This window comes from Anopheles nili, chromosome 2, assembly GCF_943737925.1.
Source record: "Anopheles nili chromosome 2, idAnoNiliSN_F5_01, whole genome shotgun sequence".
Classification (NCBI taxonomy): domain Eukaryota; kingdom Metazoa; phylum Arthropoda; class Insecta; order Diptera; family Culicidae; genus Anopheles; species Anopheles nili.
Window position 1 is genome coordinate 54,136,277 of NC_071291.1, and position 128,471 is coordinate 54,264,747.

The window sequence follows — 128,471 nt, forward strand, 5'->3', positions numbered from 1 at the left end:
TGAAATATCAAACCAAATGCGTGTAAAATTGAGTTTAATTGTTAGGCTTAGACAAAGAAATAGGCCTGCTGAAAGAAATAAACTTTTTTTTCTGCACCGCACAGGCGTATGTGTTAAGTTTTGAGTGACAAAAGAGAGGCCAAAGATGAACTAAGAATATATTGGTAATAACGGGTTGATCATACGACGAGAAAAGTATGTGGGGAAATTGTAGTTGGAAAACTGATTTCTTTCTTTCTTTTCTTTATTCCTTTCTTTCCTTTTTTCTTTCTATCTTTCTTTCTTTTTTATTACATCACCCGTAGGTAATGCATCCGTAGGAGTAATGCAACAATTTTCCCTTCTCCATTGTTTCAAGCTTGTATTGCTACTTTCTTACAAACTGGAATAGCAGTATTTTCAATCATTGCCTACAATTATTTTCTCTAAATCCTCTACATAATCCCCATTTGCAACTCCCTTTTTATCATTCCCTTTCTTTCATTTTCATTTTTTTCCATTTCTTACAAGGGCTTAGATGAAGCATGCATTTCTAATTTTAATATAATAAAACAACAAATCTAATTTCCTGTAAGTTCTTCCATGTTCCGAAAGAATGACTCAGACCAGGTTTACATTTTGTTAGGTTTATTCGGTAATATGCGTGCTCTCCTCTGAGGAAGCAAAAACATCAATAGCTCATTTATAAATGCTCATTAATACGATGCTTTTTAAATTAATCACATTGTTCACTTTAGCTCCTCATCAAAGTATGATTAAACATACCCATCAATAAACATGCTAAATAATTTTGCCTGAGTTGAACTCATCATTAGTCATAGTCATACAGAAGATTGTTTCCACGCAACCCTCTTTCGTAAAGATCCTCAATCGACGTATTAACTGCCATATCTCTAGCGCTTTGTATTTCGCGTTGCTGCTTTATCGAGTACTTATTATTTTCAGATTTGATGTGTTTGTCGTACATAGCAATCACATCTTGTCTATGCTCTTCTAAAATCGCCCTATTATTGTCATCCAGCCCTTTTGAAAAGTCTAAACACGCTAGCTTCTTTATCCAACTCACCTGGATCACATCGATGTCTCCACCGATCCTATGAAATTCGTTTACAAACTTAGGAACTTTCTGCGTGTGACCGCCATGGACTGTAAGCAGATCGTACAGCTTTGGGTACTGCTTCAAAAACAGGAGATCTGCATCAAACCGTAAAACGTGAGCCTTATGGCGTTCCGGACCGGAGAGACCGTGTCCTTTATCCTTAACCACACTGGCACCCCGTTTGATCACATCGTCGATATCGAGCCCGTACTCGGCACACAATCTCTTCAGCTCTCCCGCGAAACGCACCGTGTGATGCAAAGTGCGCGAGTCCAAGTGATAGTCAGGATCCCGGAGGTCTGTGTCGGTTATGGACGAAGAATCGTCATCGTAGTTGTTTACCTTTTTCGGGGCAGATCGAGGTTTTTTGAAAGTATCCTCCTTTATCCCAGCTCCTTTCTGCTGCGATCTTGTCCCATCTTTGGCTTTACGATTCCCACTTTTTGCGCCTCCATACGCATTGTATATCTGTATCGGAAGCTTGTGCCATCCGTTACGAATGTGGTGTTGTACGGCCGGATCTGTTCTAATGCTGTTTGATATCAACCTCCTAAACTCATCCACCCTTAAACCTGATGCTCTCAGCTGCGGAATAGCTTCCATCAGAGCTCCAATCATGCAGTTATTCCCCGGCACGTTATTATCCGAGTCACTGCCACCCAGCGTGAAGTGATTGCCCTTGAGCTGGAGAGTGATTTCGGGACCACCCGTTCCCGTGCAAAACTGTTGACTAACGCCTGTGTCACCGGACACGGAAATTTTAACGCCTGCTATGTCTATTCCCTGAGACATAAGCACATTTTGAATGATAAGAGGGCATACGCTCAAACAGGTAAAATCAAGTGGAACATTAGCGTCAACTATATTCGCAAAAAGTGCAGCATTTCTCGTTTTTCGTAGCACATTTAACAGCTCATTGTTGTACTGTTCTGTAAGCTGTTGCTTGGACGCTGCCGACATGTCCGAGCCCTCCAGTTCATGCTTATTGCGTATCAGTGTGTTTGCTGTTCTTTCCAACTCTGCTTCCTTCAACGAGCGCGAGTACTCTTTCAGAGTTCGCCCCATTAAAGCGACTGCCCCATAAGCGTATTGTTTCAGAACCGGACTCACGAAATGTTGTGCCAAAATTCGTCCCACATTTTTACTTAATATCGATTTCCAACGTTCTACCACCACGCTCTGGAAGGAATCGAAACTTTCCCGTTCTTGTAGACCATCGCTCGTGGGAGCTTCGGACTGCGATGTAATATTGAGCTTTTCTAGCTCATGCTTCAATTCCAAATTTATGCTATCCAAGAGTGCTCCAGTGATGGAATATATTTTGTAAATCTGTTCCATATGACCTATCCACTTTAAAGTTTTGCTTATTCGCGAGATGAGTGTGTTGGGGCTTTTAGATTTTTCTATTTTATTCAATGCGTTTCCCACCCCTTGCATGACGCTGTTCGTTAACGAACAAATCATAGACAAGTACTGTTCCGTCGAGTTCTCTCGCGACAGGATCAGATCTGTCAGCTTATTTACCAGCGTTTTTGCTTGTTTCTCTCCCAGCGCTTCGTAGGCAAGCCTTAGATTTGTGGAGATGGCATGTTTCGAAACTTCGTTTTCTATCCCCGACAGTATGCTGCGTGCTATCGAATCCATCACTGTCTGCAGTTGGCTTTCGATGAGCCTATCAACGGCCATGCTGGCCAGCCCGTATGCAAAACCTTCGGACGTTTTAATGATGACCCGTTTCACCGACTGCTCAAATACCACTGTCCCAGATATGGCCTCCATCATCTTGTTTCCAGCCATTTCGGCAACTCTCTGACCTTCCACCTCTAACCCAGGTCCGACGGCTTTGTACGAGATGCGAGACAACTTGGTGCCCCTTGAAACCCACATTCCAACACCAGCGCAAACCACCGACATGGCGATGCTTTTGATCTTCTGCTGACCGTACTCCTCCCAGCTGAAATGGCCCGATTTGAACAGCCCTATTGAGTACAAGATATCATTTACGCCTTCGCTGATGCATCCCGCACCGACGTGCGTCATCAAACCGGCCGAATACACCTCAATAACTGCCCCGGCAATGATTTGGCCCACTCCCATCAACACTACTCCCGTGGTATTAAGAAGCATAGCGGTGGTCCATCTTTTTTCCTCCAGCTGCACGACGTGCTCCATGCCATTCAGAATGAAAATACGAATTTCTGCTGCGTTTCCTAACGTTCTGTTGTCGTAAAAAACGCATATCGATGTCAGCTTACATTTCGGGACTTTCAAAGATTTAATGAAAGCTTTCGAGTCTCTCAGCACACTGCTGATATGGTGCATTACTCGATCTTCGCGTAGAAGCAGCTGCATTTCGAAGAACTTTGCTATGTTTCTTGCAATGTTGTACTGTTCGATGGGCCCACCTGAAGCTGTCATTGGAAGTTGGAATTCTATTTCTTCGCGGCTTGATACTTTGCTGTTGATACTGTAAATTAGTATACAGAGCTCATTCGGATTGTTTAACAGAGTAAACCATTTTTTCCGGACTAAATGGAGGAAAAGTTTCTCACTATCCTTCGCAGAAATTCCAAGCCCACTTGCTATTCTTTCTTGCCACTGTTCGCTGGTAAGTATTTCCTTGTGCTTTTCCTTTAACTTTTTCCCACCATCAGGTAACATCACTATCGGTGGCTTTATTATTTTCTGCTCCAGCAAACTCGTAAACAGCAAACGATGAGGGTTAATTTTTAACCCAATGCTAAGTGCTGATTTTTCCTCATCCAGCTGTTGGGAAAGGTTTGTTAACGCTAACCTGTAAGCGAAACGTGACAGAAGTATGTTCTTTACGACGCTTTCATACACAGGATAGGATGGAAGCAGGTGGTCAAAAAGGCCGTTTTTCAACCGATATGTCTCGTTTATCTTTTCCAGAACTTGCTGTTCGACTAATTCGACCAAAATTAGCTCCGCGTCCGCTTTTGCTATATGCCCAACTTCTATAATATCCAACGTAGAAATAGTATCGAAAGAAGCAAGTTTACAGCTAGCCAGCTTGGTTTTTTCTACGTGTGCTGTTTCATTGAATGTAAGTGCATTTCGTTTCACTAACAATTCATAATTTCTCTTCCCAACACAGCTTGTAAAGTCTGCTAGGCTAAAGATCGTTCCATTTGCGTTCGGTTGTGACAATTGCTCATGATACAATGCAATCTGATCCGTACCACATTGGATAGTGCGAATACTCAGCTTTTTGCTTTCAACCATCCGATCTATGAAGTCCTTTAGGGATGGATCTATAGCCTCCAATCTCTCACCATCCACTACGACGTACTGCTCTACACCTGTGAGTACGTTTTCCTCTACAAGCAATCTCCAGAACTCCTCTCTGCCCGGGAGTGGTACAGAAGTTTGCATGTCAGTTTGGAACTGTCTCTCGTCGCTGATCGTGCCTGCGTGCTTGGAAAGAAACTTGCTTAAACACTCAACAGGTATCTTGTGCTCAAGGCAAACTGCTTGCAGCTCAGCTTCAGGAATAGTTTTTCGTACTTTTCCGTTCCGTATTATTCCCATGTCGACACATTCCCTGAAAATGATCCTAGACATCTCTTGATTAATGTCATTGTATTCGAACAATTGTGGATGCACGGCATGCCCTAGTATGTCCTGTATTGAACGCGAAAACAATGCGTAAAGATCACAGATGCTTTGTTTCTGCTCTACGTAGCCCGTGACAAAGGAATTTTCCTCAATACGACCGATAATTCCGGCGGTTCGCCTTGCGAGGAGACTGTGCTTTTCGAACAGCTTATCCGCCTCCCGTAGATCATTCTTAAATTCTTTGATTCTTGTTTTTTCCTCTTCTGATGGATGTTTCTTCTCCCAATCAATGTTCTTCGACAACGCGAACGCTCGGTAGTAATGAGCAGCTTCACTAAAGTGTGGTTCGGCTTTTATTATCTTGCTGAACCAATGAATCGCTATGTTTCGTCCACCTAAACTTCTTAGATCCACCTGGTCATGCTTAGAGAGGTATTGCGCTAATACCCCTATCTGCAACGGATTATCTTGGACCCAGGCTAGCCAACAATTTTCATCTAGATACGTCGAATTATCTTGGGTATATATAAATTCCCCGGAATGTAAGTTTTGCAGGGACGATAAAAAATTATCCAGCTCATGTTTTAGCTGTCCAGATGTTTTCCCCATCAGTCCGCTATGTTCGTCCAACCAAAAGGCCCATTTATCTAAGCAACTTTGCAGAAGAATCTCCTGTACCGCATGAGGTACAGCAGTATTGTTGAAACTTCTTCGCTTACTACCGTACATCGTGTTAAATGCATCAAAACAGCGCTCTTCAGTTTTGATCGTTGTATCGTAGTATGCCTTGATATCCGATATGCGATACAACTCATTCTCATCGCGTTTCTTTTTAAGATCATATATTTTTGACTTGCCATATAGCTTGCCATCCTCGATCAGTATGATCATCTGTCCAGAGCCCTGATCTCCACTTCTTGCCGACCGTCCGAAAGCTTGATCTTCTATGCGAATGTTCGCCGGTAGATAGGTGAGACAAACATGCAATCCTCCTGCTTTCTTGAGCTCGTCCGATATTTGAATGTCCGTACCACGACCTGCGAGATTCGTAGCAATGATAATCTTTCCCTGCTCCAACTTTTTGTCGCCTTGAGCGACATCAAACTCCTCATAATCCCGCACATACTTGTGAACGTTCTTTCCTGCAAAAGCGATGTACAAGGATTCAACATCGATCAAGGTTTCACAAATGAGAAGAACTGATCGTTTCTTGATCTCGATCAGTTTATCCACCTCCATACGAATGGTTTCTATCCAGGTGTCTCTTGTGGAACAAATAATGGGATCATAAGCATCAAACTGCTTCGACTTCGCAGGGGGAATAGTAACAAAGTCTACCTCGTGTATTTCCTCTAGCAGATTTCTCTCTCGTTTCGATCCTAACGTACCCGTCAATCCATACAATCGTTTATACTTCTTAAAATACGTAACATTAGAGATGAAAACCGCTTTCAAGCTTTGTGTCGATAACTTACAGCCGTGTTTCAGCTGTAGAAATTGATGCAGCCCTTCATCCCACTGTGAACACGCCTGATCGGTTCCCGTGTCTCTGTCGATAATTATAATGTTGCCATGACGATCCGCTGTTGTCCCTGTTCTATCTACGTCTACTACGTAATATTGATCTGGATTCATGTAGTATGCATTTATGGCACTATCAATCCACGCGTCTAGATGCCGCTCCACAAACGTTTTAAGATAGTTTGGAATTTGGATTTGCTTTTCGCGACGCACACGTTGGTTGATAAAATAACTGAGACGATCACGATAATCCGAGCAGGCAGCTGGGATTAGCTTCTCTACTGATGCGCGATCATAGGTGTCGATTAACAGCTTTCCTTGTGGATTAATTACTGCTGCTTTAACCAGATAGTCCCACATCATAGTCATCTGATCGTCGTTCAATTTTGAGTCAAGCAGTTTTAAATCTTCCTTCGCGATCACTCCAAATATCTCTCCTAGCACCGCAGCATTGATGGATTCGACACGGATGCTCTCGTTCAGTGCAGACGGTCTATTTATCATTTGCCAAATGAAAACATACACAGACTCTAGCTTATCCATACCCGCAATGTCGTGGGACAAGTACAGAATGTTATTTCCCTTATCAAGTAGCATACTGTCCACCTCATCTACGATCACGTTTGAGAAATCACGGTCCCCTAGCATATTCTTTCCGTAGCACCTATCCAGCAGATAGTCTCGCTGAAAGCTCGATAGATCGCCGTACACCACTTGATGCATCGAATAGACTTCCTTTCGAGTTTCCTCTTTCTCAAAGCTGTTGTGTGATACTTTGATACCGAACAAGCCGTAAATATCCTTGTTGACCGTTGCGTCACGTTTTGCGAGCACTGACGAGCTGGTAATAACGTCAACCTTCTGTCCTAGAAGACACTTCATGATCGATACCGCAACGACGATCAACGATTTTCCCTCGCCAGTTGATACTTGGGCTAGCGTACTTCGCTTGTTTTCAAACAATGCCATCACGGTGAACCGTTGTGTGTCACGAAGTCGAAAGCTTCTCTTCAGCTCTATCGCTCTGTCGATTACAGCTAATATCTCAGCGTGTCTGATGTGCACATTAAACTCTTTAACCCATGCTCTGATGTCGTTCTCTTTGTAGCTAGCAATATAAGCTATCTTTGATGCGTGGTGAATGGAGAATACGATAACCGGTAGAAGCTGTTTAACATTGTCGGACGTATTTGCGTTACTGGTAACTAAAGTTGACAGCTGTGTGATGTTAAGATCCATCAGATTAGGTTTATACTTTTCCTCCATTGCTGATATCCACACATCCAAACTGCGTTGTTCTAGGGTGTTTATGTCTTCTTCACACAAAATCCACTTCTGAGCAAGAAAATTACCCAAAATAGTACTCAGAACATCGGCGGTAAGTACGTTCCGCTTGTCTGTCAATTTTTCCAGTAACTTTTCTGCATAATCTTTACCAAACGTGTTCTCGATGGTCAGAAAATAGTAAGAGGATGATGATAAGCTTTCATGATCTTCTGAGCCTACCAGCTCCTTCAGTTTACAGCACCAGTAGTGTTCCTTAAGCATGTAAGGCCACTCCGACAACTGCAACCCATCGAAATAGAGCTGTTCGATTGGAACACTACTCAGGAGATGCAAGGTTTCTCCAACGCACTCGATAAAGCAATCACTCGACTCGAGCTGAGCGGCAAACGGAAGTAACACATCCTTGTTTGAAATTGCCGTCATAAGCTCGCGCCATTTTATGTTTTCGGGCAACTGCCTCTTAAAGCGGTTTTCCAAAAGAAGGATGATCGCTTCACACACCCAATTCCGTTGAGCATTGGCCGCTAACATCCATGCAAACGTGTGTCTTTCCTGTCTGTCAGCAGCCAAATGCCCCAGAATGGAGTTTATGATAAAACATATCGCATTATAGGATGAGTGCTTGCCTTCGCAAGAAAATCTCTCATGGATGATCCGCAATATCCCATACTGTCCGGTACATTCGAAGGTTACATTTTCCAGACGACGTTTAATTTCATCATGCTCGTCTCCAGAAAAGAAGGCCGCAATGTGTTCAATAGCTACCTTTTCATCAAATTCCTGTACCATGGCTGCAATCGAAGCTGGGTTTTCGAAATCATTTCGATTTAAATACTCGTTGATCTCTTCGATACTTCCCAGTGTTTCAATTTCATGGAGAATTCTCGCATATAAGCCATCTTTGTGCAAACGTTCTTCGTCTAGGCGCAGAAACTCGCCATCGATTTCCATCGCAAAGAATTCCCCGTCCCGAGCAAGGATATGAGAAACTTTGCTAGACGTCACACTGTAGTTTTCCTGTAAAATATACTCGTTGTCTTCATTGGTACCGTACACATGCACATTTACGTCTAGCACGTGTGACATCAACCTTCGAAAGCTTTTTGACAATATGCCTTCTTTCTGAATGTACTCATAAAATGTTTTCTGAATCTGAGCATTGGCAGCACAGCTTTCCCACTGGTATGGAGTATCTATTAAATTCGATATAGACTCAATCAATGCATTGGAAGGATCATATCCCCTTACCATTTCCTTTAGCTCATTTTCAAATGATTCATTGTCAATGCGTTCGATCCACAAATGCAGAACTTTCAAACGCCTTGTTTTCAAAACCTCGTGCATTTCGTTCCCATCGATCTTCGTGTTGAGAAAAGCAACGAATTCATCGTAATACTTTGTTACGCATTCATATTTACTTCCCGAGGCACCTGATTCTAGTATGTAAGTTTCTATAGCGCGCTGGAAGCACTCGTCTTGGCTTTGACACTTTTCCTTTATCATTTTTGTAACGTTCGTCAGCATGTCTGAGTCGTTCTCTAGTAGACATTTCTTCAGTGCTCTGATGCTAGCGTCAGACTCATTATCGACCTCTTCATTGCTTTCTATTTTTAGATATTTGCTAACGGTTCGAGACGTTAATGTAAACCTTTTTACATTCTCGTAGTAGGAAGGTTGCTGCTGCGCTGCGATTTGTAAAGCAATTAACTTATGTTTTTGTAACAGCATTCGTTGTATAATCTCAATCTTTTCCTTCTCTTCGTCACTGAAGGAGCTGTTAAAATGAGCTTTAACTGTGGCAAAACTGACGACTAACTGGTTTAGACTAGATTGATCAACTACAATCTGTTTAAGTCTCAGCCAATCATTTAAATTCATACTACCGCTTTTCAAACGATCTTCAACATCGGCCTCACGATCGCTTACTTCGCTGGTAGTGCTCAGCGTAACAAAGCCTTCTCGACGATCGCAGCTTAGGTCTTGAGTAAATCTTCGAACCCGTCTAATAACAAGCTCTTGGGCTTGATATTCCGATTCTACATCTTCTATGTCATGTAAACTTTCATTTTCTAGCAAAAGCTCATCCTCCTCTTCAGACTCGACGTCGGATTTGTTGGCTTGATACTGGATTTCAATACTTGCTTCATTATTCAACGTTTGTCCTACTGATCCTTCATTCATAGTACTGGAATTCATTCCTAGTGAGGAGGTTTGTCGAGAGCTTTGCTTGTTCAACTGGTGCGTTGAGCTTTGTTGTTCATCTTTCGTATTTGCAACATCGCTCGGACGTTGGTTTTGTTCCGCAATCGTAGTTTCCACTTGAACAGCCCTTTGTTGAGCCTCAACTTCTGCCTTGGCTCGGTTCAAGTACTCAGAATACGTGTCTAACATAACTCTTTTCGAAATGGTTTTCTGCCTTACTCCAACTGCATGATGTTCCCTCTCTCTGCTAGGTTTTGTGTTATTTCTCTCCTCAAACTCACTCACGGCCGGATGCTCAAGTCGCGATGCTACTATTTTAGCGTACATAGATTTGTCGTGTATTTTAGACATATAAGGACAATACACCCTGTCTGAACCATTATTTTCGTAGTATTCCACAGAAAGCTTGCTATTCTTGTCTTCCCCAAAATACTTGGGCCAATCACCAACCGAAAAGTCCATATAACCCATGTCCCATCCGTGCTTCCCGTGTCGACCGTACAATCCACCTCTTCCATCTTCTCCATCAGCGCCATCGATTCTCTCCTTTTTTACATCAAACGGCTGAACGGTTTCCAGCCTCTCGACGACGATATCTCCCGGAAAACCGCCCTGTCCGCCCAAGCCACATTTTCCGCCAGGTTTGCCGGATGTTCCCGGTGATCCTTTGTACAACAAAAAACACTGACAGTTTGTGATCACATCGCCTCCTTGAAATGAGAACGTTATCTTGTGTCCAGTGTGTGTGTCTGCCTCATAAAAGTAGTTGTGCAATTCCGGTGGTACAAACATGACAAAAAAGCTGAAGAAATTGTACACGTACGATTGTTCTGCCCACTTTGATACAAAGTTGCTGGCTTGCTTCTTGATACTATTAACCGTATCATTTATATTAGTAAATCGCAAATGGGGAACGCTTCGGGCGCAAGGTGGAAACTTTGTGACAAATTCCTCCTTCGAGATGCCTACACCGTCTACTCCTGCGACTCCGTTTCCACCGCTCTGTCCTGTGCTGCCTTTTCCTCCATTCGAAACGACAATTAATCGTTCCGGATGGTCTATTTTATTCGCAAGTATGTAAACGTTGCGTCCACTTTCTCCACGATGACCATCCTTGCCGGGCAAACCATGGCCCTCTGTTGCCGTGCCTGCATTCGCCGTGTACGTGTGATCATTCGCTTTACCGGATACATTCCATCGCGATGCATCAGAAATGATGATCTCATTCGCAAGTACAACAATATTGCGCCCGTGCCAATGATCATTCACGAGGTTTGCATCTATATTAAGAACAAGTCCAGCAACGAACCGAACTTCTATGATCGCAACTTTGGTAGAAAGTATTTGTTCAATGCGGGATAATATCTTGCTCACAGTGATCTCTTTGCCGACAATTTCGATAATAGCACGATTATCTTCGAATTTTTCACTTATTGTAACATCATTCGAGTGAGCCATCTTGTTAGAACAGCACTAGCACTGTTGCTGCAATCAGAAAGATATTTTTTTCATGAAAAGAAATATACTGTGTTTTTTTATGAAAATGATGAAAGCAAACGTGAAATCGTTCGTATTTCTCACGTTATTTTCTTATGAAAAGATTAATAATTGTATCTTCAATCATTGCATTCACCGTTCGTCAGCATTCAAGCATCGCCACTATTCGCTATGCTGACTTTGGGAAAATTCCACAAGCCACTGACACCGCGCTAAAGCTCGTATGCTTTTGCTGATGGAGTTTATTGAGAGGCATAAACAGCATAAACATACAACACAGAACGTCTCCGCAACACAGAACTTAAACAGCAACTAAAACTGTCTCCGAGAGGAAGATTTCACGCTCCGTGTCTCACAAAAGAATGCCTCACAACGTTTGCGCTTGCGCAACGGGTGACGTGTATGCCGTACGCGTAGCGCAAAAAGCCGGTGATGAGTCACTAACTAAGTTGGAGCAGGTTTTACTCGCACGTTCCTTCGCTGTAACATGTCTGAATGTTTTTGTGCTGGTTGGTGGAGCTTAATATTCAGCTGTTTAGATGCATGCCGGTAAGTGATAGCGTTTCTGATAACCAATTCCAACGAAGCCGGTAAGAATGGTGATAAGATTGTGCGAATTTTCTATCTACACTTATAAATTGAATCATCATAAATGAAATACCTAACGTTCTGTAAATACCATCGAAAAGCATAAGAGAATATCATCACAACGTATATAAATCCACTAACTTAGTTTAAATACGACCCGAATAAAGATGGTTTTGCAAATTTGTTTCACTCACTTCACACACGATTAACAAATCAGACAAATGATATGACCCGTGCGTAGCATACGAAAGGCGAATGAACACTGAGTTGATATGGGCGTATGCTTTCGCTTTAGTACGCTCCCCTGGCGCTTAAGTAAGCAATATGCTCGTCACATTCGTATCAATGTGTGCATGCCGATAAGCGCATGCGCCAATATCGTTTATCTATCATTTCAGGGATGGTCAAATCCGGCCCGCTAGCTAGGCCTTATGAAGAACACAAAAACCAAAATCAACATCAACGTTATCGTATCTATCTACATTTTTTTCGAAAACATCATATTTCATTCTATAAAGTTAAAGGAAGTTCAATGGCATTAGTGCAGCGATACATATGTCCTGCTACGGGGCTCGAGTGCGGCGGAGTTTAATCAACGACAGAGTGAAAACCCAATACAGAGCATGACCAACGGGGCAAGGAGAAATAAAAACCACATTTTGTTGAAATAAAAACCAGTCAAAGTGTTAATTTGTAGTTGTGCTGTATTATTCATTCTGCCTCGTCTTATTAAAATGTTTAAAGAGTTGTTTCATATTGCCCGCAGTTTCAGGCTAATTTTAAATGTCTGGCCCTTTTGGTAAAAACTGTACCGACCACTGATTGAGGGAGTTGTCTTAACAAATCGTTTGTGATAACAAAATATCGGTTAATCACCTTATCATTGTTATATAATTTTGTATCGATATAAGTTAAAAATAGTCTATTGTGAGCTAAGTCTATCATTCCTTGCATTGGCCACGAAGCGTGTTTTATCATTTACTGACCATGCTCTCTTCTAGTGTAGGTAAATAACCACACACTGGGTACATCATGCTCGGTTGAGACAGCCAAGCAGAAGCTCGTATTACTTATGCAGCAGTAATACAATATGCTTACCGAGCATCTTCAATCAGCCGGGTCAAGGGCAAGAACAGCCAACCTAGCAAACATTTATAATAGCTATGATAAACCCAGATATAAGAGAAAACTGTGACTGAGTATAAATGAAGAAAATCTGGACTGAACGACAGACTCAGTGTCCGGTAAGCAAACCTAACGTTTCGTGTTTCTATTCAAGAACTTGGAGTGTCCTCCTACCCAAGGTAAGGACTCAAAGTCTCCAACACTCCAGTATGGGAAAACTCTTCTAGATTTCCAAAGATCGTCTGGACGATCATATCCGTGACAGCTCCACCGATTGCATATATTACAAGTGTTTCTAGGTCCGAACTTTCCACATGGCGACCTGCCACACTATGTACGTTATCTTTCCTGTGTTTTTCGAAAACAGAACATCCAACGCAAGTTGCATTTAAAACCATCACTGTAACATAGCAGTTGTGCTTTTATGCGCTTTTTAAGAACTTTTCTAAAAGCTCTCCCTTCTCTTCTAAAAGAACTATTCTAAAAGCTGTTTTAGCCAAACATGATTCTTTACATGAGTGATTTTCATGTTTGTCTTATTGGCGTTACTCGTTTCAAGTAGAATCTACTTTAACAATTATTAAATATAACGAAACAAAATATCCAAAGTTATATAAAAGTTTTGAAACAAAAAAAACCAATAAAAGTTTAGAAACAAAAAAATCAGCAGCCCAATTTATGATAGCATATAATCACTTTTATTGGAATTTTCGTATCTTTGGTATAACTATGAGTTTATTTCCCATTCCCATTAAGATATCAACACCATGTTTTAACCCGTCTTACAAACGACTCATCCCGCTAGAGATTGTATTTTAAAAACACGTGCGAGAATATAAATTGTTGTATCCAGCCGGCCGTATTGCCGACTGCCGGTTTCGACCCTGCTATTCGTGAGATGCCGATGACTAGACTAGACGATGAAGACTGACGAAAAAGCGTCAAATTGAAAGATGTACCAACGTCCCACGCTTTTACCTGTTGCCCGAATTCAGCATTTCGATCCAGTGGTGACTTGGCACGTGTTCGATGCAAGAAACAATATCTTTGATTATCGCCCAACCTTCGGTCCTTTCGTATTCGTTGCGTTGCTCGATAAACGGCAGAAGCAGCCCGTAAAAAATCTCGTTCGTGCGTCAGATCATCCGATGACAATGGTGGATAGAAACAACTACAAATACACTGACGATAACGATGACGACGACGACGAGAAGAGAACGTTTAGATCTGAGGTATCGATAAATGATGAGCGCCACGCTCTGGTCCGAGTGGTAGGCACTCCGGAACGGCCATCCCTAATCCTTCTTGTGCTCGAACAGATCGTCAAACACGGGATGGATCTGGTCGATCATGTCGCTGCACGTCATGCTGCGTCCCTTTAGCTTAAACGCGTACTTATTGCACGTTTTCGTGAGCGTACTGGCCGCAAAGCACGCCACCATGGCGGGTGAAACTTCCTGCTTCGATTCCAGCGACCAATAGTAGAACGTCGCCAGTGATCCGGCGAGTAGATCGCCCTGGCCACCACACCGTCGCCCGGAACCACCCTGCGGACATTCGTACTTCTCCAACGTCAGCGAATCGTAGATCCGATCGTTCAGTCCCTTCTCGATCACAGTCACGCCGGCACCGAGCCGACCCAGCGCAAGCATAATTTGATCCCGATCCTTCCCGAACAGCCGGCAGAACTCGATCGCGTTCGGCGTGAGAATGACACCGTAATAGTCCTTCACGAGGCTAATGTCCTGCGTGATCAGGAACAACCCATCCGCGTCGATGATGAGCGGTTTCTGCAGTTGCCGGCAAATTTTTATCAACTCTGCTACGGTCTGCAGAATCTGCCGGTTGCGCCCTAAACCCGGACCGATAACTAGCACGTGTAGTCGCTCGAGCCACGGTTCGATCTGTATAATGGCGTTGTTCGAATCTAGCAACGGATGCACGATCAGCTCCGGGCTGTACGATTTAATGACCAGGGCAGCCGCTTCCGGGCAGAACACGTGCACGAGATCTGCACCGACTTTCAGGGCGCTAATGGCAGCGAAATATGGCGCTCCCGTGTACTCTAGCGAACCGCCCACGATGCCGATACGTCCAGCTTGGCCCTTATGACGGTCCGTCTCGAGGTGAGGCACTATGTTACGGGCTCGCTCTAACAGTGGGGATTTATTTTCTGACGACATCCTGGACGACGATGACGAGCGGCAAATCGACAAGCTAGTCGAGTTTACAACGTTTCGAAGGAACTGCACTGCAGGGAAGCGAACATCTGAAAAACAAGAGCAAACAATATCATTGTAGTCTCGTTGCATTCAATTAATCATCGCTTCTTTTCATTTCGTTCAACTAGCACACTCACACACATTGTCCGGTGCGTTGCGCAAGGATGTTTGCGTATTAAATTTGGCACACAAAATAAGCCAAAAAGGGAATGAAATTAGATTTTAGTTCAAAAAGTGCAACATTTATCGCCAACAATACAACCGCCCTTCAAAACAAGCGAAAACACACGCACGCACAGCACGCTGACGTTTAAAATGTCAGCTGCGTAACGTCAGATTGGTTTAAAAACATAGCCGCAGAAAAATAATAACATTATTTAGGCTTTGGAAGCTTATTTCAATATTATTAAGCATATCTGAAGCATTAGAATTTTATTTAAAATCATCAATTCATGGTTTCAGCAATCTAACATCAATAATGGTTTTAGTTTAGTTAGTCAATTCGATCTGCCATTACCCCTGAGTTGATATACTTTCTTGAAACCTTTGTGCCAAAAGATCGTAAGCTAATGGATGATTTTTTGAAACTTTCTAAAAGTTCTAAGATCATTCACACGGATCAACGGCTAGCAGCCCTAAGTTGTTATACTTTCCTGTTGATTTAGAGTAAAATTGGCGTGAAATAACAAAAACACCGATCGGAAGCTGGGTAAGAGAAAATACTCAACGAATATGTTCATTAAAAGCAACTAAAGAATGCTCAACAACTTGCAAAGCAAATGCGGTAAAGTTAAAAATGCGGTAAAAATGTTCGCGCACTCGTCGAGAAAGATCAAGAAAATTTTTCGCAAAAGTATCAGGAGAGCATGTCTGCAAAGTAACATTTTTATTTAAAAAATACCGAACCCGAAAAATGTGCAAAAAATAAAACTTATAATTCAAACTGGATAGGGTTGTGCTGAAGCTTTCAAAAGATACCAACAGATGGCAGTACTCAAATATGTGAAACATTTCATTGAAATGATTTGAAATTTTTCAAGCGTTTTTAACAGCGCCATCTATCATTGAATAGTAAAAGCAAAAATTCTTGTTCGTGTAGTTAGCGCCATCTATTGTCGAGTTGAGGAAATGTTACAGCGTTTTATTTTTGAAGCGTTTATATATTTTTCCAAGTTTTTTATTTTGGGGGCTGGTAAGCTCTCCTGTTATTTTTACGTAAAATTTTCCCATTTTCGCCCGTCAATTTTTGCGACAGTTTTTACTTCCCTTTTTTTCATTTTGAACACTGTTGGCAGTTAAAAATTTGCTTCTCACGCGCATTTTTTATAAGAAAATTTGGGAAGATATCGGGTACATCTATTGTTTGAATAATTTCCAATCATTTTGAAAATTGTGAAAAATTTGATAATAAAAGAAATGCGTCCAAAAGATGATTCTTATTCCGCACGTGGTAACGCATTGCATGCAATTTGAATAGGACGTCAATGAAGAATCTGATGTTATGGTAAGTTTTTTAAACACTTTCACTCATTATGTGTATTCAACCATTGTTAGAGCATTGTTTTTCCTAAGCAGTAAATGGGATTGCAGGCATCTTATTTTTTCAAATCGGCTTTAAAAACTGTGGCAAAATTAAATGACGAATGACTTTCTTATCTCCAAATTGTTTCGAAACTCCGAGATAACCACATATCGACAGAATGAAAAGCTGTTGTTCAGTTGGCATGCTTTCCTGTTTATCCAGTGTAAAATCTATTGATTTCGACCTACGAATTACTACAAAACACACACTGCTCACAGGGTTTTCCTCAGTTTTTTAAATGTACTTCTGTTCTTAAATGCTGTTTCTATCGATTATCTATATCTCCACCCTGCACAAAGAAGTGAATCTTAATAATTTCTTTTTAATGTAAAACCTACTTTACTGTTTATTTTTGAGAGTGTGTTTTATTACTCAAGAAACGAATATAACCCGCGATCATTTGCTTTGCCGAGGAGAAATATTAGCGCTTCATAAACGTCACAAACGTCATTTACGTGGATCATCCAAGCAACCGAGTGATTTCAATAATATGCCATTTTTGCCGCCAAATTTCCACGTTCTGCTTAATTTCTGAAATTTTAATATTGAATAATTATTCAACCTTCATGTGATCATCCTTAAAGCTGAAAAAGTTATTAATGGAATACTCCAATGTTATAAAACTACTAATTTAAAAAGCATCCAGGAATTTGGAAAAAGATAAACAACATTCTAAAACAAGTACGCATTAATTGCCTTCAACTGTAACATTTGTCTCGTTGCATTTATTTGCAAATCACCCATTTGATATTTTTTTTTGAATGGAAAAGTATCCCGTTGCCGTATTATTCCTAACGAATTAATATTTTGTTTAGTCGTCAGCAGCTCGTTTATAATTCTCCTGATGGCACCATTTTCATCCCAACAGTTCCGATGACAAATAAGCACTTCTCTCATTCGGGAACACACAAGCTATACATTATGCAAATTAGTCATCGATTCCGCTTAAAATAACGTCAATATCTTCATTTGCATTCGAGCCGCACGTGCTTGATCCTCACCAATGATGACACGATTTGTTTTTTAAATATAAAATTCCGGTGTAAACAAAAAAGTGGACCACGTGGAGATGATTAACATCGAGACAGCTTTGCTATCCTTTCTCCCGTAGCGCGTTCCACACCAAACAAGGAAACGGCATTCCCCTTGGTGAGGAAAGTCGAGAAAAAAAAGGGTAAATGTATCAAATGTGTCCTTTCTCCTTCGTGTGGTGTTCAACGGCGCGAGCACAAAACTCGAAACGAATGACCAAAAAACCCTTACCGCTTGCGTAACATTCGCTGCTCCATTGCGCACGTTCCGATCGAGAATGTCGCCGCAAAAGCGAACTGTGAATTACATCCTGTTCGATATTCCTTCCCCTGATGCCATTTCGGCAACCGCATTCTATCGCTAATGGACTGAATCGTTGTGTGCACGTTCTGATTACGAAATGAAAATTCGCCCGGGTAGAAGCTAACGTTTTTTTTTGTTTTGGGAGGGTTCGCTCTAACTCTTCCTCGGTCGTGTGCCATTTAATCAATCAAACAAACAAAAAACCTCCCGAAACAAACTCATCGTCAACCTGCCGCACGGATAAATCCCGCGAAAGGGATACGTCGGGGGTTTCCTTACCTTCTTTTGATTTTTTCTTATTGTTAAACGCAGGCAGCGCTAGACGCCACGCGGTTCAAAACGCAACCGGCTACCCGCTTACTCGGTGGTCAGTCTTGATGCGAACAGTTTCTCGTGCCTTTCAGTTCATATCTGCACCTTTCGGAACGCGGACGTACAACTCGCGATCGGTTTCAGTTTTTCGGCCGTTGTTTCGTTTCTCGCGGTGTGCTTTTCGAGTGTGTGCGTGTGTGTGTGTGTGTGTGATTAAACAACCAACATGATGTGAAAAACCCGTGCCCGTGCGTGGTTTCAGGAGCACGTGTTTTTGCAAGCTTTTCAAACGCGAAACGGCTTTTAAAACAGCCTCATTATGCGCGTTCCACGTGTGCTACGGCAGCTCAAACACCGAAAGGTACTGGGGAGGAGAGAATTTTAGCGCTCCAAACAAATTTTGATCCCAAATGTAAAACAGATTCTTCCCCCCTTCCGAAAGCTGAGCGAAGCTGTGGCAAACCATAATGCATAGCAAATCGCTAAAAAACCCGCTGGGAGGCGGTTAGTTCTTTTTTTTTTTTTTAATCGCTATCGACACCGTGGAGTGGAAAAACGAAACAAACAAAAGCCTCAAAAAAAAAAAACACAAAACTCGTTCCCCATTCCCGTCGAGGGGGGAACCTCGCTAATCCCGGCGTTCGAGATGGCCCCCATAAATCAAAGGAAGGTCCCCTTGTTTCTGGTGCAGAACGCTCGCGAATGCTCGCACAGGAAACAGGAAAGCCTCCATTCGTGTTTGGGGTGGGAAAAATGCGTGGCAGGAAATTCGCATCTTCTGCTTTAAGGCGTTATTTCCATTCCGCGGGGTTCCACACGAAGGTGAAGGTTTTTGTGTACGCGCTCAGAAGACGTTTTCCTTGTGATGTTGTAAAGTTTTCTTTTGTGCTCTCTTTTTTTTTGTTGGTGTCTCTCCAAATCGCCAATGGGACGATTTTACGTGGCACTCAACGGGCCACGTTCTACCTGCTGCTGTCGCTAATTAATTAATTCGTAACATACCAGCATAAAAAAAAATCCCCCCGAACTCACAGAACCTCAAGCTCCATAGCAACGGTTGCTAAGCAGGTTTTTTTTTTGTTGGTTGCTGTTATTCATTAGACATGTTGCTCGATCTCGATCATCGGTCGATTCTTGTGAGTTCGTTAATTTATTCCGCAAACATCCGTTGGCTCACAGCTGTCTGTGAGGAGTAGGTGATGGTTTTTTTTTTACGTTTGGTTATTTGCACGTAATGGCAATAAAAAAATCCACCAGCACCCCCGCTTCGGATGACAAATCCCGTTTCGGCACGAATTTTCATTCCTGCCATGCGCACGGATGAGTTGCCCACTTAATGGAAGCTCGCGTATGAAAGCTCGCGTACGATTAATGTTTTACCTTTACCACGGCAACCAACAGTGGGGTCCCTGTGGGTAGGGAAAAAGAACACCCTACAAATAAAGGGCGTGAGCAATCGTCATAAGCAACAAAATTACCATCAGCACTGCTCCACCGCCAATAAAACATGCGGCCACAATCGGCTGAATAGCGGCGAGGTCGGCTAAAAGCAAACACGCGGCTTTGAGTAGCGAACGGTTACAAATCGCCTCCAAATGCCCATCAAACGCGCGCACAAAGTGGCCCTCCATGTGTGTTAAGGGCTGTCCAACGGCAAGATAAAGGTGCCTGTAATTAATAAAATCTGATTTTATCACCCCACCCGGGGCTGGGCACACAATATGTTTGCCGGCTCGGCTTGACGAAAAGGGGCACCGTTTGTGTTGCGTGTTTTGCGGCATTCCTAAAGCCGGAACGGATGTCGCTATCAACCGAGCCAACAGCTGGACGCTAGTGGAAGTGAGCGCTTAGATAGAGGACCTAGGCATGTGTGTAGTTCTTTTTCATTTATCACAATAGTTCCATGGAACTTCGAGGGGACCAGATAAGGACAATAGTGCAGCCCGGCTCGAAGGGGCGTACTGATGTTGGGTAACAGGGGGCACACTGTTACTTCCGATACGGGTGTTTAATGACACGAGATATGTCCTAGACCTGTCCGTCAGCCCAACCAGTGATGGAGATGGAACAGCAAGTTAACGTCCATTTGAGAATGCCTTCGATATGTCGGCAAATGAAATTGAGTGGAAACAGCAAGATGAGGTTTTGAAAGTGCCATTTCCGTTGCAGAACAATTAGCTAATGAGCTCGGCATGCAATTTTACGGTTTGGGTGCAGTTTTTATAAGCATTTATTTAGCGTTGTTTTTCTTGCGAATATCCCAAGGGTATTCTACATTATTTGCTACAACAACAATCGTATGAATAATTCACCAAAGCACAGGGAAGAAGCTCATGTAAATGAAATAATGTTAGCACAACGAACAAACAGCGTTCTCAGACGCCTTTTTTCATTGTTTTAAGTGTCATTGCTATGCCACAGCGGCTTATCCACCAATCGGTAGAAGCATTTCCATCACCCTGTTATAACAGGTGTTCGCCAAGGTCGCGATTAGACGATTGCAAACAATTTGGACGTGAAAATTGTGCCCTTTCTGTTTGACCAAACGGGTTACGATATGCGACAGAAGCGATTTCACTCGTACGCCCAAACACACGTACGTTCTGGAGCTCGATATGGACACATTTTTTTTATGCTTTCTTTAGCTTCATTTTGAGTGGATGTGATAAATCGTATGGTGCAGCAAAAAATAAAAAAACCAACCAACCCACCAAAGCGTTCGCTTTTGATTGCGCGACGTTACTCTGACATTCGTTTTAATTAACGCTGATAGTGGAGGGCAAGCAAAAAAAAAGGCACGAAGGAGTACTCCAGCATGTACGTTTTATTGCACATTAACCCCAATTGAGACTGCAACATGGCCAGATTGTGCAGATTTAAAATAACCAAATGCACTCACACACACACTTAAAAGCAACACGAAACAAAAAACGAAGCTTCACAAGTGGCCTTAACCGGCTGCGCCTGGTCTGGGAGCATGTAGCTCATCAAACATAATTTATTTTTCTCACCACCTGATTACACCGAGCGACCATCACGGCTGCTCTGCTTGTACTGCTTGTCATGAGGTCTTCTTTACGTAAAAAAAAAATAAACCAAGGTTACGCCCGGGAGCCCAACAGTATGATCACGAAATTGCTCATTTTGCGAACCCTTTTGGGTGGAGCATTTTTTTGTTCCCCTGTGCGCCTTAAATCCGTTCGCGCCAATTTCGATCGATCGATCTTCGAGAACCACCTGCCGATTTTTGGATCGATTCCCGTCAATTAGTGTCAGACGGTGTGGTTAGAACGCAGTGTATGCCATAATTGACCCGTTTCGTACAAGGATTCTGACAAAAAATGGGGCTTCCTCCGAAAACTCACATAATTTGGGGAGCATAATGGTGATCGTATTATGTTTTTTTTTTCATGTGTGTGCCTTCGCGAAATACTGCCCGTCACTTCCCCGTTGGGCAATATTGTGAGTGACTGTTGTGATTGTGCATGTTTTTTTTCCCTACCATCGCCCTTAACAAGCGAACGTGACATCTCGAAACGTTCTAGCAACCTTTTTGTTCTCCCTCATAAGTACAAAGGTCACCAAAGCACGCGCTCTTTTTCGGACTCCAAGCTATGTTGAATTTCAAGAAGCGTTTTCTGCTTTGCTTCAACTCCGCCGACGTCTTCTTGGTGACCTTCCCACAGTTCTCGCTTTCGTCGTGCTATCGTCGCTTTAGTCTTCAGTGCGCTCGTCTTCCAACGCGCTTCTTCCGACGTTAATTAATCGCTTTGTTTTCCCTTTCGCCGGACGCCGGTCACCGGACGACTGCAGCCACTGTTGGGTGAGCTGATCGTAAAGCTGCTGTTCGTGTTATGCTGCGGTCTCATCACGGTGGTGCTGATCATCCACAAGTACGAGAACTTAGACAACTTCAAGCGTACGCTTTACTACCGGTACACGGATGATGAGGGTTTCTTTGCGCAACCTCGCAACGTGGCTGGGGAAAAGATGGACTGGCACGATTACGAGCTAATGGAGGAGGACGCTGGTCGAGTTGGTCCTGGTGAACAGGGACAACCGTACAAGCTGACCAGCGCGAAGGATATCGCACTGAATGGGAAGCTGTTCAAGGAGAACGGTTACTCCGCTGTGGTTAGTGATATGATCGCGTTGAATCGCTCCGTGCCGGATATTCGACACCCAAAGTAAGTGTTATTCGTGAGGTGATAGTGTCTCTAGAAGGACTCAGGATTTCATTTCCGTCACTCTTCCCTAGTTGCCGCACTAAAGAGTATCTCAGGGAGCTCCCAACGGTCAGCGTGATCGTGATCTTCTACAACGAACACTGGAGTGCGCTCCTTCGCACGGTGTATAGCGTGCTGAATCGATCACCTGCTGCTCTGCTGAAGGAGATCATACTGGTGAATGATCACAGCACGAAACCCTTTCTTTGGCGTCCTCTAAGAGAGTTCGTTGAGTCGGAACTAGCACCCAAGGTTCGGTTGGTAGACCTTCCCGAGCGATCGGGGTTGATCTTGGCTCGAATGGCTGGTGCTCGAGAGGCTAGAGGTGATGTGTTGATCGTGCTGGATTCCCACACAGAAGTTAATGCCAATTGGCTGCCACCGTTACTGGGTAAGCTTGTGAACTTCAATCACCCGAGACAGCTTAAGAATAAGTCGCTTTTCTCATCCATATTCTCGCAGAACCCATCGCCGAGGATTATCGTACGTGTGTGTGCCCCTTTATTGATGTGATCGCGCACGATACGTTCCAGTACCGTGCGCAGGACGAGGGTAAACGTGGTGCCTTCGATTGGAAGTTCTACTATAAACGATTGCCACTGTTGCCGGGCGATTTGGATGATCCGACAAAACCCTTCAATAGCCCGGTCATGGCAGGTGGATTGTTTGCGATCAGCGCCAAGTTCTTCTGGGAACTCGGTGGTTACGATGAAGGACTCGACATCTGGGGTGGTGAACAGTACGAGTTGAGCTTCAAAATCTGGCAGTGTGGTGGCCGGATGGTGGATGCGCCTTGTTCGCGTGTTGGGCACGTGTACCGGGGTTACGCACCTTTTGGTAACCCACGTGGCGTTAATTTTGTGGTGCGTAACTTCAAACGTGTCGCGGAAGTTTGGATGGATGAGTACAGCCAGTTCTTGTACGAACGAAACCCACAATTTGCCAAAACGGACCCAGGGGATTTAACGAGCCAGCGTGAGCTGCGAGCTCGTTTGCAATGTAAACCATTCCGTTGGTTCCTGGAGGAAGTTGCACCGGATTTATTGGTGCGCTATCCACCGCGTGAACCGCAACCATTTGCGTCTGGTCGATTGCAGAGTGTGGCTGATCCGAAACTGTGTTTGGACTCGCTCAATCATCAGGCGAAAGAACCGATTGGGTTGTACGCATGTGCCTCGAACAAAACCCATCCTCAGAGCAATCAATTCTTCACGCTCACGTACTACAGGGATATTCGCGTGCGCAGCAATGACAAGTGCCTCGATGCGGCTCGGATGGACGACGAAATCGTGCTGTTTAATTGCCACGAGTCGCAGGGTAATCAGATGTGGCGGTACGATTACGTAAGTATCACCAAATGAGCTGTTGTTTTTGTCATCACTAATAAAAGTACGTTTTTCTTCAATTCCAAGGAATCGAGACAGATCATCCACGGGAAGGAACACCTGGGGCAGTGTCTCGAGGCAGATCTCGCCAGCCGGAAGGTGTTCGTTAGAAGCTGTGATAGCGACAAGCGAACCCAGCAATGGGACTGGGGGTACATTCATTTCGTGCACCTACAGAATTGGGACGTGTACGGGGCAAAGTTTCTGAAATGAAGGCATCCAAACGAACGATAACGCCCGTGTGCCTTTGCTGCTGATAGCCCGTGTGCCAAATGGGGTTGGCGATTTGTGATTTATTTTAGCTTATCGTTTCGCAACGATCTCAACCGGTGTTGGTTTCAAGAGACTGCCTTAGTGTACCCGAGTGCGTGAGTGTGTGTGATTATGCGTGTGATGTGCGTAAAGGTGAATATTTGCCGCGAGGAGATAGCAAATTGGTTTGTAATTAGTCAATCAACTAAAATAAGTGTTATTTTACAGCAAATTAAAGCTTATCAACTTTTAAAACCAGGATAGGACGATGGCGACTTAGAACCATATGTACATAGTTAGAAGTAAGCTCTGATAGATTAGGCAATGAAAACATTAAACATAAGTTATGTTACTTACGTAGAAAAACATCTTTATGGTTACTACGTTTTTAAAATGTAGTAAATAGACTCAAAACATGATTTACATGGAATAAGAGGAAATAAAAAACTTGCTTTCTGTGCAATAAAATTGAGGAACATTGGGAAATTATAATTTATTTAAAAAAACTGAGAAAAGCGTACATAACTCTAGTAGCGGGTTGCATCTACTGTCGGATAGAGGGCGCTCGTAGCGGCAAGTATCTGGGGTGTCAAACATTCAGACGGATCGTTTTTACTTTTAATGTTTGCATCATTACTGTTAACTGATATCATCTACTTTTTGAAAAAGCCAAAAACGATTATAATCTTCATCATTCCATACCCTATTGTCATTATAGCAATCTGGTTACAATTTAACCCGAATGGTCTTGTTTTTACTTCATAAACACCTCAACTTCGAAAGAGTGCGTAGTAAAAACTAAAATTATGTTAGTTTACCTAACATTTATCACGTGCTAATCGCTTTTTAAGCCGCTCACCCTAGCATCATCTCCCGAGGTGGGTGTTAACGTACGTAGTACTGTGTTTTACCGTTTCCGTAATTCGTTTCCTTTTTTTCCCTGACGATAATTGACAACGCTGATCACATAAATATCGCAACCAGCTACCCCGAGCACTATGCGATCAGCATTAGCTGCTAACTCCCTTCCCAAAACTCGACGAGGGCAAATCTCGCACGCAACCACAACAAAATGCATCCCAATGCAGGTTGCACCGTGGCCCTTAGAATTTTTTTGTTTCCTTTCCACTGACAACCGCTTCCCTGCCTCTTAATCCGCGCTTCCGTCGTTCACGCTCGCGGCCGAAATTTTTCGGTTTTGGTTCATGAAAATTTATCATCCGTAGCTCATTAAAAAAATGTAATTCTCCGCGTTTTTCCTGCGCCTTCTGGAGTTTCGGGTGTCCCAAGCGTGGCTGGGAAATGGGTGAACCTTCACAAAACTGAGGAAAAAAAACGAATGCCACAATTAAAAATCCTTCTCCAGCGTGGCTCATTGCGTTGCTGTAACCTCAAACGGCGAGTTTTGTGGAGCGTAGGGGATCGTTATAGAACGAAGAGCGAGAATGAGAAAACCGTAAGATGGATGTTTGTTTTAGCGAGCGGGATGAAAAAAAAAGCATATTTCCTTTTTATGTAAGAGAGAGTTTCGAATCGCATTTGAATTGTACGTTGCCACGCCACACAAGGGAAATGAACCAAACGATGACGAGATTGAACGTCCTACAAAAGTTGTAATTCTCATGAAGCTCGTCTTGTGAACAGTGGGCTTTCAATCTTGATAATATGGAGAAGTGAGTATACTATCGCGTTGATCTTGTGAATAGAATGCACAGGCATTATCTAGTTGATAAATTTTTATCACTTCTTTTGAACTGAAGCGTACATGAACAGGCTTTGGAACATTTCCGTCGCTTCGTGTATAACCAAACAGGATCCAAAGATTTTCCAAATTCAAAATTTCCCAACGGACAAGATTTGCCTGAAAGTGCTTGGCGCAGGCGAAAAAGATGCAAATTAACTTCGAACCACCACCGACAGTCCTTCATGTCAATCAAACGATCGTTGGGCAAAACCTTCAGGGACTTCGCACAGAGAGCCAGGCACGTCTATTATTGTTCTTACGGTTTATGGATGCTAAAGCTTCCTACCGATCCCGGAAAGGTTCCTGTTTCCAACAGAGAATGGGATATTTACGATCCTTCCCGGTTCTTCTTGTTATTGTTAGGATAGCTTCGTTTTAGGCGCCGTGGCTATGTATGCTGGCGCGGGCCCCTTTATCGAAGATTCCGGAATTGTATGCTCGTCGGCAGTGAAGCTGTCAACTTCGGTGGAAGTCTTCCGAAACAGATCCAAAAAAAATCGTCTTATGTTTCACCTAATTGACTTCGAAACCCCTTCCAACATAGAGCCTGTGTCCTGCGGAAGCGGATCAACTCGAACCGACAGCTCTATCAAGCCCACCATGGATCTATCGGACCACCTACCTCAGGGAGGAAAGCAATATACTTACTTGCGAATGTTTGTCCTAGCGTCCCGTTTGACTCATAAATATATATATGCTTAATACGAGCAATGGCTTATGGAACGAAAATTGATCTTCTTGGAGGATCATCGTACCGACCGGGATCTTTCGTCTCAGTTTTCTTCGTATCTCCGTCTACCTAACCTTGTCTTCGTATCGATCCCAAAAACCATCATCTTGAAGAGGATGCTAATATAAACCTTGCAAAAAAAAAAATTACAATAATAAAAGAACTCGCCATGCATGGGCTTCAACGACGGTCAGAGCCGATCGGAACCCGGACGGTTGGTAGAGTCTCGCCTTCCCTGGAGACCCTGCAGCCTCACTTCGGTCCACACTCCCGCCATTCAGCTGGACAGCAGATGTTTGCAATAAAAGTGGCAACAAATTGCACATCGGTGGAAACGGCGGAAGCGCGCCGAACCGATCGAAGGGACCGCCTTGAACGGTCCCCATTCAAGAGGAGACCATGAAGAGGCCCATTATAAGAGATATATGTATGTGTACACGTAAATGCTTGCGATCCCGAGGCGTGCGAACGGCACTCGATCGCCCGGGAATAAATTAACATTGGATTCGCTCAAGACCACGACTGGTTAGGTAGAGTTTTGCGCAGACAAAATGGTGGTGATATACAGTCACAAGCTGGTTGGAATGCGCTGGACGAACTGGTAGCGCAATGTGCCAAAAACTAGCTCGACCAAGGGAACGACCAATTACACCACAAATGTGACACCTTCGGTAGAGCATGTAAATTAGCAGTAACTCTATCAAGCCAACCAATGGTCAGACCACCTACTTTACGGAGGAATGGTACGATGGTAACTTGCTTAACCTGCGAATGTTTTTGCTGTGTAGGAAGGGATTCGTGCTGACAAACTGGAGGTGATAAACAGTCACAAGCTGAATGGAATGCACAGAAGAAAATAATTCGACCCATGGAACGATCAATTGCTGCAACAGTGTCGTCTCCTGTCGGGTACAAACTTCAGCAGTAAAAGCATGTGCTGGCATTTTTGATTGTTCATTTGGTTAATTAACAATGATCGTTTAATTTATTTAATACACCTGGCTTGAAAAGGATCATCGTTGACGTGTTCTTTATTTCTATAGATTACTTCACGTTGCTGTGGTGACAAGGAAAATTTTTCGGGTTGCTAAGATGCCCAGAAAGAAATAGGTAGTATTTTAAATCCAAGCATTTCTAATGATTTTCTTTTTGAATAATTTTCATTTATTGCTAATGAACAGAATAGAAAATTAAAAATAATGTAAAAAAACTGTTGTCTCATCGAGATTCATGCAAATTCTTTTCCAATAAATGTATGTTAATCTTCACAAGCAAAGAAAGCGGTTGGAAAAACGAACACTCTCGAGTCTGGTCCGCATTACCAAGGCAAACAACTCCTACAGCTGTGAATGCGCCGGTGCAACATATTGATTTTACGACCTTGACGGTCTCAGTTGCATCTCCGCATGCTGAGGCTACCGTCCATATGCGACCGGAAGCGTGTATGCTAGTTCCGTCTTGAGGCGGTAATACGACAATAAAGACAAGAACAAAAAAACAGCAATAAACTAATGCACACACATCCTATTGTTACAGACAGAGCGTACTGCAGGTGCAGTCAAAGTGTCTCGCCAGCCCCATCCGGGTTGATGTTGGCTCGCGACAGATGCTGCTCACAGTTCGCGTGACTGCGAGACTAACCCCGCACTAGAATGCTGTAAAAATGATTACATACGTTCGAAGATATGCTCACTTATTTTGTACTCACTTATATTTGCATCCCACTCACAGTTCATAGTATCGCGCGCGATTCGATGCGATTCTTCAAAGGAACCAATGCATGTTATGTTTTCCCTGCAACACATGGTGGACGAAAATATCTACTTTTATCATACGTCTAGACGGGTTTGCAAGGCCTTTGAAATATGTTTGCCCTTTCCACCATCAATATTGTTCGTCGATATGGCACAACAAAGCTACCGAAACCGCGCAGCTTCGCCTAGGGATAACTCTTTAATCTCCCTTCGAAGTTGCCTCTCTGATCGCCTGTGAAAATAGTCGCTCTTTGACTCTTTGACGTGGCTCGTTGTTTTGAAGAAACTGTCCAAACACGATAGTGGTATAAATGAATGTACTTAAGTCAACGAAAGCCAATTTTAGGCCGATAGGCGTGCCTTTTGGCTATGGAATTTGTAGTTATGACTTGCTTAGTGCATATGTTGCCCCATTTTCCATTGCTTGATCATTTTTCCCATTCGCCAACGTCAGTCTCATTGTATTGCAAAATAATAAATCATGGTATGTTAAGTGAATAAAGTTCGTCACGATACAGAATAAATTGATGGGTACAAAAAAAAGAGTACGCCGCAAGGACAGCTCCGTGAAGCGACAAATGAATCTACTAGCGCCTCGGTGTCACTTTTACCATAAAAAAAAGAAGAAAATCGCTCCTAATTAAACACCGGGTAGCTCCATTTTCATAAATATTTACAGCTCCACGCTGGGCGGAGGGGCCAAATGGCAGCTAGTGGGAAAATTTTCCCACCATTTTTCCTGTTTTTTTTCTTCCATCATTGGATGTGTGTGGATGTGTGTTTACCCGTCCGAAGGGATCGCCGCTTGCTACGCCGACTAACTCTCCGGGCCCCGTTTTCTTTGGCCTACTTGGATGTAAACAAAGCCTCGAACATACTCGATCGAACGCGGGAGACAACCGACAATCGAATTCGAGGAACCGCCTGTCGAGCTTGAAGTTATTTTTTTTTTCTTTTTGCTCTACCTTTTTCCTCGATGCGCCAGGGGGTTGTTTATTTGATTCGATGTCACGCCCTGCGTCCTCACCGTCGCGGATGGAAAAGCGCCACGGAGTTCGATCATGACGTTGAGAGTCGCTAGGGCGAACGTTTCACAATCTAAGCCCTGATCACGCGATAAGATCATAAATATCGACCGTTTTGTGGATGGTACGGCGCATCAGTACGCATCGTGCGGTGATAAATCATAACTTTGTATATCTTGTCAGCTGCAGAAGGTGGAATTGCACTGTTTTAAACTTACTAAATCTTCTCCTGACGTCCTATTTATTGTACGCCGTCTACTCGCTTTCCTGTACAACCAAACCGTACGCGATGCGCCATCGATCAGTCGTGTAATTAATGTAACCTACATTTTCAAATCATGTTCCAACTCGGAATCCGTTGGGTTTTGTGTTGTTCTTTTTTTTTTCGTTGCTTTTCGGCTTTTTCAATTCCATTTCCCTCGAACACATCCATCACCCGATTGGTGTATTCTCGGTGAAGTCAGATCGGGTCACCGGCGGGACTCGCCTTGTTAACAGACCAACAAAGACAACCGAGCCTGTGCCGGGACCGGCCTAAGGGAGTCTCGCCAGCAAAGTAACCCTAGAAGTTAATTAAACTTTTCCTTTCCCGAAGATATACCCAACCGGGGCGAAAGACGGAGGAAAATGGTTCTGAAGGAAACGCGATCGGAGCACGAGAAGGCGGTGGCGGCTCGGTAACATAATAATGTGCCCAACAAAGAGAATGAATGATTTATTTAAAAATGGTACGAAACTAAGGTCACGCGGTGCGGTTGCCGTACAGTGCCGGGCAAAATGTGTCAACGGGAAGTGCGTATCGGAAACGTTCATCTAATGGTTGGGTAAATCAATCCGAATCGGTATAAATTTCATAGTGTAATGTATAATTTAAATTCGTCGAAGCTATTTCACTAAGCCATAATAACAAAATTACTGATTGAAGTGCTTAAAAGTATAGAAATTTTAAGCATCATTTTGCACAACGAACGAATTCCTGTGGCAAAACAGCATTGCGTTCGAATAGTCGCTTCACGTGAAGCCAAGAGCGGAAAGCAAAATAAAAATAATTCCGAACATAAAAGGAATTCTGCCATCTTGTTCAAGCGCGTCCAGCATACCACCGATGGCCATTCCTGCCTTCTGGGAACATGTTTGGAACATTTCGCTCTTTATCTCATCAAGATGGACGATACGACTACGAATGATCGGAATGGGATCACAACGTCCGTCCGTTGAAGAAACACCTCTTTTTTCATGCTGCTTTGAACGTTTCTTTCCACCGTTGGTCATTTTATTTGGTTCGCTTTGTTTTGGGTTTTCTGGATTTTTCCTTCTCTGTTCCATTCCTTTTCTTTCCATGTTTGATATCTACCTGCGTCGAGATGTTCTTAACGCTTAATGAACCTTCGTTCGTTTTTCTGCTCAACATTCAAAATGGCTGATCATATATGCAAGCAGAAAATCATACTATGTTTCTGAGGTTTGAGAACAAGTGTTGTTCTAGTTTCTTTTCTTTGGCTTCTCGTTTCTTTTCTCGTTCTAGTTTCTTTTCTTTGGTTTCTTTTGGCTTCTCGTGATAGTGATAGGTGTTAATAATGGTCCAACGCAAAAGCACACACCATCGTTCCGATCCATCAAACCCAAGCGTATATTTTCTCTACTGATGGACGACGATTCGTCATGTCTGCGGACAGCCGAAAAAAAGACTCCGTGAAGCGGTAAGAAAAACACAGATCCTGCCGAAAACAAACCCCTTTCACAAACGACGACCCAAAGCGCACAACCACACGCAACAATCTCCAATAACAAAGGTACTGGGAGGGAAAAACACCGAGGCGGATGCGAGCCGTCATGCTTCGATTTTTCACGATTGTTTCTTTCAGCGCCTCCCCGTGGGGGCTGGTGGAGTTTAATTTCGGATATTTTCAATTACGCACCATTCGGCCGTGGGAGCCAGCGCACGGAAACGGCTACGAAAACAGGCGTTATTTTTAAAATTCCCAGTTTGTAATTTTATTCCCGCGTGTTCGAATGTTCCGGTGTAATGTTCCGCGTTCACGTGATGCAATCACAGCGTGTTTGTCGTTGACCTTACGGGCTAATGTGCTTCGATAGATTTGAATTTTCACGCGCGCCGAATCTAACCGTATCGTGGAATTGGTGCCCGGATGGCGGCGCGATCCTTACGAAATAGGACAAAATGGGGCTTTTTTGTCACCTGCGCTCAATGGAGACGTCTGCTCGACATTGCCGCAAACTTACAAGCTAAATCTTAACGTTGCTAGTGGACTCTTAGGCGAAAGGAATACGTCTGCTGGGGCCTGCTTCATGTTGCCTTCAGAAATGCGACTGATAGCTTCGAAACACGTTCGAAGGTACCGTCGTTCGAAGAGCTTCTTATTTCTCGTCTAAACTACTCGTCTGACGTCCTGCTGATATCCACCGTTCGAAAGCCGCGTTCGAACAGGGATGAAGGACGTCAGTGTTAACGCATGCTCAACGTATGGCAAGAGACACAGTATTAAAAAGGGAACCCTAACGCAACTGACCTATAAATAATGCATCGTGGGAAGCTTTCAGCATCGAACTCGGTCGATTAGCATGTCATTTAACTGTTGTCGAACGAACCAAACAGTGTTCGGTTTTAGAAATGCTGACTTGGTGTAGGTAAACCTCACTTGTTCTTTGGAAACTAGCTGCCACATGAAAGCTCGTGTGTTCGTCTCAAATTGTCACTTGAATGATAATTTAAGGCGACGTAATTTTAACAGCTTACTCCTAACATTACCACATAATACTTATCGCCGTAGCACCCTAATCGCTCTACGGTCCTAGTGCCCGAAACCCGCACCGCAGGCCGGTTTTAGCACGCAGAATCTCGGCTCGCTTAGCAACGTTTTACGTTTCGCGTTCGCTAGGAATAGTGAGTAGGTGAAGCGAAAACTTCAACCTCATGGTCGCTTCACCGCCGGTTCCGGTTTTTTATTCAGCGAAACCGGAACCGCCCGTCTAGTCATTCCTTGCCGACACCACCATCGCTAGCATCGGGTAGCTCAGGGCCTTCACCACCGGACGATCCGTTGCTCCATTCGCCCTCCATGCGCCACACGCTGAACAGGTAGCTGAGCTTCTCGTGTGCCAGGATGCCGCTTCCGGTGAACTGCTGCGGATTGGCGCCGGTTCCGGCTGCGGCTTTATGTTCCTCCGGCATCGCTGGCATTTCGTTGTTGGACAGAACACGGTACAAGAAGTCGATGTACCTGTAACGAAGGACAAAGCGGTGTGATTAGGACGGTCGTGGGTCCTTCAAGGTGGCAAACAAACACGCGCTATGAAAACAAACAAACAAAAGTGCACCCTAATGGGGTGGGAAAATACCGGCCGAGGTAGGGCTTCTGTTTTGCGACCCGTACAAAAATCAGGCAGGTACGAGCGAAAGGATAACAGGATTCCCCACTTGAGTGCTGTTGTGCGGTACTGTTTTTTTTTTCTCCTTCACACATCCACACAGACACGAACGAGCGGTTAATGAACTCGGGAACTGAGATGTTGGGTATAACCGATGGGAAATTTCCTTATTGGATTGTCCGGGACGGTGGGGATTTTTTCCAAGACCCTGGGATTTTCTCTTGGGTTTCTTCGAAGGATGGGTTTTTTTCTTGTACGAGCAACAACGATCGGAAGTTTCAAAAATCATTCCCTTTAATAATTGCGATACATTGGAATCGTTCCTTGATACAATAGTTTATATTGATGCGCTGAATGTTGAGAAGATTTTGTAATAAATAAATTTTAAGAACGCTCTGTCTGATATGCACTATTTTACGAGTTGATTGGTGCATCTCTATGAGTACACGTTTGTGTTAAAAATCACCCCAACCAATTCCGCCACTGTTCAGCCATAACTTTCATGGGCATATAAACGTAACCAAACATGCTATTAGTCCTCGAGGCGGGCGTTCCCTTCACAAAATGGGGCCGTCGCTTGCCGATCAAACGATGTGACCGCCCGAGACCGAGACAACGGTCTAACGGCCATCTTTCAAGAGCTGCCAGTGACATCACTCGATCTAACGAACGCTCGCACGGCCCAAGCAAAGGGTTCGGCCAAATTTATTACACCCATAAAGAGACACTTTTTACAGCTTCCGGAAATGGAGCCGCCATGGAGCAGAGGGGGACGCGAAAATTGTGAACAGAAGTCATCCCGTTTCTTCCGAATCGGGTGCCGCGGCAGCTGGGCAATGTACTGAGTCTTAAGTGGATATTACAAAAAAAAGAGCAAAGAAACAAATAAACTCCATCGGTCACGCCGGAGCAGTTGGGGTGATTAAAATTTCCCCAGAAATAATAAATATCACCATAGCACGCCAGCCACCCGGGGACTAGTCACGATCACGCTAGAACTAGCTTCTAGAACAATAAATTCCACCACCACCGAAAACGAGCGCGTAAGTAATCAATTTTCTTCACTCCCGATACCCGAACCACGCGTTCGGTGATCGCTTTTCCCCATTTTCCCCGACCAAATAAACCGATCACAAGCTAATTAAAACGCATAATTCTCTGGACCCGCGAGCCGGAACAAAGCGACACGAGGCGGCCTACATTTTCGGATGCACCCCTCCGAAACCATCAACGGGAGAGCGAAGGAAAACCACTTCCCGAAAAGTCAATTAAAAACCGTTCATCGGTTTCCCAGGGCGCGCAGTGATGGCGGGTGTAGAGCGATCAATCAACACGCTGATCGCGTGGTTCCACCGTTCCACCAGCTGCGGCGTGTCCCTAGGGCATTTCCCATTTTCTTGACACTTGTTTCTTGTGCAGGCGTGTGTGCGTATGAGAGACAGAGAGAGAGGAAGCACACACTCGAGACGGTGAGAAAAAAAAACTACGCCGGAAAATCTTATTCCACGCTTGATTCGGTTTTCCCGCGGAAATCATAGCCAGCCATTTGTCTTACGGAGCCCGACGTTTTTCCCGGCGGCTCAACGATCATGCTTTCCGTCATATTCTGGCCGGTTGTACCCTTACCTAAGACAAGCAGGTACCGAAAAGCCGTTTCGCTAGCCGTAGGAGGTCGCAGGGGTGCAACTCCAAAACGGTGACATTGGAAGGAGTTTTTGGGAGGTGATAAATTTTCCCCCTAGTGTGCGCTTTTCCTCACATCGTTGGATGCGTGAGTACGGTTGGCTGGTTGGCAGGGGGATGATCGTTTTAGAAGGCGATCAAGCGTTACGGTTGCTCGTTATGGGTGATGTTGCTAGCTGAGCAGTGGATCTAGAACCCTAGGAGCTAAGTGAAGGGCGGCTTTTCGAGACCCCTTGACACACATTGACATGGCACGAATTTATAGACACGATGCTTTGTGCGTGTCCTGGGGAGTGATGACAACGTGGCGGAGAATACAATACGCTTGTTTTGGTTCTCTCACCTTGAGGGATCTCTTTTTAATTATTTTAGGAGGTATAGCTTGTAATAAAACACATTAAACATGGCGATATAAATAAGTTATCGTGAGAAGCTCGTGATTTCCATTGATAGAAGCTTATTTTAATCGCCTTTGCTTTGAATTTTAGCTGTTTGAAGTTATATTCATTCCATTACTTAATACGCACGAAAATTCCTCCCATAAACCGACATCAGCATTGCTCGATCTCGTGCCATCCCATGCCCACGAACTTCCATATAAAATGTGATGTTAATTAACTGCCAGCCGGCGTTCAGCACCGTTCCCAACCCGTCAGTCAATCATCATGGTGCTCAGTTTATCTTCTTTGCTTTTTTTTTCGGATGACGATCCGCGCAGAAAACCGCTCGCCTCTTGCACAAGCGAAATTATGCGAGCTGGTTTTTGTTCCTTTCCATCACGCTTCCACTCGAGGATGTGGCCGTGTGAACAGTTTTGAGTCCGTTTTATTTTTCGAATACGAATTTTCGAACTCGGGAAGATGGTTGAGCGCAAGGGCATCATTTCAACCAAAAGGGTGAGTCAAAATAAGCCAAAGGAAAGACAACAGAGTTGTAAACAGACTTAAATGGAATTCGTTTTTTTTTTACCGCAGTAGGCTTAGGATACAGAAGTGACCGAATCAATGCGCATAGCTGCCTTGGATGACTCCGAAAGGATCTCGACGGCTTTTACGAATGCATTCCCTTAAACGATCGTTGAGTGAGAAAATAAAATACCATCCTCCAAACGAAACATTTACCATGTTATTTTTTCTACCGCAAGCAATGCCAACATAATTGCTGGAATTATGTAAAGGGCGGACGAGAACGAAAAATATTCCCATTTTTATTTCGCTCGCTAACGGACCCATTCCGATCGCCGTCTGCCCATACACGGCATAAACAACGCAACACATGTTTGGCGTATCGCATCCGCGTTGGAATGTAGCCCGCCTTGGGGGGGATTAAGATGGCGTAACTCATTCACCCGATATACGGCACCGGAGGATATTATTTTTACGCGGGAACAGGAAAAAAAAATGCGTACCGGGACGGCTCGGGTGCGTCGCGGAATCGTCAGGGAAACCTTTACGAGCTGCCCTAAGTGATGATGCGACCCCAAAGCATTTCGAGCTCCAACGGATCCCGTCAGCTTATGTTTCGCTCTTTGTTCCACGGGGCCGATTCTCGGTTCCGGGAGGAGATCTGTCACCGTGGGGGCTAGGCCGCTTGCTCCGTGACATCATCGTGCGAGACGCGCGGGAAAACGCCGATTTTCCCACCAAAGTTCCACGCACCACATGTCGGAGCATCACCGAGAGTGAAATACACGTCCATAATTGCGTGATTCAGGGCGCACGCTGTCGAGGGTCTTTGTCTGCGTTACGAATGCGTTTAGCGCATCTTGCATCATGATGAGTGGCGGGCTGCAAGACGATCGATCGCTGATTATCGATTCGCTTGTCAAGTGGGTCTCTCTAGGGGGATTATTTACTATCCATCGCTCATGATCGGCTAAAATGCCTCCCTAGCAAACGGTGTTTGTTTAACACACTAACCACGATATAAACACAGCTTGCTGTTAAACAAAGTGTCATGGAAAACCGAATCATAATTAACTGCACTAGGAAACGCGGTTGATGGGCGTCAAGATAGCGACAGCACCGGTACCATAATTCATCCTTCTTTCGTGATCGTCCTCTTTTACTTCGCCAGCCCCAGCCAAAACATTAAACAGAGGTATCCGTTTGATCCTATCCAGCGAGCATCTCGTTTTGGAATCGTTTTGCATTACCACACTCGGCCCCGAAAACACTCATACAGAAAGTCATTTACTACACTTCTTCTCTCTCTGTATTTCTCGCTCTCGCTCTTTCTCTCTCTCATTAGTCTTTCTCACTCTTGAGCTCTCTTAGCGGAACGCTTTGTTTGGTGTCTCGAATTTCAACAAATTTCTCCGTACCGCTTTCCCGCCATATCGACCGGGTGCGCGCTTTTTTTCTTCTTCTTCTTCATCTCCTTTTTTTTCTGCCGCACTCATCGTCACCCGTCAGGCACTTTCGGTGGATCTCCGGCTTTAATTTATGTCCCACTTGTCACACGGTGCAGGCACCACGCCAGCACGCCCAGTAAAAACCCTGGCCCCGTGTGGGATTCGGTACCGGCGGCATCGTCGCTTTTGTCTACGGTTCACTTGACGCAGCAGAAGAAAAGTGAATAGAAAAAGTAAGCGAAAAGAAGCACGAAATGACGGGCTCATCATATTTCCCGGCTTACCCGGCGCTTGCGGAAGGTTGTATTTTATAATTCTAACGTTTCCTACTCGTTTCCTGTTGATTCAAACGAACCGTTTTTTGTTTTGCAGGTCAAATGAAATTTAAGCTTATTTTGAAAATAATTTTGTTCTGATAATCTGCTCTGTGTCATTTTTCCAAACGATAAATTAAAAAAAAATCATATAATTAATGTGCCTCAAAGTCAAAGGATTCAATTTATTCCTTTCGCTATATTCACCAGCGACCAGGCGCCTCCTTCGCGTCGAGACCAAATTCCTTTCCCTGTGCGTTTGACGCTAATCGAAAGCGAAATCGATGACTTTGCCGCGTGTGCGGAATCGTCAGACCGTACCACTGCCTTTGATATGGTTTCAAATGGCTAATGTCTCCTATTCGGTTTGCCACCGAGCGCATAAACCAACCCGGAGCATACCTTCGGCGAACCGAGCGCGCTCCATAAATCATGCACCGAAACTCTTTTCCCATTTGTGACGATTATTGGTCGCTTTCCTTTTGAAACCAGCGTGTAAATCATCGAACCGAGTTTTATTCCCCTGGACGATGGTTTTTACTGTCGTTGTCTGGCCGAAATTGGTGGAAAGTAGAACCATTTCAATTCTGGGTTGATTTATTTTGCCGAAAACTTCGAATTCGATCTTCCCAAACACACGGATGCTAATTTTAAGGACACAACGAAACAAAAAAGTAAGAAAAAAATAGCTTCGAAACAACGGATGAAAATGCGTTTGAAAGACAAGATGAAGGAGTAGAAAAAATACTCCTCAGCAATGTCATTCGCACGGTGAAAATCCATTGATCATTTCCCGGGATCGTTCTAACTCCCCTCTCTCTCGCCTCACTTCGTCCCCCACCCCTTTTGCCTGGCCCCCCACGATCTCCTGGTCGCACGATCAACGTTTCTCGAACGTGTTCGCCCTTTCGTTTGCGTAGCAGCGCGTGACGGGGACGCGCGGAATGGGACTATTTATTTTTTCTCGCCCAGCAGCCGGATACTTTCCATTTTTCAAACCGAACCCGGCCCACAGATGTGCTTAGTTTGGGTTCCCCCCCCATCGGTTCGCCTTCCGAGTAATAATCTCCCCCCCAGACGCAAAGACAAGCAATTGACGCTGATGAGAGGCTGCCCGTGCTTGAGAGCGGGAATGGAAATTATTAATGATTGTAAACTGACCATTTTTCTCGCTCCCAAGAACGCGACGCACCATCGGGCATGAGGGTGAAGCGAAAAGAGAAAGAGTTGACAGTGCAACGGTTGAAGGATGCCACGAACAAAAAAAGGTTTCCTCGTACCGAACCGAAACAACCACCGACGGGTGGGATTGCTTTTCGTTCACTGTCACATTATAACTCAAAGCATGCGTAATTTGCTTCCCATTCCTAGCAGTGTGCACTTTTCCACCTTTTGAGGATATTCTGGGGTGTGTAATGTTAAAAAAAAGTCGCTTTAAATATTCCACCACCCAAGACGAAGCGCTTTTCCTTAGCGCATCTATTGATTGGTGCATGGTAGATCAATGTTCCAAGCACACGATCATCAATCTTACTGAGGAGGTCCTATTTCAATTTCCCCCAAAAGCAAACGACACTGCCGTGTCGAGTTGGCTCTCCCCTAAAATTCCCCTGGAAAGATTTGACAAATTGATGCTACATTGTGCATTTGTTCCACGATTTGTAAGGATAAAAGAAAAGCCCACATTCCACCCGAAAGGATCATCCCTTGACTCACCTGGAGGCCAACCGTAGCGTCTGGATCTTGCTCAGCTTATCGCTCGGCAGCGTGGGAATGATCTTGCGCAAAGACGCAAACGCTTCGTTCAGGCTCTGCGTACGCTGGCGTTCGCGCACGTTCGCGATAACGCGCTGGGATTGCACCTCCTCGAAGGTGAACGACACTTTGGTGGGACGCTTCCGATCTCGTCCGGTCCGGTCCTTCCGGGTACTGGTGGTCGATTCTTCTCCCTTTACGCTCTGCTTACCGGTGTCCGCTGGAGATAATGTACGTTTGGGTAGGGTGGCAGGCGGTGCCGAACCATACTTACTGCCAGCGGAACAACTCGATTCGTCCAGCTTGGCTGGAGAACCGGAACAAACCGATAGCGAACTGTCAGCTCCAGTTGGGCTGTGGTTGGGCGTACTGTCGGTGGGTGCGCGCGGATACACCGGAAGTGGTGGCCGTGAGGTAAAACCCGATTGGTAGTACGCTCCTGGCGATGCCGTCTCATAGTGGGCTGTTTGGGTGGCGAGTCGGGATCCATTAGAGGACGATTCATCGTCTTGAACACTTGGCATTGAAGCGGTTCCTGGTGGAAGCAAAAGCTCACCACTGACTCCGGTGTAAGGACCCGAATGGACGTACTCTGCTGGAACTGTCGTAGTCGGTGTGAAAGCCCACACCGAACTACCGTAGGCGTCATAACGCGTCCGTTTTTCCGGCTGATACGAACCATTTGGACTGAGTGAGCTTTGATCAAACTCGTAATCATAATCCGCATCGAGCATGCGGCGTTTCTTAGCGCTCTCGCACGTCGCCGAATAGGACGCCAGGATCGATGGTAGCGAGTCCAGCGAGTGCTGTTGGTGAGTCTGATGTTGGAGATGAAGCTGGTGGGGCTGATCCGCGTGTCCCAGCATGTGCTGATGCCCATAACACGGCAGTGAAGACAGCGGAATCTGCCCAGCACCTTGATACCCCTGATACATCGAAGCGTCACTCGTCGGTGACCCTATACCACTGCTGGCCGAGTGTTGCGGCATCAACACCCCAAAATCCGGGTTCTGATGATGACCCATCGAGTGTCCGATAGGATGCAGATCTGGTAGAGCGCGCACATGCAACTGCTGGTGGTGATGATGTTGCTGCTGTGGCTGATGCTGCTGCTGCTGGGTGTACATTTGCAGTTGTTGCGTTGGCGACTTCTGATCACCAAGCTTCGATGGGGAGTCGCTACTGGGCGACCTCTTTATCGGGTAAACCGGTGTGGTGTTCGAGGCACCACCCGGACCGGCCTCACTGATGTCCAGTATTAGCATGGGTGAGCTGGACGATCGCTCGCCGGACATAGTTCAGCGCACCGACCACCGATGATCACACCTTCGGCATGTACTACCCGCGTGGCCCGGGTTTTGCCACACGTATCCCAAACGATGCCAAAAACGAAAGGAAACCTAGTGGGGGAAAACTCCACCCAAAAAGCCAAACACACAAACACACACACACACGGGCGCGTCACAAACGAGATCCCAATTTCAGCAATTAGCTTTCACTCAATCACCCGCCGGAGAGAGGATTTTTTATGTCCTCCACCTCAACAAGGGGAGAGAGGGGGGGGGCAGGGAGGGGGAACGCTGTCGACTTTCCAAACGGGGGCGAAAAAAAAAGCAAAAGAACTGTCACGGTTGTCGCGTGCACTCGCGATCGTCTTCTCGGTACGCGCTGCGATCACCTCCGTACGGTTTCGTGTGCGTTGACAAACTGAACAGAACTGTAACGGTTGACGGCAGCATCCACCAGATCGTGCAGTTTCGTGCGAGAAAAGCGGGAAAACCGTGATCTCGGGAGACGTACGGCAGCAAGAACGAACGAGATGGACAGATACGATCGTGACGAGAGAGTGAGCGAAGATCAGCGGGATACGATCGAGAAGGCGCGTTTGCGCGTTTGGGAAAACGTGACGACGGTTTCAGGCACCAGTAGCTCCAGCTTCAACTCCAGCAGCTGGATCTTCGGAGGTCTGCCAATCGTTCACACCTTCACCCAATCGTTGGGCGACGAGTGAGAAGAACTTCCAGCGATGAAGCGCACAGTGACATGTAGAAGGATTCGTCTCGATCTGAGGTTTTTTTTTAGGAGAGTTTCTTTCAAATAAAGCATGAAGCTCCAAATACCCTTCTATTTCGTACATTTTGGCTAATGCTTTTTAATAAGAGATACAATTTCCGGTGAAAAATGCGTCAAAGTAGTGAAAGAAATACGATAAAAATTATTTGACCATAGTCGATCGTGGGTTTCGCAATGTCAACCACTGTATTCGGTCTAGGGATGCGGTCATCACTAGACGATCATCGAAACAGGCGTTCGTACTAGCCCATAACCCATGTCAACCCATGCTTCACCATCCCACTAGAGAACGCAAGAGAGGGAATAGACATGGCTGCTTCTTTTACAGCTTGTTTCGAGGACAAAAAGAAGACAAAAACTGTACGCTCTCGACTTTGCGACTCGGGTAGGTGCCATGGGAGAACGCCATCTTACCCGGGCTTCCGGGATGTCCCCGTGGACAAACCGGGCGTGCAAGGTCACCACAGTGGAACGCGCCCGAAGAGGAAGTAAAAGGGAACGAATTTCCCGGAATTTCTCGATTCTCCGGGATTTCTTGGGTTTGGCTCCGGGGTGCGCGATCGGTCGGTTCGGGTGCTACGGTCCCTGGGTCCGCCGGATCGGAAGATGCAAGGAATTTCCGTATATTTTGCATAAATCTATTCTCACAGGAAGCGCCGGCTTTTCCCCGTGGCTCATGTTTCTTCTCTTCTTCGCTTCTGTCCGGCCGACCCGGCAGGCCTCCTGTACCTGGGTCGTTCTGTACGACGGTCGAAAAAGCTCGCAACCCTGCATTGCCGATGCCCGTGGATTCCCATAATTACCGTGCGCCAAACCTTCGCCGATGGTAATGGCCGGGCAACAATGGCCACCCGATGTGCGGGCGTTGGATGGCGTTTGTAAAAATTGTAAGAAAAACCCAATTCCCATCGTCCCCGCGTTCGTAGACGTAGCTTCGCACAATTTCCCCGCCATCCCGGGCTAGGGGTGTTGTTGTGTGTTTTTATTCGTTTATGGTTTATTGACATTTCACACCTTTCGCATTGTGCGTTTGTAGCATTTTTATTCCGTTGGATTTCTCTGGCTATTCGGGATTTCCGATGGGTTTCCTTCCTGTAGGTTTTGTTATCGGCATTGTTAGGAGAATCGATGTGTATTTAATACAAGCTGCAAATTCTAGGATCAAAAGTAGTGTTTTATAATTCTAACTAATCGATATCCCAAACCGATCAGCACCCAATAACGACGAGATCGTAATTCGCAGCATGAACATGATCATCAATTAATAGCCCAAAGTTTTGTGGGCGTGGCTAAGGATCTATAGTTCGAACCATGAACGCGAAAACGCCTAAAGGTATGCAATGCAACAGCACGTAATCGATTTCGAACGTTCGCGCACGATATTTCCGACATAAAAACAGTTGTTTGTTTGTTGTTATGCCATTCCGATGATTTGTGTGCTCCTGAATGTCCTTCAGGCGAGACAACACCCACACCGAGCACTCGCATTCCGTTCACCTCAAACGTCGATAAATCATCGCATGTTCGGCAGGTTTCCAGGGAAATGCCCTTCTTTGCACGATTCCTGGCGGCCTATTTCCTTTCCATCGACAGCGCAGCATGGAAAACTGATGACTTAATGATGCGACATAAATCGCAGACAAACGACAGCCACAACGTCCGGAGCAATTCTACAATTAACGTTCCGTTTCGGTGTGCTAACGGCGCCCGAGAAAAGCGTGCGCGTTTGAAATCAACTTTGGAAGCGAGCTGACGATGGAAACCGTCACATGATTCGTGCCTTTTCTACGTGAGCGCTTCTTTAATTTACTCTCAATTGAGCAGCGGCACGCGATGACATTCCCCGCGTGCCGTTGGTGGCGTGTATCCTTCTTCGGTGGAACGCGAAACCTCAAGATTGTGGCCACCAGGCAAATGGTTGAATGGATGTTCTTTTGTTTTTCTCTTTTTTCCTTACCGTCGTTTTCGTCCAACAAATACTCTTATTCCCGTTCCATATGAAAGGCCATAATTCTTGCTGATGGCTGTTTGTTCGGAAACGACACCATTTCGCGATTGTGATTAGGTTGGAACGATTTAATTACCAGCTACATCATCAGCACCAATATGTCCAAATTCAATGCTCTTTTTGCGGTTGATTATTTTGTGCCTAACATACCATTCTAAACTGTAGATTTCATATAATATCGCTCAAACTTACTTTTGCATTCGTTCATAAAAGCATGACATAATTGAACTTAGGCCAATGTTGAATGAAAGGACACAATTACATGAAAATGCATGAAAATATCGGTCAGGTTCAGGGTCTGGTCCAGCGTGTTTTCCACTCACGGCCACCTAGGATAGTTTTTTTTCCTCTTTTCTGTCAATAACACGTGGCTTTTGCGGCTGCTTTTGGTCAAATTATATTACCATAGCAACGTAGGTGGGCCACAACAAAACCCATCGCCAAACCATAACATATCGGAATAAACTGTTCCATTAAAAATTTCTCTTTACGTTCCGAACCATATTTTAAAATATTTTCAAATTTAATAAACAAAATTTCCCTGTTTTGAAAAGAAAAATAACGGTAGAAATGTACGAACATTACAGTTTGATTACTTGATTGGAATAACGCATTACATAAAAAACATTGCTGGGGCAGCATGATATTGATGCAATAATCGATCCCGTTGCACCAGTTTGCATTTAACTCCTGTTTTGCACTGCAATCAAACAGCTGTTTCGTTCGTTTCATTAAAAAAAGTTCTTTTGCAAATGCTTTACTCCCAAACGACGATGGCATCCAACTACACCGTATTGAACGCAAACACACAAACGCTCGCACCACCTACAGGTTATGCGCGAGCATTTTGTATCGCAGAAAACACGCCACTATTTGTTTCATTTTTTCGCTTTCCGTGAGTATCCATGTCGAAGGGGTCTCGAAATGGCAAAAAGCAGGTCGTCCTTATACTGGCACGGGACATTTTCGGGTGCCATGACCCGAATGAACAACTTCTCTGTGCGAAGTGCAATGCAAGCGACATTTCATCGATAGCTTCAAACAGCTATCAGTTTTCTCGCTTTCATACATTTGTAAGGCACTAAAAGCTAGTAGCAAAACGTGTGACGCACACTGTGAAGCCCTCTTCGCCCCATCGGTGTACAATCGAGCTGATAGTGGAATCGATCCTTTTCCCTTCGCCCAATGCCTCCACCAATCGTAAAAAAAGCCCCTTCTCTGTCCTCCAGCTCCCGACATTTGCACCACCCTCTGGGTGTTTCCCTAGTTTCCGGTGGGGTCGACAGCAAACGGACCTCACCGGCGCACGCGGTAAGGTCCTCAGGGGCCACGTCAGTTGGTCTGTGGAACGCGAACGACGAACGCCGTTAGGTACGCGCTCGAAGTGAGTCGTAGTTACCGGACCTTTGGAACCACCCAAAGGGTCCCTTTGAGGTGGAGCAATAGGCGTCTCGTGGTGGATAAACGAGCAGCTTACTAATGCTGTAAGTGTAGAAAGAAAGAAAGGTGCAAAAGGCTAACCTATTGTTCAAAGAATTCAAGTGCGAAAGAGTGACAGTATTGGTGATGTTGAACTTGAGGTTTAACGGATTAGTTCTGCCTGACCTTAGCCGCAATGGAAGGATAAAACGGTCGGGTTTTCTAACACGGAAACCAAGCACGCTTGTGGCAGTGGAAAGGAGTTTTTTATGGAACCGGCAGTAAGGGGCTTAATGGGAAAAATATTGCTTTTTGTGATGTTTTGTATCTCCCTCTCCCAATTCAGTTAATGGCCAGTAGACAGGAAACATTGCGTAAATGTACTTGTTGCCGAGAAATGGTTCTAAAAACCTGTTCCAAAAAAGTGATAACGAAAAAGGATATCGTTTTTTTTCTTCGCAGCCGGTAGGATTCGAACCTACGCTCCCAGAGGGAATCTGATTTCGAGTCAGACGCCTTAACCACTCGGCCACGACTGCCCGTTGCGGGGTGGCCACTTAATGCGAAACGGGTCGCTGGCGGCCCACTTTCCCACTCACCTTCACCGTACGGAAATAAACCACATCGCAGCCAATCCGGGCATTGGAACCGGCCTTGTCATTCATTGACCATGCGTGAAAGGCATCACATGTAGTGGGGCACGCAAAGTTGTTGATGGTGAGAGATCGATAAGATTAGCTGTGGCCCCTGCGGTTCTGTGTTTTGCTCCCGTGACGAAACCGCATCACAAATCAAATCAAATTCGATGCGATACGGCCGATTCTGCATTCTATTGAAGCGTTTGAATTGATTTATTGCGGCCATCTTCTTCTACAATAGCTTACGTAAATCATATGTAATTTGTTAGGGACCAAACCATAAAGAAAAACAATATCAAAACAAAAAAAAACATTTTTCGAAAACAGGTGATGCATTTATCTAATAGTTCACACATACGATTTTATCGAATTGATAACAACAGCCTGGATTAGCAAGATTATTTTTATGCGGTTATTATGTCACAAAGCTACATTTTTTGTCATTTTTTGTTCTCGAAGTAAACGGTTGTATCCAGTGTATTTCACTGTAAGGCATATGACTCTAGACAGTCGAGCCTATAAAGAAGTGGTCAACCTTTGAATATATTAGAAGTGACTCTTTTAGAAATCAAATATAGAAGGCTACATCCTATTTCGCTAAGAAGAAGAAGAAGAAGTTATCTGTTTATCTACCGTACTTAAAGTATATGATCATAAAGTAAGATAAAGTACATCATGTTTACATGATGAATACTATATATTTAATCCGTCCAACTGAAGATACTCGTAAACATTGAATTGAATGTCGAATCCAATCCAGTAAGATCCAATCAGGTAAAAATAATGGCAGACACCGCCATCAATATCGCATGGAAGTGATAGAGTTTCAATTGTTCATTCAACAATACATCATAGCACAATGGGATTAATAGTGGTCATAAATTCTTTATTTTTTAGTTATCACTATCTAATTTATCATTCCTTTATACAGTCAGAAAGTTAAGTGAGAAAAACAAAAGATTCATTACACGTTTTCTATAAATTATCATAAAAAAAGCTCATAAGTAAAGCTGTTATAAATTATCATAAGTAACCTGCAAACGATTTAATATATAATACTAAACATGTCAATACTGAAAACTGAGTAACTAAGTAATATTTGCAATCAAAAACATATTAAACTTTGTTGTACAAATTTGGTGGAGCCATATTACTCCTGTACGATAGTTAATATAATATGTTAGATGTTGATATATCCGGTTTTAAAACAAAGTTACACTCAAAGATTGAATAAAAACCATCAAGTGCATCTAATTATCTATCCACAGCTTTGAATAGATATTTGTAAACTATTTTGGCATATAAACAATGTTAGAAAAGTTTTGTTATTGATCATTGTATATATATATTATAAAAAAAACATTACGACCACAGTTTGTTATAGACTGCTTCCTTAGTGCATTGAGAGAGCAGCTCATCCACAAGCGCACGCGCCAGCCAATCGCAGCGCCCGGTCAGATACTCGCTCTCGCTCTCACTATTTGTTGAATCGCTTAAGCTGACATCTGTGGGTGCGAGCGAAAAAGCGAATACCAGCCTGTGCAGCCTGCTAAGATTCCTGCGACCCTGTTACTAAAGCACAAATTTTTAGCTCGCCGCGGAGCAAAATTTCGCTTCCGATTTTGACGTCGCGGCTGATCGTGGCGCATTTTTTTCTAGTAGCATTGCGGTGGCTCGTTTTCAGCGAGGATTTCGCACATTTGGGGACCATGTTCGTGCATAAACCAAACTAATGCTACTCCACAGGGTTGATAGAAAATTAATTAACATCTCTGCGATAGTTATGATGATGGATTGGACATACTTTCAAACAAAAGGATTGCATTCACGCGAGGATTATGCTTGCAGTGTGCGTGCTCCATATGTGCCGTGTCGCGGTGAGACAGTCGTTTGCAGGTGAACGCGTAAATAAAGTCTGTAGCTTTTCCGCTGTGCTTTTCCCGCTGCTTTTTCCACATGTGGCATGTGCGTGTACCGTGTAATAATAGTCGCTTTCAACGGCCAATGAAGAGGAACGATGATGAGGAATGTTAACTACTTTTCCGCGCATTTTTCGCGACCCGCTGGCAGCACGCTTGTCTGTTCTTTCAGTACCTACCCGTATTGATTGGTTCGTTCACGGTGCAAGAAGGAAAAGGACATTCGAGTGAATCGTGCTCACACATCCGCCCATGTGTGCAACGTGTTTCGGTGTGCTGATTTATTTCGCGGTCATGCAACGTCCTGAGTTCCTTTTATTGCGCTCTTTGACACGACCCATAAATCGCTCCGACACGTTGAATAAACAACACCAGGATAATCACTCCTTGATAGGCTTGTGCTGATGCTACTAAAAATCGATAAATGGATGAGTTCGGATGCACGAAGTATATAAGTCTTAAAACAGTACCATTTCAGGTGCATGTTGTGTTTTATTACCAACTGTTCTACTGTTTTTTACAACTTTTATTCTAGGCGTTGCATGGACCACTCTTCTGAATTCTGTGCTGGTTAAAATCGAGGAACACACTGACCGCAGACAAATGAGTAAACTGACGATGCTAAACAATTCCGAGATCCTGTCGAACCTTCCGCCGGTTCCGGGTGGGAAGGATGGCTCTCATCAGCACCGGGAAGTGGTCGCCCGGTGGCGCGTTCCGATGTACGGCAAGGTGTACGAGATCGAGTTCGAGCACGGGACGGCCAGCGGCAAGCGGGTGCTGTGGATCGACAAGCAGGAAATTTTCCGACGCGACTGGATGTTCAAGCTCGTCGGTGAGGACATGTTCATGCTGGAAGACAAACGGTGCATCATACGGGTCGATCCGCTGCCGGGCTTTCGCTACAGCTACTCGCTGTTCGTCGACGGCAAATCGTACGAGCAGTTCACCGAAAGCCAAGCCAAAGCGCTCAAAAACTGGGAGGCGAAGCTGGGCGATAGCTTTTACCGGATTGTGCTTGGTAAGAAACAATGTTTCCTAATTATGAATTTTCCAATAAACCGATTTCTTTTTCTTTACAGAGAAAAACACCCTAAACATCTACGTAAATGGAAAGCTCATCGAAGAAAATGTACGAACAGAGACAAAGTGGCCGCACCTCGCATTTGCGCGAGTGTCCTTTGAAAGCTCTCCTAAAGCTCCACGTCCTTTCCTTTTTTAATTCCAGGGCGAGTTTGTAGATGGCGGCACCGATACTACCTTTATCGAGGACAACAACACGTTTGTGTTGAGCGCCCGGACTAGCGGTAATAAACGAGACGGTATCCTGCATCGGCTAACGGTGAACGGAACCGAAGTTCCTGATTCGGGATCGATGGTATAAACTATTTTAAGAAGAGCTCATGGCTGAAGACGGCTGAGTTTAGTTAGGCTTTCAAAGTACACAGCAGCAAGAAGAAATACAAGAAAAAAGGGTATACAAATGCTCCTACGCAATTGATTCGACGCACCTAAAACGAAAGCAAAATCGGAACACTTCAGCAGCTTGGTTTTATGATTTTTTATTTGAAATAGTTTCAATTTCAGCGATCCTTTTTTTAAAGATTTTTTATTCCCTTTTGATACTGCTTAGTGTCAGTTATAAGTTAATCGTATTTTTGTATTCTGTTTTTCTTTTTGTTTTCAATGAACAAGGATAAAACAATCTTATTCAGGGCGTTTGGGGGGGTGAAAGGACCGAAGAAATGAGAAATAAAAATAAAGTTATCCTCCTAATAGCGAATGCAAAACACTAAAGACTACTCATACTGATCTGTGTTGTGTTACATAATGATAATAAAGTTAATTAAATATAATCTTTAAATGCTGAACAAGAATGTAATGGAAAGAAAATATGGGGAACGCATACTGTCATACGGAAATCTATCGATAATATTCCAAACAAATCGCATCTATGTTTGGACAGGGTAATACAATTCGTCGATCGAAACCAGGACGGTTAGTTAGTAATACAGATTAAAAAGAAAAACGTAGCTTTTTCTTAGCATAAGTACTGCCATTAGCTGCCACACATTCGCTCAATTATCCTCTCTTTCTTCTTCTCGTGATTCCCCAAATCGCATAGATCAAGGAAACAATGTGTTTCTCTTTGTTTATGTATAAACGAAAGGCTCAGTTGCCACACCTTTCCAACACATAGCGTTTGCTGCCAAGTGCTACATAAAAGATTTCTTGCCGATTCCTCAAAATTTAATCTAATCCACTGAAACAGATATTACGCTCGCACACAAATAAGTTACGCGTATTGTTTAACACATTCCATTGGACGAACAGTGAGAAAAATGCCAAATACCAAAACAATTCTATCACCAACAACGATTATAAAAACATTCCGGTTTGCTTGCGTGCAAATTTTTTGCTAATTTTTCCTTCTTTATAAAAACAATGCCCTCCATCTAGACTCTTGCTCACGAACATCAAGGAACCATCACAAAGAGTAACGGTTCCACGGATTAAGGAACAATTTTCCGTTTCTGAAGCACAGATAATCAATTGTGATAAACGGACTAACACGGTACACACAACTAACACGATGTAATGCGTACGAGCATGTGTTGCCGAGGACGAAGAAAACCCAAAACAGGAAACAACATGCAACATATTGCCCTTGGCAGGTCTTCCTCCTTCATTCCCATTCGTTCATTCCGGTCCTTTTCCGGCTAAGTTTTTGTTTTCGTTTTCTATTTGCCTTATCTTATCAGTGAGTTGGTTTAATTTTTTATGTGTTTTGCAGTGCGTTCCTAAGAATTTTGGTTTTGCATCTAGATATTCAACCGTATTTCTGGCTATGCATAGTTCCTGAACTCATGTACAAAATTTTCAGCTACGCCTGACGACGATCCACAATCCCGCGCCTTTCCCTTTTCTCTCATTCGGCCAGCTCAGCGGCAAGAGGAAACGCCTTGATCCGTTTTCACTCATTCAAGATCTGTTTTCGGTTTTTTCTCTAAAATGCTTAAAATGCTCAAAACATTCGACACACTCGGATCGGGTCGTGGTGCCACCGTTTTGCTTGTCTTTCTTGCTGTTGGATTTATATTATAACTTAATTTTCCTCTCACACCATATTGTTGCGTTGCAAAGTATCCCTTTCTATTACCCCCTTCTTCAATGCAATGTTCTTCTTTCGTTTTTGCCGACGACCTCACACAATTCTTAATAGTAAATTTGTTATCTAAACACGTTTTCTTCCCTCACTATCCAATATCCTTGAGTAGGCAATAGCGTGTTTTACCCAATTTTGATTCTTCAATCCGTTGTTCAATGAACTTAGCTGTCTATTTTTATTTTTTTACTGAACCTTTTCTACAACTTGCTTCACTTATCACGCCAATTTATCATCATCTTCAGCAGCACACTCGGCTGAGGTGTGGTTACCATTCTCTCTACTAATTTGTTAACGATACTGTGCAATTGTGTGTAACTTTGTTTTTTTTTGTTTCTTTGTAACATGCTTCTGATTTATTTATTTTAACTATTCCTTTTTTATATATATTCTATGCTTTATCGCTTGTTTTGCATCCGTGAGAAAAATACAATTTCAAAAAACACAAAATAACATACACACATTACGCACGGAATGTAACGGACGCTTAACGCTGTTACTGTAACGTCTGAACGAGCACATTGCATGCCATCGGATGCTCTTTCCGGATGGATTTCCCGCTAAAAGTTTTTATCCAACTGTATCTACCGTTTGCCTGTGTTTTAAATAATGTTGTAGAATTTGTTTGATTTTTCATTGGGTTGAAACTCTTTTTTGTTTTTTGTTTTTATGATAAGTTCACGTTAAATATGTCTAGTGCCATACAATCTAATGTTAAGTTCATACTGCTCTCCTCACTGCGTATAATGCAGCGATGCAACTGTTGTCACGGATTTCCGTCATTCATTTCACGCGTTGCCGTTGCTGGCGTTTGGTTGAATTATTTTTCCACCTCTCCCCCACTCGCAAGTATGCTTCGTTTGGAAGGATATGACCAAATTGATTGGTAATCAACGTTGTTTTTAAACGGCTGGTTATTGAAATATATATGCTCTACTTTTTGTTCGCGAATAAAGAAATGGGAGTAATACGAGAAGTTACAGAAGAAGGAAATGATTCACACACTGCTTCTCTAAGCGTCATTGAACTAGCGTTAATTTGATTATCCATCATACCGCTACAACCAACTGCTCGTTATTCCTACAGGCTGACGTGATTTCGCTTCAACTGACCGAATATGTTCTTCGTCTTATCTGGGTACTTTATGCTTACAAATTATATACCATCAATGCCACTCCCATAACGCCATCATGTAAACCGCCGGCGTCGATTCTCGTAGAGCATAACTAAACAAGCTACGCAAGTTTACACATAGCAAACACTTGGACGCAGAATAAGCCTCATCAACTGTACGCATTAGTAAAGAGCATTAACAACGAATTAGATGGAAGTGGTGCGATCAGCAGCTACAGTTGAAGTTAACCGATATTGTTTCTCCCTCTCTCTTTTCAATATTTCTCAATCAGCTAGTTCCCAGGTCGTAACGGGTAAACATTCGGCTAGTTCAATGGAAGGCAAAACATGTGCTGCAGTAGACTCTTCGATGGTGGTGGAGGTAATTGAAGAATGCTTAGCTCATCCACAACGGAATCGTAATCGCTGGAATCGTCACCGTATAACTGCAAGAGGGATTGAAAATATAAAATCAGTTGTTGCTACAATGGTATAAACTAAATTTTTGTAGTGAACGCATCTTAGGTTGGGATTAGGTATCGTAGCTCGAAGTGGTATAGTAAAAGGAATTGACTGTAGTAATTGTGGTAGCAGCAGAACAGAATAAGAACTTGGACACGAGCAATACAATTAACCACAAACGACTTTGCAATACATTGAATAGTGAAGAAATAAACGAAAAACGAAAACAATACAACAAAGAGAAGAATATCTTTCTTGTGTTCCTATAAAACATCTCAAGTGTTCAGAATGATGTAAAAATGAGCCCAAAAAATGTTGCACAAACAGATGCATATAGTTGGATAAACAAATTCGAAGCAGATGGTGCACAAGAAATGCAGCTTTAGTAAGTGAAAACATAATTTAATTGCCTGCAATATACATTTGCAGCAAAAGCACAGCACATGCAGCTATAGTTTCGATTCGTTCAAAGTATGATGATTGCATAGATTCAACTATTTTGAACAACACTGTTACAATTATCTATCACTGGAGAACACACTACTCTTTATTTGAACCTTGGAAATAGGAAGTATGAAATGATCTTAACTTCCTACACTAACCCGAGAGCGTACATGAATGCATATTCTTTGCGAGGCAACAGCATTAGAATTAATTTCACAATAAGGGAACGTAATATTTTGAATTAATTTTAGCATTACAGGATGAACTTGAATGGGTGATTAAAGAGAAAGCGCATTTTCTTCTCTTTTTTGGTTTGAAATATAACACTTACTTTCGATCGTTTCTATTCGTCATTTACTATAGAAACTATTTCCATCTCTCGATCATACTGTTTCATATGTAGTAAATATGTTGAGAGAAGGCAAACAACGTAAGATATAAATGCTATGAATAGTACAATCTTTCAATCTAAGGCAATTTTCTTCAGGACAACCGAGTATATGAATGATGTGAAAGAGCTAATGAGAAAATCTATACAACATACACATTTTCAGACACAACCTAATAGTATATAAGCAGTCATTAGATAGAAAGAGGTCCAGTGATAGTCTAAGCGGTACAGCTGAGCACGTACATAGTTAAATCAACAGTAATTCAACATTCGAAAGTTCCAGGGCATGTTTTGCAAATATCTGTGATTTTGCTCTACTTACTTTCCACAGGGTTGAAAGATCTATAGGTTGTTTACATAATTCATCACTTTGTAACTAATTATTAATTATAATCCACGTTTCAGAATTCTTAAAGTAGTTTGAGCTCCCTTCTCCATTTGGCTCCAACAAATTGTTATCATCGGTACAGCAACAAAATGGATAAGGGCTTAATATTTTTTACAATAAAAACAGTTGTTTTAGTATTGAACATAATTCTATTGAAAATGTTTTCAAACAAACAGAAAGTAAATGTAATTTAAGTGTTACTTCACGAGGTATCTATTTATATACATTTATATATTCATTTTACGCAATGTTATGCTCAGTACTTTTATTTGATTGAATTTTCTAGTATTTCCACGTGGTGCTGGAAAAGGCATTTTCTTATCGACAGATTCCGTTCTGTGTTTCTGTACCGAGAAAAGTATCTGACTTTCACTGCACTCAAAACTATAGGAATACAAGTTGTTGGTGATGATAGGAGAAGGTGATGAACATGGTTGATTACGATTTTTACGACGACATATGACGAAACAACACCGGTGGCCAAAAGACAAAAAATAAATGACAAACAATAGAAAAAGAGAGAAAAAGAGAAAGAGAGAAAAAAGGAGGGACAAACAACTAAGTGACATTTTTGTGTGGCGTTGTTGAAACTGTTCGGTTACATGATTATTGCATATTTTTTGGCAGTTATGCATTTGAGAACAAAAAAACATGTATCGAACTATTCCACAAGGTTCTAGTTCGCGTTCTCTGCAAACAAATTATGCCACCTGAGTAGTGCTGCAAGTGTAGTGCAATAAATGTATGGTTCGTGTAGATGAGTGCTCAGTGCAGAATGTTGTGTAATGACTAGTGTAATGGATTCTTGAATAATATTGTAAGAGCAGAAAGTACGTACCTGCATGTTGTATGGATGCAGTTCGCAAGATGCGTGATGTCAAACGCAGTCTTCCAACGACATCAGCAAGGGGTTCACGTATTCGAATCCTTCGAATTCCGATTGATCAATTTTATCGATGACACGGCTAAAATTGGAGAATGGGAAAGCGTATTAGTCAATATAGAAAACATAAACACAATTCCAACTCTAATGCACATCGTAGTACAGCTGCAAGTGTGTGCTGCTGCATCATTCCCTAACAAAATGACGAGGAAACGTTGCAAGATCCTCCGGCGTTAGGTACAAACATTCCGGCCACTCTTTCGAATACTCTGCTCACTCATCGAATACTCACTCATCATCCGGTGTAAGGTGTACCGGTTCATCGGTGAACTCTGGCGGGAAGTTTGCCAAATCACGATCGGAGTCTAGCCGCGGGCGGAAAGGTGGCGTAATTTGCTTTTGTTCAAGCTAACCCCAAAAGATGAATGCACAAAAAAAACGGAGTAGTAGAGAAGGCAAACACGAGCATGAAAAGAAAACAAAAAAAGAAAAAAAAACATTCCAAATAATAAGAGCATTGTAAAATAATCAGTAATGTAAAATCATATCAAAGAAAACATTAACATAAGCAGCTCAGTTTAAAAAATGTAATGATTATGGTTGTAATAAGTGCAAACGTTGCTAGGATCAAGGAACAAAAAGCAAAATGAAACATCATTATAGGTAAACAAGATTCGCAACGTTCTTCCAAACAACGGATTGGATACAGAGATAAAACAAACTTTCTAGGGAAATTATTTGCAAAATTCGACTGCGTTTCAATAAAATTATCGTGCTAAGGTTATGGTAAATGTTTGAAAAATTACAACATTTTCCGTAAATCTAAAGCGTGCGAAAGTAATACAAAAATATCTAGTAAATAATGCGACTCAGTTATGATACTGCAAAAATATAAGCCAAAAACATAATGGTACAAAATACATAAAGTTTACAAATAATTGTTCTGCACGTAACACAGCTATTGATTATACATACTAGCAAATATAGAATAATAAATATGAAAAAATATATAAAATCCCTTCCAGCATGCACTGAAAATAGATCGATTGAACCGGGATGACGCAAATGATGTGAACGCTAGATGATATTAAACCTCGTGAGGTTTAGCTCAGCTCGCATTTATATCCGATCAGTGTGCAGTTTTCATGAGCTCAAAATACACGATCATTCGTAAAATTCCTTTCATAGATACAACGCGACACATTCGCCGGAGGATCCGGAAACGTTTGTCCTTTCTTATTAAGGCGTTGGCCACCTGGCGACTTACTGATCGTCTGGAGTCAGCTCCGCCGGTTCACGCGTAAACTGCGGATCGAAGTGACAGGTTATGTCCTGATCGCACCCGTCAAATGATGGGATGTACGGTGGTGTCACTTCCTTTTGGGCAAGCTGCAATCCAGCCGGAACGATCGTTACATTTTCCGAGGATATCGATATCAAAATGGATTACGATTTGCGGGAAGGGCACAAAATCAAACACGATATAAGAAAGCAGAAAGCCAACGTATAAATTGAATTCTTGTGGAGTTCCGTCTCAAAGGAAAATAAATTCAATGCGTACATCGTCTAAGGTGTAATGTAATATAATTTAGAAACGTGTTTGTGAACAATATTGCTGTCATATTAACAAAGCTGTAGATTATGTGTTTATTAACGTTTTTCGTTTTTAAATAAGTGTGTGAATATATGCTATGTGGTGGATAAACGAGCTATTATTGTTGATAAACAAATTATAATGATTAATGATATGTTAAATGGTCTTTTATGAAAATATCTACTATATGCTTTGTGCTATAGATGATAACGATTTAAAAGCTTAGCGATGTGATCCTAGGTGAGGCACAGAAATCATTCAAATTGTGACAATATAGAAGCGAAAATTAAGAGCCGATAAATCTAAAAATGCTGTCCTGTTTACCCCTAGCTGAACTCATTGTACTTCAAGCGACAATTATGATAAAGATAATATCTTGCACACACATAGCGTAAAACACGCATACACACACACTGTCGAGCAACGTCCCATTGCGATAAGTTTTGGCATCCCTTTTCCGTGTGCCCTTTCATACAGCGATGTCCTTCTGTTTTCCTACCACTCGATCCAATTAAACACCCTTCCTAGAAACCACCCTGCGCAGTGGTTGTGGTTTGGTGTGTGGTAAGCTGTCTAGGATGAATCGGACTCATGGCAGTGGAAGGGTACGAAAGCCCTTCGAATAACAAAAAAAAAGTCCAACATAAATAGCTTGCCATAATCCAATTATATCTGCGCTCCTTTCCGACATTTGCGGTTTCTATTATTTTTTCAATGCCAATATCCTTCACCACAGGGAAAGATTGGACCAAAGCTTCGCTTTCCTACGAATCGTAGGCGGCATTTTAGTGTACCGCCTTGGATTTCCCAGTACGCGTGGAAATAACAAAATTAATAACCTACGCGCCATGGGCAACTGCTGTTGGCGGTCGGACCAAGGCTAATGTTGTTGTGTGTACCAGAATGCCGCCTCCATTACCGACAACAATCAAACTAATGGCGAGCACTCTAGCGGATTTTTCTCGCAAAACTTGTGGCTGCTAGCTCAACGGTGAAAGACTGGCTTCATTACTACTTCGACTGCCCCGTCAGAATACGGTTGCGATTAGCATTATTTCTCCCCAGCCGTTTGATAGAAGGAAATCACATTTAAAACAATTTTGTAACCATAAAATAAACACTCACTCTAATTTACAACTGCCAAACAATGAGGCACTTTCGGTTTCTCGGGGAAAACAAAAAACCAACAACAATTAGTATGGTGCTGCGATGGAAGTATTTGGTTAGGTGCTTTTGCGTTGATTGGCTCAAAAAGTTACATCAGAGCTATAAAAAAAGGAGCTACGGGTACCATCCATAACCGCTGACGAAGGAACAATACGCAAATGATCGTCCCATTTTCCTGGTAGTAACCCACTGGCCACAAATCGGTAACAAATCCTCCGTAGAACCCCTACCAGCGTTCCCTCTCGTTTGAGCGGATGTTCAATTAAAAATGAATGTGTAACCCGTAAGTCAACACACGACTTCAGCAGCGGTGCGGTCATGTTTAATAACAAAACCGCAAATCCCTTCACCTCACAACCGCGAAGGTCGGCCGGGAACGGAACCCAGACGGATTAAAATGATCCAGTTTTCCACCGCCTCATCTGTAGCATCTGTGGCTCCCTGCTGCTCTATCTTTATCTGCAAGGTACATTTTAAATTACTTTGTCCACACGATGGGACCATTCCCGGAAAATTACCGATAGGAATTATTTAAAGTGACTATATGGGAGAACATAATTTTCACACTTTCTCTCGGCGCATTGCACCCTGCGATTCGCAGCTGTAAACAATTTCGCCGATAAATAAAGCAAAGCCGGAAATTGACTGCTTAATGGTTGAAAATGGTGTGAATATTAATGAGTGGAGAAAAAGGTATAACGGACGAAACAGAAGAAAAAAAAACATTCCTGCGTTCTTACGCTTAACGGCCAATCGAAACCAATGAAAAGCAATTACGGTAACGGAAAACACGGTGATGATAAAGGACCAAAAAACAAAATGAAGAGCAAACAATTGTAAAACTCAGCGGTGAAATAGATGCATTTTCAGAACGGACGAAAAGAACCGGTAACGAAAATGTAAATATAAACTCAATTACGAATGGCGACGTGCACATGAAACCGATGGAATTCAGATGAAATGTTACTATCTGCTGTCAATCCAATTGTTAGGAAGTTTCCGTTTTGTTTGTTTGATTGATTTTCGTTGTTGCTTTTTGTGTCATTAGCTTTCGCTTTGGTTGAAAATAAAAAACACTATCCTCAAAACGAGTAAGGAAACACGCCATGGACATTAGCGCTTCCGGCGCATTAACGTCACACGGAAATACAGCTTTCGCCGGCCGGTACATACCATCTCCCAGTCAATGCTCTTGAAGAACGAATGATTAATGATGTCCAAAAAGGCGGAATCGCGATTACAACCCAAACGGTCGGCCGGATTCTTGTTGAGGAAACCTTTCAGCACGGAAGCGGCCTTCACGCTCAGCGAGCGCGGTATGCGGATCGTTTTCTCCAGGATCACTTGGAACAAATAGTCCTCGGTGTTCTGCCAGTGGGCGCCAAGCGGAATGCATTGAACCGAACAAAGGAAAAGAGAGTGAAATGTGTTGAGTGTTAGGAATTACTCCACCCCACGCTCGCACGCATCACGACGACGAACCTGATCCGGATTCTCGGAAGCACCAGCAATGTCGAAGGGACTGCGCCCGGCCAGCATCTCGTACAAGAGCACCCCCAATGCCCACCAGTCAACGGAGAAGCCTACAAAGAAACGCCAACGATTAGTGGTTTTTATTTGCGGATACGAAAAATGCCTCCACGCGCTTCCGGTTGCGTACCGTAGTCTTCGCCTCGCAGAATTTCCGGTGCGATGTAGTTGGGAGTACCGCAGAATGTGGACGTGGTGTCACCGGGTCTGATGCCCTCCTTGCACATGCCGTAATCGGTCAGCTTGATGTGTCCCTCGTGGTCGAGCAGCACGTTGTCCAGCTTCAGATCGCGATAGATGATGCCCTTCTCGTGAAGGAAGTTCAGCGCAAGGCTGATTTCGGCCGCATAGAAACGGGCGTGCTCTTCCGGTAGCCGGCGCTGCCGCTGCATGTGGAACATTAGATCTCCGCCGCGCACAAACTCAATCACGAAGAACAGTCTACGGAAGGTACGGCACAGCCAAAGTGAGCAAGGGTTTCGCGAAAAACGGACGAACGTTACTGCTTACCGCGATGGCGTCTGGAAGCACGAATGTAACCCAACCAGGAACGGATGGTTCGAAGCCGTCTCGAAGACGTGCTTCTCCGTCTGAACCCAATCGATGTCCTCGTCGTCGGTGACGAGCGCCTTTTTGATCACCTTCATCGCGTAGATGCGACGGGTCTTCTTCAGCTCCACCATAAGCACCTTCGCGTAGCTACCACGACCGATGACTCTGTGTAACAGCGAAAAAAAAGTGCTAATTAGATACCCGTCCGTTTCGACGTAGCAGACGCGATGCTTGTTTTAAGCCTTCGGTGCTTACCGGATCAATTCGAAATCGTTCAAAGAATACTGCCGCTGGGTGGCGGGTTCCAGTGGCTCCTCGACGTTGTCATTCACCTCGACCGGTACCTGATCACAACCGTCGCCCGAACGCAACTCCGACGGGTATTCCAACGGCGCCTGGATGACGTCACCCGTGCTGGATTCATCATCCAACTGATGCTAGAAGCGTAGCGAGGCATACAAAACAAAAGGAAATTTAATGGAATTCCAGGACAACCCATCAAATAGAAACCGAACGCTCAACGATTCGCTGGAATCGGTTACGGAGGAATATTGAATTTAATTTTCAACTTTGCTCTCAAACCTCTTATCGAACGTAGCGCGTTAGTATGCTTCTTGAGAAATTCCTTTTATGTTGTGGAGGTAGCTTTCGAAGAAAATAAACCATAACCACAAGAACGGGTATTGTGCAGATGGATTTCAGGGGAGAAGGAAAACAGACAAAAACATATTCCACAACTGCAACTACCGTATCGAACCACAAAAAAAGAGAGCTCCTGCAAACATGCACCGTTGCAACCGGGGGTAGCAACAGTGCATGGAAATGATTTTCCCTCGCTTTATCACGAAACTGCGAGTTACTGTGAATTCCTGCTCTAGCTCTTGCGCATACTTACATTACCGGGCCAATACTTACATCACGCTCCTTGAAGACCGGTTCGACGTGCTCGTTGCTGCACGGTTTGTTGCCAAGCTTGTGGCACTTTTTGTGCACCAGCAGCTTGCACTGAATGCACTTGAATCCCTGCCGTCCTAGACCCCAGATGCGGTCGTGGCAGAAGGCGCAGAAGGCTTTCTGCAGGTGGGTGGGTGTGTGTGTTTTTGTGTGAGAGAAAATGGCAGTAAAAGAAACGAAAGGAAAAAGAAAAAGAGATTACATGTAAAACGGTAAGCAGCGTGCCAGCAGCAAGCAAAGGTCGGGAAAAGCTCTCGCCAGCTTCGCAGTGGATAAAAATTAAATTTGACGGCTTTAAATTAACGGACTAATAGGGTTTCACCCGGTTCCACGTGGCAAAGGAGTGCCACACACCTAGACGTTCCATTATCGCACGACCTGCCCGTGGTGATGGTGGGTCCGGAAAAAAATTAAACCAAGGGATAATATTTTTTCTCGCCATTTTGTTGCTCGTTAAATTTCATCTGCAGCACCATTACCGGCACGCAACCATATACACACACGCGCGCACGCTCGACGATGCAACGCCGCATATCCACATTAAGCCCAACGTGTAATGAAGAAAATTCAATAGCCTGAAACGGAGCTGCTGACGCCTGCTCTCAGTTCTGACTTCCGGAACCGAGCGGGAGATCGCTGGAGTCGATGATAGGATTAAGGCGCTCCTTGTAACAGCTTTTCCAGCGCTAGATCGATCGAAGCAAAAAAAAAATGGAATGGATTGACGGCGCGTATACTTACTCGATTGAATCGCTTCGCTTGGAAGATGTGTCCATTTATCCGGTACAGCTTACGCCATCTTCTAGCTCCTCTTCGGTAGATGCTACCTGTGGGCAAAGATGAAGCGCGCGGAAACGATGCACATTAGGCAAGTTTGGTGCGAGAAGTGCTTATATAATATATTAGGGGTATCGCATGAATAATTCGCCATATTGCTCACTACAGTTGCTTCGCGGAGCGCCCAACTGTGCTGGTTGCCATTCCCAGCGCAAACAAGCACATCCGTGATCCTTGACGGAGCGGCAAAACTCTGAATAATGCGAAAACTTTCATACATAGTAATGAAGGCCGGGATCGCGTTATTTATCCATTCATCACTAGAAACAGACCCACCGAAACAAGTAAACCTTCCCTCGCGCGTGTGTGTGTGTGTGTGTGTGTGTGTGTGCTATGGGACTCACTTAGTCAGTTCACCGAATTAACTACAGCAGCAGCGCAACGACTCTCTCCACGCGACGCTCTCGAACGTCGTCTACGTTATGCTACTTACATTCAGTTTCAACTCGCCACAATTTCGTTCGTTTCCGAAATGGTGGAGAGTGCTCGAAGTGCAACTTCGATAAGTTTAGCCTCGCTGGCAAGCGAGATATAATAGAGCTTGAATGTAGTTAGAATGTGCTTATATTTCGCTCTAACCTGTAGAACGAGCGGCATGATTTCCAGCCATTCCGCCAGAATGCACCCGTGCGTGTGGCTGCGCGACCCCGACGGTTTCGGACAAAGTGTACAAGCAGCGAACGATGCGGACAATCATGTTTTGCTGGAAGTAACGGAGATGCTGCTCCACAGCATCCAAACAACTACTGTCACCCACTCATCCTGACGAATTTCGTGGCATGGTCCACAACCGGGTTGGCCAATGTAAAGCGCACGCAAAGACGGTAAAGATTCGGAAGGACGAACACGCAGCAACCTTGTTCGGCATTAGCGGTTACGAAAGTTTCCCCGTGCAAAAGGACGCCACGGGAAAGTTCGACCGGGTGAGCCGAGTGAACCAACGCAGGGAGAAGATGTTACCGGAACCGCTGCGAACAGGATACAAAACCACCAGGTATACTCGCGGCCCGGGGAAACATTCCACTTTTCCTGCACACGCTGGTCGCTCGGGTCCGATAAAGACTCACCCACCAGACGGATGCCCAGGTAGGATGCTAATATTTGCGTTTTGAGTCGGTGTTCCAGACTTACGTACACAAGACGAACAACGTAATAAAATTGGATTCGGTCACGCACTCGAGTCTGCTGCTTCTGCAACCACAGCGACGTTACTTAACAACCGCAAGCCTTGCCGTTCAACGCGAGCAACAGTTAGCGTATGGTGGGTGAAGATTTGATGCTGTTAGCCGCAGTTAAGTGAATTGAAATGGGAGTGCGACAGAGCTTTACAAGGCGTTGTTTGTTGTAAGCGTTCCCTCGACTGCATCATACTGAGGGATGTACGAGGTCCTCGACGAATCAATCGTCAACGCGAGGGCAGCAGTTCAACATGAATATGTTATTCTTTTGTAAAAAAAAAACGTTTATTACTTCGATAATACGTTAGGTTAAAAGAGTGTATATATAATTTATTTGTTGGCTTAAACTGCAGCCTGGTAAAAGCTCCGTACGTAGACAGCCATTTTGGCATGAGCGTTATACATCCTTTCGATAATAAATACACTTCCTCTTCGTTATGGCGTGAGCATTAGTCACTAAGCTGACTCGATATCACGCCCGTGTGAATAACCATTCACAAATACCATCATCTCACATCGACAGTGCTTGGTTGCTCGTGGTTTCTGGATTCAACAGCCTCCACAGCTACCCAGGCCCTAGCTGAACCGAAAACAGCCCCAGGGTGTGTGGCCACAACCCAGGACACATCCCAGGCACAACCGTGCGCCTTCATCCGCTCATCCGTTTACTGGTGGAAAATCTAATAAACGCAAACTAGTCGGCCTGCATCCGGCACACTGTGGAAAAGGCGTAGAAAAAACCCGTAGTCCTGGTGCGACCACCTTTACACCCCGGCAACGCCTGGGGATCGTTTCGTCCCGTTCTATCAACATCAACAGGCCAACCCCCTTCGGTGGGATGGCCTGTTCTCGATAGGAGAGGAAAAAGTACAAAGAAGAAGAAAAAACGAAGTTGACCAACCAAAGCCTCCCGGTGGAATGTGGATTGCGTTAATGCGCATCTCTCTTGCCATATCACTTTACCCGCCTCCGGGTTTACTGTCCGGGTGCGTTTTTCCCGAGACTGGCCGACATCATCACACCCCGGAAGGATAATTGGATTAAGTCAATTAAGCCGTTAACTGCCCACAGTTCTATGGGGAAAAGAAAGGCAAAAGTGCTTTGAGAGGCTGTCGCTGGACGCTCTGGCTGTAGGAGCTTTATTTATTCGCCGATTGGAAATGCGAGAACCCAGCAAACCTGTGCAAACACGGGGGAATCGTTCGGGGACAATTCGGAGTAGCATAGGTGAAAAAGCACACACACACAAAATGCTAGCACCCACCTCGTGATTCACGAATTATGTGTCACACTCCGCAATTCCATTTTTTTTTGTATTTGGTCTTCCGGCGGAGCCCCATTATTTTGGGCATTTAATAAATTCCAACGTGTTGAATATTTTGCACCGAGAATGGCAACCCAAGCCCAGCCAGCTACGATGGTGATTTCGATCAAACGAACATTTTATTCCATTAATTACACAACCCACCATCCGGTACAACCCGAAAATGTTTATCCCAACATTAAAGGCCAACGGGTTTGCGAGCACCACCACCGTGTGCCTGGGTCGTGTATTAATTTTGCAAACAAAAAAAAATTGCTCAACGTTCACGTACGCGAATGCCCAACGACGGTACTCCTCTATCACACGGCATCTACCGGGAGGAGGCACACACATTACGCTATATCCCACAATCGAACAGTACATTCCGGCGGGCTATATTTCATATTTTACATTCCCATTTTCCCAACCACCCGCGAGAGGGTGCGTTTAATCCTGGCACTTTACCCCACCGACCGGACCGACGTTATGCAAAGCGCACTGGTCGCCGGAAAAAGGGTTAGGGCCTCGGTGGCTGCTGTGTGGTGGCTTAACGGCAAAAATTAATATTCCATTACTGCTCGTTTCCATTCGTTGCCGTCTACGGCCCACTCCTGCCGTCGTTCGGCGATCAAACGAAGCGATTTTCCTCGAAACAGCCACCCGTTACACAGTGTCCTGGCGACGAAAAGCAGGACCACGAGCTGGCCCGGTAACGGATCGTTCCTGGCAACCATCGTTAAGGCCGAACGGCCATTCGAACGAGCTGCCAGATCGAGTTGGGTAAGTTTGCCCTATCCAAGCTCACATTGTACAGGCCCACAGCGCTGGTTTGGGTGGCGAGGATCTCTGCTAGAACGTGCGGCGGAATTGCAATATGAAATTGTCCAAGCACCGTTGAAAAGTTGTGCAAGCTGTACGCGAACCCGGTGAGCCTCATCTCGAACCCAACGGCCGGAAGTCCGATGGTTGAAAATCGGATACAACTGGCAAGCGGAAGCGGGCGATGCCGGACCTATGGACCTAAAATACACACACACTTCAACGTGTATCAAACTTTCTCTGGCTCACAATGTGCGGCTTACGGGAAGCTATCAGCAGCCGCTCATTAACTGCATTACGTTCCGTCGTTTAGCGTTTCGGGCTTTCGGAACAACTATTTAAGCTTCATCAATCTAAAAGTTCAACCTAGAATATGTCTCTTCCCAGCCGGCTCGGGGAAGGATATGTAAATTTTGGGCTTACGAGCGAGAAGAGAAACGAACGAAACATTCACTTTGGTAAACTGGCAAAAACTAGCTCACATTATGCGCGCCACCGCCCTGCTGTGTAATGCAACTCTCGCAGGTTCCTAACGGAAGATAAAGAGAATACGATCCATTGCATCGACGGTTTTTAGCATGTTTTGTTGCTCGAGACAGAACGCTACTAAAATCGAAACGAAAACAGCATCGTAAAAACCGTACCGCTCTTTTTAAACCTCGAGGTCTGGGTGAGCCTGATTATTGGATTTCCACGAGGAGTGTTCGCACATCCGACGGGATGGATTTTTCACCCGAGATAAAGTTGTGCGCAGTAGTTAAGCAGAGATAGTGCTCCGTCTCGTGCTTATTGCTCAACTGACTCCTTCTGCTAAGTTTTGAGCAAAAAAAAACGACCTCTCATTTAATCACGCCTTCGTTTCGCTTAGCTTCCTTGCACAGTGAACGATCTCTCCGGAATGGAACCACAAAAAAAACTGTTATAGTTTTCAAAACTGATAACAAGATTTAACACCCTTCCCGTTTCGCTCGACGGGGGACTGAACGGTATTATTTTGGGACCAAACCGGAACCTCCGGTGGATATCCGCCCGTTCTCAACGTACATTGTGCATTAAAAATTCAAACCCCAACTGCGGCGACTCACCGCTTCCGGTAGTGCCACTTCCACCGTACAGCCAGCCAGCGAATGAGTTTGAAGTTCCTTTCATTTCATAGCAGGTACTAAATTCATAATCCTTTTTCCTGCGGGATGCGGATTAAGTATGCCATCGGCTGCCAGGGTGCTCTCCTGCGAGACATCATCACAACGATCACACCCATCGGGTGGCGTAATGGCGAGCCAACAAACCTTGGTCGTTGGTCGGCGAGAGGAGATATAGGGTTATGTAACTGCCTGCCTAAGCCCACAAAACGCTCGAGCACTCGAGCACATTGCATACGGACCGTTCCATCACCAGAAAGCCAAACCGATGAGCGATAAACCTGACGAGCTTTGGGTTAAAAAGAGAGCTGCCCTTCCCGGTTCCGGATTAGAGTGAGCGCAGGTTTTCCACTGTCTGGTGAAGCTAGCGGCTCAAACCGGGCAAATGTTTGAGCGGGGCGATAGGGGATAAAGGAGCAAAAGTGTCCACCATCTGCACCATCTGCTGCCCTTCCGGTGACGGTAATTCATCTCTTTAATGAGGCGCTTCTAGCGCAGCCCACAATCAAAACGTAACATTGAAGATATTCTTCATCCCGGTTCTGGTAGTGTTTTTTTTTTCCCCGAGCACAGAGCACGCAGGGCGACTAGGAAACCGTATGACGGGTTGAAAAACCGAAAGCTTTCCTCATTCGTACGCCAACTCGCAGGAGCATTATGTGCATAAATTATGTGTGCTCACTTTTTCATTGTTGCTGACAGTCGTCGTCTTTCTGGCATGCGAGCTCGAGCTTCATCAGTGAGATTACAATTAACCGAGACACGAGTTAGCCAGAAAGGAAGTGAGAGAGAGAGAGAGAGAGAGAGAGAGAGAAAGAGAGAGAGAAAGGATGGAGTGATGTAAAAATTAAATTATCATTATATACGAACTAACCCAGCACACACGTTCAGCTCAGCTTTCACTGGGCCTCACAGCAATCATTGCAGTAATTCAACATTGGTGCAAAAAATTGCTATTCGTGTGAAACATTGAAATGATAATTTTGTTGCAATTTGTTGTAAAACAACAAGCGACGAGTACCAAGGAATCCTTGCATATGTTCAACATTTACATTCCTATGTTCCCATGAATCGCTTGTCGTGAATTCGCATCATTGTGCTTCGAGAAATTCACAATCACGAAAACATGTAAATTACCACTGCTTTAAGGAATTAAAAACGTATCTTAAGACAGCGAAAACACCAGAAAAGCCTCTGCCGATAGATAACGAACAGTGTCGTAAACGTGTTGCGGAAGTAGCGAGCGGCGATAACAAAAGCGGTTGTTAATTTTAACGAGTGTTCGTGGACTGTTTGAAGATAACCATGATTAAGCTGACGTTCTTATGAAACTTTTGCAAAACGAAACCCACTCCAGCACACGTTCGGCACGCCAACACCTCTGTCTTTCGCTTCCGAGGAAAGTACACGGATGAGTTCATTTTTAGTTTATCTGATTGAGATAGTGCGGGTGAAAAAGCCCCCAGGAAGTCTATCGAGAGGTCGTCCATCAAATCAACGGTGTGGATGGTAAACAGCAAATCCATGGATGGTTGCTGTACGGTGATGAAAAACACACTCGCTGTAGGAAAGGTAAACAGGGGCTCGCCCTCGAATCCATCAGTCGCCGATCGTCACAAGACGGCTGTTGCTTCGTCGCACCTGTTGGAAGCGGAGATTTCCCGCTAGGATGTGGCGTTTGGCTGATGCCTGCTATCACTATGAGCGTGTGGCCGGCAGGTGAACAAAAGAAACCACCTGCGAAAGTGAAATCTTCCGCTTTCTATGGCGCATGGAAGGCGTTGCTGTCTGTCAGCTTGCCCACCGCGAACCCATCCTGGAATCAAATTCCAAAACAATCCCCATGCGCAGTTGATTGCGTTTTCCGTACTCCATCGTGTTCACGATGGCAGGAAAGGATTGGGAGCCATCCAAGCGCGGACGAGTTGTTCCTCAGGCAAACAAATCAAACATCAACAATCCGACGCCAAGGTCCTGCCCGGGAACCGGTGCCCTCCGGCCAGATTGGCTCTGTTCAAATCGCGAGTGTTCAAATTTACATAGAACAATCAATCGGAACAGATGCAGCGCCACCCGGCAGCAACACCACGGGAGCGACGGCGAGTGAGAGTGATAAGCAACGAGTTCGTCCTGTTTGAACGTACGCGAAATCGTGCTTTTTCTGGACGCGCGTTTTATTTCCCGGCAACGGAAACGGGCACGGATGTTGAGCAGGGCTTGTTGTTTGTCTTTGCAGCCGGCGACGACGACGACGACGCTCGATTCCGAAACCGAGGTGACAGTTAGCGTGTTCCGGCGAGCGGAGAAGCCGTGAAAGTTTGCTCGCTGATTAATCTGCTCATCACGGGGTAGGCGGAAAACCCGGGTTTGTACAATTGATTTTCATCCTGCGCCTGGGCATCTGGTGCTCGCGCGAACCCGCGGCAACAAGTAGAAAAGCAAATTCGGGTTCGCCGGTCCACCATGGGAAGGTTCGTTGCGGGAAAATAGCGAGCTGCGCCTCGTAGCTCCAATTAGGAAAACCCTTGTGCTGGCCCGGTAGAATCTAATATTCACGGTCCATTTGCTCAAAGCTCCGGTACGAATAAATGGTGCGAAAATGAATCAAAACTTCAATCGATTTTTCCTGCCTCGTGTTTGTGTTTTTGTTTGCAAAGAACATTTTGTGTTCAAAGTAATGTCCCTAACGCGGCGCTAAGGAAGCCGGATTCGTCCATGAGCGAGCTTACGAAGCGATCGTTGCTAGCTATTTTCTATTCAAATAAATTATACAATGTATAAAACAATTCCCCCCTAGAGAGAACTCTACTGCACTTTAGTGGTACCGGGGTGGGTTTATTCCGAGAATTTCATGAATTTCTCCATGTTTCATTTTGAGTTTTACCATCAACTTGAACTCAGCGAGGCTTCTTTTGATGACGACGTAATAGTTAATTAGTATCAATTTTCCCACCCACACAGGTGACAATTAACAAACCTGGAAAGCAGTGCGACTATTAATTACCACCAAGATTAATAGATCAAAGATCAAACAACGACGATGTGCCAATTGTACTGGTGCGAAAGCACTTCTAATTACAGGTCCAATCAGAGCACCCACTCCGGGCAATCCGTGTGCCATCTAGGAGGTGTGAAATGGAACGCAGAATATAATTTCCTCCTCACAAAAAAGGGGCACAGCATTGACACAGTTACTATGGTACCGATATGCAAAACAAATACCACCTTCTTGTCAACTATAAAAGACATTAAGGATGAAGGATGCCAGATCTTAAACAGAAAGCGTTTCGAAATGAACCTTTCACGGCGCATCGCTTCGGTTCGTCGAGAGTTTCTGCATCGCATCACGCACTTCACTGAGCACTCCGATTTCTTCATCGTCCAGCGGTACTTCGAGAAGCTGTTCGCGATCCACTTCGTGGCGGAGGGTTGGCGTTGGCGAACCCTCTGGTATCTCTACCGCACGCTGTACGGGTTGATCTATCTCAGCTACGTGCACAAGGCGTACTGGGTGTTGTCCCACTGGCAACCGAACAGCCTGAGTAATGCCAACATCCTTGGTGTGCTTTGGTTCTTCAGTGCGGTCATCCTTCGCGTGGCCATTCTGGAGTGGTACTATCCGGTGTTGATGTGCATGCGCACCTTCCTAAACGATCACTCCTACCAACGATCGGACCCGTGGACTTTCACAAGACGTGCGGACTTTTATCGTCGAAGCAACCGCTTCACATTGGCTGTCATGACGGTGAACTTCATCGAGATCATTTGCTTTGCGGCGACTAACGTGCTGATGCTGGAAGATTTCATGCTTCAGTTTCGTGGACAAGTCGTCGGCGAGTGGCCGGTGCAGATCGTGTACGGTGTGTTGACGATGTGCTGGGGTGGTATGTACTGCATGGGTTTCATGATGTGCCACATGCTGCTTTGTACCTTCTGGTTGGAGATCGACATCTTGCTGCATTCATTGGCACAGGTTGGACGGGAGTTGCGACCTGCAGCAAACCATCTCGAGGGAAACGATGGGTCGGTTTTTTGGGGCGACATCATCGAAAATCTGCGACCCCATATATACCGACTAGAAGACCTGCTGTCGTGAGTGATTTCTCGTCGATTTCGAAGATGCTCTGCGTACCTAAGCTAATGCTGCATGATTTCAGCAATTTACAGAAGCTGAAAATAGTCATCGGTCCGATCGCGTTCGTACAGTACTACAGCACATATCTCGTCATCGCGGACTGCTGTCTTATCCTGGCGTCGGGTGGCGTGTCGAGCTACTCCATCGTCTACATCATCTCTATGACTGTATTTCTCACCGAATCGTTTCTGCTCTGTCGTGGCATCGAAAATTTAAGAGATTTGGTAAGAAACCAGAGCTACACACAGCCATAAGGAACACAAATTTCATTCAACATATCCCTCACAGAAGCCTCGCATTGCGGCAGTGCTGTACGATTTCGATTGGACACTGCAGCTGCACTGTTCCGATCGGCGAATGATCACACCGTACCGTCAAGTCAAGCAGACATTCCTGCTAATTACGGCACAGTCGGGAGAGACGATCAACTTTAGCTTCGCTGGAGTTGGTGAAATTTCCATGAACAGCTTCGCCCAGCTGCTAGAGAAAAGCTACTCGATGCTCACGTTTCTATTGCAGTTTGCAAAGTAAAAGTGCATCCACCCAATCACTTGTGTAACGCCAAGGTAAATCACCGAGAAAAATGGAGTATGACTGCACACTAGCTTCATAACGATCAGTTTCCCACTAAGCCACCATCATGTTTGTCTGCCACTGGCTGGAAACCCCACCCAAAAAAAAAAGACACATCAATTGTAGAAACCACTTTATTTGATTTATCTACACGAATCTTCCGCCTTCATCTCCCGTGCGATCCCATTTTGGACGAGCGTTTGGCGAATCGGCTCCCCGGCAAATAAAGTGTCATAAACAAATTTCCACTGCAATTTATACGGTACGCCTACGGGCCGAGTGGGCGGCGAACCAGCAACCAAACAGGGAAAGTTTCCCGGGACCGAAACACGCTCCTCTTCACATATTCGCACATTTTACCTAATGGATGATAAACATATTGGAATATGGAGAGGTCCCGGCTGAAAGCGTGCTGGCAGTATCTACTACGGTTGGGCGATTTTATTTTGCTGCTTTGCCGCCGTATTTTTGGCCCAACCATTTTTTTCTCTCCATTTGGCTTCTCTTTTTATCTCTTCTGGCACTCTCCGTTTGCGCCACCGCCCACTTTATTGCGAAAGTTTGTCCCCATTTGCGCATTTAGTCCTGTCCGGTTTGGAGGCGGTTAGGCTGGCCCCAGGCCAACAGAAGCCCACAGGACACACAGGGCAAGGAAGCCTTTGAAGGGGGGCGGCATTTGGCAAAACCATTCACTTATGCTCGCAAAAAGTGTATCCCGACAGATTTTTTTTACTCCCACTTTTGCACACCAGCAACCGACCCAGCGCGTTTCGATGTTGGGCGGTGTGTGCAAAAAAAAACCGTTCCATTTTGCCATTTTTTTGTAGTCTGTTATGCATTTTTGCCTCAACATTTGAGCAAAAAAATGTGGAAAACGCATAACTAGATAAGCTTTCAGCGTACGCTCAGAGACAGCGAAAATTTTCGCTAGCTCCTGTATGCACATTTCTCATACGTGTTCGTTAGAGAGTGGTGTTGTGGTAAGAGCCAACAGAAGCGCAAAAAAGCGACAATTTTATCTACCAACGAAATTCACCGGAAGCATCACGAGTGCAGCGGAACACAAGAAAACCCTCGGGGAGCTTTCGTCACGTCCCTATGCACCGCAGCACAACGACCAATAAATGTGTGATGGACAAAGAAAAAATACAGCTCAACTCTAGCCGCGACTAGGGGTGACGAAAAACTGCATGTTAAATCATGTTTTCGAAAAAAAAGGCTCTCCTAGCCGGGGAGACACACGCGCGCCCCATCGTGCTAGGAAATGGAGCGCAAAAGTATTTTTAAAAACATTTTCCACTCAACGATAGAGAAACGCGCAAAAGGACAGAAGATTGATATCCGATGCTGCTGATGTCCTGGTTCTCGTTGCTTCCTTATCCCACACCTAGATGCTTGCCTTCGCAATTTGTGACAGCATTCGAGACACAGAATTCCCTGGGTGAGTCCGGGACAGCGATGTGTTTTCTGTGGAACAACAATTTTATTCCGCACTACCGGGGGCACGCAGTTCAAACATGGTAAACGAATTAAAATCAATATTCGACATGTTTAATTTGCGCGCAGGACCCGCGCGTGCTGATAACGTCGACCGGACCATCCCTCGCGTTGGCAGAACATTTCCGATCGGACGCGTTGTATCGTTTATTTGTTTTTCGTTGTTGGGTTGCGTTTTCTGATTGGTTTATATTAAATTTACAAGCACACGCCATCTTGGAATGCGATACGAACGAAGTAAATTTTTTCTACCGTAGGTTAGAGTAGCACCAAATAGCAGATGAATGGTTTTACATAAAATTGTCTGCTACTTTAATCTGGTGTTTTAATAAATCATTCAAACATCCGTTCAAAGTCCAATACGAATAATGAATTCAAGTCAAGTGAATCATTTCTTTGTTTTTGCTTGAAAACGATTAAAAACAAATGCAATCGTTTTCTCTGTCCATTAGCTTTGAATTAATTTTCAAATCTAAAACAACATTAAGCCGGCTAAAACAAAACATTGATTCTTTGCAATCGCTCTGAGTACAATACCCAATATTGATTGTGATGGATTTTAAGTGCTTTAGGGATTTTGCAGAAACATTACACTAACAAAAGCAAGACAAACACTCAGCGGATTTCGCGTAAAGTGCTGCTAAGTATACTCCAATAATTGCTCCATCGCAATTACGATTAAATACCTGAGCTAGATACACAAGCGAAACACATGCATCCGACAGAACGGCATCGAAATTTCCTGCAATTTTACACCGCTTCTTCCATTACGGTGGCGCTACACAATGCCGTCGCGAACTGGGCAAGCGAAGGAGCTTTCGTCAAACTGCCTAAGACAATGCACAGATTACTTCCTTCCGACAGTAGCATTACGCCTTGGTGCAGCATCTTGAGCGGCATGTGCAAGTCCAGGAACCCCGACACTCGTACGATAGTGGTCCTACACTCACCAACGGCATTCGGGTGAATATTCGAGACCAGGCATACATTGCACGGTACGCCTCGGACACGTCCTGGCACAGCTTATCCAACTGCATCGACTGCGATACCGCATTCCCACAGGCAGGCAGAAAATTGGCCAGCATAATCTAATATATGCTCCGGTTGGCAGCCGGCAACACGGGATGATTTAATTACAATTTGTAGCCCAAAACAAAGCTAATCATACCACGAACGGTGTCGTATCACATGGGAGAGCTGTAAAGCCAACATCGTGCTCGTGTAGGAACCATTTCTAAAGGGCAAAGGAAACACACCAACCGGCAGAGGACGAACGTGCGAACGTGAGCAGAGAACGGGAATCAAATCAAATGAATTTAAATTTGTCCAAACCAAAGTTCCAACTCTGCACGATCCGATATGCAGACCTCGTTGCGTTTTGCTAGTTTGTTGCTTAATTAACGACTATTTAGCCGCAATTTTGGCGCTGATTATCTTGAGATTTCCTCCGTTGGCGTGGTGAAACTGTGCAACCGACGGATTGAAATCAACTTTATGAAACGCCCCAAGCTACTTTTGTGGTTCAGTGTTTTGCTTTATTCAAATAACGCACCTTTTCCGGTGGATTTTCAGCGAACATTGGAGTTACAGCATCCTAAAGGGCCGTTCGTCCTAACACACAAACACCTGCGCTTATGTAACCTCGCCGGCAACGCATCAGCGGGTTCGGATCAGCTCACCCGACCGATTTGCTAGCTCCTTCGCCACACCGGCTGGTGTTGGTGGATGCGAACGAGCGAAATGATATGGGTGAGCGCATTTGCGCGATACCAATCAACCCCAATGTAAATCAAGGGATACAATCGGCAAACCCTACACCTCACCCTGTACTCACACATTTCCCACCGGCAAATTGTCAGCCGTGCAGGCCGACCAGCTAACCAAGAAATGAATAAACTATCACCGCACCGTTCCATCCGGTGGCCTTCATCGCGCGAAGGAAAAGCGAACAAGAGGCAGCTTCTGGCGAGCCGTGATTGCGCCAGTGATTTTCCATTGTGTCGCCATAGACACCGGGCCTCGTTAGACCGGTGGCTGTGTGTGAGTGTGGGTAGAAATCGGTTTAATCAGCTGGAAAATTCCCTACCGGGATATCCGATGCGGTACACACACACACACACACGCAAACACACACATGGCCAGGCGAGAACCGCTACACGCGCGTATGCAGATGTGGCCGGATGCGGACTGCGTAACACTGCGTCACGATGGAAGGCGTCGTTTCGGTGCGTGTCCTGACCCAAAACCTGAGTGGAACCAACGCACAGGAAGAAGCCCGGTCGACCTGTCCCCCTTGCCGATTGCCGTGCGTTTTCCCCTTGCCAAAGGGATACTGAAGCTGAAGCGTGTTCCATTACGCACCATTCCAGGCTCCCGAAAGGCCATCGTTAGCGCTCTTGGCAATGGTTTGCGTTCACCGTCACGAGCCGTCTGGAGGAGGACTTCAAAGTCCGGACCGCTTGGTAGTGTCTATCGGTGCCCAGCGTTCGCCTTAGCACAGTCGACGGTCAAACAACGATCAATGCACGCGCGAAACGTTGGGAACAGGGATGAATTTGGGGAAGTAGCGGAATATGCAATCTACACCACCATTTCAGGTATTATCTATCGAGAGAAAGAGAGATACACCACGCCGTTCCGTAGCTGAAGCAACAACAAAAAATCTCTACTTTTTCCCATTCATTCCCAGGAAACCTCGAAAGCAACCCCGGTTCCGGTGCGTTGTTTGTGCTCGCCTCGGCCTTTGGCCCGCGAAGGGTGTAGCACTCTAATCAGATCTACTGCGGAGAACCATGCGGACATGCGGATGATATTCGGATAGCATCGCGTGCGAACGTCAACGCTTCCGCGGGCGCTTTGCGTGTGAAGGATTCCAACGAAATCTGTGCCCGACGGGTGCCGTTCCTTTCATTAGACCGCCGCAAGGCAAAACGGGGTTAATTGAGGCAAACGTAATCGCTCATCGTCGACGTCTCCGTCGGTTCTCCTTCCACCACGAGTCATTGCGATTTGCGTGAGATTATCGAACCCCGGAGGTACATACCGACACCTGGAATATCAATTTATTGTGGTAGCGGAGTTTGCTGTTTGCCAATTAAAACGTTTCTTGTCAATATGATTGTCAGGGTGTTGGACGATCGATTAACGGCTTTAAAACAACACACAGTTTAAACGGTTCTAGCCACGATTGCCGCAATCGATCGATAGACTAAATTGACAACCATTTTCGAACTTGAATAAGACCACTTATCGTAAGCAAAGGGTCTTGAATCACGAGCATAGAAGCCGAGGTGTGTATGAAGTATTTTTGCACATTACAGTGAAGAAAAAAACCGAGTGTTAACATGCAACAATCAATGATGTCATTCACTTCAAGGGAATCACAAGACTTTCAAGATTTGTAAAAAAGCCCATATATGTGTGTCATATGCCAAAACGCAGATAGATTTTTGTTTCATGTATGACAATACATGATGTATAACCAAACCCCAAACATCTCCCCAGGATGTACATGAAATTAATTTTATCCATACTAAGCTGTTGCAATATGAATAGATATCCGTTCATCTTAACTCATAGCTGTACCATACGAACTTTAAATGACAACGTCCAACACTTCAAAAGCCATTATCCGAGCACATGTTTTGCCATAACAGCAACTCTCTATGTAAAGACAACATCAAACGAAACACATAATAATCAAGCGGCAAATCGCACAGCTGCATTCGACGGCATTCATCATTGCTCATGAAGCAGCTTTGATGATCCTACTTTTGTTATACCTTGATGTATTCCCATGTGCGGCACCACATCGAATAGATCATAAAAGATACGGCTACAGACTTCAAAGAGGTGAAATACCGCTACCGTTCGTTAAATACTAGCTGAAAGAAATGATCAACGCTTAGCATCGTATTAGTTGGCATTTTCATGAACGGGACAAATTAACACAACCCAACCGCTAAACGATCCCATAGCTTAAAAGGTGCTTTAAGAGCAAGAAAATACATTACGCTCACTTTGCCACACCTTCATTTCTATTTTATAGTGCACATTTTGTCACGATTGGCATCACACAGATCCGAAACCGATAGGATCCCACCAGAGTCCAGCGCCGTGCAACGGGTGAGGAAGATTTATGTGCACAAATAGCGCCTGTAAGCCGAACGGTAGCCGAATGTGCCACCAGCTGCCGGCGTTAATCGAGAGCACAAAATGGACGATGAATCACGTCACCTGCACGAAAGAAAAAAAAACACCCGACACCCTCGATAGTTTCTCGCCTTTCTCCAGCCTGCCAGATGCCAGGAGGGACGCTTTTCTTCAAATACCTTATTTGCACCAAAGAAAAGGCGATTGCGTCGAGACTGCGGATCTTTAGCGGCTGTTCGATTCGCCATGCAGTGAGCACGGTTGCACGGATGCAGAGGGCTCCGTCGAGTGCGGCTGCTATGATTTATTCCGGAACTAAAATTTATAGCATTCTTGCCAACCCTCTTCGCACCAACGCGACCCTCCTCTCTCTCTCAGGATGGTGTAATGTCGCAAACTGCGGAACTGCGCGGAACGAGAGCAACCTAGTTTGGAGCATGCGGCTACTGATACGAAATCGAAAGGACATACACGCAGACAGGCACAAACACACACATTCGGGCAAAATGTGCTTTCAAAATCCCAGCCGCAAGGCTAAGAACCGCCATATTCTAGGCTAGCTGCTCCGCCCCGAGGTCGCGATATCCCAATACCGGAGCTTATTTGCTCACTCTAATGAAGATCATGAAGCTAGTTATGAGCTTCACCCGCAGCTCCTGTACGTCGTGGGCCGCCAACGTCGACGACCCAGCGGCTGTAGTAACAGTTGCAGCTGACTATTTTACGATTATGACCCACGGCGGTGCTCCCGAAAATTGATGGCGAAGTGTATGAGAAGAAGGACCACCGACGGGATGACGCTGCTGCAAGCGACCGCGAGGAGGCCAGTTGGCACAGGATCTTCTTGGGCCACGCGGTTTCTGCCCCACGATGGCGTCTTCTATTAGGAGCGAATTTTTTGGGGCATGCTATACCGAAAAATCGTTTTACGGCGGCCCTTGGTTCCTTGGCAGGGAGCGCTGGACCATTATTTTTAGCTCGAGATGACACAGATGCTCGGGCTTTGGCCAAGCGGCCATTTCAACTGCCACCCCCTGTCTCACTGCGGGGACGACAAATGTTAAGTAACTTCGGGAGAATGAAGTCGGGTGGAGTCGATAAAATGATCCCGGGACGCGTCCGGAAACGTTTCGCGATGGCAGACCAGCGAACCCGCCGGCGGATGAGGATGGTAAACGACTATTATCAAACGGTTCCCGGCATGAGCTACTTACGGTCTTCACCGACGCAGGACAATCCCGGAGCAGACGGCACGTTGGGAAATACTGCAAAAGAAGCGTAGAAAAGATAGAGAAGGTTAACGTCGAATTACCAGATTGGAGCGGCGAAGAAGCCTATTTTCATAATTATTTTACCAGACGTAAATGCAATAAAGAACGACCTTCTTTTCTCGCTTCTACAGGAGGATTGAACTTTTCGGGGTAAAATTATCTTTACCGTACAATTAAATTAACGATGAATTAAAGATATCGAAAGGTCACAAGAAAAAGCGAAACCGACGAAACTTTTGCATTATTACTCTCCTTCCCAACAGTAATGTCTCTTCTAACATAATCCAGCGATCTGGTCATCGTTGGAAGTTCGCGCGGAGCACTTAAAAGCACTCTAGTACAAATTATTTTCTTCCCTCAATCCATCCAACGACCTCCATTACCAGCACGGAAAGCACACCCTTTTTCTCTTTTAAAAAACTAAGACGATGCTTTTCCCCGAAGAGATTCTCGGCTCGCCTGCTTAACGGCATTGCAGGGACTTGTTCCAAACACAAACCGGAGTCGAAACTTTTCAATAATACACAATCGTGACAATCGCCGTTTTTTTTATCTACAGCTTGGGCAATCTTGGGTTGGAACCAATTTCGTGATATTTTTTTATCCTATTTTCAACTCGAAACATGTTGGATCTTCCTGGAGTCAATTCGCGATTCAAGTTTGCGTCGTTTGTACGATGTGATATCATCCATGCTAGTTAATGTTACTTAAGTTTCCATCAGAGTTTGCAATAGATAATATATTTTCATTTAAAAACCTTATCGATAATGGCAACACTACATAAGGTATTCTGTATTTTATGCAAAAAATGTATAGTCCCTCAGTGTTTTGAAACATTAAATTCCAATACTTCATTCTCAAATAGAAAACATGAATAACCAATGTCTCACACTATTTCATGCAATGAATGATAATTCTATCATCATTTATATTCTTTTTAAAATAAAGATATGGATGATATACGATCCAATAAAAGAAAATTATTAACGAAATCTATTTATTTCCTTTGAGTGTATCAGTTTTTTTATCCGTAATGAATGAGAAGAAACGAGCGAAGCAATAAAGCTTCAATATCAAACGATCTCCCAACGGTGGTTCGTGTCCTTTTTTTGCGCTTTGTTCTAGATCTTTTAAAACTACGCTTTTATTTGCCTGGGGGTTTACCGTCGTCCGGGGATTTTTTTCTCGTTATGCGAGCATGCAGTTTACTCTCTTCAATGTTATCAGAAATGAGCTTCAACTAAACGTTGGAACTTTCAATGTTTCAATTAACTGATAATGTAACATAAAAACATTAAAAAAAAAATTCAAATAAACTAATGCGGCAAGTAACGATCGATGCTTATAATTTATTCGTAATGGTTCGTTTTTGATCATTTATTCCGTAGCATCACCACAGCAATATAGTACTAATGATTCCCTATTAACACTACATGGTACAAATTGCCTACCACTCAGTGTAAATACTTGCTTTGAAAATAGATAATTAGTGACACCTGGCGAAATTGTCATTGCACCATGGCGACACTAAGAAACTGTTTTAAGACACAGTTCAAAATGTCACCTCGATGGATACAGAACGGATTACGACGGAAGCTACGCCGGTACACCACGTTCGACGAAGGATCGGATTATTTCGATCTCTATAGAACGCTGGCCGCAATTAGTGCGATCCACTACGACGCCACCTACTGGCTCGATCGGACACTCTGGATCAGCTACCGCTTGTTACCTATTTTGGTAAATGCATCGTACTTCTACAAAGCCTACCGACTAATGATACATCCTGAGGACAACACATCAGCCGCCATCGTGTTAGCGTCGATTTGGGGCTTTACCGAGGGTACTCTGCGGATTGGCATTATCGAGATGAAGCACAGTACTTTGTCACGAATCATGGCGTTTCTGAACGATCGTTCCTATCGTCAGGGCGACACGCAGGTTCGCCGACAGCGTGCGAATTTGTTTTTCGAAATCAATCGCACACAGCTTATTCTCGTGTGCACGATGCTAGCAGAAGCGCTCTGGTTCATGACGACACAGCTATTCAACAGGGACGCTTTCATGCTACAAATTGACGGACGTGTGGTACCCAATTCTGGTGTTCAAATTTGCTACGGTCTACTGTCGAACGTGTGGGGCATGATCTACGTACTGTCGTTCGGGATATTTTACGTGATCATGAACGCATTCCAGCTTGAGATGCAGATACTGCTGGATGCTTTTAGCAACGTGGAAACATTGATAGTTGATCGTAAGAAATGGTCGTCCGGGACAGAACAGACAACGTTCTGGAACATTCTGCAGCCAGAACTGAACCGTCACATCTCTCGACACGTCGATCTGCTTGAGTAAGTGTGAATAATATACACCGTGAAAAACTCTTTTAAATGCTAATAAAGTGTCTATTTTCAACGTAGCCATCTCAAAGATTTTAGCTCAATAGTTGGACCCTTTTCTTTCATTCAATACTATGGCACGTTCGCGCTGATTGCTGACTGTGGGTTTATCCTATCGATCGAGGGGCTCTCGGCGAACGGCATGATCTACTTGCTGTTCGTAACCGTGCTGGTATTCGAATCGTTTCTCATCTGCCGTGGAATTGAAAAAATAAACGATTTGGTAGGCAACAGCAAACGAAGCAACGAGTGTCTTCTGAAACGCTTAAGCTGCTCATTCATCATATACCATCATTGCAGAACGAAGCCATTGGACAGACGTTGTACGCGCAATTCGATTGGCCCAGGCTACTGCGTTACAACGAGCACTGTCGTAGGCAGTATGGAACTGCACGCCATTCGCTGCTTTTAGTGATTGGCCGCTCCCAGAAGGGGTTTCAGTGCTCGTACGGTGGGCTCGGTGGTATTTCCATGGAACGCTTCGCTCAATTGATGCAGAAAAGCTATTCGCTGCTGACGATACTGTTGCAGTTCGCTAAATGAAAGCGTCAACACGTGCTTTCACTTGCACTACTCACGTATAATTTGTTAAAGCAACACGAATTTTCCCTTGTACAAGGAAAATTTGATCTATTTATAGCGTATAAAGTTTATATATGGCACTTAGTAAAATAATTTTGCTTATGCAGGTTTGAAAGACATATTAAGCACATGCTTAGTTATGTTTTTTTTATAGCATTACATTGGCAGTTAGTATTAGATGGTCAAGCATCATTAGATTCAAAAATCATTGCTTCTTACGATGGCCAAGATCACTGCATACGTCGTTAAACACACGAAAGCTCAGCTAACCTTCTAACTCATAACGACCCAAAAAAAGTGTATCCAATTTGTTTGCTGTTTTAAAACAAAAAATAAAAAATAAATAGCTCGTTCTGCACTCTAGTAACAACTTCGACTAATAATTGGATTGTAAAAACGAGCTAAACCTTGCAAAATCCGCAAAAAAACTCATAATTCAAACGATGACAGAAAATCGATCTACATCTGCTTCCTCAAACGGATAATTAGGAGCAAACACCAACAGGGTCGTTTTTAGGTACACCTCTGGAGAATGATGCTTATGAGGAAGATAATTCGATCAGTAAATAAATCTCGCCTGCGTAGTTCTATTAGTTCAATCTAACACACCCTATGCTCTGAATGCTAGATACCTGCGGCTCGCGTGGCCTTCCCGGGAGTGCCCAACCGTTCCGGTGACACTCATACAGCGACGCAGCAAATGATTGATTACCATCAATTTGGAATCAATAGTGCGCGAGGCATGTGCGAGCAGCAAGCACACCGATGGCGTATGTTAGGAAATTATGACCGAAATTTGGATCGAATCTCAAAATGTTTACGGTTTACGGTTTTGTCCTGGGTGCAGAAGATGCAAGCGACACCAAGGCAACAACGGTGTGAGCAACTAAGTGAGGAAATGTTAATTGAGATCTTATACTGCACGAAGCGGAAACACTTTCGCTTCTAATTAGATCACTGCATCTAATCGTATCGCCGATAATTTGAATTTGATGGGAAGTAGTTGCTGTAGCAACCTAACACAATTATAAAGTTAACTCTGTTAGCACGAAAGAAATTTCAATCCAAAACGTCGTGAAATCTGTTTAAATTTCCATATGTTTATATACAATCTTATAATGACACATCGGTACAAAAGGTTAGTACATAAACAAGTCATCTAACATTTGCTGCCTGGGGAGTTAATCGGGTAATCTAGAAGGGTTTACAAATGGAGATAAGAAACTGCGAACGCCACTGATACCCATGCAGTGTGTTGAAATTGCATTGTCCGAAGGTTTTAGTATATCTTATTCTATACGTATACTAACGTTCTCCTGCACCAACGACCGGCGAAGGTGCTACGGCCGCCACGAAATACGACGAGCCGTAATAGAGCCCGGAATCCATGAGGTTCCACATCTTTCGTTTTTTGTTAACGGAAGCGTAATTTCACGTACGGCAACAAACAATATCTCATGTGATTAATCGATATTGTGCTAATTTTGTTTTCCACAAAACAATTTGCACCTTTTCTCAAACTTATTCACATTTCTAATCCAACTTTAATGCACAGCATTTCAACCACTCTCAACACACAACACTCGCACTACCATCACTAAAACAAAAATTACATGACACTAAGCTACTCGCGCGGATTTGGGAGTGTTCCAGGTAAAACGATAACCAAAGGCGATCCGGCACCTTTGCTCTGATAGACCGCTGTGCTTTTTTAGAGTTTTGCTGGCTAGAGGAGAGATTATCACGATCCCGTCATTTTCCAATCACAGCAACGGTGAAATAGAAATGTAAATCTCTTCGCCGCAGGCAAAATTACTTCTAACACTCCAACCTGCGGCATTAGACCGTTGGTGCGAATGAATTACTAGCACTGTGGGGACGTTCTTTCGGGTCGAACTCAACAACCACAAACGGGGCGACAAATTCCGTGCACGCAGCAAGGAGAACCTAGTGATAGTGGTCGTGTGTCCGTTATCGCAAAGAAAAAAAACGCACCAAACGTAGATGTCACTTTGCACCGATCAAAGCAAAGCAAGGAGATAAGGCCAGTTACTCAACATAGAGTCGACGAAAGTGAACGTGAACAGGACAGGTGTGAAGCATACAGGTTTGAATCGGCACTATCACATACGTATGGTAATATATATGGCATTTTCAATTGTATTCGATTTTTGTGCATTTCTCGCCCACAAGCACTGATAAACGCAAAGTAGGGACAGAGCACTGATAAAAATCGTTATCACAGGTCAGTCAAACCCTTGATGAGCGAACACCAGCAGGTTTTGCAATGTGAATGCGTTAAAACCATGAAAATTAAAGCGAAAAGCGATTAATATGCCAAGCTAACAGTATGAATGTTCGTAACAGCTACTGTTTTTTAAAGGATGATCAATACTCTACTATATCTTGATGGTAGTTAGCACCAAATCATGTGCAGATTTAATTTTTATCATCTCACGCAATCGACCGCGATATAAAGTGATATAGCACATTCAAATCGGGGCGTGTTTGTCAGTGAAACATTATCACTGAATAATTAATTGGCAGAACAGCCGTCTCGATTATCAGACAGCAAAAGCAAACGTGACCTACTTTTGGTATTCAATTTGCTGTGATTACATAATAACCATTTCTGTCATTTATAAATAGATTGTTTAGTAAAATACAAGTAATACATTTTTTATTTAATTTTTGAAAACTATTCATACAACACAATATGTAAATAACTGACTGATGAATATGCTAAAATTTGATTGGAAAATGCAATAATCATCTTGTGGAAAGCTAAAAAAATAAAATTTTAACAACGAAATAATTTTTGAGATTTGGATCATATCAAACGAACTATCACTCATCGTTCTCCAGCAGGATGAGTTAAGCATCGGAGAGGTTTGCATTGGATAGTCAGCAAACGATTTGTTCCCACCCATCGTCGACAGTCTCCTGTTGATTGATCGTCTATCCAAAGGATTTCCATTCAAACTTCTAGCTGACATTCTTTTTGTCTTTTTTTAACACGAAACTCAAACGGAGATTTATGATAAAATTTAAAGCCCCAGGCTCGGTGCAAGATTCACAGCTGCTCCTGAAAGGATTTTGCAACGGAATAAATCATAATTTCACCGTCGTGCCATGTTCGTTATCCTTTGCATTAAATCGCCCCGGGACGTACTATAGCCCAAGATGTACGGCTTATCGGAACGATTATGAACTGTTCGTAACGAGCTCATCCTTACGAAATTGGCTATTTCAGATAACTTTAGCAGGGAAAATATCTTGTAAGATGAGAAAATATATCTTCCGACCGATGGAAACTCCATTTCGGAGTGTAAAAAATGGTAAAAAGGTTATAGCAGCTTTCCAGAGAACATGGAGTTCGATTTACTGCAAATCTATTACGATACCCAGACCCGAGATACGTACCGATGCTTTAAACTCGTCTCTGATAAAAGACTTCATGTCAATGACACTGTTCAATAGACCTCTTTCCAAGTTCCATTGCTCTAAGAAGAATGGTGGAATACGGTTCTTCAGATTAATTCCATATGATTTCGCAACAAACAAGCATGGATAGCATCGCAATAAAGATCGTTTACCTGAATGTCTGCATCCGAGACTCAAAAAGAGGATTCAATGAGCTTCATGATTCGATTAGGAAATAAGCTCTGGCACAATGGCGTTATTGAAGCATGAAATTTTGTGCTGATTCCACAAATGTACCGTGCAACAGTACAACATTTTTATGGAGGAAAACTATACAACAAAAGCATAATAATAAAGCAGTGGAGACAAAAGTTTCATAATAGTTACAGGATCGTTAGGAAGTGTAAAAATGATGTTTACGAGCACACAAAGGCGTGTACGAACTAAATATGTTTGAACAACAATTACAAGCAGTCACAGAAAGTAACTAAAAAAAGCTTTCAAATGTTGAAAATGTGCACGTTAAAAATTGAACGATATTCAGAACATTTGCATTCTGCTAAATCAAACACCTTAGAACGAATGAAATCGTAATTGTGAAGCGGATCAAATCAATTGGCACGCAATGACTGTGGCAAAATCCGGCCTAGCAGTAATATAAATGTAGCAAACCATAGCACGAGATGCTGAAACGGAACAGAACGACCGAGAACGAAGCTGATCGAAGATCTTGGAACTGGAAAGTCATCCTGATATAGCGGACCTACGTTTAATTGGATTTACCGCGTGCGATGGCCGGGGATGTTGGCTCGGGGTTCGCTCCACTTTGTTCCAAGGTCGCGGACGAGATCCGACAGCCTGCTTCAGACCAGAATCCAACCGAGAAACGTGTGGTAAAGATTACTTGCACCTCAGCTTCAGATGAAAAAGGGAGGCTGGTCCTTTGCAAAACATACAAAGACAAAAAAGGAGGACAATTTGCTACGGAGGTAGCTTACGGAAGGCGGGTAGATTCTTCATTGTGTTGCTGCAGCAGCAGCGAGCATCGATCCGGTAACATTTATTTGATCGGTTTGGATTCGTAAGGGAGCAAGTGACCAATAACCTGTTTTGTGACGTCAGGTAATGCGTCATGAACGCGTTCTGCTGCGGGCGAACAGTGATTGCAACATGTTATTATACGCTTGAATTTGGTTGAGTGCAGTCTATACAATTACCAAACACAAACAAATTCATACAAACAATTATTATTAAAGCAAAAAAAATCCATTCGCCAAAAAGTTATTATTGTATTACGAAAAAAAAACTCCTTCTGTACACCTTGTGATGAGCGATTTTCCACCGATAGGTATGAAACATTTATGTTGGCTGCGAATCGAGTAGAAAAAGATACACATTCCACAATGCCGAAGGAGAAGGGCGTACCACGCCAACGACCAACACGCGCACAGGGGATTTTTTTCATTACCACAAGACCAGTTGTTCTGGGACGTAGCAAAATGAAGAAGCGCCACAAGACAGGCTCATCCACTTCGACGATCGATGCGTGGAAGGTTGTCCTATTAGTCGCTCGAGAACGACGCACCGGTACGGACGCCTCGGTTCGGTTCAATTGCACGTGAAAAATGGTCCAAAACGTGATCGGGGTGTTGCTGCTGGTTGCGCTCCTAGGCAAAGCTTCGGAAGCGGGCATATACAGCAAATCAGCGAGAAAGCAAATCAGCTTCAACTGGATACGAGACAGCAGTGACGAGCCTAGAAACCAAACGGTGAGATGTCTCCCCCATCGGAAGTGCACGAGGAAGTGAGTTTGTAATTCGTTCTCTTCCAACTTTGATATCAGGCAGTGTTACTTTTGCGAGATGGCTATGACTCGGAGCGGATAGTAGTGCGCACGGACGATGGCTATCGTTTGACGGTGTATCGAATGCGACCGAGGAAAAAGTCCAGAGCCGGTGTGGTGTTGTTCCACCACGGTATACGTCAGTCAAGCGATATGTGGATGTTCCTCGGCCCAAAGCGGTCTCTTGCGTACCAGCTGTACGAGAGTGGATATGATGTGTGGTTTAGCAACTCGCGAGCATCCCCAGAATCCGAGGGTCATGAGCAGCTCGATAAAGATAGTGATCACTTCTGGGACTTCAGTTTCCACGAGATCGGCACGAAAGATCTCCCAGCCGTGATTGATCATGTCCTCGGAGAAACCGGCAGCTCGGTGCTCCACTTCGTCGGTTATTCCGAGGCCGGATCCGCCATACTGACCCTTTTGTCTGAATCGCCAGATTACAACCGCAAACTGGCGAGTGTGGAATTGATGGCGCCGCCTGTTTTCATGCAGTACGGACAATACGCATGGATAGCACGCATGGTTCAGCCGATTCGAGCCCTTTTCCCTTGGAGTGTGTACTACACGCGTGATGCGCTGCCAACACAAATCTGCACCATTTTCCGCAACGAGTGTTGCCTGCTGTTCGGTCAGATGAACGATCGAAGTGGTTCCGGCACGACCAGCACGCGTTCCAGTTGTTTCGACTTAGAGAACGTCTCACTGAAGCAACTCGAGCACTACCGGCAGATCATTGCCAGTGGCCGGTTTCAGCAGTTCGATTACGGGTATGAGGTCAACTTGCATCGCTATAGTCGAGACCCACCGCCGGATTACTGCCTGTGGGACGTGACGGCACCCATCTCGCTGCACTACGGGAACAAAGACCGCACTGTCGACTGGCGAGGTGTGGAGGAACTCGCTCGAAAGCTACCGAAAGTGACCGATCTTCAGAAGACACTGTACAAGGGATTCGAACATCGGGACTTTTACCGGAACGCCAAAACGCAGTCCACTGTGTACGCGAACATTTTTAAGTCGATCAAACGCCACTCGGCTGCATAATAAACTGGGACCGCAACTGGGGTCTCCCAAGCACGGAACAGAACCTGCCTTCTTGAGTGTCTTTCTTTTCCGCTTTCCTGTTGCCAAAACCCCGCTGTACCGGTTTCGGATAAGAAGGCGGCAGTTGTCACTCGAACGGATCCCGGTGGTACCTGGCATCCACGAATACCTGAACCGGTTTCCGATAGGGCTCGAGTCTGGCCGTGTCGGATGTAAAGCACCTCATTTATGCTTCTCGACACGTGTGCGGGATCTTCTCCACCCTGAAGTTGTTGCGCGTCTGAGCCGGGTGTTTCAACGCGAGACGCGACTGTAAATGAACCGTTGCGTGACGCGGTCGGTTCCAAGCGCCAGTTTCAAGGTTACGCGCCCGGTGAGCGAATTTGAGTGATTCGAAATGAAAACAAAACCAAAACCCATCCGAAGAACACCGATAGGAAGAAAGAGGCGCAGCCTTTACACCAAGTGAATTACTGCCCGTTGATTGCTGGCCTCATTGCCGTCCACGAGATGCTCCACGAGTGCCACTTTCCTCTTCTATCACGGCCAAGTGCATCGAAGAGGCCTCCCCAACCGTCTTTTTTTATTCGTAGCTTCAATGGCACTGACGGAAGACGTCTAGCAAGTAAGAGAAGGTGCGTTTTACCGTGAAAAACCTTCCGAAAGTGTATGTTGAACAAACTTGACTTTAAATGTAAGGGAAATGTACCGTATAACGTAATCGAACCATTTGCTCGAAACAACTTCAATGAATAGCACTTAGACAGCCGTTTGATTGATTAAATGGCATAATGCTATCGGAGATTTAATTATTCTTTGCGTGCGTAAATCATGGAAGCCTTGAAACTAAGCGAAACGCTATCACAATACAGTCAAAATTGACGAATCTACCATCTAAAAGAAAGCACATTTCAACCTCGTTCAACGTCTCAAGACGCGTCCCTTCGGCAGACATTGATTGACATTCACATAGATTGACTTGCATTTCGAAACAAATACATTATTTTTGTGGTATTCTCGTTCAACGCACCTAACAAATCGCAGGAATTGAGTTCAATTTATGAATAGATGCTTTTGCCAGATTGCACATCTCATGTATTGTTGAATCTAAATCTCCGCACACCGTAAAATTTTATAAACTGATATAGAATTTAAGGTTCCTGGTGTAGAATTTCCCAAAATGCAACTTGCCGACTGATTTCTATTCACTTTGATTGAAAAACACATTGAAGAAAAACCGTTACGCCCTTCTAGAACGATTTTCTTCCACGTCATGACAACAAGATATACAATGTTTTATGAGCAAAAAAATTAGCAATATTCATTATTATTATTATTATTCAGTTTTTAAATCTGCATAAATATAAATTCACTTCCTAAATCCCTACCACGAACTTAGCTACTTTCCCATTACAGCGGTAAAAATTAAAATCATACCTCAATTTTGCTTCCCCCACTGGCTTTTCTGCCTTTCTCGAGTGCAATCTTTTTTTTTTTCTATGATAGCTGCGCATAAATTTGCAAAAAAAAATACACGGAAAATGATTTTTGGGCCCTGTCGCGCTATTTCCATATCCCCTCGGCGGGAAGCAGAGTAACTTTTTATCCATGGATAATGCCATGAAGTCCTTGCCTGACGTATTGATTCACGCTGACAATTGTACCGACGCGCGGTAAGGCTTGATGGAAGCGAGGGAACGACAAGTTGTTCCTTTGGACATGCTTCGCCCACCAACACGGCGAAACGCCGTTGGAAATCCCAAGCTGGAAATACGAACGCTACAGAAGAAATGCAGAAAGCCCCAAACACACGTAATGCCCATTCGATTTGCAGGCCGCCTCTTTAACGTTATTTTTTTTTGCGAAAAGTTGTTTCCGTTTTCACAGCCGCGCGTCGAAGAAAAATAAACTACAGCTTTGCTGCGCACCGATGAAATTAAAAGTATTTAATTATGAATATCCTTCAACGATAAAACGTCCCTCATCTCCTCACTTTTGAGATTTCTTATTCTGAGCCAACGGTAAACTTTCTACGTGCTGAAATGAACTCGTTGCAATGAAACACAAACTGAGCAGCTCGTATTCGTAAAACCGTGGCAGAAATACGGACACAAATATTAAACGATGTACATCGTTTGCTAAATAAAAGCAAAAGAAACATATCGGGCTGTACGTTTGCTGTACGATAATTTCTTCAAATTTAGAGAAGCACGTTACCAAGCATGCAAGTCGGACAAAATTAATTATGATAAGTAGCTTTTCTAAGAAGACAAAAATGATGAAACAAAATAATTAATTTCCAAATGCAATGGATGAATCAAATTATCTATGTTTTAAGCAATAAAGAAAAAAAATATACATTCGCTATAGCATAATCTTATCGTAAAGACAATTCTCAAGAGGTTGAAAGGTTCACAGACTGTAAATAAATCATATGATCAAAAAGAGGCAAACTTAAAAGCAGTATACATTTGCTATCGCCCTATTTCATTCATATACATTCGATAGTACATCTTTGAAAAGAAATTCTACAAAAAACACAGCACTTTCAATGATCACCACTTTTGAAACTTGACTTTTCGTACAACTTTGCCATTTCTACGTAGTTCATATGAAACACTCGTTCTAAAAGACGGACGTGCATGTTACTCATACGTTGGCTGGTATTGACAAACTTGTCCGTTAGAATCGGAAACATGTCAATACCCAAAAATTGGAATAGGTCCCTGTTTTTTAGCCTTCCCATCCTTTGCGTGGTGTCGAGAGTCCTTTCATGGGTGCGGCCGCATGTTACATCATCAGTGATGCTCGGTTCCAACGAGGATGCGACCTGATGCAATTTCCGGCCCTTCGTTCAACGTGACGCACAGTGACGTTCACGGGCCGAAATAGCAAACCCGTTTGCCCAGACACCTCATCGACACCAGCCCAAAATGATAGCACGCTCGCGTTTCACCATTTCATTGCAGGCGATTGTTTTCGTCGTATGCTAAACGTACCGAACGCCAACGGTCGTTCGGGAAAACCGCATCACCAACGCCCGTGTACGACGTTTGACATCGCTCTTCTCTGCAGTTTTATCTCCTTTATGGCGATGAAATTTGGAGCGACGACAGAAAAAAAAATAAAATTCGACAGCCTAACGAAAGCTGCTGCACCCGGCAAGGCCTGTTTTTATGTCTACGCAAATCATTTAACACTAGCTGATAAACCCGATTTCATTCGGGTCGACGTAGTTTGAGGAAAAATAAAGGGGCATTTTTACGTATGCTTGGGTAATTCAATTTTTGATGTGCATTTTATTTTTTTTCTTATTTAGTTGTATTCATTCTATAAACGTTATTCCTAGCTTCGTCTTTGAAGGTTTTCTATTTCAATCAATTCATCTCTCGCTGGTCCTCTAGGCATATCCCTTCCAATTGGTTGTACCTGGCTTTTTCAAAATATCGTTCACTGTTTTATAACAAATCGAGCCTTTTAACCATCTTAGGTATGAAGAAAAGGATTTTTTTCAAGAAAAGGATTTTTTTTATAAAATCCTTTCTTCTCTTGTTGTTTCACAACTTCCATTTAGCTTCATAATCTTTCGCATTTTGCACGTCATCAAATTAGTAAAACATATTTTTTATGCCTTGTGTTTTCCTCTTTAATTCTTTCGGAAATACTTTTTTATACAGTATCATTTGTCTTGGATCCGTCACATAAATTTATTTACATAGCAATAAGGAAATGTAGCATGTTGTTCCATCCTGAGCATGTATGACGTTCAAAATCTTTCTACTTTTCTAACACTTATTCTTATTTTGTCACTGAAGCTACCTGGAAACAGTGTTCCATTTTCCTTTATATTTGATCTGTATTGCTGTTCTCTTTCAAAACTTCATTTCATGTTTGTAAGCATTACGCTCTGAAATCGATATTTAAATTTATTACACCAACCACATTTCCAACGCTACTCAACACAATTAAAAACTGAATCTTACTGAATAACGGCATAGCGCTATGTGTTGCAAAATATTGTACACTTTTAAATGTAAACATGCATGAGAAGAAAATGAGTTGACTTTCTAAGCCCAGTTTAGTGTCTAAATAAATTTTTGAAGAGAGAAAAGTTGCAGGAAACTGGACTGTTTGTTGACGACTTTACATTTTTGTTAATTTCTTTTATTCTGATAATGGAAATTCCTTTCCCGACCATAATGTAAAAGTCACTTGTAAAAAAGAATAACCAAAAAACCATTTTTATCATTGAGCGATATTTGAACATAACAATAAATTAGATTTCCATCCACCCATTTCCGCATTACAGAATATAATATTTTATAACTTCTTGTATAGACTGTGTTAAGGCGTACATGAAAAGTTGTTGTTAAATTTGACGATATTTGTTACTTTGGGCATTTTTTTTTTCAATATTCCGAGCAGGGATTGTATGCCCTTCCACGAATTTGTCTCCAACCGGGAGAGCTGCAACGTCCCATTCTAATTTTCCAGTAAATATTGACATTTTTATGAATTTGCCTCATTTCATTTAAATCGGACATGATTGCCATGCTTGACCATATCTTCCAATACTCTAATAGGAAGAGCTCGTATGGGAGCTCTTGTTTTTAAAATTTTGTGTAAACAGAATCATCCTCACCTAAAATCATCCGGACCAAGCTTTATTGCTATGACCGAATTATTTTCTTGGTAATACAGACAGGAGGTTCTTTGGAAACCTCCCTTTGTTTCCCACTGGCGTAAATAAATCTTCGTCGCGTTATGAATAGGAAGAAGCATTTGTAGCGTGTTTCAATCGAATTGGATGCCATGTGTATTTTTCAATACTTTTTATGTATTTGGTAGAGGGAGAGGGACAACCATTTGGTTATCCGCTTGTAGAACTGAAATTTAGAAAGTCTTTGTATTAAGTGATAAAATTATAGTTGATTTCGACGACATATGTACTTCAAAGTGATATTTTATGATTTGTTAAACGGGGTGGGGGTGGGGGGGGGGTTGTTTGACAGCCCCCCTTTGTTCTTCATTGAAGAGGCTGAAATTTTGCCGGGGTTGATTTAAGCTAATATAACATCTATGTACCAAATTTCAGCCAAATCGGGCGCCATTTATAATTTTAAGCGGATAATATTCATTTTTTATAGGGGGAGATTGTATGGGAGCCACCCTTTGTTCCTCATTGAGATGGCTCAAATTTCGCGAGTATAACTGTTTAGTAATCAAACGTTTATGCATCAAGATTCAGCAAAATCGGGCAACGCCTATAATTTTAACGGATAATATTCACTTTTTGGGGGGGGGGGGGGTTGTATGGGAGCCCCCCTTTGTTCTTCATTGAGGAGGCTCCAATTTTTTCAGTATTTGTTTGAAGCAATGAAACATCTATGTACCAAATTTCAGCCAAATCAGGCGTCATATAAAATTTTAAGCGGATAATATTCATTTTTAGTAGGGGGGGGTTTGTATGGGAGCCCCCCTTTGTTCCCCATTGAAATGGCTCAAATTTTGCGAGTATTAGTTTTTAGTAATGAAACGTTTATGCACCAAATTTCAACAAAATCGGGCTACGACTATAATTTTAAGCGAATAATAATCACTTTTTGGAAGGGGGGGTTGTATGGGAGCCCCCCTTTGTTCTTCATTGAGGAGGCTGAAATTTTGCCAGTATTCGTTTAAAGTAATGAAACATTTATGTACCAAATTTCAGCTTAATCGGGCATCATTTGTATTTTTAAATGAATATTCGCGAATTGGGGTTGTATGGGAGCCCCCCTTCTGGGGGGCTCTAAAAAAAAAATCAAACGCCCAATACGAGACCAATATGCACCTATGTACCAAGTTTGGTGCAAATCGGTTCAGTGATTTAGATTTAGTGATTTAGTGATATAGATTTGTTAGATGGGGGGGGGGGGGGGGGGGTAGAGGTGGTTTATATGGGAGCCCCCCGTTTTTCTTCATTGAGGAGGCTGAAATCTTGCCAGTATTTGTTTAAAGTAATAAAACATCTATGTACCAAATTTCAGCCAAATCGGGCGTCATTTATAATTTTAAGCGGATAATATTCATTTTTTGAAGGGGGGGTTTGCATGGGACCCCCCCCTTTGTTCCCCATTGAAATGGCTCAAATTTTGCGAGTATTAGTTTTTAGTAATGAAACGTTTATGCACCAAATTTCAACAAAATCGGGCTACGACTAGAATTTTAAGCGAATAATAATCACTTTTTGGAAGGGGGGGTTGTATGGGAGCCCCCCTTTGTTCTTCATTGAGGAGGCTGAAATTTTGCCAGTATTCGTTTAAAGTAATGAAACATTTATGTACCAAATTTCAGCTTAATCGGGCATCATTTGTATTTTTAAATGAATATTCGCGAATTGGGGTTGTATGGGAGCCCCCCTTTTGGGGGGCTCTAAAAAAAAACAAAAATCAAACGCCTAAATCCGAGACCATTATGCACCTATGTACCAAGTTTGATGCAAATCGGTTCAGTGGAAACCCCATTGAAGCGCGCGCATAGGCACATATATATATATATATACATACAAACATTCATTTTTATTTATAAGATTATTGAACCAATCATCGTGCTAGGCTAGGCTGGCCGTCGTAATAAAACTCTTACTCTTACTAAAGCTTCGTTAAATACCCGCATTCAATTTCCTTCCACGGGGAAGTAATAAGCTACCCGTATGGAAGGATTTCAAACATCTGCATTTTAAACTCGTTTTCATTAAACCTTATTGATTGCGACCGAATCACATTCACCACCGCAACTATGCGCTGCGTATAAACAATCTAATCCACTCGATCGTTCCAACAAGCGCCACATGACGACCTGCAATCCATTTCCCATTAGTATCCGTTTAGCGGCAGGACACACTCTGCACCATTAGCACACTAGTATCTGCCCGGACGTGGAACAACCGAATTACACACCAACTATCGAAAGCTGCCACGGAACAATAGCTTCCCACGTGGAAACGTGGCACGGCTTCCCTTATGAAGGCTTCCGGCGCTTCGTACGACCCGCCAACCGATCGATGTACGTAATTAAGAATTTAAATTAGATTTCCTAACGATCGCCAGCCACGTCAGTCAATCGACACCTCCCGTCGGGAGGGTGCCTGGGGTGTGAAAAATTCACCAAAGACGCAAGGCCCGTACAAAAGGAACCGGTAGCGTGTATGGGATGCAATGAAACGACGACGTCCAAAAGGACGCCATTGTGTGGGTCATTTATTTTTTTCGTCTCTTAATTCCTTTCGTTTATTTTCCCCCCCGGCACAAGTGGTACGAGTTAGTGCGCATCAACGAGCACTATCGATCTATGCTAACGAGCAGAACCTGCCCACCGTTTAAGCTTTTTCGGAGGGTTATACATTAAAATTTAAACAGCAAATTATACGGTAACCGACCGTTGTCCATACTAATGGATGAAGCATCAAAAGCCCTCCACCGATGGAACGATGGACCGCGGTATGTCGAAAAATCATAACCAAATTATTCCCGCTTTTCGTATCATTTCATTTTGACACTAAATTTGACAACACGCTAGGACCATACTCCCCATGGGTCTCGTGCGTGTTAACAAATATTTACCGGCACCATCACACCGGCACGCTTGCCAGGACTCTCGGGAGTGACACAAGAGAACCGTACAGTGTCGGTTTTGAAGCATGAGCCCGGAGGGAAGCGTTCACATTTGCTTCTAATACAACGACCCGACGGACACCTATCGTGGGACCGACCGACCGACCGACCAGCAGCAATAGCAGTCATCTACTACGCAGTCATCAGATCTTCCCTGGGAAGAAACAAAAAAAACCCATCCACCCAACCGGCTCTACCGGCAGGATGTACGGAGCTACGTACGGTTAGAGAACATTTGTTAGATGTCACCTTTTTCGGGGCCAATTACTTCGTGTAGCAATTTGTAACCGTCCATCAACGAACCACCGTAACGGCAGTCCACCCTCCCGTGGAGGGTGTCCACGAGGGTTGTTCTTCCGCACGTCAATCCAACACGCCGAGGGAGTTTTTGCAACGTTAGCCTCCGTTGGTGGCCTATCACCACGCACCAGCTAATATGCTCTAACCTTCCGGGAGCAGGGTCCACCGGAGTCCCAAAGCTTCCGGGTGCACTCGCTTCGATAAAGATCGGCCAACCCGGAATGGAAATCGGGTGGAAAGTGTCACACCATCGGGCGCAACAGGGCTAACGGTGGGGGCGACAAATTAAACACTTCTCCACGCCTCCGAGCGCACGCCCGCACGGTCGGTACTCGGTTGGTGGGGTAAATTTAGCGTTTCAGCCTCCGGACGTAAATGTATGCAGGATTTTATCGGGTCGCGTCTGGCAACTAAGTACCCACCCTTTGGTGGTGCACACACGCGTTCCATTGGGAGAATGGAAAGGATTGCCTCGGTGGTGTAGAATGGCACATGGGGAACCGTGAATGGGGGGAAAAAGTCACCCTCCCAATGACATGAAGGGGACTGTAATTTTCTAATCACTCAACCCCCCAATGCCCTTTTGTCCGCGGGTACCTCCTCTGCCGTGTCAGCTGTGGCGCGCAATCGATCAGTATCGAAACCGACCGGTGCTGGTAACCGCATTGTGCCTGCACATTGATGTATGCAAATAAATTAATTCGTGCGGAACTTCCACCGGGTTCACTCGTTTGTGTGGAAATGGAAAAGCGAAAACCTGCCGTATCGCAGAATCTCTCTCGGTCAGCAAACTGCGAATGAATTGAGGGGGAAAATGTTCCAATCTAAACCGAAACTAATGCTAGCGTTAGTGCAGTAGTGCATGTGCACGTGCATGTGGACAAACAGTTGTCAAAAAGGGTTTTCTGTGACCCATCACAACGTTGGTTGGATGGGAAGCGAAGCGAATTCATTTTAAAGTATAATTAGCCTCACCGAAGCAGTCAGGCCTGATGCTGACCAACTGAGGAAGGCTATTTATCGGCAAATTCGAGCGATCGAGTTCGAATAATCAACAATAATAACTGGCGAAATTACACCAAGCTTATTACAGTAATATAATCAATCAGGCTTGTGTGCATTGTTGCGCAGTTTCTATAGCGTCCCTCTACGTGGTTTTCACATTTAGCGACGCTAGATCAAACGATTTTGCTCAGATTCGAAATGTAGCTCCACGCGTTTCAGCTCGAAAGCCGGATTTAATCAGTATTTTGCGTGACTGTGACGCGAACCGAGTGATGATAAAATCGTCAAGCCCGAAAAAAGGGAAAGGACGACAATCTGCTCAGCACCCGTAGCAAACATTTGTTATTCGATTCGTTGAGCCACGGGAAGGAACTAATTACAGCTAATCGCTCGCCGTAGTTATCCAGCCATTCGGTTGATGCTTCGTGCGAGAAAATCTCCTCTAACGGGCTCGAGAGCTGCATGTGCGGCCACGAAAACCGGATGGCGTTCGTAAGCGGATTACGAACGATACGCTGTAAATCCACTTCAACATTCAACAAATGTTCCTGTTGCAGGAAATTGTGAGCTTACAGGCAGGAAGAATTGGCAAAAAAAGCACGCTTTATGATCGAACATTTCATACATATTGAACGTTGCTCTACATCGATACCATTGGCAATTTGATCATTTCTGTTTTACAAAACTACCGTTCAGTGCATGAAATAATTGCCCTCTTGTTGGACACTCGACAGTTACTCAACAGCACGAAGGGAACACGGAAATCTAACAACTCAACCGTGTTCGGTCGTTATCAACCACTATCGACGATGGAACGGCTCTACAGCAGCAACTCTATAACGGTGGAAAACCTTTAATGAGCCCATTTCGTTCCGAAAAGGTGCAAAACGGCCCTACGAACACTTCAATTGCTATTGAAGAATATAAAAAAAAAATCAGACCGATTTCCATATTCATTGATGCACTCGCTGGCTTGCGATTCACTTCTCATTCCTCCACTCGTATCATGTTTCACTCGAAAACCACATTTTCCATCGTGCTGGATTTGTTCAAGAGCTTGCTTTCAACTTCTTACATTTCCCGCTGTCCGGTTCTGTTCTGGTACCGGTCGGTTGCCGAAGAGAGTGAAAAAATTCCGCCCACATACACACAAAGTTACGGAAAAACCAACGCCCCAAAAACGCACCGAAAAAGTTCGAAGGTACGTTTTTAATGGGAAAAGTTTCTGACTGGCTTCTGGTTGGGCTGTTGCTACCTCTTTGCCATTGGCGATTGTTAATTTTGTATTTTTCTTTTTGTTTCTAGCGGTTTTACCAGTTACCTCTACCTATATCAGTTTTCATTACGGTATGAATAGCAATTTTTTTGTTCTTTAAATTTTTGCCCAACACAATTAAAACGAAGTTAACTATGGCATAATCAGTGATCAACATGTAGGACGGTGAAGCTTTTTTTAGTGCTCTTTGAAAAATGGAAGATGAAAGCATGCAGGAGCATTTTAAAAATTCAAAATCAGTGATTAACAAAACTAAAACGTCAGACATATGTAAAGCAGCTATGATTAATTTCATGTAAAATGATACACATTCACACAATTTATTACTTTTGTGGCTTGTTTTTTATTTTACACAATCGTGGCTGATAGAATGCCCAGCCGCACGCTCAGCAAACCGCAAGTACTCAGTATGGCTTTAAAAAAAACCAACCATCATCGTCCTTCCTGTGAGAAATCAAGCCCGAAATGAATCACAAGTAAACGTTCAAAGCAAGATCATAATTTATTGTCGTATCGGAATTAGAGCTGCACGTACCTACCACCCAGGGCTCAAACCACAAAACGCTCAGCAAGCTTCATTAAATCTTAACTCTCAAGAAAGGAGCACTACAAACACGCACCGGGGCACGTGCTACGGGGTTCGTGCGCTAGCACAGCAAGCAAGCTCGACAGGAAATGCGTGCAATAACCGCACACAGGCCGGCCCGCGTCGAGGCTGCTGAGAGAGGGAGCTTTAAAAATCAAACCTCGCCCCGGAGGCGATCATAAACCAGAGCGGCGGCAGCCCTTGGTGCAAAACACTCCTACATGTGTGTTATTGACCCATAAATTCACGCCAAATAATGGCTACCCAGTTCCGCACCAACAGCAGCACGATAGGCCCCGCGCTGGTTTTGGCATTGGAAGGAAAACGCACTACGGGTCACGAGAAAGGAAAACAAAATCACGATACAACAGGGTGTAAGAGGACCGTCTACTTCAAGGCGATGCCGCAGTTAAAACTTACACATTAAAATACAATTTCTTAAACTATCGAGCGAAGCTCAAACAAGACACGAAACGACATTTAATGAGTGTAAAAGTGATCCAAACAACAATAAATATAGCCACCCCCGCCAACGAGGACATGCTTCTAGGTAAACATTTTCACATATTGGCGTTTTGGAAAGATAAAGCAAGAAATATAGACACAGCATATGGAGCTGGTGCTGCAAAAGAAAAGAAGGATATGCTGAGCTAATTTATGTCCTCGTTCGCCGGTCCTCAGCCGTCGTAGGGAAGGCGGCACACACTTAAGAGCGGCAGCAAATTGAGGTTGAATGATGTTGTCACGCTTCAAGTGGAGATAACGCCAACACGAACACACACACTCGCATAGCCAGCCGATTCAAGCCAATGTCCTCATGCTCCAAGAGTTCCATAGACCACAACACGTAGCACCATCCCCAGGCAGGCTAAAGTTTGCTCCTTGGGGTTATACCCGTGGAGTATGTGCTCAAGTCATGCACCAGCAGCAGTAGCGCCATATACTGGCAAGCGCGATCGATCCCGCAACCGAAGCGCCAGAAAGGGAAGTATCGTCCTTAGTTCGACAAAAGTTCAGCAACACTTCACTGCCGAACGCACGTGCGGGCTAGAAGACGAGAGGCGCTATTGAACTTGACTTAATGAAATTGAATATAATTACACTCGAAGCTACTCAAACCCGTGACACACGTGAACCGGTCGGAGGCTGCCTTCCGATGGGTGCGATGGACTTTGATTGACCTCCAAACGCTCAAGTCACCGGAGCACGGGGCTGAAACACTCCTTGATAGCGTGGAGTGATCGGTTAAGTTAACCCAGTGGCAGATATTTATCGCATCCCATACCAACACACGCACCTCTACAGACGATGGTATTTTAATATACGAAGGACGTACTCTTCATTCCATGCACCCATCAAGCGAACATTAGTTTTCCATCAATAAACCCCCGTGGAGAACGTTTCCTCTCAGGCCGGCATCGCATCACTTAACCCAGCGATTCACTTATTGGCGTTTTCTATTTCCGCTCGCCCATCCCGAGCGGATCCGACACGATCGAACCGGCAAGTGATTTTCTTTTTACCGTTTGTAAAAGAAGAAATACTTTCCCCCTCTCGAGTCGCCGTCTGCACAAGATTTTCCAGACGCTCGGGTTCGATTAGAGTGCGAGTAACATGAGACGCACAGAGTACGAGGACAACGATTTATGGAGCTCTCTAAGGAAAAGCAATGAACCGGATGCAACCGTCGGAGTGCAGTGCAATTATCGCTATCGGGACAAGACATTAGAAACCGATCTATACGTTTCGCAAATGCTTCATGAGGGTTGCATTTTCTTCTCGTCCCTCTTGGGAATGATTGAGCGGTTGAAGAGGACGCATAATTAAAAGAAATACGGATCGTCGGTGACGTCAGTTGAAAAAGCTTCACGTAAAAGCACTTAAACAATAGGAGGATGCAATCGAGCATCGAAGCATTTCATTACGTTTTAATCCTTTCATAAAATCAACAATAGTATACGTTTAAGAGCGAAATAACTTACAAAATATACGATTCCTATCCTCCCAATCGATTGCTACAGTATTGAAGACACCTTGCAGCAGCTGGGTTCAAAATAAGCAATCAAATCCACAGACCAACAGTGTTGTTCCGGGGGTTTTCCGGAGCGTCCGGTCTGTCGACATCGGGCAACATCCAATTTTTTCCCCCATTTATCGACCGGATATGATATCATCATCACCATGTCATCTTTCGAACGGAACTACACCTGTTCTTAACAACCTCCCGCCGACGAAGAAGTCAAACACGAATGGCAAGTAAATGTCCAACCGTTTTCCGGTTCCGGTTCCGATGGCAAACGAACAATCGCATCTACCGATCGCGCGCCCGCCGTGGTCAAAGTGGAGTAGAAAACTGTCGCAGTGGATATTTTCCATCCGCATAACGTGGCACTTTTCCTACCGATGCAGCAACTGATTCAAAAGCACCACGACGAAAAGGGCTTACAATCAATTTGCTTCCGCATCGGCAAGATTTAATGATAGGAAATTCGTTGAATGATTCCCAAAGAAAACTTTCTTTAATTTTTGCCTTGTTGAAATGTATTAAATTTAATAAGTCAATAATCACCCATTAATCAGTAGAAAAATACATAAATTCATTGTGGCGTTCATACTTGCGATTTTTAGCTGATTTTAAAACTTTGATAAATTTATATCCATACCTGAAATAGAAAGCAAATTTAGTAATTAGAATCATTCAGTAACAAGGCGGCTTACTTAGAACAAAGAAAATAGTTTATTCTTCATAGCGATAATTCATCATATATAGACTTCGAGCGGACGCTAATTTACAATGCAATTGATATAATGCTCTTAAAAGCCATTCTTTACCGTGACTTATCATCATTGCTTATCATCGAACGCGCACAGCAAACTAGGATGAACAATACGCCACAGCCCATCCGTTGCACCAATCCGAACCCATTTCATTCATTTCTTGGGCTACAATTTATTACCTTCGTGTGCAATTTATTTCCTTTCCGATGCTCGGAGGCCATTTTTCTAAAAGGTGTGTCGCTTCATCCCTTCAGCTCCGGCACTAGCACAGGATTTCTGACGAGATGGCGCCACACCGGACGGGGCAAGAACATTTTATTGTTATTACTTTTTCGCAATCGATCTTTATCATGGTGTGAAGAGGGAACGCGCAGTGAGAAAAAAAACTGCACAGAAATGCAAGCTTACCGCTTTGCACGCGATACTGACCACCAGTGGGATTCGTGTCACTAAGAGAAAAGCGTAAAAGTAAATGAAAATTCATCACACAAAACCATCTCCAGCGCGACGAACGAACTCCAGACCACATCGTATCGAAAGCCAGGTGAGCACAATGGAAATGGATGGACGACGCCGTACCTTCGGGCGGCTGCAGCTAGTCGCAGCATGACAAACGGGGCTATCGAGACTAACGCTGCGCCTCGATCATCCCGGTGTGGTTTATTCCCGTGCAACGAGAAGCCAAAAAGTAAATAAATTTGTCCCCGTGCGCTCGCAGGCTCCTTTCCGCACCGCGAACATGCGCAACTAACACACAAATGGGAAACATAAAACAAAAGCACAAAGCGTTACGACGAGATCGTAAGCCACCACATCGCTGAGTGGGGACAAAGTACACCATCAAGATAATTCGAAATGGAGCATTAGTGCGACAAACCGGGGGAAGAAATTTGCATAAAATATCAACCGCATGCTTCTGCCAACTAATGCCACTTCCCATCGCTGGGAGAGAAATGAACAAGGAGAGAGATATTTATAGAAAGAAGGAGTGAGAAAAAGAAAAATCAAAAAAGAAAAAAAACATTACAAAAACGTACAGCTAACAGGGAAGGAACAAAAAAGAAAGTCACTCACTAAAACACCATCACCGAAATTAATCGTCTCAAAATTGACTCCAACACGAAACGAATTGACTTCGAGCGGAGTGGAAGTGAAAAATTGCCGGGAGAAAAAGCACGGAAAACATTCCGATACGCTTCTTCCAACGTTCCCATCCCACAACAGATTACGATGATCATTATGCCGGTGGATGCTGGCGAACAACCAGGCGGCTCCATCGGCTCACTCGGTAGGACGGTGTTGTCCTTCCTTTCTGTCGCCGTGCGTCGCTGCGGATAAAACCCAAATCCTACATCAAACTGGTGAAAATCCCACCTCCATTTTGCTCCGCTCTTAGTCATTTACCGACTGCTAAGCTGCTCGTAACCGGACGGAAGGGTTGGCCGATGGGTTTAAAGGATTTAATAAAAAAAGCCACGCCCGCAAACGTGACGGTTTTTTCTCCTTCCTTTTTGCTCACCTCCTAATTTTGCCGAGCACAAAAGAGGGAAACCTCTAACGTCGTACTGTAAATGTGAGAAAGAAAACAAAAACCTTCCCGGCAGCTTTACTACAAACAATGCATCATCCTGTGTACGTGTACCATAGCTTTTTTTTTGCTACCACAATTTTTTTCTTTCCTTCGTTTCAGATTCTTTTTGGTTTTCTCCGGCAACGAAGCTCCGCGAAGGCCGCAGTGAAGAATTTGATCCTACGCTCTCGCACAGTTCCGATGATTGGACGACGGTGACACCACCCGCGTTCACAAGATCTCCTCTTGCGCGAACCCTGGCGGAAAACGGGTTGTTTTCCACTTTTTTTACACCCGTCGTTATTTATCTTATTCGCGGAAAAGCAACCCATTGTCTGTAGGCCAGACCCCGATGGCAGGACATTCGCTGAATATGAACGCGGGTCTCGGGTGGAAAAATCATAAATCAGTGTGCAATTGCGAGGCGAATTCATTCGATTCTCGGTTTTACCGCGCCATACGATCACCACTTACAGTTTCTCTCGGAAAGGGGATGTTATACACCGGACGCTAAAATACAAAAAAAATACACCGAGGATATCCGTAGCGATTGGTGAGAAAATGGACACCCTAACAGGATCGTGAAAAGCGCTTCTATGAAACAGCCACACGCAGGAAATTGGAAACCGGGTTTGCTTTATTTAACTGAAACTAAATTCTAGTGGTAGATTTGAAGAGAATTTATACACAAAAAATAGCTTCAAAATGTAAAATATTAAAACCATGTAACAAAGTACAAATAGAACGTGTCAAAAGATGTAGTTATAGCGTTTACGAACATAATAGTTTCATAATTGTATCACATAAATATATCGAGAACTACATCAAAAGAAATCCTTTACACATCATCATCTTTATAAAGATGTTCCAGCATAACCGTTACACCTGCCTATATTAGGGTAAAAACAAGAATAATAACCCATTTAACTAACAGCAAAAAAAAAGCAAACCCCCACGCCGCCTAGACACTGACAAGCTCATCAATTATGTCCTGCCCACGCTAGACCGCTACATCTCACATGTTCGCGTCAAACACAGTTTGTGTGTGTGTGTATATGTGTGTGGGGAAGCAAATGCGTTCCACAACGATGCGAGAAATTTCCCAGTCACAAACAGCTCTTTTCCACTCATCGGAAAGATAACCACGAGAAAGAAGAACCGGCGAGGTGAAATTAGAGAACATTTCCTCCGGCGACCGTACGACCGCAATAACGGTGGAAAATTAATGGCGATGCAAGGTGATTTGATTTGCCCGACCGCTCGCTTCACTGGTCGGTCCCGCCTGTCTTTATGAAGCCATTACGGTGCAAATGGAGAAATCAAAATGAAAAACACCCCAGAGCAAACGCGCGCTTTTGCGGGCGTCTTAATATGGCGTAATTTAATAATGAACTCCTAACCGTCCCATGAATTTTCCTTCAACAAGAGTTTTGCGACCCAGCTAAGGGGTGACATTGCGTTCTAGAAATACGAATGAAGCTACAGACAAAAAAAAACACTGAAAAGACCAGCCAACCCGTCTGATTAGTGCGATATGAAATATAGGTTTTCCACGATCGAATTATTACTGTCAGATCGAAATAAATGAACCGGCAAGATTGCCCAAGTGAACGAGGTCAGAGAACCAGACGGTGAGCAAGGTGCTGGAATGACAAGCTGGCTGGAAGCGACACCTTCGGCGATTACCATCGTTTTCCCACCAACGTGGATGCTGTTGAGCTGATGTTTTTTTCCCATTTATTTTGCTTTACTAGCCGGCCAAAAATCCACGCCCCAGTGGTTTGAGGTGCTGCGCAAGATAGATGAGTGATTGGGGATGGTGGTATAATAAAATTACGGCTCCAAATAATTAATGGCCAATTGATATTAATCGAACTAGTGGGTGAGCGTATTTTACGCTCCGCCATCAAAAGCACACCTTTGCCGATAATGGACCCAGGTGAAATAAAGCGAACAGCTGTGATTAATTTTATTATTATTTTCTGTTAGGTCACCGCGTGGATCCTACGCGATTCTGGATTATTATTCAATTGCAAACGGCATACTGCTGCTATACTTTATCGCATCTATCTGTCGATGATGAGTCTGAAACCACTGGTAAGCAACAATATTTTCATCTAACGGAGGGTATTTCCAAAAAATGTTCGAACTACAGTAAATACACTTCGAACCACCGTACACCTTTATTCAAACTTAAACACTACGTCTGTAGCGATAAAAAAAATCCTTATCGGAAAAAAAACAAAACACATTACAATACATCAAAACGGCAACCACGATAATCCTCCCCATCTTTTATGATACAGCATAGTATTACATAAAACCCGTACCGGGGCAAATAAATAATTCCATGTTATAATTTCTAAGGCATTGCTCGGCTTACGGGACATGATTTACATGCCTATGGTTTGCAAATCATAATAGCTACTGGTATCGTGCCAACAAATATTGGAATTAGCGAACGAGCCGGGGCGAACCTCGAGCCAAAAGCATGAGAGAGAGAAAAAAGCAAACCGTTGATGGAGAGGAAAAAAACAACACAACACGCTCAAACGCGCAGCAAAAGAATAGGAAGAGCGCGCCATAGCGACAATGAACGGGAAAACTTTTTTGAAACATTACGTGTCGGGCGAACGTCAACAAACGGTTAAACCGTGGCAAATTTATAAACTTTTTTGACAGCCCCCTGCGAGGCTGTCATGCAGGAGGGTTTCTATGGTTTTTTTTACTTTTTTTCGGCTGCTACACCATGATGATCCGTTTGTTTTGATCTGTTCGGAGCTTATCCCATCCCGTTTGCTACCATGCCCAATTCCAGTTCATCCCCAGCGGCTATGACATTGAAACGGCTCGTTGATGGCCGCCATAGCACAAAACATCCGGTTGGGTATGGAATAAAAAAAAAGCACCAAAACCAGGACCTCTCGAACCGGCCCGAGCCGGTTCTTGTTTTTGTTCGCCCTGCTAAGAGGGAGGAAAAATAAAACAAACGGCACCCTCGAACATCGAGTGGGCGCCAAACGTGAAAGGCCAATTTCTCCCGCGTCGTGTGACTTGTGCTCAGAAGTAAATGGTAGCTCTCATGGGCGCTTACGAGTGGCAGGGCAGGGATATTCCCTTTTGCATCTTTTTTTTTCTTTCTTTTCAGACGAACAGCTCCACACCGCAGTTGACCATATCGCTGCCCGGAGACGGCGTACATATTTCAAAAGCGAAAAACTTTCGCCCGCGTAAATGGTACGAATGATTTATCTAGTACCTTTTTTTTTCTTGCCTAGTGTTACACGGGGCGGGCTCCAAGGCTCATCTAGCCCGGCGGTGGGTAGAACGAACTTAACACTCTCTCTCACTTTCTCCCACCTCTCGCCGACTATCGCCCTATCGCCACCAAGAGCCCTGCGCGTGTTATTTCTTTATCCTTCTTGTTTGCGATTTTCTTCGCGAAAGAAAACATGTACCCACGGACGAAGGACAAACCGGACGAGCAGACGCCTACAGGCGCTCGCAAGCGGCATGTTTTGTGTATCGAAGGCTCAAATTTGGATCAAATTTCCCATGTTTATGTGCCAAGGCTCGAATGCGAAGGCCAACGGTACGCCAGCGGGCGCAGAAGGGCACAGAAGGAGACAAAAATGTAGGTAACAATATACATTCCGTGCGCAGGGCTGATGCTGGCGAAAAGCTTCCCATGCCAAAAGCATTCACACACGCACACACGTACTCACACACCAACAATGGATGCGTACTTTTAGCTTGTAACGCTGAGAGGCAAAAAAAACGGAAAGAAGGACAAAAAAATCTCCAAAAAAAGGCGATTCTGATGATGGGAGAATATTCAAGAAGGACGCACACGGTGAAAACAGGGCCTCTCCCGTCCGTCACCGCAACGAAAGCTTCACACCATTCACCCCACCAACGAAATTGACTGTAACGAATAAAAATGTCTCATGTTATTCCTTTGCGCAGTGCTTTGGCGTTCCGAGGGTACCATTTTCACTTCCCAACTAAAGCAAAGCAAAAACATTCCCACACAAGCCGAAGGAAACAAATACCATCAATAAAATTTGAATATTTCCTCGAACCGGAATTGAGATGTGCGCCGAGATTGAGCCACAACCGGGAGTATCGTGTGCCATGTGTGTATGTGTGTGTGTGGGTGCCCATCAGGGGCAGGATAAAAGAACAACCGAGCCGAGGGAAAAGAAAAGCGAACCATCAAAATTGCCAATATTTCAATCCATCAACAAGAAATCGAAATCGAAAGGCCCCGGTGGAACCTAACGATGCGACAATTGCCTGTAATGATGGGTGGAGCCAGCCAAGGAGCAAGCCACTTCCGGTGCGGGACGCGAAGGACGGCTCCGTGCACCGATCGAAGGCTGAAATATTTATACGAGTCAAGCCCAACGAAATGTTGTAATCGTTTTCGCCCGTGCGGCAGGGAACGTTGCCAGAAGAAAGTTGTTTTTGCTCGCATTTTCGTTGTTCGCAAATGGGATGGATGCTCATTAGTTTAAGTGGGCCCGAGTCGGTTAGGTTGATAACGTAGCGCAAGCTAGACAGCTGTTTCAGAAAGCGGAACGGCCCCACAACATCCACCATCTTTGTTAGCAAGGGGACCACTTTTACTGACAAATTACTAGCGAACAATAAATTAATTAAACTTCTCTCTCGTGAATGATCTATTTATGCGATCATAATAAATCACTTTAATAATAGGAGATTCTGAAATAAATCTTTATTCAATGTAACTTTTAGTATCCGTTTACATGAAAATGTTTGAAAGCAAATTCTACACTTATCTTTCCGAAAGTATACAAACTTAAACTCTAACAAACCAATAATTGATCTATTTCGCAATTTACCCAAATTGCAGCGCCAGTTCGCTTTTATAGTAAGGTTCGTGCCAAAAAAAATATTACTATCTTTTCCAACACAACCGTTACATTTATAAGGACCTTAATAAAAGGCTAAAGTTACAAAAAAAACGCGTCCCTGTCAAACCATTATCGAAAGTGCGGTACGTGCGCACGGTTCCGCAGAACCGAAAACGCTTAGCACCGGTACCGAGCCACGGCTGGCTGCGGGACATGTTAGGCCACCCAATTGTTGCCGGTTACATCGTAAGTCAGCCAAAGTGGTCGAAGCCTTCGGTGAAAGGATGGCAGTACATAAATTCTCCTCGACCCGGTGGGCAGACAAACGGGTCGCACATTGTGCCATTCGAGAGCGGCGCAATCATGGATGTTATCTCACAATAGCGCTTGTGGGAAAAACCGCCGCCCCTAAACTTCAGGCGACATTTTGATGTTGTTGCTATTATTTTGTTGTTTTTTTTTTTTGCTTCGTATGAAGCAATATTCACCCGGTAAGCTTACATTCCTGGCGGTTAGAGCTTAAATTGTTACGCGATGGCATGTTTTGTTCGATTCGAACCAGCGATGACAGGAGCAGCTTGATGAAGCTAATTGCTGAAATCAGACGCGCGTGTGGTCGAAACACATAGGAATGACAGATTTTTTACAATGAGTATTTATTGCCTGATAACAAGAGACTACAGAAAAGCAATAAAATAAAGCTAAAAAACGTTGGCTGCTATGTAGCTTATCAGAGTGAATTCGAAATATCTCTCATGTTCGCATGTTCACTCATTAAAGCCACTATCAATTAAACGACTCGCGCACAGGCGAGTGCTGCATCAGCAGTGATACAAAAGGCACGTCCGCGCATATCCTGCCAAACGACCCCGAACCTAACCCGAACAATGGCAGCAAGATGCCATTTTGCTAGACAAACGAGCGATAGAGCCAAAACGCTCCACTGGAGCGCAAAGCATTCCCAATTCGCTGGCTGCAGCTTCAACCCGCATGGAGCGATCGACTGCGTAAAGCGGTCCAGTCACGTGTGCAGTGGCGTGAAACGCGTATCCTCCGGACGCGACCGGTTCGGTCTCGCGCCATTCACCGTACCATGCGCTCACCCTATCACGTAATTTCGCGAGTTATATTTCTCTCCTTTTATTTTTTGAGCGAAAGGGGGTTCAAATCCCGTGTTCACCAGCACAGGCTGCACAGGGAATCGAGCGCCAACCATTACACGTAGGATGATGCCGTCCTGAAGCGAAAATAAACGATCATTTCCAAATAAACGCCTGCACCGTCACATCCGCTCATAAATTCGTCCGCTGCTTCGGTGCAGTCGGAGCGCAACGGAACGGAAGTTCCCAAACCGTTTGAAAATTGCAGTAAATGCAACGCGTACGTGAACATACCCGCGTACCCGGTTCGAGATCAGCACATCGGTGTAGCACCGAAAAACCCAAAATCATGCCGCGAAAACACAAATTAATCGTCGGAGCGAATGAGGTGGATTGGTGCAAATTTCTACCGAAATTTCAACGTTATAGCCAATCCCCACCGAAAGGATAACGCACCTGTGTTTGACGAACGAAATCCGTATCCTTTTTGTATGCTTTTGAGCAGACATCAGACAGCAGATCGCAGTGACCCACGAACATACAAACAAAGCTTTAACACAGCTTCTAATCTAAGCCCACGCATGCTATGTTCTGTTTTCATCACTCAACTAAATAGGTTTTTGTTGAGAGCGAGAGAGAGAGAGAGAGAAAACAAAAACAATCCCCACACTCGCGATTGCTTACCTGTAGCGTAGGCCGGTTCGATTTCGTCCTCCGAATGCATTTGCGGCGGCGGCACGATAGGAATCTGCACCGGAATCGGCAGCGGCATCCGGTCGTAGTGCGAACACTCGATGTACTCCAACCGACCCTGGCTACCCCCGAGTATGCTGCCCCCGCAGATACCCACCCCACTGCCGACGCCCCCACCACCAACGCTTCCACTGCCACCGCCACAACTCCCGGGACCACCGCCAGGACTCGAGCCCGAACCGGACCCATGGCCCGAACCGGACCCACCCGTCGATCCCGGACAGGATCCGACCCGGCTCAGCGAGGGCGGTGTCGCCGACGTGGACATGTAGTGGTGCGTGTGCGGGTGTGGATGAGGTACCGCGTAGTCACCGGTGTCGCGCAGGGAAGTCCCACGCGTCAGCGTATTGCCGGCCGATTGGATCGAAGGTTGCGTCGCCCGGCAGATGATATCCGAAAGCTGGTTTGCCTGTGGTTCCGAATCCGCCGGACGGAATTGACGAAGAGCAAGAAACACACATATACACACACATACACGGTTAGCGTAATTAGCAGCAGCGGCAACAACAACAGCAACAGCAATCACACCGGGACTGATCTGGTGGGATGCGAGGTGCGATTGGGGAAAGGAGTGACACACACACACACAAAATAAAGCGAAAAAGAACTCAAACTCAGCAAAAGCAAGACAAGGTGCCTTTTGCTGCAATGCAATCCGACCGAGAATGACGGAGAGCAAGGGAAACGGAAGCGAGTCGGACGGCAAATAAAACGCAGGAACATGAGGAGAGAGAAAAAATAAAAAAGGGAAGCCCACTGAAGGGAGCCATTGCTATAGTCCAAGGATAAATGAATGCAGGAGGGGCAGAGATCACCGAGATTTAAGGACCTGCTCCATCGCTTCTCTGTGTCGTCATTTTACTCTATTTTCCGTTTTCTCTATCACTCTCTCTTTCTCTCTTTTTCGCTGTGCAGCTTTTGGAGGGGGTTAGTTTTCCCTAGTTGAGATGCGATGGAGTGGAAACTTAGCCTGCCACGGGACCAAGCGTCCGTTTCAGCGCAAAACCGGCCTAATCGTCCTTTTTCCAGGCTCAAGTGATGTATTGCTTTTGCGTCCGAGCGTTCGACATTGATGAACGATCGGAACGCGTGTGTGGATTAGGCGTAGTTTATTGTTCTCATTTTTTTTTTCAGCCATTCCACACACGCAAGCTAGAACCATGGCAAATATGGTCGTAATCACTGATTGAACGGTGCAAGGCTGTTGACGTCATCAAAGCATCATCAAAGGACCTGCCTATACCTTCATCGGGTGAGCATTCAAGAGCAATGAAGAATTTTGCCTTAGCCTCAATGCCTCAAGGTGTATATCAATAAAGGACACATCATTTGCGCCTCGAAGAAGTGACAAGGACGACGGAAGTGACACCGAAACAAACGCCATCACCCGGCAAATGGTTTTCCGGTGATCTCGCCGCTCGAATGTTTGTACTATTCTACCAGATACTGTGCTCATCTGCGTGGTGGTTGGGGGCTGGGTTAATTCTTTCGACTTTCTGTGAGGTGCACAAGCAGCTGAACCCAGCTCGCCCTTTCCCGAGCGTGGCGCGAAAGTAACAAACCTCGACACACCCCAGCGCGAGCGGTTGGCATCGATCTACCTGTGGACTATCAAGTGACTGTCTACGCGAGAAGGTACAGGGTGTGCAGGGCAGCTCCGGTGGCAGCTGCTCGATGAACTGCGGACTGTGACAGGGACTGTGGCACGGACTCGAGCAGATTTGCTGCTGTTGCTGTTGCTGCTGGTGCAGCTGCGGCTGGGAGCCGTTGCCGCAGATGAGCTGCTGCTGCTGAATCGGTGGCAGCTCCACCGCCTGCGGGCAGGTGTTGAGCGAAAGGGCACTGCAGTGCATCGAGGGCTGTTGCGATTGGCTCGATGCCAGGGTGTACTGCTGCTGCGGCAGCGGTGGTTGCTGCTGCTGCTGCTGCTGGATCGGCTGTTGATAGCCTTGGGCGTGATACTGGGTTTGAGGCAGCTGCGTGTTGCGCCGAGGCGATCGACCGCGATCGACCGCCGTCGCACTCCAGTATCCCCAGGCCATTTCGCTATGCTTGTCGCTTGACGCAACACCTAACACGTCGGGATAAAGGGGCGGGATGGGGAGGGAGGGGCACTCGACACTCAGGTGCTACAGCACACTGCAGCAATCAGCAATTCAGCTCAACGCGTCGACACTTTGGCACACCGCGCGCGTCCGTCGCCCGGCACTGGCACTAACCGGATCGGCACCTTACACACAATGCCTTTAATGAAGCTTTTCACCACCGCCTTTAGGCCCTTGCTACGCACACTCTCACCGGGAGGACACTTTGCACTGACACACTCACAAAAACACACCAAACACACCAGCACCTTGGAATGGGAACGAAAATGCATTAAAATTGCATTGACATGCGGCACTTATTTTTGGAAATCCTTTCGTCCTTTTATTTTGTTCTTAACAGTTTTACAACTCAGCCATAGCAAAGCTTGCGCCATGGGTGAATTTCAAAAAAAAAACGTTGAAGGTGTGCTTTCCAACCAACCAAATGGGTACATCAAAACAGGGTGGGCGAAAAAGGACGAAACAGAAAAACATGGCTAACAATGGTGGGCGACGAGCATGCTTGTCGATAGCGTCAACCAGACAACAGTAGCGGCGCCGACGTGAATAATAAATACGTCCATAATGATGATGTGCATCCCGAATGCGGACGAACGACGATGGCATTCCGCGGCTCCTCCTGCACCAACCAGTGTGCACCATATTAAAAGCAAATCCTGCCAGACGAAACCACCCAGAAGAACTCCGCGTGGTACTAGAACGAACTCCAATAGTGGCTTTAGCCACACATCGTCAAATCTGGAACATCTCAGAGCGGCCCAGGACCTGTTTCTAGTGGGTGCGTTTCCCCACTCACGACCGCTTCTCTTCCACCGGACCCATTGTATCTGATCCCAAGCTCAAGGCTAGCTGCAACCTACAGCGATATAAATCGGAGAAGTGGAAGCGGAACGAACGAAGCGTAAAGCTAGGAACTAAGGAAGAGAACCCCCGCCAGAGCCAGACGACGATGACGACACTTGCTTACACACACACACACACACACACACCAACATATACGCACACATGCACGCAGACACCACAGCATGAGAATGTGTTTTCTTTTCTCCGTCGGGGATGCATTCATATTTTTTTTTTTGCGCTGCTAGCTGGTGCTTTGTGTGTTGCAGCCCTTTCAGGCGCAGCGGAGCGCACTTAACCAGGCATTTGTGACACGCAGCTAGCTGGCAACCGGAGCTATGCGTTCATTGAAGGTTGTTGACCTTTCACGCGTCGATATAACGCCACACAGCTGCACGGCGAAGGTACCATAACGACAAAAAGGTGGCTGAGAATATATCAGACTCTTGCAAGTAGGACAAAAAAGTTGCTTGAAAAGGTTCGCGTCCTTTCCGATAGCAAGGTGAAGGTACCCATATTGAAGCAGGGGATAATGATGCAGGTTTAAAAATTACCATAAAGTTCATCTGTCTGCAGATTTATAATGCAAATAATGGTGATTTGTGCTCTCACAAATGTTATTCATGCAGATAGTATAGCGTGAATAAAATCGAGCAGAATTTTTAAAGACAATTATTTGACATCCTAATAATATTTCGTTAGGTCAACATCATTTGCAAATGGACAGACGAATCATTCTTCAGTAATAATTGTCACCATTGTCAAAACCTAGTAAATCATTAAGACATTTGTACGGGCACGATTGCAGAATGAATGTCGTTTTTGTAGCTCGGATGGTTCAAGTTCCATTGCAACTAGTTGATAACTTATGCAACACGGCATTCTTTTGTCGCTTTCCATCGTCCCCGTTGATGTTCTTCCCAAACTTCTCGCCCACGCAGCATGGCTAGTCCGTTTCCATTAGCCACCCAAGCTCGAAGGTTCATAAAGTGTCTAGCGACTGGAATTCAATTGTGTGCATACAGTACCACTCCAACTTCAAAGTCGCACTGTTTGTCCTGGGCTTGCGGGATGGTTCGCTTGAATGCTTGGCGAATTCCAGCGATTCCAACAAATCCAACGTAGGCACCGGCTTTTCGTCACTTCGCCATGTGGGCCCTATGGTTGCGAAGACAATGGTTCGTAAAGAATGTACAGCCTTGCTGCATTGCAACAAGCAGGACGGCGCAGCATAATTTACATCTCTATCCGTCCCGCATCCGTGCTAGCTGAGTGCTGTTGAAAAATAAAGCCACCAGAGCTTAGGAAACTGATTTCAACCAACAAAGCATTCGGTTCCGTGCGGCACTGGTTTCCTTGATGTGCATTTTTAAAGAACAGTCCCGGGCGAGGAAAACAAATCAACCGACGGAAACTAAAATTCCTGCACCAGGATTCCTGCACACGAGTATCCTTGGGCGATGAAGGTGAAACGGAGCCAGAAAAATCAATCCAACACAGAGGTTGTTTATTTATACTCTGGCGTTAAGCTAGCGTTTGCTGAAATAGAACGCACTCTTCGCGAACCGTTTCATGGTCCCGTTGGTTTCTCCCAACCCGCAGTACCTTGCATCCATAATAGACCACACAATGGCCTTGTCATTCAACCTGCACACGGGTGGATGAGCTTTTGCCACACACATATACAGCGGCGGCGCATGTGGTCAAGAGCGGTCATGTGTGGCACTGTACGGACACATACCGCGAGCTTTATTCGCTCTATGTAAATTTACACAGCGGCTCATCAAAGTTTGATGATGGCATATTAACGGGGCATGTATTTCATTTTTCGTTTCTGATGAAAAAAAAACCCAAAATTGGTTTGATTTAATCACAATAGAAAATGTCCGTTTTTCCTCAAAATTAAATTCATGTCATGAATACAAAAAGAAACAGTACGTGCAAAATTCAACACAAGATTAAATGTGGTAGAAATCAACACATTCACTCGTTCGGCATGTCGATACGGCTAACGTTAAACACTTTCGTAACCTAATCCCTCGTTTGGCGTACATTTTACCCCCTAGCACCACAACATAATGGCACACGTGAAGAGTCGTTCCACTGCCACTCAAGCATCATCGTCGGAGTGAGCATAAAATATGCGACGCCTGAAGGGGCCTGTTTTGGTTGCACGCTTCGTTGGCAGAACCCGGAATTGGCTAAACACGCGCACAGGAAGAAAAGAGGAAGCTTACAAATCTCTAGAAAGGGGTTCGTCTGCATGGTACACAATATTTCCCCATAATGCTTCTGCAACATCTTGATGCCCTGGGTAGGGGATGAAAAAGGAGTTCATTTTGACAAGCGTATTAGCAGCTAGGGGTAAATCTGCTCCATGCACTCTTGATGCGGTGCTTGCAAGAGTGAAAATCACATGATTTGATGATTCTCTGAAGCCCCCAGCTTGACGGATTGCAAATGAGGTGGTCCTAGGTGGCTCGAGCGGTACTATCGGGTGTTCAACAGACATCTGTCTCGAAATTGTCTTAATGGGAAAAAAAAATAAACCACCAATGCTCGCTAAGCAGGTGAGATTAACACTTCAGATTTATGTACGATAAAACACGTGTAAACAATTTGGAAACAATCAAGACGACGGGGAACATTAAAGGACGTATTACATACCTTTCCAATCAAGTATGCTCGATCAAAACGGTTTCAACATTTTTGTGTGTAAGTGTAAGAACCACCATAAACCGTTTAAAATACAAACGAAACAATATTGCAAAAGTTATGACAAAAAAATATAGCCAGCAGCCAATCCGAAGGTATGATGGAGACGCATGGTGTTTCACAAAAATTCAAAGTTAGCGCGTAAATATGTATTGATTTCCATAAACAAGGATGCAAAAGTGCTTGAAATTGCGCACAAATACAACATTGCGCAACTTCATCGCCGCAAACACATGCGAAAGTGGCAGTAGCCGGCGAATCGATTCAATTTCATTACGTTTTAATTAAGAAATAATTGAACCACATTCCCTCCAAAACTACCGAACGATTGATGAATGCAATTCGTTTCGATTTAGATGAGCGTACACAAGCGCGAAAAAAACACCCTCTTTCACGTACAATGCGTTTGAGGTTCTAGAGATACAAAATCGATCCATCACCGGACATCCTCCGGCACAGCCTGCATCATCGTTCCCCGAGCGCGTCTAGCCCTCTTCGAAGCCGCAAGTATTCACCCCATACCCACAATGGCCGTTGTTATAGCTGGTACACGTAATTAATTACATCCCCACGAGAAATTCTAACCATTCGCCGGGATCCAGTTTATCTGTTCCAATGAATTTTCTGACTTGCCCGCGCACCCTTCCGCCGTCGTGACAATCGTCGACCTGATCAGCATCGCCATCATCAACACCGACACGATCCAGAGGACGACTAATTAGCGGCGGAATGAGCATTACCGCACCTGCGCTGCAAAAAGGCAGGCATCTGCTCCGTTCTCTGCCCACCAGTCATGGCAGGGATGAGTGAGCAGGAGCGTTTCGCAAAGCAGATTCGATAGATTGATGGAGGAGCATACTAACAAGTATGCCTCCTCGCCCTGCTGTCTGGGTGATACCCCGTTTGCCACTTGCCTTGACTTCTATTCAATATCATTAGTGATTAGCAGCACACAGACAGCTTCACCGCTGACACCCGGGGCGATAATGGTGGTTTGTGTGAGCAGGTGTTAAAACTCGAGCGGATTTCGTGTTCGAGTAGAAATTTTCCAAAACCAAAACCGGTGCTTAAATGGACCCTCCCTACCTCCCATCAAACCGCTTGCCTCTTGAATCATTGCCACCGATAAGCTTTGCGGTAAAGAGGTCGCTAGAACAATACCTCGAGTGGACAGATGGAACCAATTAAGCTAAAAGTAAACTGTTATGATTTCACTTCCAGCCACCAACACAGCTACGTGCACTAGGCACTAGGCACTGATGTATCGTGTGCATTTTGTACCACTCTTTCATAGGTTATGCCTGATGTCATATACGGCAGCACCGGCAACAGAAACTATTCATGCCGAGCTCATTAAAATTCCAAATACTGCCACCGGTTATGAGCGTACTTCCGTTCACAGAAAATAAAAAAAAACGCAAATACTACACGCCAGGCAGAAAAAAGGCAACGGAAGAAAAATAACGCTATAAATGATCAGCTTAATTGTAAACATCGTACGCTCCCGACCATAAGGTTTCCCGCGCACCACACGCTCATCATTGCAGGCCGGAGAAAAAATATGCGGTGGCCGCGAAACGAAAAGTTTAATCAGCTCGCCGGCCGACACGGAGTACAGCAGGGCGCAGAAAACGGGCATTTGGTGCCCCCCACAGTCTGGTCTTTGCCACGAGTTGAGGTTGTGTTTCAGAATTAATTACTGCCATTTGCCTTTTTCGCTAGCATCGGCAAACCAGCTTCACCATAAGGCACCAGAGGGGCTCTATAAGGTGGAAAACACTAATGGACAGAATGAGCTGGCATTGTATGACTATTTTTTCGCGTTCTAAAAAAAACTTTTACCCCGTCCTCTCACTATTTCTGACCTGCTCTTTTGCATATTGTCATGAATTTGCTCATAGCTTTAATCATTCATCATGGAATTACATTACTGATTAAAACAAAAACAAACTGTTGAAAAAAATGTGCATTAAATTTTTTCAACATAAACAGCGCTAAAGTTTCGCATAATTTACAGATTTGTACATGTTTTAATAAAATATGCTGTTTACAATGTTCAAAAATAAAGAAAAATTGATTGCAGTAACCCCTTATTAATAGTTTTAAAAGGATCCTACCCTCAAGATAACCCTCAAATGCGAAGATGATCGTTAAATTACAATTTTACGATGACATTGCGAACGAGACAGAACATCCAAACTGAGAATTCTTCCCTCCTATCCCACGTAATATGAGAATATGAAGATGAAAGTTTATCTTTTCGAAAACGTTCCCTCCCGCAATGCGATGGTATAGTACTGCTTTTCGATGCGACATGGCAACAGAGCAGCGCTACCAGCGCACACCGGAGAAACTGCTCATTCTGGAACGAACGAAATAATCGTCTATTGATGGATATATTACCGCCCTAAACGACCCTGCCAGCATTCGTGTGCTATATTATCAGCACACGGACGGTAGCAACTATGTAAAATATTGTGTAACAGCAATGCGGTTGGGAGAGAACACTTTTTTCCATCAACAAAACAACATGAAAAAAATGCTGCACCCATACCCGTAGCTTTGCCCAACAAGGACAATGGTTAAACACAGACACAAACAGAACAGAGCTATCTTTAGCTTCTTGTAGACACACGTTTGCTATATGTGCCTTAATGCACCACCTAAATAGCGTAAAAAAATTTTGCCAACCATATTCGCTATTACTATTGATTATGAAAGAACTTTTTATAATAAATTTCAAAGCATTACATTCAAATTGAACATTGATTGACTGTATTGACTATATGCCACATACAATATTCACCTCATTTTTAATGATTAAAGAAAAGAATGTTTTCCTGAAAAACAGGCGACATACAGGGACATACCGATTCGATCACTACTACGATTTTCATAATGTGTTAATCTGCTTCAGTGACAATAAGAAATTGAACATGTGAAAATCTCGTTGCAATTTTAATAAAAACGCAGCAGCAATCTTTCCTTTTTCACAAATTGGCAACGGTTACTTGGCATAAAGCGAAATCTGATGTAACACCTACAGTTTCTCTTCCATTATTTCATGTTCTATTATTTAAAATTTGGCATCAAAACAAGTTTGCTCCCACTCCAGATTCAACACGCATCACTTTCTGTACAATGTTCGCTAGCTACATGAACGCGGCAGGATGTAGCAAACAAGTGGAATTCTTCAACTCTTCGTTCGGGTTGTATCCTTCGGTATAGCCCTGTGTTCCGATGTGTGCCAATGCTATCGCCAAACAGTCATCGATTTGGCATCGAAAAGTCAGCACTTTTCGTGCCGACCCTGACACCCCTTGGATCAGAGGAAAACTGCCCACCCATACCCATATTCGCGCAGGAAAACACACTTGACCTAGTTGTGCATGCATGTTCTGACTTTGACAGTGTTGAGCTACAGTGAAATTCAATCCAACGAGAAACAGAGCCCAACCACTAATACACACTAACACTAGATCCAAAGGAATGAACCACAAATCAGTTTCAGAGCCGAAAAGTTTGCACATACACATACATATATCTATTTTCATATGAATTTGTGCACATTAGCTGGGAAAATTGGCTTCTTGAGCGCCTTATCATTTATTTTCTTCAATGTAGCTCAACTGAACAGAATCAACAATTCGAGAGTGGAACACAAAACGAAAGCTTCCAATTCGAACCGTGTCCAAGACGACGCAGAAATGAACAATAAAGATATACATTTGTATAGTAGTTTAAAAATAATGTAATGATTAAAATTGACTACAAAATATTTTGCGAAGCAAACACATCGATAAAAAATTATACAATATTTGACTACAAACAACCGGGCGCCTCCATCACTACAAACACATTTTGATCTAATTATGGATCCTAACAATACAAACGTATTCTAAATATTCCATACGATACTTTCAGATGCTCTAAGCACCGTCATAATATGCTATGTAACAGATAAAATCACAAGGACAATCAATAAATGATTCGCTCTCAAACGAAATGCACACCGAGCTTGTGGAAAAAAACGACCCGATTCGACCCATGGAGCCAGAGTCAAAAGAAAGCCATAAAAGGAACACGATGCAATCTCCATTCCATTTGGATTTTATACCTCCCCGGGGAGCCATGGCCGTGCAGGGTTGACGGATGGATGAAATCGAAACGTACCCAAACGCTCGATCCGGAAGTAAAACGGATGCATGGCCAAATCAGCTCTGAAAGCTTCCGGAACTACGGCGAATCAATTCCAATCGCCACAGTAAAGAAAAAAAGAAGCCATAACCCAGAGCTAAATCATTAATGTGACAAGATGGTGTCAGTGTTAGCGATCCATTAGACGATGGACCTTTACTTAAACATGGACGACGACAAAGGGGTTTCTTCCCTCATTCGTGCCGATAGATTCCGGAAATTTTTACATTCTTTCTTCATCACACGCGTATAATGCGGTTATGATTAAACATCAGATGATATACGAAGAGAATGAAATTTCAACCTTTTTTGTAATAAAAAGCGTTACTAATATTACATCACAAACAACGTATGCGAACAAAAAAAATCACGTTTAACATTATATGGGAGTATTTAAACATTTTTTTTTCAATGCACCTATCTCGGTAAACTGAAGTAACTCAATTATGCTAATGTTATGCCCATAAGCCCCACATCACTCATCCCATAATAGGAAAATGCACCAAGTGACGAAAGCCAGTGCATGTTTTATGCATATGTTAATAACTATTTAATAAAACAATTTTTTTCTGTGAAAAAAAAATGGAGCTGTATAAAAAAATGTTTGTGCCGCTTTATTTGATCCCCACCAACATGGGCGTAATTCCCAAAAGCTGCAACATGTTCATTCCGCTTCAAGCTCTTAACCCTGTACCAACCCTTCCATCACAATACACTAGCCTTCACCACAAATCTATAAACATAGCTTACGAGTGCCACCATGTGCTGGTGCAAATAATCACTCATCAATATTAAAATATCAATCGAATGAATCATGCATCGTCTAATTCACGGTTCAATTTCTCAAATATTCGGAAATATATCAACTGACTGCCAGCATGTCATGTTATCATATTTCTTGCAGAATTCATTACCGCTATCAGTAGAAGCGCAGAATGGGTATTAGAAAATAAATTCTCGTATCAACCAACAATTCGAGCTAGAATATCGACATTAAACATTCACATTAACCAAATTATAACCTCCACAGCAAACAAATCAAGCATTACGATACACAATCAGAAATACTTACAAAGTAAAATATTCGTAGCTGAGAAAATTATGCATTTAATAGCTGAATCGTTAGATACGTAATAAAAGTGCGACAAACGATATTTAAAGCATGTTACGTCGTTGATGAGGAATAGTAGATTCCTCCCAAATAAGCAAGAATCATTCAATATAGACGGCATTTGTCATCACATTATGAATTGAGAAACGACAACTTAGCCGCTGAACTCATTATCAAGCTATTATGATTCGAACGATTTAACTTGCATTTTGGAGTGCAAAAACTCGACCCCTCAACCATACACATACAAAAGCTAGCATATAACACGAGAAGGAGTCGAGATTTGCTCAATGCAACCTCGACCTCGGAATTTCGAAAAAAAACACACCCAAACCCAACCGAACAATATATCTTTTTCAAAAGTTGCTTAATAAAGTTCAAAATTAATAACCCTTGGGATCGTCGCTTGCGGGTGGCAGCGCCCCAACACATACACGTACACATCCATAGTGCCCCAGGAAGATAAGTGGAAGCAATGGAACCTGAAAGCACCTGCGTTAGTAGTATGCAGGAAGGGTTGTGTTGCGAATGCGGTTAAATGAAAATTTCTGCGAGCGAAAAGTTCATCACCAGGAAGCAACGGGAATAAGAAAGACCACACAAAAGTGGAAAGGCAAAGATGAAAAAAGGATCCCTACCACAACAAAACAACTTTCCCATAGCAATTCAACCGAAGAGAACATTTTCAAGTTTTACCAGAGGGAGACTCGTCTGCTACGGTAAGGGCGCAACAAGCCTCAGTTAAGACTAAACCAACATTAAGCAAACCAAAAAGATTCCACAAGAGGATAAAGTGTGCTAAACGCGCTGGAAGAAAAATGAGAAAAATGTTCCGCAAAAATCCCGCCAACATGAAAAGCGACGGTTGCTGAGACCTACACCTTTATTCATTCAATTTAAGCATTTGACGGTCTGAATCTTATCTCAGCGCTTCCGCGTAACTGTCAGCTGCAATTCGAGCGACTTTCAAGAAAACTCTTCGGTTACAAACATCCCGTGAAGTGAGAAACCGAAACGAAATGCATGGAAGAAAATCGCATTCCTTACCGACCCTTCTGTGACTGGACCGAACAAAAATCGTTCATTCTGAGCCAGCAAAGAATGTCTTTGCAGTGGAGTCTACTTCCGATAAGTGTAAAAGAACGATGACGAAACGGTTCGAGTTCACCTTCGCTTCAGCATACGGCCCCCACTCAACAATGCCACGGTTAAGCACTCTCCAGTAGCATAGGCAAATGTAAGGCACCGTGAACGCTAGGCACCTACAACGATTGACCCTTTTCCTGCAAAGTTCCGACGGCTAAAGCCACCCTGTGCAATGACATTTTCCGGTTGAAAGGAAATGCAGAACAACACGAATACCAACACAGCGGAGGAAAGAGGCAAGGTTCAGGGTTATGGTTCCGCATGGCTTAGTCATAAGGTCAAATATTGACCTTCATTTCTAGTTTCTTCCCTCTGCAACAACGCACAGACCTTCGATCTGCGAACCCGGAAAAATGTCTCGCCATGTTTTAGGCGCCTCATCCGGAAAATTAATGTTTTTTTTTGTCCGGATATTTGCCGGAATGCTTTTTCACGAAGCATAAAATTGGATGGAAGGTTTGTTACGCCACATGAAATTGAATTGGATAACCATTCATTCAGGCTGTATTTTAAACGAATTTCTAATCCCAACTACAACCCAAAACTGTCTGCAGAAATCATATCTCGCTAGCTAATTATTTGCTGTTTAATCAATATTTGATTAAGGAAACAAATATTTATATTCCTCTCGGATGAATGGTTCGCTGAAAGCTGTTTTGTTATAGCGAACAAAAGCCTCGGGCGCATGGAAGTTATGATCTCATCCTTAAATCCAGCGGTTGTAGCAAACACCCTTCTCGCGGCACTGTCAAAATTCCTTGCACAAGCACCGACGGATGCGCAACCATCAACAAAAACCCATACCTTGGAACAAATGTGCCGTCAACAAACGATCAAACAAGCCTACCCCAACCACCACCAGACAATTTTGAGAAAATCTAATAAAACAGAGCTCTCGGTAGGATTGATTGATCAGTGACTATATTCTCCTACTCCTGCAGTGTTTCTAATTTCATCTCAACCAAGCACCTTAGACAAATTATCATTTGCAGCAAATAATTTCCGAGAAAGGATACCAACTGCCAAACATCGCTTCTGAGCGTAAAAGTTTCTGAAAACACGAAAAAGAACGGCGAAAGAACACACCGATTTTATTTACTTTCGTAAAACAAAAAAAGATTTCTCGTCACTATCCTACAATTTGCAAAGCCGTAGCAGCTGTTTCCTGAAAAATTAAATTACAATGCTTAGGCCTCCAAGAAAAGAAACATCTTGCCGTTAATACGAAAAATTTTGCGAACGAAGCTCAACGTTATTCTTCTTAGTCCAAGAAAGTACGATATGGACGAAAGAAATATTTTCTACCGAGCCTATGCGAATGAAAGGCTCAGCTATATACCAACATTATTGATTATCGCAACTCATCAAAACAAAAATAGCACAGAGTGCTAAACATATTACAAACGGAATGGTATCATCTTAACTGCAAGTTTCAACCCTTAAATATGAGCTGAAAGGAAAAAAGCTGATAAACAGAGACATTTAGACAACGTAACAGTGTATTCCAGGACAGTATTCGATTGACAAACGAGAAAAGAACCACTCGCCAAGCCGGTCGATTTACTATTTGAGGCAAAATTTTGGGAATACTTCTTTTGCCGGAGCTAGCAAAAGGCCTACTGCTAATCCATTGAATGTCATGTTTTTAGACTTTCTCTCGCCTTTCACTCTCTCTTTCTTTCTCTCTCTCTCCGCTACGCACTCACACATACATGCACTCTCATTTGACAGACCACACAACACGGCAGATCATCACCAGAGCACCACACCCCGTCATCCACCGTGTGCAGATTTGAGGAAAACCCGAAGAGGTTGGATCGTTTTCGCTAGAAGACGCAAAGAAGAGTACGAATACGGGACCTATCTGAAGACCCACTGTAGATTTGTGCCGTATCAAGGATGTTTTTTTTGGCTTTCCACACCCACTTTCGCTCAAGGTTTCCATTGCAAATTTCCCAAACGGGGTGCTCCGAATGAACATTGCCATCACTGTGAGTATTTTGGGTCACGGTTAGCTCAGATCTATGGCGTTATGGTGTAGCACTTGAGTAAAATTTATTCGTACTTCTTCTGGTACAAAGATACACTACGAGGATCAGTAATGTTTCAAACTTCATTTGCCAATGAATGTATCCGGTGGTTATTTTTTTCATTGCCAAAAAAACACTCAACTCACACCACCAGCCTCAGATTCCTGGTGAAACGCTTACTTCAATTTGACGGTGACGGATACAGTACACCTAAAAAAACCCTCCTGATGGCAACAGAGACGTATGCACACAACACGCTAGGAGGATTATTTTTCTCAAAATCTTTTCACCAACGGCATATAAGATCGCAAACAGACACACACGGGTGGAACGAGACACGTTCGAAACGTTCCGGAGCTGTCCGATCACGAGTTATCCGCCTATACAGTGATTATCGAGCGCACCAAAAAATACCGGGATGATTTGCATTAGCAACACTACCGTTGGTTAGGGCGAGCTGACAATGCGTGGCCAAGGATGATTCGCCCGTACCCGTTAATTCACTACACACGAGGATGGATTTGGTCTCCTTAGCCCGGACTGCACCGTGGCTGACTGGTTGACTGGCTGGCTGATGGGTTTTTCCCTGATCCGATATTGACAACTGCCCCGAGACTGTGTCGCTGAGAGACTGTGCCGTTGGTGCTGCTACCGCGGCTCTGTACTAGGAGTCGTAGAGCTTTTTCGTGACGTTACCTCCACACAAACACACGCACACATGCAGTCACGTTGCGGGCATGCTGCTTTTCGCTGTCAAAGGACTAGGATTCGGAGCGGTTGTGTTGGTGTAGCCGGGAGAGTCAACGAAATCCTTGCACGGAGAATGAAATCATTTCATAAAATAAGCGCACGTATGGGATGTGAAAAAGAGAGCACCAGCGTTCTGCGAGCCGCTCGCAAGGATATGACAGATAGATGCTATACATATTAGTTACAACACCCGCCACCGAACGGCAGCACTAGAGCCAACCGCGAGAGAAAGAACTGTACCTCGTAAACCTCTTTGAGAGAAGAGAGAGAAAGAGCGCGTTTTTGCGCAGTTGCCGTGAGCAAGCGAAAGCTCCTTTTACAACCCGATACACACTCACACCGCAATCCGTTCCGACCCTGGGAGTATAGAAATGGAGCTGTCGGTTTTGACAGTTCAGCTGTTCAGCCTGCGGTAGCGTTTACTATCCGTCATTCATTCGCTTGACCCTGGGACGAGAGGATCCGGCTTGCGTCACAAGCGATGGGAGAAAGCTTTGCGCTAAAAAAAGGATAACAGTATCGCGAGAGATATTGCTCCCAGCCTGCTGTGAGTAACATTGCGTCGTCTCCGAAACCGTCAAAAGTTCCACGCCGCGTGTACCGAGCTTCAGATAGTAGGCAACAAACACAATAACAAACTGCTAGCATACAATTACAACGCGTGCTGACAGAGTAGCTCACAGCAATAGACTTCGCACCAAACAAAAAAAATGTAATATCATCTAGCAACGTAACGATCAACGTGCCGAATAAGTCTATTTTTAAAATCATGCTTTTAAAATCTGCGCCAAACATAAAACTGAAGAAAAAAACCGAAACAATGCACGGCAAACAACACACTTACATAAGATATATTTCAACAAACTTGCAGGTTACGTAGAATTTTAATTAAATATGAATGTTTGATCAGCTGAATTGTTAAAAACCAAACTCCCCACGTTGGGTGGAATTGATTCTCAGGAATTGAGAACACCCTGCAATTTTACATTTAACTGGAATTTCAGCGATAATGCTTCACAAGAAATGAAATGTAAATTATTTGAACGTTTTCCATTCCGTCCTTTGGCAAAGAATATTAATTACAATCCGTAGAAACGAATACGACACCCGAATATTATTCCATTCATCAGAAATCAACGAAAATTTTCGTTGTTTTATGTCATTGATTAAATTCTACTTTAACAACGTAAATGATGATAACGAATATAATAAATTCGTTATCAACATATCTTCCGTTCCCAACTATTTGCCAATATACATTCTATAACAATTGAAGGACTCTATTTATAATAATCCTCAGCATTCTGCATATAAATTACAACATATGCAATCGTTTTAGTAACGAAACTGACCCATGGGACAACGAAACTGGCAATACATAAAAAGCAATAAATTTTACAAACTTAATTCAGGTATAAATAGTTAAAACAGACATTCTCCAGTAAGAACAATAAATTGTTTTGTGCTATCTCGCTTCTTTTACTTATTTTTTATATTTATGCAGGGCATTCGGAAGGCAATCAAATTGCAAAGAAGCCAAAGGTCAACTAGGGCCGTGGCTAGTTGCAAGGCTTTGCACCGAACGAGTAAAATGTTATCTTTTTTAATCAAAAGACTTTATAGCGAAAGTTTTGGCACGTCGCTTGACATTGTCGCAGCATGCACGTTGGGCACCATTCGGCCAGGCTAAGGAATTTAAACATCCTACATAGCACAATTGTTTCAGAACGATGCACATTTTCAAGAAATTGTAACTTCTTTGGCAGAAAATTGTCTTCCATTTGTAGCCAGGATGCAGCTTCAAGTGAACCACCACGAAAACTCTTTGGAATGGTTTTGCATTGGTGTATTGAACATTTAATGAGGTAGTATTAGAAACTACAATAATTATAAACATAACGTAAAACAAGAAAAATCTGTCTACAGAAATTACAAAATCACAAGATTACATAATACATATATAATACCAATTTGCTATAGAAACCTATTACACGTTTGATACGTGAAACCTACCAGGCGCCTCCATTAAAACGACAAATTACCTTTCCGCAGCCTTTTTATGAGGAGGCATTTGAAGCTATTTTAATTATAAACATGATATGAAGTACTACAAGAAATACATGTTTACGAAATAAACAACCATATCATAAGTATACATAATACATAATCGAAATTTGCTGTAAAATCCTACTACATGATTGATACGTGAAATCAACCGGGCGCCTCCATTTAAACGTTAGAGGACAAATTACCTTTCCGTAGTATTTTATACTGTACATAATCATTTCTTCTAATTACATAATTGAAAACTGGTTTAAATACTTAATTATATATCCTTCGTACATACTCACAAATTCAAAAGCACAGGAAAATCTGAGAAGCTACTCACCTGTGAAGAAAGAGAACATGAACATAATGATTAAAACCGTGTATTAGTAGAGGCATCTGTTTAATTTTACTCAAAAAGAACGGGCAAACATAACACTACGATGCACAAATAACCTGTACTAAAACTTTATCTACCAAGCACATTTACGGATTTTTTTTTCAAAAAACACGTTCGGCAAAAATGCATTTTACTAAACGTAAAACCTTTCTCTACACATTCACGTGCATGGACGTGACCACAAACCGTTGAATAACAGCCCACTGCCGTTTGGCGTCGACAGGTTGCGTCACTAACGGATTTCCAGAAATCAAGCTGCAAAATCATATCGGCTAGTATTAAAACACAAAAACCGAAACCACAGCAATCGTGAAACTTCAATACCCAGTCGGCCTTCTACGCTTGTGACAAGCAATCAAAAATGTATCTCATACCACCGAATTTCGCGCACCTTCAGTCTCGCTTTCACCAACCAGCAAAGAGCGTTCCCATCACATTCTCGCGTGGGGTCAAAAAAGGCCGGACAGGCTATGACATGTATTTCAGTCGTAAATTTCCGTTTATGGTGCGTACGTGGTCATTTCTTGCCACCACGCGAAATAGCACTCGCTCGACCCCTTCGCGTCTGTCCAGACAGGTCCCTTTTTTATTGGAACAAAACGCAACCCCAGAGGGCTAGTTTGACTGCGTGTGAACGACATCCCACACACCGCGAGCTGATCCGGGCAAGAAAACACTCACGAACGGAAGGAATACCACCTTCTAAAGCTTGTTGTTAACTTTCGATGACGATGATGATGATGATGATGATGATATCAAGGACATGTATTCCAACGGCTTCTTCGAAAACGAAACTGTGACTATCAAGACCCAGCACAGCAGGGAAGGTAAGGAAGCACGTTTATAGGGCGTATAATTATTACCACACCTGAGGAGATTCCGTGGGCGAAAGAATCACTAAATTGTAAATAAACGATGGGGTCGATTTCGTGCCGCCGAATTCAATGGAATTTCTAATATTTGGCTAAGGCACAGGATACCAAATGCGGATGCGACTGAAAATAAGGAATTTATATTCAAACCCATTTGCTTTCCATTTTCCATCGCCATTATTCAAACAAAGATATAACTTCAGGAAACCTTCTGACAAGAATTCTTTATTCGATGAAGAGAAAGAAAAAGATATAATATAAATTTAATGTAATACGAACAATTGTCCATCTATACAAATAACTGCAATTTAAAAGTGAAATTTTTTCCCAATTTATCGAAATAAAAATTCTCTTTTTCTCAAAAATTCTTCTCACAAGCTTCTCAAAAACAATCATAGTTTTTGCAATAAAAGGAGCATTATTTTGAATATATCAAAATAAAAAATTTTGATTATTGTACATTTTTTATATTGATATTTCTATAATCATTACATAGGTTTAAGCAAACTTTCTCCCATATATAGGTATATACCTACATATCAAGTAAACATCTTTCAAAATATATTGAATTCAATTTTTTACGCTATGTTAGATGATTCCTTAAGCTCCCAATTATCCTTCGCTTACGTTCATCAAAACCATGGCGATAGCTATTGATCATTCCCTAATGCGCTTATGATGCGTCTTGCACCAAACGTACCCCTTGGTACGGCCAGCCAGGATATCGTTGGTTTGCAGGAAATCTTTTTCAAATCCACCTCCCGTCAGTTGTCGGTCATACCATCGGACACACACACACACACGCAAAGCCTCATACATCCATATACACATACACGAACAAACAGGGTTATGTTCCCACAAACCCGCATCCCCTGCTGCAGCGAAGTGTCATGAAAAGTGTGCGAAAAAAAAAGTATTCTAAGCTCTCTGAGGAAATCGGCCGGCTAAAGGAAATCTCTTTCCCGGAAACGGGCTGTGGGGCATGGCAAGAAGAGTTCAAACACGCTCACGAATACTAATATTTGTGCGGAAAATTAAGTCCCCACTGCCCCACGGGATTGCGGACACAAGGGATCGCGCGCCTTACAGGACGCGCAGCGAAACAGGAGCAAGCGAAAAGGAAAGGACACATATAGCACTGGGAGGAAACTAACTGCAGCAGCGACACAATCATCCGCCACGAAAAATGCAGGCACCAAACCATACCAAAAACGGACGTAGCGGAATGATAAATATATTTCGCTAGAAACGGCAACACCAAGACGCTATGAAGGGCAGCCGTGCACAAAACGGACGATTGGGGAGGGTAGAAAGGAAAACCCCTTCGGCGAAAGAAATCCCGAACAGATAAACGGTGCTTCGGTTCCGTCCTGGCGTGAGTTTCTTCTTTTTTTCCCTCCATTTTTCATTTCATTCCTATAAACCGCACTTGGGCGGGGATATCTTGTACTAGAGAGCTTTATTTGCACTTCCATTGCCTCTCGTGCCGAACAAATAAATCGTCGAAAAGCTGCTCCGATTTGAGTGGCTCGGTTTTTGCTACCCTTCCAATAGATAGGTAAAAATTGCTCCACCAACGATCGTTCCGGATCGAACAGCGAAGCTTTTACAGAGAAAAAAGCGTCGCGAGTGGCCAAGCCAAACAGCTCGTGCACCGGTACGAAGCGTTATAGGAACGCAATCATATTCGATTGTGTGCAATATTTTTCACCGTAATTTGTATTGCTTTTTCTTTTTTTTTTTTCTTCCAGTTTCCCACTTGAGTTCGAGTTTCGATTTAGAAAGCGTTTGGCCACGAACTTCGAGAGAGGTGGTTCTTCCCAACGCCAAGGATTCAACACCGAAAGCGACCGCCGTTTGGATTGGGTTGTGGAGTGAAAAGTTGAAAATCTGTGAAAATCCCGGCATGGAAAGCCAGCCAGCGCGCGCTAGATCCAAGGTTCCGCGCTGCATAAGACACGAGAGCGCAACGGAAAGCACGAAACCAGGACGCGGCCAAGGAACGCTGAACACGGACCACCACCAACCGGGAGGCTAACAAATAAAAGAACAATTTTCGGGCGGACCGGATGTGTAGCATTTGCGTTTCCGGTATGTCCTATCGCCACTGACCCGGTATACATCCGGCTGGTAGACGGTGCGGGTCCCTTGTGCCAATGGTGCTCGCTCCGGGACGCCTTCGCCCAGCGGTGAATATATGTCGGTGGTGTATCAGCAGTATTGCCAGGCTGCAACAAACGATGACATAGCCGTTGTCGGTGGCTCTGTCGCCGTCCTTCGTTGGCCAAATTGGTGGGACGAGTTTGGCGACGGAAAGTAGGACAGCGACACGATGATAGAAATCTGCCCCAAGCTTCAAGGTGTCAACGAGCTAGCGCGAACGCGAGGTTTCGGTTTTCATGTGCAAATGATCAATATTGGAAAAAAATATCATACGAAAGTATCACTCGAAAACTTTAAGACTTTCTACAACAGAGAGCTCCATGTGATTGAGGTTCGA

At 44.1% G+C, this 128,471-nt stretch overlaps 5 protein-coding genes and 1 non-coding gene across 6 annotated transcripts; 2 read left to right on the top strand and 4 right to left on the bottom strand.

The window, feature by feature from the left end:
* Nucleotides 1-13,670: 13,670 nt before the first annotated feature.
* On the bottom strand, nucleotides 13,671-15,118 carry LOC128731818 (ATP-dependent (S)-NAD(P)H-hydrate dehydratase). The gene has a single exon (XM_053824960.1). It carries the CDS (start codon nucleotides 15,079-15,081, stop codon nucleotides 14,194-14,196), a length of 888 nt encoding a protein of 295 aa, XP_053680935.1. The 5' UTR covers nucleotides 15,082-15,118; the 3' UTR covers nucleotides 13,671-14,193.
* A 3,550-nt stretch (nucleotides 15,119-18,668) lies between these two features.
* Nucleotides 18,669-24,481, top strand: LOC128730720 (N-acetylgalactosaminyltransferase 6-like). Its single transcript, XM_053823799.1, has 5 exons — nucleotides 18,669-18,710; nucleotides 22,163-22,536; nucleotides 22,608-22,966; nucleotides 23,038-23,918; nucleotides 23,988-24,481. Exons 1-5 carry the CDS (start codon nucleotides 18,669-18,671, stop codon nucleotides 24,171-24,173), a joined length of 1,842 nt encoding a protein of 613 aa, XP_053679774.1. The 3' UTR covers nucleotides 24,174-24,481.
* Nucleotides 24,482-31,703: 7,222 nt separating this feature from the next.
* On the bottom strand, nucleotides 31,704-40,255 carry LOC128726140 (protein twist). Its single transcript, XM_053819933.1, has 2 exons — nucleotides 38,922-40,255; nucleotides 31,704-32,707 (listed from the first exon to the last, which is right to left on the bottom strand). Exons 1-2 carry the CDS (start codon nucleotides 40,253-40,255, stop codon nucleotides 32,461-32,463), a joined length of 1,581 nt encoding a protein of 526 aa, XP_053675908.1. The 3' UTR covers nucleotides 31,704-32,460.
* A 4,662-nt stretch (nucleotides 40,256-44,917) lies between these two features.
* On the bottom strand, nucleotides 44,918-44,999 carry Trnas-cga (transfer RNA serine (anticodon CGA)). Its single transcript has one exon. It is a non-coding gene; the product is annotated as a tRNA-Ser (tRNA).
* Nucleotides 45,000-47,620: 2,621 nt separating this feature from the next.
* LOC128721375 (fas apoptotic inhibitory molecule 1) lies at nucleotides 47,621-48,627 on the top strand. The gene is made up of 3 exons (XM_053815121.1): nucleotides 47,621-48,038; nucleotides 48,100-48,149; nucleotides 48,246-48,627. Exons 1-3 carry the CDS (start codon nucleotides 47,621-47,623, stop codon nucleotides 48,399-48,401), a joined length of 624 nt encoding a protein of 207 aa, XP_053671096.1. The 3' UTR covers nucleotides 48,402-48,627.
* Nucleotides 48,628-51,657: 3,030 nt separating this feature from the next.
* On the bottom strand, nucleotides 51,658-109,801 carry LOC128726151 (atypical protein kinase C). The gene is made up of 14 exons (XM_053819944.1): nucleotides 109,722-109,801; nucleotides 109,361-109,601; nucleotides 107,691-108,168; nucleotides 76,512-76,562; nucleotides 60,403-60,488; nucleotides 59,623-59,781; nucleotides 58,963-59,138; nucleotides 58,666-58,872; nucleotides 58,286-58,596; nucleotides 58,108-58,208; nucleotides 57,799-57,993; nucleotides 54,157-54,272; nucleotides 53,820-53,946; nucleotides 51,658-51,742 (listed from the first exon to the last, which is right to left on the bottom strand). The coding sequence occupies exons 1-13, from the start codon at nucleotides 109,799-109,801 to the stop codon at nucleotides 53,859-53,861; spliced, it is 2,289 nt and encodes a 762-aa protein (XP_053675919.1). The 3' UTR covers nucleotides 51,658-51,742; nucleotides 53,820-53,858.
* Nucleotides 109,802-128,471: the final 18,670 nt, after the last annotated feature.

Coding starts and splice junctions, on each gene's coding strand:
- LOC128731818 (XM_053824960.1), bottom strand. CDS start 15,081: ATGTCGTCAGAAAATAAATCCCCACTGTTAGAGCGAGCCCGTAACATA.
- LOC128726140 (XM_053819933.1), bottom strand. CDS start 40,255: ATGTCCGGCGAGCGATCGTCCAGCTCACCCATGCTAATACTGGACATC. Junction 32,708..38,921: donor ACGCTACGGTTGGCCTCCAG/GTGAGTCAAGGG, acceptor CCTTCGTTACAG/GTACATCGACTTCTTGTACC.
- LOC128721375 (XM_053815121.1), top strand. CDS start 47,621: ATGAGTAAACTGACGATGCTAAACAATTCCGAGATCCTGTCGAACCTT. Junction 48,039..48,099: donor CTTTTACCGGATTGTGCTTG/GTAAGAAACAAT, acceptor TTTTCTTTACAG/AGAAAAACACCCTAAACATC. Junction 48,150..48,245: donor GAAAGCTCATCGAAGAAAAT/GTACGAACAGAG, acceptor TTTTAATTCCAG/GGCGAGTTTGTAGATGGCGG.
- LOC128726151 (XM_053819944.1), bottom strand. CDS start 109,801: ATGGCCTGGGGATACTGGAGTGCGACGGCGGTCGATCGCGGTCGATCG. Junction 58,597..58,665: donor TGCTTCCAGACGCCATCGCG/GTAAGCAGTAAC, acceptor TACCTTCCGTAG/ACTGTTCTTCGTGATTGAGT. Junction 57,994..58,107: donor CTTCCGAGAATCCGGATCAG/GTTCGTCGTCGT, acceptor GCCCACTGGCAG/AACACCGAGGACTATTTGTT.
- LOC128730720 (XM_053823799.1), top strand. CDS start 18,669: ATGCGCGTTCCACGTGTGCTACGGCAGCTCAAACACCGAAAG. Junction 22,967..23,037: donor TTGGCTGCCACCGTTACTGG/GTAAGCTTGTGA, acceptor ATATTCTCGCAG/AACCCATCGCCGAGGATTAT. Junction 23,919..23,987: donor AGATGTGGCGGTACGATTAC/GTAAGTATCACC, acceptor TTCAATTCCAAG/GAATCGAGACAGATCATCCA.